General features: G+C 40.5%; 6 protein-coding genes across 6 annotated transcripts; all 6 read right to left on the minus strand.

Annotated features, from left to right (window-relative positions):
• Window positions 1-3,554: 3,554 nt before the first annotated feature.
• Window positions 3,555-22,526, minus strand: tm7sf2 (transmembrane 7 superfamily member 2). Its single transcript, XM_084073466.1, has 11 exons — window positions 22,485-22,526; window positions 21,449-21,531; window positions 20,521-20,711; window positions 20,215-20,269; window positions 19,022-19,216; window positions 17,988-18,091; window positions 8,787-8,906; window positions 8,354-8,522; window positions 8,173-8,253; window positions 7,057-7,179; window positions 3,555-6,578 (listed from the first exon to the last, which is right to left on the minus strand). The coding sequence occupies exons 2-11, from the start codon at window positions 21,519-21,521 to the stop codon at window positions 6,418-6,420; spliced, it is 1,272 nt and encodes a 423-aa protein (XP_083929592.1). The 5' UTR covers window positions 21,522-21,531; window positions 22,485-22,526; the 3' UTR covers window positions 3,555-6,417.
• A 1,410-nt stretch (window positions 22,527-23,936) lies between these two features.
• On the minus strand, window positions 23,937-39,361 carry vps51 (VPS51 subunit of GARP complex). Its single transcript, XM_084073729.1, has 11 exons — window positions 38,908-39,361; window positions 37,866-37,995; window positions 35,934-36,080; window positions 35,471-35,690; window positions 33,182-34,094; window positions 32,625-32,840; window positions 31,907-31,990; window positions 31,212-31,346; window positions 29,451-29,566; window positions 25,632-25,719; window positions 23,937-25,369 (listed from the first exon to the last, which is right to left on the minus strand). Exons 1-11 carry the CDS (start codon window positions 39,073-39,075, stop codon window positions 25,109-25,111), a joined length of 2,478 nt encoding a protein of 825 aa, XP_083929855.1. The 5' UTR covers window positions 39,076-39,361; the 3' UTR covers window positions 23,937-25,108.
• Window positions 39,362-43,304: 3,943 nt separating this feature from the next.
• frmd8 (FERM domain containing 8) lies at window positions 43,305-56,377 on the minus strand. The gene is made up of 11 exons (XM_084075075.1): window positions 56,231-56,377; window positions 53,618-53,715; window positions 52,827-52,994; window positions 52,012-52,113; window positions 51,605-51,663; window positions 50,898-51,064; window positions 49,589-49,804; window positions 49,089-49,212; window positions 48,577-48,726; window positions 47,742-47,994; window positions 43,305-46,938 (listed from the first exon to the last, which is right to left on the minus strand). Exons 2-11 carry the CDS (start codon window positions 53,706-53,708, stop codon window positions 46,826-46,828), a joined length of 1,443 nt encoding a protein of 480 aa, XP_083931201.1. The 5' UTR covers window positions 53,709-53,715; window positions 56,231-56,377; the 3' UTR covers window positions 43,305-46,825.
• Window positions 56,378-59,313: 2,936 nt separating this feature from the next.
• Window positions 59,314-65,613, minus strand: rom1a (retinal outer segment membrane protein 1a; the record flags this gene model as incomplete). Its single annotated transcript, XM_084073537.1, has 5 exons — window positions 59,314-59,451; window positions 61,005-61,187; window positions 62,092-62,338; window positions 62,803-63,233; window positions 65,479-65,613. 5 exons carry the CDS (start codon window positions 65,611-65,613, stop codon window positions 59,314-59,316), a joined length of 1,134 nt encoding a protein of 377 aa, XP_083929663.1.
• A 14,954-nt stretch (window positions 65,614-80,567) lies between these two features.
• On the minus strand, window positions 80,568-90,927 carry zfpl1 (zinc finger protein-like 1). Its single transcript, XM_084074908.1, has 8 exons — window positions 90,761-90,927; window positions 85,744-85,856; window positions 85,430-85,541; window positions 84,727-84,920; window positions 84,327-84,405; window positions 83,714-83,986; window positions 83,248-83,371; window positions 80,568-81,519 (listed from the first exon to the last, which is right to left on the minus strand). Exons 2-8 carry the CDS (start codon window positions 85,843-85,845, stop codon window positions 81,336-81,338), a joined length of 1,068 nt encoding a protein of 355 aa, XP_083931034.1. The 5' UTR covers window positions 85,846-85,856; window positions 90,761-90,927; the 3' UTR covers window positions 80,568-81,335.
• Window positions 90,928-104,728: 13,801 nt separating this feature from the next.
• Window positions 104,729-106,749, minus strand: flrt1a (fibronectin leucine rich transmembrane protein 1a; the record flags this gene model as incomplete). Its single annotated transcript, XM_084074627.1, has 1 exon — window positions 104,729-106,749. The coding sequence occupies exon 1, from the start codon at window positions 106,709-106,711 to the stop codon at window positions 104,729-104,731; it is 1,983 nt and encodes a 660-aa protein (XP_083930753.1). The 5' UTR covers window positions 106,712-106,749.
• Between the last annotated feature and the right edge of the window lie 5,751 nt (window positions 106,750-112,500).

Consider the following 112,500-nt stretch of genomic DNA (forward strand, 5'->3'; position numbering starts at 1 on the left):
AGCTCACAAGCCGGTAGATGTGCCTTTTTTAAACATACAGACTTGGTGTAGAGGGGAAAGGTTAAACCCACCCACAAAACAAAAACTCACTGTACATTACACCATTGAGTTTTTCTGGGTGAGTTTTCCTACCCCCGGGGTGAGTGTTCCTACCCCCGGGGTGAGTGTTCCGAGGTGAGTTTTCTCAGGTCCTGAGGTGAGTTTACCCACCCCCCGGGATGACTGTTCCTACCCCCGAGGTGAGTATTCCTTTTTCAGTTGAGGTGAGTTTGTCTTGAGGTGAGTCTTCTTGTATTCACACACACACACACACACACACACACACACACACACACACACACACACTCTTCCTGTGATAGTAGGCGAGTGGTGGAAGAATTAGCTTATATTCAAACTTTTATATTAACTTAAATTATTATAAACAAATGATAAACTTGTTATAGTAAAAGTAGTGATAATATAAATACTCTGTTACAAGTAAAAGTCCATCTATTCTCAATTTGCATGAGTAAAAATAATAATAAAACATGTTGGACATTCAGCTGATATGTGATTTTAAATCGTGCATACTTAATGAGACAATTTACATATTTGAACTACAATATTTACATATTGATATTGATTTATTAGTGCATTAAATTAACCCATCCACTTTAATGGGAATTGCAAAAACTCCCATTCAAATATTGTTTTCTCGGAAACCGTAAGGGCTACAGTTACAAGACTTGGAGGGGAGGTTAATAGTTTATTGCAAAATTATTAAAAAAAGAATCACACCAGTCGGCCACATGGTGGCGCTATAACAGCCCACTTTACCTTTTGGCCTATAACTCTTGAACCGTAGGTCTAAAATCAAAATTATTTTTTCCCTAGATTCCTTGGGTCATGACGCAACACCCCATATAGGCCACGCCTATTTGCGTCAGGATAGACATTTGGAATTTTCTGCAAAACACACTTTTAGCTCCTCCTCCCACATATTTTGTCCACATTCCACAAAAATCGGTACATGATCTCTGGGCCCATGCAATAAACATATCCAAAGTGCATTTTTTGATAGTCATGATTTTTGGGGGGAACAATCCTCTCAAAATGTAATAAAAGCGATATCAGGAGTGACGTGACAATATGATTGGCCCGTCACATTTGTTGGAGGGGCCTATTTATTTAGTGGGAGGGGCCTATTTCCTAAAATCAAAACGGCACGCCTCCGACGGTATTCCTCCCGGCGTATCCCTCGAGTCCCGGCGGCCGAGACCCGCGACCGGCGTGGGCGCAACCACACTTTGCAATTTCCCAGAATTGCGACGCGTCTAGTTCGTATTTTGGTCTTGAAAATGTCAAAGTACTACAAATTTGAAGTATGGGAGAACTGGGATTTGACCATGGAACCTCTGTGCTGAGAGGCCGACCTTTAGACCACTGCACCATCTCTCAGCACTCCCTTCACATGTATCTTCGTGATTTTGACTTTCTGTTTTGTATTTTGGCCTTGAAAAATCTCTCAGCTACTCCCACAATATGTCTCTTCGTACTCTTGAAGTGTTTATATAGACCATATTCACACAGCGGCCATATTGGAATTTAACATTGAAAGTGCCGCCACCCGGGGTGGCTACTTTCATTGACTTCATAGAAACATGGCCGCCGTGTGAATATGGTCTATGTCAGCCTTCAGTTAGTAAAGTTGAAAAACGATGAACCATAGAATGACTGGGACTTGAACATGGCATCTCAATGCTGAATGTCTGCTCTTTAGACCGCTACACCATCTCTCAGCCACTCCTGTCCTACTGTATGTCTCTTCGTACTCTTGAAGTGTTTATATGTCAGCCTTCAGTTAGTAAAGTTGAAAAGCAATGAACCATAGAATGACTGGGATTTGAACTTGGAATCTCTGCACTGAGACGCCATCTCTCAGCCACTCCCATCAGATGTCTCTTTGTACTCTTGAAGTGTTTATATGTCAGCCTTCAGTTAGTAAAGTTGAAATACGTCAGCCTATAGAGCTTCATCATGTAAGTTTACTATTCTACCCCGAATTTGTCTTTTAGTGCTTTTTTGTAATTTTTTTGTAGTTTAGCTGGCAAAATCGGACAACTGAAACTCTCTGCTGAAAGACTGAGTATTACTACACCATTACTCAGTACTTTTGAAGTTTATAATTTCACATTCAACTACAGTAGGTCTGGGACTTGAACATGGAAACCCAGTGCTGAGAGTTCGAGCATTAGTCCACTACACAATCACATGTTCAATGTTTAGAAGTAGTCTTCTAGTGAAAGTGTTCCTTTGGACTGACCAGCAAAGCCCAGCTTCCCAGCTTGGCTTTGCTGGTCATTCCAGCCAGCCAGCTAGTGCCTTTACACCACTGTTGTTCTTTAAATCTAAATATTTTGCTTGAAGAATTCTGTCACTATAGTGAAAACGTGTTGTTTTTAATGTCAATAATTAAAGTAGCTATTCATCTTCAGTGATATACTGTAGTAGCAGTGACTGAGACAACAGACTGAAAAACAATGCTGTATAGCTGAATGCGTGTGAGCGTGCATGCGCATCCGCAACTGGTTGCAGCCCACATCAAGTCACATTTTGACCTATGTGGCCCGCACCCCCAAAATGAGTTCGACAATGAGTAAAGTGACAGACCATACATTAAAATGGTCAAACATTGGCAAAATTGTCTTCTGTCATTCACGGGGGAAAACTCTAAATGATAAAATTAGATTATTTGTCCGATTGAAAGGCCTAAGAAGAAGTTTTCTATCAATTACACACCACATGAAGCCTTGAATTCGTGGAGATTTTTTGTCCATTCCTGAGCCAATAATTTGATGACCGGGGGAGTCTCAAAGAGTCTCCTACTGATTCTCCTATTATCAAATTATTGGCTCAGGAATGTGACAAAAACAAAAAAAAGATTCCATGAATTCAAGGCTTCATGGGGTGTGTAATTGATTGCAAATAAGTCTTTTTTTTTGGGTGAACTACTCCTTTAACGTATATTTCCATAAGTTTTTCAGCTCAAGACACAAAAGAGAAATTTGATGTCTCTCAATATTACGAAAATATCCATTATGGAATTAATAACTTAAGACGCATTTTAAAAATACTGTGAATAAAACGTGATCTATGTATTGTCAGTATTTATTTTAAAAAAAAGAAATCTCTTTCGAAATAATATTTACGTGACCCATAAAAATGATCGCACAACCCAAAATTTGGTCCCGCCCCACTGTTTGTGGCCAGGTTTATTTTCTGTTGCAGTGTTTGTGAATATCAGTAGCTGACAGGAAATGAACTTGGACCCAAGCTGTTCCCTAGCAACGCAATTCTACTGCCAAGGTCTATTACAGTGCTTATTACTGTACATGCCAGTCACCAATTTTCTTTGAGCTTTAAACTTTTACTGTATTGTACTGTTGCCACTATCTTAACTTTGCTTCTTTTCTTTGCTCTGTACTGAGATCATTAGTACTATGTTTTAATCACTGCACAGGGAATTCATGAATTGATGGAACTGAGACTTTGAGAATGTATCAAACCATGTTTATTCTAAGTGCATTCAACAGGATTACAGTACACTTGACAACATGTAAAAGAACAAATAGTTCTAAAGTATTGCAAAAAATGATTTAACACAATGATATTTACTTGACCCTTAAGTGTAACTTCCCAGTATAGGCACTAATGTTGAAGCTGAGAAACTGTTTAAATGTTTGTATAGTTTGAATGAGCTTTTTTCTGCATATGTAGCTCATAGTAATTCTGGCTGAAGTAAGGTTGAGAATGCTGTGTCCCAATTTCCTGGAATGAGTCACTGTGGACTTGGCTAAAGTACATTCAACCAGGGTCTGTCAGAGCATAGTATCAAGTTCACACATCAGGATTCATCATAAATCAGTGCAAAAATGGCCAAGATGCAATAAACGTAGTGTGGCATGTATGTTACAATCGATGTTTTTATCCAGTATACAGTATACCATTGTCATATTAGTCTCCTGTAGCCAGAGGATCAGAGATCTCCACCCACTGAAACCTCTGGTGACATATACATTCACTGAATGGGTTAAAACTGGGTGGAAACTGAAAAGAATACAATAAAATAACAGCTTCACAGAACCAATGCAAAGACTTTAGGGCAGTCCTGGTATCAGGATTGTTTTTTTTAAAGCCCATTGATAGATCAATTATTTGTGTGCAAACATTCAGACTGCATGAGCTTGCACACTAGTTTTGTGTAAGCGATTCCCTACAGATTCCCACTCGTGTTGTTTTGAGGAGCTCCTCGTTTCGGTCGGCTCAACATCCTGTGTGTGAGGCTTGTTAGATGCTCCCTAGTCTCTGGAGCCAGACTGTTGACTCACACTCAGTTTTCGAATGCTTCCGTCATACTGTCTGTGCAACGGAAGCGCTGAAAATGATTCGGGACTAAAGTGGATGAATATTGTACGGTAACTCAAAAGTCATACTGTGTAACTTTTTCAATTAAACAAAAGTTATATTTGATGTAACTGGTATATTTCTCACAATAGCCATTTCACACAATGTGTTTTTTGCCAACATCACTGAACAACAGAGGATATGCGTGTGACATCATCATCAAACCCGGAAGTTATGCAGGAACGCCTACTGAGTGTCAAAAAAATACTTTCTGGCCTTGACAACCCATGCATCCAAACATAAAAGTCATATCTGATTGCATTAAACAACATTAAACAATGTTAAACTCACTTTGCATGTTGCTTTGCCACTCGCTTTGCCACTCGATGTGCCATTCACTTTAAGCATGCGCATATCCTCTATAGTAGTCACTCCATAATGATGCAGGCACCGTAAATGTATTTTTAAGTTTTGTATTTTTAATTTTCAAATACCGTTTCTGATAACATTGTTGTTGCTTTACAAAATAATGTTGGCGCTGGCATTCGTTTTGGAGAGGTGCTTCCGTGGTTTTGTTTAAAACTGAATTCTGGGAATCGCAGTTCTAGCTACCAAAAGTGTCATCAAAAAGACTGCTAATGGATGTTACACAGTATGACTTTAACTTACTGTATCTTTATGGTGTTTTACTGTCACCTTAATGTTTATCCATTAACCACTTAAACCCTACATACTTCGTTGGCCCTGGTGGTTGGCCCTGGTGGCCCTGGTGGTCTTGGCCCCCTCATGCTTGCCCATGCTTGCCCTGTATACCAAATCTTTTAGCTAAAACTAGCAGATCTACAAGCTCACAATGTTGTGAGGTTGTAGATCTGCTATTTTCGCTGAATGTTAGCATATTATGACATATGGCCAGAATAAGGACACAAGGGTTCATGTGGTTAACAGCTGGACTTGGACATGGTAATTATAAAACAAAAAAACAACAAATGGAGATAGGTGAAGGCGTGTGCATTGTTTACTGTATATCCTGTTACCCAACAATGGTTTATTGAACTAGCAGCACTGAAGCCAAGAAATGCCTTAGCTTGGGCTTTTATTTTATTTCTTGAAAGAACAAAAACGGATTAAGTTCAAAGAGTGACGCATCATGAATAATCGCATAAATGAACCTTAACCTTAAGGCCCTGACACTGAATGCGTCAGACACCAACCACACTCACTGTTTACAACGTCTGTAGCCACACTGGAGGCTTCAAGTGGATGACTCAAAGCATGATTCTATTTTGGAGCGTCAACGCAGGGCACAGGCCACCAAAGCAACTGTGTATATTGTATCAAGGCATTGACGAGTGTATTGCAAGTTTGTAATAGTGATAATAGTTTGACGGTTAACCCATTAAGACCAGGAAAAGCATCTGTCATTTCAGATTTTAACAACTTTAACCATTATTTCATACTTTGAAGAACTGTGAACATTTGTGCAAATCTTTGAATGTATACATTTTTAAACCAAACATTTGTAACTCAAATCTTTGCTTCTGTGGATTCTACAAATGTCTTCTAAATCCTAACAGATTTTTTTTAAACGTATGCTTCTATATCATTGATTGAATTTGAGTTAAAAATGTTTGCTTTAAAAATATATATATATTAAATTCGAAGATTTGCAAAAATGTTCACGATTTTTCAAAACATTGCAGATCTATAAGCTCATAGTGGGGCATTCGGTGCTGCCCTATGAGAGCTTGTATATCTGCTATTTTTCAATAGCCAAAGAAATCTGAAAATGACACAGATGCGTTCCCGGTCTTAAAGGGTTAAACTACAGTCGATGAAATCGTGAGTGAATCATGACTCACACAAAATGCTTTTACTTACATTCCTTAGGATTGAAAATGTTGTCACTTTCAGGTTATTGCTATTGTTTAAATTGCTTCAGGAAGTCACAGGGTTTCACAGTTCAGCCTCCTCCTGAATTTGGTCTTACAGATTCAGTTCAACTCAGAACTGATTGCGCACTTACTTTCCTCCTCAGTATATGTAAGGGAAGATCCTGTAAGGTACACGTCGACAGTATGTGTCCCATGCCAGACCATATTTGGTCCGACATTGCCTTTCATCCCGTGCTTCTCGGTGGATCAGCAAGATGGTAAAATACACAACGTAAAAGTAAGGCAGAAGATGGGAGAATCCTACAAACCAGAATCAGAGAATAGGGATATATTAGCAAACAATGAACAGTGAAAACATTTGATAGAAAAAAATAATCTTTGAGCATCTCTGTCAGCCCATGGACCATGGTATAACATTTAACAAAACAGTGGAAATAGCAGATCTGCAAGCTCAATGTTTTGAGCTTGTAGATCGGCTATTTCCAGTATTCATGTTGTTGTTTTTGTATAAAGTAATTAATATGTATGTTATTTGTCATATCTGCCCAGTGCAACTTTTGTTTACGAAGCCTAAGAGCCAAACAGAAATGTAATTTCTATTCATAATATTCCAATGTTCAATGACAGAAACACAATTAAATCATACATTTTTAATTAAATCGCAATTATTTGAGTGACTATAAATCGTCAAAGTAAAATTTCATGTCAGCTCTATCCTCGGTTTTGTTTCACATGCACTAAGTTGTGTAACCTGCAGCATGGTTTCATGATGACTCACCACATGGCAGAGACCATGCCAGGGCCATCAGAAGGTCACCCAGGTAGTTAGGATGACGAACCAGCCCCCACCAGCCAGACACCAACAGTCGCTTCCCTGTTGCCGTGGCGATAGTTTCCAACTCTGCAAGGAAACCATTGAGAGGCTGACCATCAGTGGTGGAAAAAGTATTTTTTTTTAACTTGAGAAGTAAAAAGAAGTAAAAGTATCAATACTGCAATGTAGAAATACTAAAGTCTGCTACTTTTGCCACTTTTTAATTTGAATCCTGAAAAGCAACAGTTTTGGACATACAGTATGAGGTCGCGACAGAGACGATGTATATATGCAGGGGTGCAACATTTAATTGATTAAACAAATTATCAATAATTTAATAAAATAATAGATTAGTAAACAATCATTTTCTGGGGCATGTAATTATAAGTGAAAGGTTTAAAAACATTAAAAAATTATGAAAATGTTCAATCTACAAGTTCGGAATGAGCTTGTAGATAAGACTATTTTCACTATTTTTGCACAACACTGAAGTGTTGTGTGACAAAGTATGATTATGTGGTAAAAAACTGAAATTTAAACCCTTGCCTTACATTAAACATTTGTTTTTCAGACCTGACTGTCCATTGGGAGATGAGTTCCCCAATTATTTACTCCTCATCTTCTTTGCATAGTATGATTTTATGGTCCATTTTATAACAAAGGGTAAATGCATTTACCATCCTAAAAGGTTTGATTCCCGGCCCCGGCAATGTGGCGAGGTATACCTAACACCAAACCCCTAATCTGAGTTCCCAGAAGTTTCTAAACTGCCCCGGGCTCTTCAGTGGGCAGCACTCAGCTGGGTGAAGCTGAAAACAGAACTTCCCCCGTGGGATGAAATAGGTCTAATTATTATTATTAAAATGGTTTCAGTAGAGAAGGTCACATACTGTATTGTATATAGCCAGTAAAAAGAAAGACACATTTTATGTGAAAGAACGTTTTTGTGATTTTCCCGAGGTCTGAATATCTTCAGTGTAAATGTAAGAATGTGGATACAAAACCTGCATAGAGCAGCCTTCATTTAGAGATGAAAGAAAAGAGGCAGAGAGAAAGCGAGACAATAAATGATTCACTCACTAGACACACTCGGGTGCGTGGGGTCCCGTCGAAATTGGTTCTTCTGTGAGTTGGATTTTCTGAAGATATAATACCCGACACCTAACAACAGGAAGGAAACATACAGAACGTTAACATGATTCTTTCATTCTGATGTAAAAGAAAGCTTGCCGTCATGATGAAATGGAAGACCACTGATTACCGTTCAATCCAATTATAACTGCGGCTCCAAGTGCGCTTAGGGACTGCGGGTGCACGACTAGAAAAGCAGCCTGGAGGCTGTAGGTAAAGGGAACCCAAGCCAAGTCCCCAAAGGCCAGCATGAAGCCAAAGCCATCGTGTACAATGTCCATGGTAGTGAGAACAGCTTCCTGTTAAACACAGAGGCGCATGAGAGTGGAACACGTCATAACTGATAATGGTTGGTGATATGATAGGATGTAATGTGTTTGCTATGAATGCCTAGCTGTCACAATGCATAGGAACTGCACATAACTCCTCTTTCTAATTAAAACGTTTACTGTAACCTCTTTCAGCCTGGCGCCCCAATTGGCCATGTCATTATAGGCGAAAGTGTTGTGAGTTTGTAGAGTTTGTAAAGGACAACAGAAATTGGACTTGGATGGGCCTCTCACCTCATTCCATAAAGCATCGGCCACATACAGCAGCTGGAACAAATTGATCAGTATCATGGCCAGGGAGGGGGAATCCCTTAGCTCCACCTCCTTCATCAGCATCCCGAAGTTTACGACCACCTGATTGGAATAAAGTACAAGAGAATACCGTTCAATAGAGTTGCAATAGTTCATCAATTATTAAAAATAATAAATAAATACATAATATAATCGGTTTTCAAAAATACTGAAAATAGCAGACCTAAAAGCTCACAATGTGCCCATCACAATGAGAACGTACAAAATAAAATAGGGCTTAAGAGTTCAATCAGACTAATACATTTAATCGATTATAAAAAAACTCTATTAGAATGTTTTCACGTTGATTCGTTGATATCTAAAAAATAAGTCATCAAAAACACACATGTGTAATTAATTTGGGGCTGATGGTAGTCGCTGTACTAACACACATCCTAACCAAACATTAAATGATGAAGTTATGTCGATGCACTTCAAGGTCATATATAAACACATTACATTACATAATCTGTCTCTCACCAAACTATTTTGCAGACAATGTTGACAAAAGCAGTAGGGCTGCAGCTATTGGTTCTTTTCTTGGTGAGTATTCTATCAATAAAGATAATATGTTAATAACACCCCTATTCAGCCCACACCTATAATTGAAATTGCCAAGCCATGGTGTTCGTCAGGGGTTGGCCAGAACACGAGCACTCCGACTGCCTCCAAACTAAATATTGGTCAGTGGTCTGGTTATTGCCTAGGCTTCTTTCCCCACCTTTAATGTTTTTACACGTTGTACAGTTTGTATGAAACTGCATTATTGCGCAACAGTTTTGGCCAGTAGGTCGCCCTATTGTGCGATATGCGTCATACTTTTCCAGTTATACAGCGCACACCTCGACACGGACATGGACACATGGCGATGCGCTCTGTTCAATGAACGATAAACAACACTTTGAACGCGGTCTTCCGGCCAAACACACTGTATGTTGTACAAACACACTGTCATGGCTCTCAACCAACTCAGAGAGCGACGCTTTTCAGTTAAATGTTACGTCGCGTGATTCCTTCGTTTTTGTCCCTATCCCTCTCCCTTTCATGCTGGTGTGTCTGTGTGCGGGAGCGAGGCGAATGTGAGGGGGGGGGGGGGGTGGGGCGGGGGGCGTAGGAGCTGGACTGCTGCGTCGCCATGGGGCCACGGACAAAAAAAAACATTTTGCCCACCCTAAAAGTTAATCCTGCCTACGCCAGTGATCACAGATGTTTTTTATCGAGTCTGATTTTTACTTTCGTATCTATCAGAGATACAACATGTCCGAATCGATAAAATACATCTATGATAGTCTTGATCCAAGGCTAGCGTCTCCCCAAACCTGCCCACAGTCTGCTCAATGCATTTCAATGACAATGCTGCATGAAGAAAAATAACTCAGCACACTCATCTGCTCCAATGTAATTTATTGTTTTGAGTCAAGGCTCTTCATCGGGTCAAAAAGAGTTTTGACCCGATGAAGAGCCTTGGCTCGAAATGTGGTCAATAAATTACATTGGAGCAGATGAGTGTGCAGGTTTATTCTTTTTCTTCATGTTGCTTGCCAACCCAGCACCTAAACCAAGTGATGTGCGTATTCTATTTGTTTTTCTATTCGTTTTTGAATGATAATGCTGCAAAAAAGAATTATGCCCACACGCAATAAAAACGTATCGTGCACCGTCTACTCTTGAGGCTTCTTATCATTCTTTTTTCTTTATTGTTGCTGCCTTTCTTATATGTGTATATATGTTTCTACAAACATTTCTCTTTTTACAAACGCGTCTATGCTGCTACGTGCTACAGATTGCTGCCAAATGCACTCACAATAACACAACACTGTGTTGTTAACCACACAGAAAATATGCACGCGCCCGGAGGGTACTTTTTTCTAGTCTTAATAATATTCTAAAATGAATAGGGTGGTGGCAAACACGTCAGATTGTCCGGTCAAAGCGATAGTTTCGAGGTCCGGGTGTTGTTAACAATGCAGTTAACAACAAACATGTACCTTAGGCAGCGTCTGATCTGATAACCTGGGATTCTTAATAGCAGTTAAACAGAGAAGTCACTACTTGATGCTATCCAGTGGTGAACAAAGTACACAGATAAAGGTAGATATTCCTGGTCAAATATTACTCCACTATCTACAAGTGAAGGTTGCTCAATCAAATGAAAGTACTGGAATATTCGCATTTAAAAATGCTCAAGTACATTTCAAATGTTTTATTTTTATTTTTATATCAACATATTGTATTATTTTCATAATGCAGTTACAGAACCTTGTAACTCTCTGAACCCAACAATGAATGCACTGTATGAACTTCCTATCAAATCAACAAAAAGTAGAGACTTTTTTTTTTTATGTGATGAAAGTCTGTCCCAGTCCCAGTAGTTGAGGAGCTCGTGAACATTCAGGTTTCACACTTCTTGATTGTCTGGGAGGTTGGCCTTTCTTCCTTCCTGTTCGATTATCTCTGTTGATGGCTTCTAATTCATGCCTTCCAATTCAGTAGTTCTCAAACTTTTTCGTGTCAACCCCCAAATTGATATATGCCTATATGGCTGCGAACCCCCCATCTGAAAATGTTTTGTGTCAGGGACCCCCAGAAGAGAGTTTTCCAAACATTTTCGATATTTTTCTAAAATGTTCAAAAATAGCAGATGTACAAGCTCGCAGCGCGGCACGAGGTGACCCGCTGTGAGCGTGTATATCTGCTATTTTTGAGAACCGCTGTTCTAAACCAATGCTCTAAATCCTAAGAGTTTTCTGAAAAATGTATGATGCTATATACGTATATAACTAAAAACTATCTAAAATGACACAGATGCTTTCCTGGCTTTAATGGTTTAAAAGAAGAGATGTAGAGTAAGATATTCACGCTCTTAACACCTTCCTGGCAGTAGACAGATGGAACTACTGTAGCCCGGGCAGGGCTGAAGAGCTGACCGATAAGGAGGTAGATAAGGAACTAGATACGTTTTCAACTTCTTCCTATGCCCTTTTCAAACACCCCAGAGTACATGTATTTGTTTTAATATTTTTATAATTCATATTTGTAAGTGTATTAAGTTCATTTTATGTATTTACGGGGCCAGAGCTCTGCTCTGGACACGTATTGTTATTCACATTATTCTGTCACTTCTTCTTCTGCCACTTTTCGCAGTTCTGGCTGAACCGCGCTGTCGGTTTTTACGAAACTCGGCCATATGGTAGATGGTCATGAAAAACGATCAAAAAATAATTCTCACAATCTTTCGTCCAAAGGTGGCGCTATAGCACTCAATTGAAAATGCCAACTTTGACCAGGTACAATTCATGCCCTGTTTGACCTACAGCCATGAAACTTGGATACACATATGCGTCTCCTCATGCTTAATAACTTTCACACTCTGACTTTTGACCTCTGACCTTTAGATCTCCCACCATTTTGAATTATATGAAAAACAGTCATTGGCTCCTAACTTCTGCATTTTTTCACTTATGGAAAATCCGTTGGAAATTTTTGTAGAAAGTGGTCCAAAGTTCAAGTACGAAACGTTTCGTGCAGATTGCTCAAAAATCCCAGGAGGAGATAGATTTTAACTATTACAGTTTTATGAAAATTATTCATCTGTGCCTAAAACATACATGCAGACTCACATTTCTTTGAAACTTTGCAGAAATGTACAGGGTCATTCCAAATATCACTGAAACCAATCTTACTCCAATTGGCCAAAAGGGGGCGCTATAGCAATTTTTTGAAAAGGCAGACTTTAAACAGGCATAAGTCATGCCTCGTTTGGCCGAAAGTCGTGAAACTTGCTTACACATGTGCCTTGACTCATGAGGAACACACGTATCGATTTGACCATTAAGTTCCGCCCTTAGATTTTCCGCAATTTTGAGCAGTTTGAAAAATACTTGTTTTTGCCAGTTCTGGCTTAACCGTGCATACGCTTTTTACGAAACTCGGCCATATGGTAGATGCTCATGAAAAACTACCAAGAAATAATTCTCACACTCATTCGTCAAAGGGTGGCGCTATAGCACTCAATTGAAAGTGCCAACTTTGAACAGGTACAACTCATGCCCTGTTTGACCTACAACCATGAAACTTCGATACACACATGCGTCTCTTCATGCCCGACAACTTTCGTGGTCTGACTTTTGACCTCTGACCTTTAGATCGCCCACCATTTTGAATTATATGAAAAACAGTCATTGGCTCCTAACTTCTGCATTTTTTCACTTATGGAAAATCCGTTGGAAATTTTTGTAGGCAGTGGTCCAAAGTTCATGTGTAAAATGTTTCGTGCAGATTGCTCAAAAATCCCAGGAGGAGATAGATTTTAACTATTACAGTTTTATGAAAATTATTCATCTGTGCCTAAAACATACATGCAGACTCACATTTCTTTGAAACTTGGCAGAAATGTACAGGGTCATTCCAAATATCACTGAAACCAATCTCACTCCAATTGGCCAAAAGGGGGCGCTATAGCAATTTTTTGAAAAGGCAGACTTTAAACAGGCATAAGTCATGCCTCGTTTGGCCGAAAGTCGTGAAACTTGCTTACACATGTGCCTTGACTCATGAGGAACACATCTATCTCTTTGACCAGTAAGCTCCGCCCTTAGATTGTCCGCAATTTTGAGCAGTTTGAAAAACACTTAAACCCAGGATTTTCCAGCTATTTGCGTGAAACTGTATCATCTGTGTGATCTCCTTTTTCACAGTTACTTAACTGTTGGGCCAATGGCGTCTCCCTTAAATGAAGGCCTCACAATCTCAGGGTCGCCAGTTCAAGCCTCACTTGATGCAGACTTAATTACGGGGCCAGAGCTCTGCTCTGGAACCGTATTGTTATTGGCAGTATTCTGTCACTTCTTCTTCTTCTGCCACTTTTCGCAGTTCTGGCTGAACCGTGCAGTCGCTTTTTACGAAACTCGGCCATATGGTAGATGGTCATGAAAAACGATCAAAAAATAATTCTCACAATCTTTCGTCAAAAGGTGGCGCTATAGCACTCAATTGAAAATGCCAACTTTGAACAGGTACAACTCATGCCCTGTTTGACCTACAGCCGTGAAACTTGGATACACATATGCGTCTCCTCATGCTGAACAACTTTCACCCTCTGACTTTTGACCTCTGACCTTTAGATCTCCCACCATTTTGAATTATATGAAAAACAGTCATTGGCTCCTAACTTCTGCATTTTTTCACTTATGGAAAATCCGTTGGAAATTTTTGTAGGCAGAGGTCCAAAGTTCAAGTGTGAAACGTTTCGTGCAGATTGCTCAAAAATCCCAGGAGGAGATAGATTTTAACTATTACAGTTTTATGAAAATTATTCATCTGTGCCTAAAACATACATGCAGACTCACATTTCTTTGAAACTTTGCAGAAATGTACAGGGTCATTCCAAATATCACTGAAACCAATCTTACTCCAATTGGCCAAAAGGGGGCGCTATAGCAATTTTTTGAAAAGGCAGACTTTAAACAGGCATAAGTCATGCCTCGTTTGGCCGAAAGTCGTGAAACTTGCTTACACATGTGCCTTGACTCATGAGGAACACATGTATCGATTTGACCATTAAGCTCCGCCCTTAGATTTTCCGCAATTTTGAGCAGTTTGAAAAATACTTGTTTTTGCCAGTTCTGGCTTAACCGTGCATACGCTTTTTACGAAACTCGGCCATATGGTAGATGCTCATGAAAAACTACCAAGAAATAATTCTCACACTCATTCGTCAAAGGGTGGCGCTATAGCACTCAATTGAAAGTGCCAACTTTGAACAGGTACAACTCATGCCCTGTTTGACCTACAACCATATAACTTCGATACACACATGCGTCTCTTCATGCCCGACAACTTTCGTGGTCTGACTTTTGACCTCTGACCTTTAGATCGCCCACCATTTTGAATTATATGAAAAACAGCCATTGGCTCATAACTTCTGCATTTTTTCACTTATGGAAAATCCGTTGGATTTTTTTGTAGGCAGAGGTCCAAAGTTCAAGTGTTAAACGTTTCGTGCAGATTGCTCAAAAATCCCAGGAGGAGATAGATTTTAACTATTACAGTTTTACGAAAATTATTCATCTGTGCCTAAAACATACATGCAGACTCACATTTCTTTGAAACTTTGCAGAAATGTACAGGGTCATTCCAAATATCACTGAAACCAATCTTACTCCAATTGGCCAAAAGGGGGCGCTATAGCATTTTTTTGAAAAGGCAGACTTTAAACAGGCATAAGTCATGCCTCGTTTGGCCGAAAGTCGTGAAACTTGCTTACACATGTGCCTTGACTCATGAGGAACACATCTATCGCTTTGACCAGTAAGCTCCGCCCGTAGATTGTCCGCAATTTTGAGCAGTTTGAAAAACACTTAAACCCAGGATTTTTCAGCTATTTGCGTGAAACTGTATCATCTCTGTAATCTCCTTTTTCATAGTTCCTTGTCTGTTGGTCCAATGGCGTCTCCCTTAAATGAGTGCCTCACAATCTCAAGGTCGCCAGTTCAAGCCTCACTTGATGCAGACTTAATTTGAGTTGAATTGCAAACAACATGACTGTATCAATGAATACATGTGCAAATGGTAAAGATAACCTGAAATGCTTATTTGAGAGTACGATTTCTCAATGTATGACATACTTCATTCTGAAAATAGCCGATCTACAATCTCAAAACTTTTCAGATAGCAACGTGTTTCTAAGCTTGTAGATCGGCTGCTTTCACTGTTTTCGGTAGCGAGGAGACATACAATTTCTCTATTGGTAAATGGTTTGTGAACGAGTGATCTTAGTGTTGGCTTGGTTCATGACAGAAGGCAAGAGTTTATGATCTTCAACAGACAACATCAGCCTGGACAAAGCTATAGCACTATAGGTAGTGTTGCAGCCTATTAGCCTGTCATGGGGCGGCCATAGCTGGGTGGTTAGTGAGCACGCCTAGGGAACCAGAGGCCCTGGTTGCCCCAGGTTCGATTCCAGGCCATCCCAGCATATGCGTCGATGAAATTAAATTTGTCCCTGAGCAAGACTCTTAACCCCTAATTGCTCACAGGTTCTCATTGGAAACAAGACCACAAGGACTTTCATGAACGACCTGTTAAAAGGAATTATCCTTATCCTAGTCCGAGGGTTGAGAGTTCGATTCCTGTTAATGGCAATAGGTTGAGATGTCCAATCTATCCATTCTGTTTCCATCTCTCTCTCTCTCATCAATCTATTCCGTTTCCATGTCTCTCTTCAATCTATTCCGTTTCCATGGCTCTCTCTCTCTCTCTCTCTCTCTCTCTCTCTCTCTCCAGTTTCCATCTCTCTCTCTCTCTCTCTCTCTCTCTCTCTCTCTCTCTCTCTCTCTCTCTCCAGTTTCCATGTCTGTCTGTCTCTCTCTCACTGGCCCCGTATTATCGCTGCTTGCAGCTATATTTCGTTTTGTATTTTAAAGGGATAGTTCACCCAAAAAAATATCTTATTTTCTATCAATTACACACCCCATGAAGCCTTGAATTCATGGATTTATTTTGTTTTTGTCGCACTCCTAAGACAATAATTTGAGAACCTGCGGAAAGATGCTAATGTATCCGGTAGGAGACACAAAGTTGACTCTTTGTGTCTCCTACCGGAGAGACCGCCGGTCATCAAATTATTGGCTTAGGAATGTGACAAAAACAAAACAATCTCCATGAATTCAAGGCTTCATGGGGTGTGTAATCGATAGAAAAAATGTCATTTTGGGGGTGAACTATCCCTTTAACAGTGTTCGAAATAAATAAACAAACAAATACATAAAAACAATCAATTAGGTAAATTGGGCATCAAACTCTGTGATGATGAGGTCAAGAACAGGCGTAGACTAGCCATTTGTGTCTGAAATACACTTGAAATACTACGGTTTCTGCAGGAGCACTTGTCCTTTGCATTTATCTCCCAGTGATCCTCATGGGCAGTATGCCATGAATCCACATATTATCTTCAGCAGAAAGCAGAACTTGTTTGTTTGCTGGTGGATTCTGCCATCAGCAGAGATTACTGAGCGGGAGCAGATGTTACAGGAAGAAAGGCCAAGCTCATAAGCAACCGAGAAATGTGATCCTTGAATGTTCACGAGCTTCTCAATTAGCCTGAACTCTCAAGGTGCTTACACACCGGGAGTGTTTATTTTGAGCGATTTATTTGCATAATTTTTTCACTGCAAATAAAAGCACCAACCTGTACGAACGAGGCATCACCAAATGAATGGTTTGATGTGAAAGTATGTACATTCATTGAACAGAGGTGGTATTCGGAGAATATAAACCAAGACATGGGATGTGCGGAATTGGTCTTTAACCCATTAAGACCTGGAACTGTGTCATTTTTTGATTTGAGCTAAAATGCATTATTTTACACTTTGGCTATTCAAAAATAGCAGATATACAAGCTCATAGCGCGGCACCGAGTGCCACGCTACAAGCTTGTAGATCTGCTATTTTTGAAAAATCGTGAAAATGTGTGCAAATCTTTGAATATAAATACTTTTAAAGCGAACATTTTTAACTCAAATCTTTGCTTCTGGGGGGTCCCTGGAACAAAATATTTTGATGAGGGTCGGCAGCCAAATACATATTATTTTGGGGGTCCTTGACATGAAAAAGATTGAACACCACTGATATAGAAACATACGTTTTTCAGAATACTGTTAAGCTTTAGGAGACATGTAGAATCGGCTTCAGGTCTCAATGGGTTAAGACCTTCCTCATTTCCGGGTTAGTACGGGGGGAGACGACCATGAAACAGGGAATGACATGCATCATGAATCTTGCTCCCCGTTAGTGCCACATTTAAGAGGTCAACACACCAATAAAGGCTTGCTTCAGGCTGCAGGCAAATCTGATTTGTTTCTCAAATGTTATCTTTAGGACTGAGTATCCACTTATTTGCCATTGATTAGGACTGAATATCCACTTATTTGCAATTGATCGGATTTCTGTAGTCAGACATCGTTGACCTATCCGCATCGGTTGCTGTGGTAACGACGTAACGACATAGGCGTGAGTAAGGCTTAACTTATACTCTGTAGTACGACTGTGCCGCTCGCTGACAATCTAAAGTACAAAGCTTCATCTGCTATTTTCAGAAAGCGACAGATTTTCAGCATTTTCGTAATTTCCTGCATTTTTACTCACCCAGCCAATCAGACCAGGTCTCAGCTCACAGAAGTATTTAAGGTCAAAGTTTCCAATGCGGGGGTTTAGCTCTCGTCCCATAAAGAAATCATACAAGGGGTTTCCTAGACAGGACACAGGGAATAGGAACATATACAGAGAAGCCACGTGCTGTAAATAACTAGTAGTTTCCATTCAAGCCACATACTGTAAAGTGTAAAGAACTAGTAGTTTCCATTCTATGTTTGCAAACCATTACTTTCAAGACATGGAAAGTATTATCAGCCCCTCAAAAATGATTAGTTTGCTATCAACTTGCAAACCCAATTAGACCTGAAGCCGATTCTAACAACGATTTCATTGCTGTCGGGCAGAAACGTCTTATCTCCATGTTTTAACGTTTGTGTTTTTATTTGTTTTAAACTAAAATGACACAGAGGCGTTCCCGGCTTGAAAGGTATAACAACGTAAAGGTGTAACCGGCCTAAAATCAGTGGTGGAAAGTAACTAAGTACATTTACTTAAGTACTGTACTTAAGTTCAATTTTGAGGTATTTGTACTTTACTTGAGTATTTCCAATTTCCAATACTTTTACTTCTACTCCACTACATCTCAGAGGCAAATATTGTACTTTTACTACACTACAATTACTTGAAAACTTTAGTTACTAGTTACTTTGCAGATATAAATGATTATATTATAAAACATACATTAACCACTTTAGCCCTATTTTGTACATAGGCTATTTGAAAATAGCCGATCTACAAGCTCACAACGCGTCGCATCGCGACGCGTTGTGAGCTTGTAGATCTGCTATTTTCAAACATTCTAGTACTTTTACTTTTGGTACTTTAAGTACCAGTATTTTTGTACTTTTACTCAAGTACATTTTTAATTCCGGACTTTTACTTGTAACGGAGTACTTCTACATTGCAGTATCGACACTTTTACTTAAGTAAAACATTTGAGTACTTTTTCCACCACTGCCTAAAATGGATTAAAAGTGCATGTGACGAGCCGGTCAGTGGTTTTCAAAGTGAAACTCCTTCCTCACCTGTGTTTCCACCAGGAGCGAGTGCATGGTTGGGTGCCCAAAAGGAGCGTATGTAGAGGTAGAAGGAGAGAAGGTACGATGTTCCAATTGAACACACTGCCAGGGGCACCAGAAGCTCGAATAGATAACCCAGAGGCGCTCCCAACGACAGCAACAGCATCAGCAACACAACAGTGATGCACAGGGCATGGAAGCCTGAGGGAGAGAGAACAGCACGTAACGCTGAAGTCTATTATTAACACCAACGTTTTGACAAACAGCCTTCTTCAAGGTACATGGTACATTACATACCCTGAAAAAAAGAGCCTGAAGAAGACTGTCAAAATGTTGGTGTTTAATAAATCCTCATTACATTGTGGCTACGAGTTGTGCGATTGCTTTTTCATTTTAAACTGTTAAAGTCAAATGTATACATTGTTGTGCGACAGACTATAAATAAGGCTTGAGAATAGTACTTAATACTTAAGAATATTGGGGTTCACAAAGCATGAACGGAAAAAAAAGAAAACCTCCAGTGAATAGCATAGAAAATCTGTTTAAAGAAACCACGAGTCTTCGACATTTCTGCATTAACTGTAGTGCCACTCAGCAATTAACTCTGAGAGGCTTAAGGGGAAACACTTATGCGGTTGTCGGTTGATTGTTGATGATTATCACAGTTTAGATATCAGCAATATTTATAATACAACCCATATCGACAGAGAACATTCCGGTCTGTCTATTTTGATTGTTCTCTGTTCCTACAGCACAATTCCCTACCATGACATCATTTGCGGGCAAGCACCAGTCTAGCTTGGGCTTATATATGCGACATAACATAAACCTGATTCATATTTTCCGAAATAAAGAATGCATTTTTTCCATAAACAGCGAACAAGGACAATGTGCAGGCCACCAAGGGTATAGTGGCTAAAACCAGGAAAGGGTTGTAGTTGTCAAATTCACAGTTCTGCACAAGTTCTGTGGTGTTTACACAGAAGACTGCTCAATGTTATGGATGCTACTGGAATATCAACCCTACAATCAATAATATGAAAATCGTGATGGTTTCACTTTTAGACAGTGTTCAAACACTGCTGAGGGAAAAACGTGTGATGTTTTGCAGCTGCTTTTGTATGTTCCATCTTGCCATTAACGGAGATTACAATAAACGTCATGAAAGCACAGTATCACCCCCAAAAAAAACACCATACCATTTATGGGATACTTGAGGCGTGTTCCATCACTCAGTACTAAGCCCTCAGATACCTGCAGGTAAACATATTCATAGTCAAATCAAATCATTGCACATATTACAGTAATCATTTACAGTAACACATTAGTTATACACCACCTGCGAAATATGCAGGAACAAATATCTTACACAAAGACCAATTTATTGGTAAATGTATACAAACTGCAACTTTAAAAACTGCTAGCATTCATTTGTGGGTTGTGTTTTTAAGCAGAAATAGCTTTTTTCTTATTCAAAGAAATGTAATCTCCTCAACTTTTCATACCTTTCCCACTGGTAGCATATACAGGAAGGCATGCAGTGCAAACCAGCCCAGTATCAGCGTGACTGCCGTAGGGTCCCAGAGGAAACTGGGAAGGACAGGGGGCCACTTAAGCACACTAGCCTCAGGCGATCGACATACGCTGATCAGGTAAAGAACAGTCAGAGGGAGGAAGATAGGAATGCACGTGGCACCTGAGAAAGAACACAACAGATGAATATGGTGGGGGGGAGTTAGATACAAGAAATCTGCACTGAGTGCCGCGCTATGAGCTTGTAGGTCTGCTATTTTTTGAAAAGTTGTGAAAATGTGTGCAAATCTTTGAATATCTGTTTTTCTTTAGCTCACATTTTTAACTATGTTACAACTTCTGGGGGGTCCCTGGAACAAAATATCTTGAGATGGGGGTCCGCGGCCAAAATGTTGGGGGTCCCTGACATGACAAAGTTTGAGAACCACTGATTATGGCAATTATTATTTTTTTAAACTAGGATTTAGAAGACATTTGTAGAACCCCCAGAAGCAAAGATTTGAGTTAAAAATGTTTGCTTTAAAAAATATATATATATTCAAAGATTTGCTCAAATTTTCAAGATTTTTCAAAAATAGCAGATATACAAGCTCATAGCGCGGCACCGAGTGCCGCGCTATGAGCTTGTATATCTGCTTTTTGAATAGCTTTTTGAATAGCCAAAGAAATCTAAAAAAGACACAGATTCTTTCCCAGTCTTAATGGGTGGCAGTGGTTCTCACATTTTTATTTCAAGGACTCACATAACAGTGACAGACCTGTAAGGGTCACCCCTCAAGGAACCCTGAGGGTCCCTGGACCCCACTTTGAGAACCTCTGTCCCAGAGCAAAGATTGAGGTACTATAAAGCTCCTTATGACCAACATGTGTAGAATCTCAGGAAGCATCTTGTAGACTCACCCAGAGTGCCTCCAAATTCCTTCTCCGTGGCATGAGAGGATCTGGGTTTGACCGATTGACTGCTGTGCCTCATTATTGGTTCTCTGGGAAAATGTTCAAACAAAAAAACAAAGCAAACTATGAAAATAATGAGGAACTATATACGGTGTGTAAAGTAACTAGTACATTTACTCAAGTACTGTGTACTTAAGTACAATTTTGAAGTATTTTTTACTTTACTGGAGTACTTTTACTTCTACTCCACTACATCTCAGATCCAAAATATTGTACTTTTACCCCACTACATTTATTTGAAAACTTTAGTTACTAGTTACCAGTTACTATTATTACAAAACATACATGAACCACTTCAGCACTTTCAGTACTTTTGGTACTTTAAGTATATTTTGATGCTGATACTTTTGTTCTTTTGATACTTTTTTTGAATACTTGTAACAGAGTAGGCTATATCTACATTGCAGTATTGATACTTTTATACGTGTACTTCTTCCAACACTGCATTTTGAACGCAAGGAGGCGGTGTGAAAAATTCACTACCTTTACCTGTGGAGGCAAGCAGCTCTTTTTACAACGGTGTCCATGGACACGCGCACTTTAATGAAAACAGTCCTTGTGGGTAAAAAAACATAGACATAATAATTCTATCTATGGTATAAAACCACAACACCATTGTAATGATTATGCACAAAAGCACAATGCAAATGTATGTGTCCCATCCGGGACTGTGCCTTTACTTTACATCAAATGCATTTAATCCAATTATTGCTATCACAAGGACGTTATTAAACGCTGCAATGGTGTTGTTGGCAATATTAATATAATAATGGACTTATGGACACTGTCTGGACGTCTATAGCTATATTATGCAACGTATAAAACGAATAACCCATCAGATGCAGTGCAGCTCCATCACTCAATGACGATACAGAAATTATTTCAGCGTGTAGCGAGCTTCAAAACAGTCCAATAGTTTTCACTCACTGGAATAATAATCAGTAATGTGTGATTTTTAATAAAGCAATAAGTGATGTCTTACCGGTGTAATGCATGGACCTGTGATCGGAGAGGAACTTGTGCAACAACAACCAGTCTACTGATGGAAACGCCCCCAAACAGACGTTGTCAGCGTGAATGGCCTGTAAGCCAATGAGTAGCCAGTCTGTCGTCTGTCACGACTGTCATGCATGAACTTCAACCTGGTGTTTGCACTTTCTCCATATTTGCCCCGTACATCTACATAAACGTTCAGATTTCAAATATGAAGTGCTTGCCCCATGGCCACGGATGTTACAATTATATACGGGTCCTCGGAAGTACCCGTATCTTCTGTATTGTTCAATAAAAAGCATTTTAATCCGATTTGAAGCCATTTTCTCAGTTTTTTTGCCATATGCTTTCAACTGCGCGACCCTATCGGTTGGGATGTGTATTGCACTCTGATACTTCATAACTCTATGAGATAATGGACACCAATCGGATAAAATGCTTTTTATTGAACAATACGGGAGATAGGGGTACTTATGCAGGGCCGTACTGAATTGTAACATCCGTGGCCATAGGGTAAGAACTTTATACTTGAAATCTGAACGTTTATGTAGATGTACGGGCCGTAAATGAATAAAGTGCAAATACCAGGTTGAAGTTCATCCATGACTGTCATGATATGAGTCATGTTTCAGGGCTAGCCAATGAGATGCTTCCATGGTCATCAGAAGAGCGTGGAGAGGAGAACCCTTGGCCAATCACGTATGCAGGTAGAATGACTGGCGAGGCTGTTTCACAACCATCTGACATGCTTCATAAATGTATCTATTATATACATAACTTAATTATGAATTTTGACAGAATGAAATCCTTTAACGCCTCGATCTGGGACTTTTTTTTTTACTGAATACCATGTTATATCAACCAATAGGCCTATTGGTAATACAGTATGTTAAATACAATATCAAACTAGCACATCTGCAGTAGGCTAGTTGGATGTGGTCTCCCTTCTCTTCCATTGAAAATGTATAATTATCCTTGTGTCGACACCTACTGGTTGACAAGTAGTATTGCCTCAAGCTCATGAATGTGATATCCTGGGATTCTGTCACTGGGTTCTTTCAAAACTAGCTTAAAAAAACATCTATCAGGAGACCAAGACAAGGGGAAATAAATGCAATTTATCATAGGTGTTATTCACTGTGCCGACGTGTATCCCCTTTTCTCGTTTGTACATATATTGTGTTATTTATGCTGTTGATAAATTGAATACATAGGACCACAATGGAAACAAGTCCCAAGGACTTTTTTGTGTTATCCTTTTAGCCTTAATGTCTGACTGTATCTGTGCCGTTTACATTTCTGACTAATAGAGTATCAATCAATCATGAGTGGTAGTTTGGTTTCCCGCAAGCAGAGTTCAAATCCCGGGTAGGGTATTAAAATTACGGATTGCAGCTTCAACTCTGTAAAGAAAATAAAGACCCCAGGAAATAATTCAGAATGTTGTATCACTGTATTATTATAGATTGATTGCACATGTAACATAACTCCTTAAGGTATATATATGTGCAAGAGATGTAAGGAATAGAGTGTGCAATTATGTGATGAGAGTACAGAATAGTGTTAAACTTAAGATTATTACTTGATCACATCCATACTACTAATGAATTAAGTCATGCGGTCCGGGCACTTAGGCTCACTTAAGTCATTCACCCTAGTCTCGCGTAGCCAGACAACTATTCCACAATCTCTGAATGCTATATAGAGTGTGGAACTACAACTCCCAAAATCCGAGAGAGGAAACTGGCACTTCCGTCCACGAAAATATCTTTTAAAATATCTTTACACTTTACTTTTTAATTTCCATTTCTGATAAGCAGCAAGCTATGTATACTTAGATGATTTGTATTTATATTAGGATAAATTTGCGCGACTGTAAAGACGAAATGGAAATGGAGAGGAGGCTCCACATCCGGTTTATATTCTAATCATGATCAGAGCTTCCGAGTCCCACAATGTATGCCGGAAACATTTGAAAATTGTGGGAGGCAACAGTCTGGTAACGCGAGACTACATTCACCCTAAACATTATTTACATATAATAGTCTGGGAATAGTATAACAACATTGTTCAACAGCAGGATTAACCAATAATTCATATTATCATTCATTAACAATTTCACTTCCTTTATGGTGGAGTGTACAACTACATTTCAGCTTTTAAATACGTTTACCTGATCTAAAAGAAAGTTCAGTCTGTATTCATACACAACTTCTAATCAAATTGATAGACATGGTGACTAAAATGATGACAGGATAAAGCCACATCTCCTTGGTTGTAAAACAACAGAACTTAAACGTCACTGAGATGTAAGTCCAAGCAAAAACTGGACATTTTCCCAATGTTTGGCTTTAATTTGTTGCGACTGAAGTTGCACTGGTTGAACAAATCCAACATTAAAAGTATTTTACACAATGTGCCTGCTGATGTAGTTAAAGCACGCATTGAATAAAATGCTGAACTTCTATCTTCGTCATCTCGTATACAAGAGTCCCCCCAAGCCTCCCAAACATTAGAACAAGAATAATTCCCCCTTCTGCCTTACATAAGGTGATACAGTATACACTTGATAAACTATTTATTTTCACATATCTGAGACAATTTTCAAAATGTTCAACCTCGCTCACATATGACTTCGATCACACTCTGCTCCATGGGGGCAGGGTCTAAACAGCGATGGGCGGTGCTTCCCACGATCTCGTCCAGCAGGAAGTGGACGAGGTTCTCGTCAGAGACGAAGCGCCACAGGTACATTTGTAGGTAGTGGCAGTCCACCTGGATCTGCTGCAGGCCGTAGCGGCCAAAGGTGCGCAGGCGAACGCACTCAAGGAATGTCTTCAGACTGATTTTTATGATTCCTGTGACCACAGAGACCTGAAGGGTTGGGGGAGGGTGTGTGTGTGTGTGTGTGTGTGTGTGTGTGTGTGTGTGTGTGTGTGTGTGTGTGTGTGTGTGTGTGTGTGTGTGTGTGTGTGTGTGATAGACAAAAATAATTACGGGTGGGGGCAAGGAAAAATAAGTGGAGAGACAGAAGACAGATTCAGGTGGTGTTACAGTGTCTTTCTATGTAAACTATGCTTACTTGATTGAAGGACTCTACAGTAAAGCATAAATCAGATCCCACACCAGCACTCACCTTGTTGAACTCCACCGAGCTGAAGATGTCAATCCTCTCAGAGAAGAGCTTATGTATGTTACTCAAGAGGCTGGTATCCATGGGAGCACTGCCAAAAAACAAAACAAATACTGCTGTCTTTGGCCGAAGAGTGGTGCTAGAGGAAAGGCCAATGGGGCCACATAGATGGGTTCACCATGCAAACTGTCCCTTAGATATCCTAATATGGTGACATTTTGGCACTAGAGAAAATGTCATGGGGTTACTCCAGGGAGCATTAATGCACTCAGCAAGTTTCCTCGCAAACTGCCCATTAGATTTTCATATCTTGTGTGCAAGTGAAAATCTTGGCCTAAGGGCGGCACTAGAAGAAAGGCCAAAATCAGTAGGGTTCATTCATCCTTGCTGAGTGCAGTAAGTTTCATGTCAATCGGCCCATTACATTTTGAGATAGAGTGTGCAACTGGAAAGCTTGGCCTAAGGGTGGCACTAGAACTAGGGAATTTGGTCACCAAATGAATGCACTCAGCAAGTTTCATGCCAACCTTGAGATATTGCGTTTGCAAGTAGAAGTTTTGACCTAATAGCGGCAATAGGCAAAGGGCCACTGGGTCAACAAAATCTGTGGGGGTCATCCTAGGGATCATGAAAGTGCACAGCAAAATCCATGACTATCCAGCCAGTAGCTTTCAGGATGTTATCTTGGACCAATCTGGGAACCCTTTCGGTATAATCTGTTTTGAGAGATTAAAGATGGAAAGACGAATGGACCGAACGACCCCGCCACTAGCAGGGCTGAAGGAAAAAAAAACACAATCTGTGTTATTCTGAAATTCTTTTGATCTTAGACATGTGCATAACTGAATATTCAAAGCACACTCTCAAAGAGAAGGGCTAGATAATACAGAGCATATTGTGCCCTTAACAAGATGAGCACTTGCCAGAAAATATGCTAACACAAGTGTTTTTCGTGTCCCTGCAGACATTTCTGCTACTGGTTGCCCTAACATCCAAACTTCCCCATTTTCATTTCATATGATCAAAACTTTAATAGATGAATGTTGCATTGCTTTAAAGACTACCACTTTTGGAATTTTTGATGCAGTGTATAAAGGCAAAAAAACAAAGCCAACTAGAATTGAACAGTCAAAGTTGCAATTGCAACATGCGACAATGCAACATTTTTGTCTCTGTTGGAAAATACACCTCTAGTCTCTAGAAGACAGCGCTCGATCAAGGTATACCACATAAGCTAGGGGTGTTCGATATGGCGATAGATATCGTCGCGACGATACTATGTCTCCACGATATGCTTTTTTAGAGATATCTATCGTCATAAAGTCAGTCACTCAGTCATAGAGTGTGCACTCACATTCTATGATTTGCAGTTCTATACCTTAATCTATACTTATGTAGTACGACGGTTTCGTTCGCCAAAAATAGCAGATCTACAAGCTAACAACGCGCCTCGACCGCACGTCCGGACCGCATTGATTGCTTGAAGATCTGTTGTGTTCATCAGACAGGCTGAACAGTCCCCGCCCCCTTTCTTCTTGGCAGCGACTGCGAGGGGACCGTCGCTCTCGTCATTCTGCACAACAGCAGTAATGGACGGAGAGTCAGGCTCACCGACACGGTGCAAACTAAAGTTAATTGCAAAGTTTGTAATGTCCGAACGTCACTCGATATAACTTTTAACCAAACGCGGGTGAAACAGCGAAGGTATCCCCGCATAAAGAGTGCACGCACGCACATGGATCGACGGACCTCGCGTACCAATTAAAAACAACAATTCGTACATCGCTTACAAAAGCTTATCAACACCATGAATTAACATAGGAATGACCGACCTGGCTGGATGCATATGCATATCAATGATCCATTGCGTGTGACCTGTACTTTTCCAGTGGTGGAAAAAGTACTTAAGTAAAAGTATCAGTACTGCAATGCAGAAATACTCACAAGCTCACAACGGGTCGCAAAGCGACGCGTTGTGAGCTTGTAGATCGTCTATTTTCAAATAGCCGAAGTATATAGGGATAAAGTGGTTATGCGTGTTTTGTAATAATACAAATCTACAAAGTAACTAAATTGTAGTGGAATAAAAGAACAATATTTGCCTCTGAGATGTAGTGGAGTAGAAGTAAAAGTACTGAAAATGTAAGATAATCCAGTAAAGTGAAAATTCCTCAAATTTGTACTTAAGTACATGTACTTAGTTACATTCCACCACTGACTGTCAGATGTTCTGTCTGAAGCAGTCTGTTACACTACTAACTCACCATCAAGCAGCCTGCACTGAATGTCACATGATGCAACAGCTGGATAAAAAGGAATAGATTATCTATCTATCAGCAGCATAAAAACTAATATTATATCTATCTATCTATCAGCAGCATAAAAACTAATATTATATCTATCTATCTATCAGCAGCATAAAAACTAATATTATATCTATATCTATCTATCTATCTATCAGCAGCATAAAAAACTAATATTATATCTACATATATCTATCTATCTATCTATCTATCTATCAGCAGCATAAAAACTAATATTATATCTATATATCTATCTATCTATCTATCTATCTATCTATCAGCAGCATAAAAAATAATATTATATCTATCTATCTATCTATCAGCAGCATAAAAACTAATATTATATCTATATCTATCTATCAGCAGCATAAAAAAATAATATTATATCTACATATATCTATCTATCTATCTATCAGCAGCATAAAAACTAATATTATATCTATATAGCTATATATCTATCTATCGATCAGTAGCATAAAAACGAATATTATATTTATATCTATCTATCTATCAGCGGCATAAAACCGAATATTATATCCATCTATTTATCTATCTATCTATAGCCTGTCTGTCTGTGAACACATTCATTAATAAGATATGATGATTCTTTATATTACATAATATAATGATTATACGTGCCCCATGATCATATCTTATAAAAAATGTTATAATCATATAATATAATGAATCATCATATATGTTATTAATAATAATAATACTCCTAAAAACGAACATTAAAAACATATGGTGATATATATCGTCTATCGTGATATTTCTTGAAAAATATTGTGATAGTATTTTTTTCAATATCGAACACCCCTAACATAAGCCATTGTCTTTAAAAGTTGCATACTGTATACTCAAGTTCAAGTTTATCATGCCCCAAACTGGGCAATTTAGGTCAGTGGTTCTCAAACTTTTTCATGTCAGGGACCCCCTAATTGACACTTATTTCCCCGCGGACCCCCATTTGAAAAGATAAGCCAGGGACCCCAATAAGAGAAGTTTTTTACGGCTCTCTAGCAGTGATTCTCAACCAAGGACCCCCAGTTTGACATGCATTAGGCTACGGACCCCCATTTAATGGCATTTATACCTCTGGGACCCCAATTCACATTGTAAAATCAATGTTAATTTAACTCTGAGAGTGTACAAATGGAACCAAATGGACCCGTTAGGGTCCATTTGGTTCCATTTGTACACTCTCAGAGTTACAGACCCATAAGAGTCCATTTGGTTCCTGTCCATCATCTAGCTTGGGACCCCCTGGAACCCCCTCAAGTACCCCTGGGGGTCCCCGGACCCCACTTTGAGAACCAATGATTTAGGTTACAGCAGATAATAATAAGAAACTCCAAGACACAGAAAACATACATAAGACATAAACATAGACATGATCACAAGATCCAGATAATAGCTACCTCCTCCTGCTTCCATTTTTGATTGCACGAATGGAAGTAGGTACAAATGAGAATGTGTACCTATTGTTTTTAGTTGCAGGGGTCTGTACTGTAGGTACCTTGGAGTGTAGCTGGCTGCATAACGCGGTTGCTGTCTTGAGCAGACAGAAAAGGTCCTCTTGCTAGAGTCACTACTGTGTGCCTTCCTCACACCTTCCTCGTACAAAAGACCAACCTATAGGGGAAGCACAATCAAGTTAATAAAGGATTTATTCACTTCAGTTCTACAGAGCAGAGTTGTAAGAAGCGAAAAGTAGGATTTGCAACTTGCCTTGGACTAGTCTACTGCGTGACTTGACTTGGTTGATTGAATACTTGATTAATACATGATTTGTAAAGGTAAAGGCAGTACAACGATTTAAAAACACGCCAAATGGATGACAAAAAGCTTCGTTTCCCTTGTGGTCCATTGTGGACTAGGGTTTAACATTTTCCGGGAAATATCTAATTTTAATTCCCGGGAATTTTCAGACCTTTTCCCGGGCTTCCCGGGAATTCCCGTTAAAGGGTAAAAAAAAAAAAAAGTGCCCATTAAAATGCATTTATATGTAGATACTTAAATAGCCAATTTTATATCGAGGTGCCCAAATGTCCCTATTGTGTCCACCTATGAACTTGCACTAATAATGACTTAAGTTGATTTTTTAAAATCATATAAATATAATAGGCCTATATAAATATAATCTAGTGCCCTGGCGGAGATCTGCCCTGTTGCGCAGCAGCGGGTGTATATTGTATATTTTGTTGTTGATCAAATGTCGGGTTTTGTAGTGTGATTTTGATGTGCACATGCATGCGCTGCCACTGACAGTCAATGAGACAGACAGCTGTTGTGTGCAGTTCTACTTGTTCTACTGGGTAGTTCTAGTAAAATGGTAGATTGAACGTTCTAAAATAAAAGTGTAGGTAGGGTAGGCTACATTAATGATGATAAAAAAAATCGGAGTTAAACCCTATTGTGGACTGCATTAAGACTTAACATGACTCCAGAGTTGAACGCAAAAACTCAGTCAGATTTGATCAGGTAGAAACACAAAGCAATACTTAATGCAAAGAACAATGCTAGTTGAAATGTTTAAATTTAAATTCATTCGCCCAGGCCTAGTTTAGCTTTCTGCTTTGCATTCAGTTATATGTCTTTCTGTACTGTTTGTACTATAGAGTAAATTAGTAACTGGCTGGGCACTGCCAAACTGTGTGTATGTGGGGGGTTGAGCCCCGTCCTTTGTGAAACAGATGAGGAGAGATAATTACACAATAGTAAATGACAGCAACGCAGTACAGTAGCTACATATTTAAATAAAACATATTTTGTTAAAACATTATGAAAATCGACATATCATGAGAAGTGTAAAAATAAAATAAAATTGTCAGTTAATTATGAAACTGTGGTGGGAAATGTTAAAGTATGGCAGACCACCAGTCTAGTTAATTAATGGGAAACACTGCTATACAAGTGTCTTGAGACAACTTGTTGTGATTTGGCACTATAATAAAATGTATTTAGACCTGGAACACCGAAACGTTGTTATACCTTTCAATCCGGGAACACCTTTGTGTAACATCAGCTGTTGCTATATACTGTATATAGCAACATATTATTTTTTTACATTTTTTAAGTAAAATCTGAAGTTTTCAGAAAACTTAGGTCAGGATTTAGAAGCCGTTTTTTTATAGGGGAGGAAGGTGCTCTCTCCTTTAAAGCTATTAGAATAGAAACACATATTCAGTGACAGGCCTCTCCTGAAATGTTGACAGTCACATAAAAACAGTAACAACAGCTACAACGGATAAGATCAATTATACACATAAAAGGTCACCTGCACATCGATTGAAGTAGTATCTTCTACCACTCTCTTCATCACAGCACGGACATTTCGAGGCTCAATGGTGTTGACCCAGTCTCGTGTTTCCACGCTCTTTCTCAGCATCTGGGAGATGATAAGGCCCTGGACCTGCAGTCAATGAGTGAAGAGATAAAGAAATGGGGGGATATACGTCTATAGAAGGGTGATAACATCTAGACCTGTACACAGAATGTTGAGTTGTGTTTTAAAGCTGCAACCCGTAAGATGTATGTCCTACCCCGGATTCAAACCCGGGTCTCCCATGCGAGCACCAAAATGTCTACTGCTAAGACAGAAGGTTTAGGCTCGGGAGATATTTCTCTTCTTTTCAACCAGTACAAGAGTTATTGTCTTTGTGACACTTTGTGAGCTATTCGTTGCAGGATGTTGGTGATTATGTAGCAGGGCACTATTCAATTCAGCCACCTTGCTGTGTTCTTTTAGCATCATAGTATTCAAATATCTGGTGAAAATGGGCGACAAACTTCGGCAAAAATAGCAGATCCACAAGCCCACAACACGGGCGATGGTGTAGAGTGGAAAAAAGAGGTGGCCAAGTTTAGACCCCTGGGGAAGTTAACACCGGTCAACCAAGTGTATGGTTTAATGGTTACAACCATATCTATATTTTATATGGTTTTCTTTCCTTTGAACAAGACCTACAGTACCTTGACATAATGGTTCAGTAGTTTCTGTGCTGCTTCCCTGGCCTCAGTGCATAAAGTTGTGACTGCAGTCACAGGGCTGTGGTGCTGGTAAACAAAAACAAAAAGTCTGCATTGGTATTGTCAGCACCATGGCAAGGTTGTAGAACGTGGTTATAACAATATAAAATATAATAGAAATAGAGGTTATGAAAACACATCTGACAGATTCAGGTCCCTGTACCTACAGTACTCTATGGCATTAGTCAAGTGCAACGACAGAATAAGCATAAATTCCTCTCAGCAATGCTCCTGTAATCCTAGAAGATCAAGTAGGCCTAACTGGAAAGCGATGATATAAGAATTAAGAATAGAGGTACAGAGGTTAAGAACACAAGAGTCGATTTTTTTTAATTAATAATGAACTAAGCCAAAGATATTAGATTGAGGTCTAGAGGGAAATGTGAGTAACTGACCTCTTAACTAAATATGTTTGACAGGGCTTTACCAGTATAAATACAACCGCTTATGCTTGCTTCTGCATTTATACACTCTTTTTTACATATTAAAGTCTCTAGGAGGAGAGTGAAAGGTACACTCGTGTTTGCATTTCCTCTTTACAGATAGGAAAGCTGAAAGGAAGACCAAAGTGCAGGTGACAAGAGGCACTCAGAAAAAAAAAGAGAAAGAAACCGGCTACATTATCTCAGGGCATTAAAGACGGCAACAGAAAGAAACTTACCTGAACGAGGAACTGCTCGTCTGTGAGTGTGAGTATGTAGGAGATGGTAGAGGTCTCATAGTCCAGGCAAAGCCGAGACAGCAGCAATAGAAGAGCCGGTGGTGTGGAACCTCCCTTGTCTCCGGCGCTCTCACAAAACTGCCGTGAGGACTGGCACACAAACTTTATGAAGCTCACCACCAGATTCTCACGGACACCCTGGCTACAGAATTCTCCCTATTAGGGCAATGGGAGACACAAATCAAAGGGCCTATATTTAGGACTGGTTTTAACATACTCGAGGCAAAAGAACAGTGCATTTAATTTCTTAGAATATAAAACCCCTGTTGAGCAACCAAATATATCCAGTGATTAAATAACACACAACCAGTCAGACAATGCTTGTTAGCAATTGTATGTGTTAAGTATTATAGAAATTAACAAAAAAAGAAACAAACTAGACCTATAAAATCAACAAACAAAACAAAAAATCAGTCCTCCTGCGTCTGGGGGGGGACATAAATCAACATCATACTTATACTGTTTATCATTATATAAAATCATAAATATTCACTGACCTTAAAGTAAGGCTTGTTGGAGAACGTAATGTCCTTAGCCGTGAAGAGATGCACCGAGGCCAACACCGACTTAATCTGATTGAGGATGGAGGCTGACAGAGAGGAGAGGAGCTCCGGTAGGCTATTCGGGCCGTCTCTTCCAGAAGCCGCGCCCCCTAGGAGAGAACCGCCGGTGCCCGAGGTGCCGGCCGCCGAGAGGCGCGGCGCGGCCAGGGCCTGCCTCACGTCTGTCAGGCTGTCCAGGTAGAACCTCTGGAGAGCAGCGAGGTACTGCTTGAGCCTCTCTGTGGCCGCGCGCACCACAATCTCGGTCCCCTTGTGTGGCACAGTGGAACCTGGCAACAGTTTGGTCACGGCCTGGAGCCTGCGGTGGAAGCGGTCTAAGGCGCGGACCAGGAGCGAGTTATCTCCGACCCCTTTCTCCTCCTGTATCCTCCGCTCCACTAGGGAGAAGTAGCGAGCGGCCAGGTCATCTACGAAGACGTTGAGCTTGCCGTTAGCCATCTGAGGGATGTTCTTGGACGCCAGCTCTCCTGTCTGAGCGTGACTGATGAACAGCTCCTGATAAGACGTAATCACCAGGCATAAGCTGCTGACAAATTCATTGCAACCCCTGTCAATGAATTCTAGAATATCAGTCTTTGAGCTGGGAGAGGTCAGAGCGCTGGCTTTGGGGGATGAATCAGACGGAGTTTCGGGAGTTGCAGAAGAAGATAGGGTGCCAGCGGAGCTGGTTGATGTGTCTGTAGATGATGGATAAGGTCTTATCTCTGCTTCCAGACCCTGGAGGTCCAGATCCAGGCGGCTCCGAGCGTGGCTCAGGAACTTATCGCACAGTTCCTCGGCTGGTTCGTCCAACTGTAATAGCAGCTCCACACACTCTGACAGGTCCCTGGCACTTGTCCCGCCATCCCTATGATCAGAAGGGGCGATATGAATGAGTGATCTGTAGGATAACAGCACGCTGTATGGTTGTGGAGATAACTATTGCACGTTAGCTCCATGCCCACGAGGAACTGAGCGAGAAATTGACTTTCTCGCACGTTAGCTATCTGATCGGGACCAGATTGGTGAAAATGAGCTATCTGATCGGGACCAGATTGGTGAAAATAAGCTCTGAAAGCTCGACAGTAAAGAAAAATTGTGATTTGCTTGTGTATTTTCCTTCATTTAGACAATTTGTGTGTCAGCACCCCTAATGTTGAAAAACTGCTAAGCACGGCTCCATCTCGTGCACAATTGAAACCATGCCTCGAGAGAAGAGATAAAATCATGCATTTATTAAAACTGATTTCATAGGTCTGCAGTTAGTTCGCAAATGGTCTCTGTCGGGTGGAAACCTCATATCTCCAAAACTGTTACTTTTCAGGATTCAAATTCTAATATAGCAAAAGTAGCAGATCTACAAGCTCGAAACACGTTTCGAGCTTGTAGATCTGCTACTTTTGAGGCTTTTGTGTGACACTGTAGTATGATCAAGCAGAGCACTAATTTTCGAAAAACGTTAGAATATGGAGATAAGAGGTTTCTGCCCGACAACAACAAAATGTAGGTTTTGAGTGCTGGGTACTTCTAAAGAGTCAGGGAACCTTAAAGGTATTGTAGGCAACATTAAGCCTCAATTTAAAAAAATATTTATATATATATATATATATATATATATATATATATATATATATATATATATATAAATATTGCATTTTTTCCCCTTTATCAGCCACTATATAACGATGCTGGGGTGTTTTCCTGCATTGAAACACAGTCCTCTTTATGAAATCCGTATTTTCCCTATTGTTTATGTTGTCCGGGACGTAAATTAACGCACGAATGTGCGCATCCGTGCGCGTCCGTGTCCGTGTGACTCTATGGAAGTCTATGGAAGCATCACCCCCTGGTGGCCGGGGAAACGAACTGCACAAACATAAACAGTACAGGGAAAATACGGAGGACTGTGTTTCAATGCAGGAAAACACCCCAGCATCATTATATAGTGGCTGATAGAGGGGTAAAAATGCAAAATATATATATATAAACATTTTTTAAATTTAGGCTTAATGTTGCCTACAATACCTTTAAAGGAGAGAGGGCTCTGCCTGGATTTGATCCTAAGCCAGCAAGGTCACATGTGACCACTACGCCATCACTGGATGTTTTAGTCAAATTATTAATATGCAAATTGAATCTTAAGATTTACCCTCAAATTTGAATAAGGCTTCCACGTGCTTCCATTCCTTCACTGAAGATGGCGTTGTTATTTAGGGCCATAGTTCGACTACCACAAATACACACCTGAACTTCTGCCGAAGCTCCTGTGCCAGCTTGTCCATGATGGCATGGCAGTCATCTTGAATGCCCTTGAAGGAGGGTAGGTGGCTGTACTGTTGCAGCACACAGCGGGCGCGGCGATGGGAGCTCACAGCCTGGGCATAGGCCTGCAGCTCCAGACACTTATTCAGTCTAGCAGGCAGCTCAAACAGAAACTGCAGCTTACGAAGGAGAGTGTGTACGCCTGGAGCAGAGCAGAGATAATAATTAATACAATTATTACAACAAGGGCATTTGGAAATGTTGTTATAACATGAATGATGGAGTGGAGTCTCTCTGCTGTATATTGCACATGGATACAACAATAAATCATTTTTTGACAGCAGGGAAGACAAAGAAATAATAATATTGGAGCAGAACGAAGAGGTCAAATTTCTCTAAAAGAATACCAAACTAGTTAAAGCACATTGCCAGATTTCTCCCTCACCTGACAGTTTTGTTATCTGTGTGTGCTGGTCCTGAAGAGTGCCACTGATGCAAGCACTGAACTCTGTGATAGCAGCCATGTTGGCGGAGAGGCAGTCCATTTCATCTTCCATCTTCTTGAAGTCGTTCTTCATCTTCCTTATCGTGTCTAGCAGGATGGATGGAGGCGTCAGGGTTTAATAATCATCCCGTAATAAAAATAAGTTCTGTAACAGAGTGCTTTTACCAAAGGCAAAGTCCCAAAATATAGAGGGCAATTCAGAGGAAGTAAAACGAAGGAAAGCTTAGAACAAGAGATAGGACGGCTACATAGAGACACGTGCATATGCACGTTACTGTGTGGGGGGATATGATGAGAGCACCGGCAACATCTGAGTCGCGTTCAACAAGGTATTCAAAAGCAAATTACGTTTTTATTTTATATTAACATTGCAGGATTTTCGGACAATGCACAAAAACAGTAATACTATTCTCACAATGTTTATAGTGGAAAGGGTTTTCTCCCTTACCATAAATCACTATCAGCCAATAAGGAGGCCAGAGTCAGACAGCTCAAATTTGTTATCAACTAAAATGTAACCTTTGGTGTGAGAAAATATTCCAAGAAGGAACACTTAAAGAAAACACTGTTTATTGCAAACGCTTGTGGCAAACAATGAGGTGCATTAAAGAACATTGTTTTCCACAACAAACATCATAATAAAACATGTTCTTGGAACTTAAAGGATGACTTCACCCATTTTCAACTTATCTTCATAATTGGTCGTCACCAATGCTCATTATAATATGGTACCATTTTTGTCTACCCTGTCTGTCTCTCAGAGGAAGGCTGTGGACAGTTCAGAAACCCACGTACCAGTGACATCATCAATAGAGAATCCAAGCTAATAGAAACTGCATGCTTTCTATTCTTGCAAAGTTGGCATGCAATAATGGAAGTCGTTGTTCTCGCGTTAATAAAAACAATTATTAATGTAATGTAATGGTGTAATGTAAATCTCTGTTAAAAAAAGAAAAACCTGCCTAATGATGATGTCACTGGCAGGCAGGCTTCTGAAGTGTCCACAGCCCTCCTGACCGAGTGGAACAAAATGGAGTGCTCAGGTGGTGCAGTGGTAAAGTCACTGCCCACCACCACGGAGGTTGTGGGTTCGAATCGTGGTGCAACCGGCTTTTTCGGGCGTCTATAAGAACGCAATTGGCCGGGCGGGGAGGTTGATATTTGCCACTGTACGTACTCCTACTGGCTGGGGCCGGCACCTGCCAGCGGGGAGTGTTGAGCGGGAGGAGTAGCACGAAGGCTCTACGTCCTCCCGGTGGGGGCTCCTCACTGGCAGGTAGTCAGTAGGATACGACAGCATTGACAACACAGACATGTGTGTGGGGAGGAATCAATTGGCATAAGGACTAAATTGAAGAGAAAATGGGGTAAAAAAAAAAGAATTGGCTACTCTAAATTTAAAAAAGTAAAAAAGAATTGTACCATTTTATCATGAGCATTAGTGAGGACCAATTATATGAAGATAGGTTCAAAAGGTTGAAAATGGGTGAAGTCCTTTAAGCATCTGTTTTGTTTTTTTGTAGGAGTGGATGAATGACAGTCTACTCCAGAGGTTCTTAAACTATGGGTCGGGACCCCAAGTGGGGTCGCAGGAAGGTGAAGGTGATGAAGGTTCTGGCAACAGTTGTAAATGTATTTTCAATTAAATATTCCTATTCAAGGAAACCAATTTATGCATTATTTTTAAAATATTGTATTTGAACTTTGAAATTGCACTATGAATCAAGTGTTAGGTCAGCTAAAAATGTCCACCATAAAATGGGGTCCAGTTATTAAAAGGTTTGTAATCCCCTGGTCTATTCAAAGGAGAAGAAAGTGAGGTGGGGGTTAAGGCTCGACTGATGAACAGTAAAGCACTAGAAGTCATGTCACCTGTAGCAGATATGAACTTGTTGTAGTTTTCGTACACCAGTGTCTGCATGTCACTGTCCAAGGATCGGATCTGCTTGACCATGCAGCTCTCCTGGTCCATGAGCTCCCCAAGGGAACACTCCCTTCTAAGCTGTAAGGCAGGCAAGCGCACACACGCACACACACACACACACACACACACACACACACACACACACACACACACACACACAGAATATTATAGTATGGTCAAAACATGTTTTGTGCTGTCTAATATGGAAACCTTGAACACATTTTATACAGTTCTAAATCCATTAATATGACACAACTGACTACAACCGCTAATATCCAAAGTTACACAGAAGTGAAAGACGGTTGAAGTTATTTATTACATTTCTAAATAAATGTCGCTTTTTTAACATTTGCAACAAACAGTGCAAATGTGTACTATTATGGACCGTGCATTTAAAGCTCAGAATATACCTGCATAGATAATGCAGCATATAATAGCAGGAAAAATGACATAAACACCAATATGCATAATGTATTGTCTATGCAAGCATGCACACCCACATTTCTATTCTGTGTCATTTCATTATCACTGCACATTTGTAGTTACATATCAGGTATTGAGAGGGTTTCTGCATTGAGAAAACAATCAAAGAAATGCCTATCAGCTGACAACTGTAATTGACATGATGCCACCATAAAAAAAGCTAGATGCAGTCTTTTACATTGTTTTCATATCAAGTGTGCCCTAGAATGGCTGGTATTCCATATGGAATATGAACCATTCTACGGCTGGGGTGCCACTAGGGTGCCACCATCTCCCAGGTGACATTTGACACAGGTAGAGACGCCATACTTTGTCGTAAAACAAAAAATAAAACAAAAAACAGCTAAACATTTTCCCAGTAATAACATGCCCACATATAGGGATGCCAGGGTTGATGACGTGGTTAACCCTTAATTGACAATAACTGTCTAGAGACCATGATAATACCACACTGCTAAACATCTTGACTTAATGTTGCTGACATGGTGGAGATCAGCTGTTTGTTACCTTGTTGAGATAAACATCAGGGTCGAAGTGCGGCCCGTTGATGTCACAGGGATCCAGGGACTCTGGCTGATCCGGGGCCTTTCCTTCCTCGTTCAGTCCGTAGTAAAGCTTCAACATTCCGTGAACTCGGCGCTTTCGTGCGTCGGAGTCGTCGACTTCTGTCTCCATCGTGATCTAACTGAATGAACTGATGTTATGTAGCTGGCTGGGTTAGCTACTATCTGATCTGCTGCTGTACTCCACACAGCAGATGACACACAATGTCAACGAAAACAGAACGAAAACAGTGAATTTAAGGTTAAAAGGCTAGTTGGCTACGTATAACTTTTGCAGACAATCTACACAAACTGCTTGACATTCAAACACTACGCCTACTAACCGCTATCAGGCCTTTTCAATACACATAAATTAGAAAGATGTGAAGCAACATCTTTTGGTCTGCAATCCTGCAGGATGTTACTTCCGGGTTTGTCATTGCCGCGTCACCACTCACCACCAGTCTTGCCAGAATTTGTGAGAGAAATAAGCAACCAGGTCTAGGAAAACAAGCCCAAAAGAAGCAACTTAGCCGCTCTATGCCAATATGAGCTCTTTAATTTAAACCTATATTACTACTGTATATATTTACATTTACAACATACCCGACCTACAAGCTCACGTGAGCTTGTAGATCTGCTATATTCCAAACATCTTGAAATAAAATGTGGTACGGGGTTCGGTCCGGGCACAAAACATTTTCAGATGGGGGTTAGGGGGACAAAAAAAATACATATTAACTTGAGGGTCCGACTCCATGACATGAAAATATTTGAGAACCACTGGTTACAATAATTTTAAAATTGTAAAGCAAGGCCCAAATAACCAACAACAACACTTTAGAAACAACCCAAAAAAACGCAACCCGCAACTAAGCAACTTCGCAGAAAAATAAGCCCAAAGTCGCTTATAATGGCAGCGGACATGGCAACGCCGGTCACCACCAGTCACCACAAAGAGGATGTATGATTTATCAAGACACTTGAAAGAACACTTGGGTCTTGCCAAGAAAATGTCTTCATAGGTGTTATCCTGTCAATACCAATGTTATAAAATATAAGATTGAATATTGACACACTTTGTTCTTTTTGTGGAAACAATATCTCATTTATTTTGGGATTGTACTTACTGTCATGTCTTTTGGATTGATTTTAATAATTTCATAAATTCCAGAACTCTTCTATTAGATTGAATATTCAGCATGTATTTGGACTTTCAAAAAGTTATAAAATAATTGTAGACAAAATATATATCAACCTTATCTTAATTTTAGCAAAATGTCATATTCATTACCAACATTATTACCTTAAATATATACCTTATAACATTGTACAAATACTAAAGCTATGAAAACTAGAAGAATCTGTGAAGAATATATTGCCTAAAGTCTATAACCTTGAGCTTGCTTATTTATTTTATTTTTTACTGACTATCTTTATCCAGTATTGTAACTGCATTGTGTCCTGTTATTTGTAATTATGGGGCCAGGCTTCCAGCATGGACCCATATTGTTATTCGCATTATTCCATTTCTTCTTCTTCTTCTTCTTCTTCTTCTTCTGCCACTTTTGGCAGTTCTGGCTGAACCGTGCAGTCGCTTTTTATGAAACTCGGCCATATGGTAGATGGTCATGAAAAACGATCAAAAAATAATTCTCACAATCTTTCGTCCAAAGGTGGCGCTATAGCACTCAATTGAAAATGCCAACTTTGAACAGGTACAACTCATGCCCTGTTTGACCTACAGCCATGAAACTTGGATACACATATGCGTCTCCTCATGCTGAACAACTTTCACCCTCTGACTTTTGACCTCTGACCCTTAGATCTCCCACCATTTGGAATTATATGAAAAACAGTTCAAACCTATCTCCTCCTGGGATTTTTGAGTAATCTGCACGAAACTTTTTACACATGAACTTTGGACCTATACCAAAAAACGTTTGCAAAATATCTTCCATAAGTGAAAAAATGAAGTTTTAATGAGCCAATGAATATTGCAGTTTTATGACAATTATTCATCTGCCCCTAACACATACATGCAGACTTACCATTCTTTGAAACTTTGCAGAAATGTAAAGGGCCATTCCAAATATCACTGAAACCAATCTTACTCTAATTGGTCAAACGGGGGCGCTATAGCAATTTTTTGAAAATTGAAACTTTAAACAGGCAAAAGTCATGCCTCGTTTGGCCGACAGCCATTAGACCTGCTTACACATGTGCCTTGACTAATGAGGAACACATCTATCACGTTGACCAGTAAGCACCGCCCTTAGATTGTCCGCAATCTTGAGCAGTTTGAAAAACACTTAAACCCAGGATTTTTCAGCTATTTGCGTGAAACTGTATGATCTCTGTGATCTCCTTTTTCACAGGTTCTTGTCTGTTGGTGGCTTCTCGCTTAAATGTGTGCCCCACAACCTGAAGGTCACCAGTTCAAGCCTCACTTGGTGCAGACTTCATCCAAGTTGCATTTCACACAACATGACTATCAATGAATACATCTGCAATTGTTAAAGATAACATGAAATACTCAATTGAGTGTTTTTTACATACAGCTGATCTACAATCTCACAACTTTTCAGATAGCAATGAGAGTATGTTTTTTCAATGTATAACATACTTCATTGTGAAAATAGCCAATGTACAATCTGACAACTTTTAATGGTTTGTGAGCTTGTAGATCGGCTACTTTCACTAATTTTGGTTCTGAGGAGATGTACAATTTCTTCATTGGTAAATGGTTTGTGAACGAGTGATCTTAGTGTTAGTGAAACAGGGGCTTGGAAGGCAAGAGTTTGTGATCCTCCACAGACAATATCAGCCTGGACAAAGATATAGCACTATAGGTAGTGTTGCAGCTACCTAAGAGTGCTTCATGACCGTAAGGTTGCCGGTTCAAGCCTCACTTGATGCAGACTCATTTAAGTTGAAATGCAAAAAACATGACTCAATCTATTCCGTTTCCATGGCGCTCTCTCTCTCTCTTCAATCTATTCCATTTCCATGTCTTTCTCTTCAATCTATTCCGTTTCCATGTCTCTCTCTCTGTCTCTTCAATCTATTCCATTTGTCTCTCTCTCTGTCTCTTCAATCTATTCCATTTGTCTCTCTCTCTGTCTCTTCAATCTATTCCATTTGTCTCTCTCTCTGTCTCTTCAATCTATTCCATTTGTCTCTCTCTCTGTCTCTTCAATCTATTCCATTTGTCTCTCTCTCTGTCTCTTCAATCTATTCCATTTGTCTCTCTCTCTATCTTTTCAATCTATTCCGTATCTCTCTCTCTCTGTCTCTTCAATCTATTCCGTATCTCTCTCTCTCTCTCTCTCTCTCTCTCTCTCTCTCTCTCTCTCTCTCTCTCTCTCTCTCTCTCTCTCTCTCTCTCTCTCTCTCTCTCTCTCTCTCCTCTCTCTCTCTCTCTCTCTCTCTCTCTCTCTCTCTCTCTCTCTCTCTCTCTCTCTCTCTCTCTCTCTCTCTCTCTCTCTCTCTCTCTCTCTCTCTCTCTCTCTCTCTCTCTCTCTCTCTCTCTCTCTCTCTCTCTCTCTCTCTCTCTCTCTCTCTCTCTCTCTCTCTCTCTCTCTCTCTCTCTCTCTCTCTCTCTCTCTCAGGGGTGGCCATAGCTGAGTGGTTAGTGAGCCCGCCTAGGGAGCCAGAGACTCTGGTTGCCCCAGGTACGATTCCAGGCCAGGTCAGCAAATGTATCGATGAAATGAAATTTGTCCCTGAGCAAGACTCTTAACCCCTAATTGCTCACAGGCACTCATTGGAAACAAGACCGCAAGGACTTTCATGAACTGACCTGTTAAAGGAATTATCATTTCTCTTTCTCTCTCCTGGCCCCATATTATCGCTGCTTGCAGCTATATTTGTAATGTTGATATTTCATCAATAAAAGATAAATAAAAAAAGATCGAGACAGTACTAGTCTCGGCTAGTCTGGTACTGCACTTGTAACTTTACTTAGGTAAAGAGCTAATCTCTCAGATGTGTCAACTCAAACATGTATCATTTATTGCAGTCTTCCTCCTGATCAATCATGCATCTACAGTATGATAGGCATATCAAACAACTTTGACAAACCAACAAAAATCACTCAGTAATGCCACCCAGTGGTGAATATTCATGAGAATCCTTTTCGTCACCCATTATCGTTCAATATTATTTAACTGCAGGTGAAATAAAGAAAAAATACAGTCAGAAGATATTTACTGATTTGAAATTAATAAAACTTAATTCACTTAGTCAAACAAATGGAAGCTAGTGTAGGATGGCTAAAATATGGCCTTTCTTGGTTCATGATACCACAATATTAATATCAATTAATTTCTTATAAACAAACAACCACAGCACATCATTTTTACCAGTCAGTTTTAATAGACAAGGATATTAAATATCAGCAACAAGAGTTCATTGCAAAGAAATGTAAAAGTTCAGTATTGCCTTCAGCAGTCCAAATGTCAGTCAATGAAGGAAGATTTTTATATGCATGGAAATGAATCCCTTTCATGTTTATTTCATTGTACTCTTTAATGATATTTCATACAATGTTCCATTATGGAGAAATAAAACCCAACACAAGTTTTAAATCTGTCTGTCAGCTATAAAATAACTAGCCCTCCTCAGTTTTGTTTCAACAAAAGTTCAGTGGACAACTGTACATTTTATAATGTTGCAGTAGTTTAACCAGTGGCTGTTCAACCAAAGTATTTGGGTTATTTGAGAGGATTTGGGATCCCTTTCTCTCCTACCCGAAAGGGTGAAATAAAGTCTGTAGATAATTAATATAATTAGAATGATAAGCCAGCACTTGTGTGATGAATATTGTGGTTTAATGTGTAGACAATTTTATTTCGATATTCTCCATATAATCCACCCCATAGATGTATGCGTAATTTTACTGTTTTGTCTGTCTGATTACTTGGGAGGAAAAAAAAGAAAATTGGATTATTTGATTTCCTTATGTGATGTACTGTATACGCAGCGCTTTACAATAGGAACATTTGAAACAAAGTACTGTCCTTGAATCAGTTTGGGAAGATCGATGCATCATTTGATTGAAGCACCTGCAAAGACAATCCCTGGTTCATGGGCATGAAAAGAGTCCCATGGCAGCCAGAATAGGTACAAATAAAAAGGCACTTTTGTATGTTTCTGTAAAGTGACAGCTTTTAGAAAAGGATCCATAAAATGACCATTTTATGAGTAAGAACACTGGCATATATGAAAGAAAACAGTAAAAACATTGTCTCATGAAAGCTAGCAAACAATACAAAGAAATAGCAGATACAACCCTTATATACAGTGTTAGTATTAATAGTGCAGTATCATATCACGTGATGTGCAGTGTGCTGGAATGCCTATTCTACAATGTAACATGCGTAATGTTAGGATTAACTTAGGAGCAGTACATCAGACTGTGGCTTTTACCTCAGTAAGGTTATATAACTTCTGAAAGTGAACTGACACAAAAACACCCTGCAGCTTGCATAAACAGGGAACTGTGAAAGCTACATTTAAAGATTCCTTCATCTTGTAAGAGCACAGCTGTTAGGAGCACAGTTTCAGTGGAATAGGCAGCACTGTTAAGTTGTAGGCTATGTTTCTGTGCATATCGGTGAAAGAAGCTCCCTTGTTAACAAAGGATTTAATAGGATTAAGGCTTGTATTTTTAAGAGACGCACTGTACGAGTGACAATGTGATTTCAAGGAGGGGGTCACCCAACTGTTTCCAAAACAAACAAGAGATTTGGTTTGCAATGTTGACATCCCTTGAATTGTTCTGGTATTAATTATTTTTGATTCTCTGCTTTGAAGAGATTCTTTGTTGTTGAGTTGGGTTTTTTTCATAGCATTTAAATGCTCTAAGTTCTGTCATAGATTTATGTAGCTAATGTTGTCCTTAGCATTTATCAGTGCAGCAGCATCAGGACCCAAAAGTGGGTCAATATGTTCCAATAGGGTCACGAGTGAAAATGAGCGGACCAAGTACAGTATAGAGCCCTGGGGGACCCTGGTCAACCAAGTACTGTATATATGTTTAAGAGAAGGGATAAAACCCTTTCCCTGTACACATCGCGAGGAGTCATTGATGTCGACGAGGAAAGGGAAAAAATCAGTAACACTGATATGTACAAAAGTAGATGAGCTCGAGTTTCTCAAGTGCTTCAGATGTCATATATTGCAGCATGAGAGTATAGGTTTGTTTTGATAAACAGACTGAGGTTTGAACGGCATACACTCACAAGTCCTCGGATAGTTAGTGTGGGGGTCATATTACATCTCTGCGCCTCCTCGTTCACATAGTGGTACTAAAGTCATCCCACAGGAAACATTCATTTTTGAATTACTATTGAGAAGTACACATACGTACACATACTTATTTTGAGCTGGCCACAGCAGATTGCACACTCTCCTGAATAAAATATTTGAACTTTACAAGGACATTATACGCATTTTAGGAAGGCCACTTTTTCATGGCATAGCTGAATAAGCTCGGTTTGTTACATTCTAGTCTGTTATCGCTAGTTATGCAAACTAGCGTGCTAGGGTCTTTGGTATGAAAATGACCTCCAGTTCAATGTTGTTTGTGGTTATCAGGCGTACAGTTAAACCCTAACCGGGGATTGTTAGCTTGCATATTACAGTTTAGTAACCGGATAAAAAGCATGGAAACAGAAAACGTTTTTTTTACATGGGACTCAAAGTGGGTGACATGTTCCTTTAAAACATGTTGAGCAACATTAGTCCCATTTTACTTTTTCACTTCTGATTACATTTCCTCACCGAGTTGCACAAGTACAGTCCACATTCTTTCCCCTACTGAAAAATCTCCTCATGTGGTTTATTTACTTTTACCATCATTTGAGTCTAGGTCAGCCTCAGTTATACATCATTTATTAAGGGTTATTTTATTTTGTAAATATGTTTTACTTCATTTTATTTTTGAGGGTACTCTGCATATGATTTAACATTGACCTCCCGTAGGCTGTGTCCACTAAAGATTTTTCCCCCCAGAGCGTAGCATATGTTTTTAATTGTTTGCAATGGGAGCACCGCGTATTTATGCAATGCTGGAAACACCAGCATCGTGACGAGATGCTGAGCGTCTATTCTGCGTTGCTGCTTCATGTGTGGCGTTTGTATTGCTTGTTGGGTTTAAATATTTATAACTCGGGCATAAATAACTTTGGAAGCATTTTTAGGCGAGCGACTTGTGTTTGGGAAGAAGCACTTTGTGGACACAGCCTTAACATTTTTCCTTACGGTAAAGATTTGTTTTATTAAGCTTTTTCTAATGTCTGCCGTGCTGAATGATTGTTTGTTTTTTAGGGGAATGAATTCAACAACATGGACTCGACAATTTTCAATTGTCGAGTCCAGTTTAGAGGGCTAAGTCACTGGCTGTGCGCGCACCTCGCTTATCTCTATGACAGAAGTATAATAGCAAATAGGATTGCATAATGGGAGGGAATATCTGTGTTCTCTGTAATCTGTGCCCTTGCCTGATGACTGCTCTCACCTTGAAATGTACGTTTTCCTGAAGGAGAACAGTGGGATAAATGTTCATTTTCCATTAAACCAACAGCCACGACATACTGCTTCAAAAAGGCTATGTACAGTATATCATGTTTCATCTGTTTCATTGGGACCATAAAGTAGACATTAGCTCAACCTCTGAAGCATAATTGCTCCTTAGATCATTATGTTTTTCACATTACTCTATTCTCTTAATATACACACAACTTTAAACAAATATTTTCCATTCACACCTAGATCCCTCTCTTGGTCCGTTGCATTTTCGTATGGTTATGAGTTGCTAACCCACCCTTCTGCAATGTCTCTGGTCTTTGAGTAGCTTGGAGCAGAGCTGGATCTCATGGCTAACCCTGTTCCAAACTCTCTGCCACCTGCACGGCAGAGTATGAGGTTGCAGGCGCCTGTCGAGTGAAGAAGGAAGCAGCTCTTTTAGGCTTCAAGCGTTTTATTTCCTTACCTGAAAGACAAGAATTGAAGACATTTAAGTGTTAATAAATGTGATAAATGTATTACTATCAGCTTCTGACTCCCAGGTCTTAGCTCAGCTGCCAACATGGTGCTTCATGCTTGGTGGAATTATCCACCCGGAATTTACGATAAGTCTGCCTGGAATGTCTTGTACGGGATGAGGAGGGTGTGGAAATCTGAGATGGGAGATAACCTCAAAAGATGGTTGTTTGTGGCTACAGTTGAATCAGCGCTGCTATACGGTGCAGGAGTTTGTAGGACTGGATAAATTAGATGGTAGGACTTTAACCCATTGAGACCTGGAACGCATCTGTGTCACTTTAGATTTCTTTGGCTATTCAAAAATAGCAGATATACAAGCTCATAGCGCGGCACCGAGTGCCGCGCTATGAGCTTGTAGATCTGCTATTTTTCAAAAATCGTGAAAAAATGTTTTTTTTCAAAAAACTGTTAGGATTTAGAAAAAAAATGTAAGAATCGCCTCAGGTCTTAATGGGATAAATGAGATGAATGGACTGGTGAGATGAGACGGTACAACTAGTGAAATGAGATGATATGATTGGTGAAATTAGATGGTAGGACAAGAGACATTGATGGCAAGACAAGAGGAGAAAATGATGAGCAGCAGAACTACAGAAATCTCAGTAGATAGAACTAATAAATTATCATTATTAGGACGACTAGGAAAATAGGAGTTTGTTTGGACTACTTCGCTAGATACTGTATCTATGAGGCTAGAGGAAATGTATGCCTGGTTCTTCATAGTCGGTCAGTCAATTCCACGTGACTCACCGTTATCCACATAGCTAATGGTGTTGAGTGAATGGACCCGGCTGCACACCACGCTGTTTTGGCGCTGCAACTTCCCGCGGCGTCCACGTCCACGTCCTTTCGGGACGCCACCGGCGTCCTGCGCCGCAGCCTGATGAGAGGGGCTGTCGGGGACGTCGCCGTCGTTTTCTGCTGCTGCGGCTCCTTCTGAGGCACTTTCGGATGCAGACCTCAACTCCACACAGAACTCAATAAGGCCACTCATGAGCTCAGCCTGGAGGCATAATACAAAGACGACAATTCAATTTAGTCCTTCGCAATTATATTTTACAAGTACTTTATTTCACAGTCTGCTGTCAACTCAGTTGACTGAAGTGTTGTCCTGTTGCCGGGCAATTAACATAATAACGTTGTTCATGTTTATTGCCAAGTAACAATGACATTGTAAATAAAGGCTATTTAATTGACGTCTTTCTCCATTTTGAATTAACAGACACTGATTTAATGTGGGCGCTATTAATCCAATTTTAGTCATTTATGTAGTTTCAATCTGGTGTCCCTATTTTGGGCATGTCATTAAGTGCAATGTTTGAAAAATATTTTAAATAAACAAAAATCTCTAAAACTTAAAAAATAAATAAATTGAATAGCAGATGCAGCAAGTTTTGAGCTGGTAGATCGGCTATTCCCGTGATTGGTCACACAATGTATTGTTAGTAACATTTAGTTGAGGTAAAACCCCAATGAATAGTGCATTAAAATCTAAATAACTTCCTACTGCACACAGCAAAAACTGAAGTTGTCACAGTAGTTGACCGACTGCTTAGTTGCTCAATTTCACTGAAGGTCTCATTACTTGTTTTGAGTAGATCTTCAGCAACTTGTTGACAGGTGTGCCTTCCTCCTCTCCGTCAAACTCTAGCCACAGAATATGAGAATCCCCCTCGTCCTCGGGGTAGCTGTGGTCCCAGGACAGCTCACTAAAACGCAGGCCAAGGAGCACATGCTGCAAGAAAATAAAAAATAATTAAATTAGAATTCACACTTTCTGGGTGGTACTATGAATATCCCAGCATACGTATGCTGTAATAACAGCATAAAAAGACAAACATACAGAAGTCTTGCACGTTAATTTAACTAAGTAATGCCACGTAAAAGCGCAAAAGAGAAATAATGTTTGTGTTTTAATGTAATTGACTAAATCGATTTGTGATTAACCACTTCAGCCCTACTTTATACTTAATTGTACAACGGTGTTGTAAATAAAGAAATGGAGAAAGAAAATGCAATCTGTTCCCCCCAAATTGTTTGAGAAAATCTATTAGTTAAATTAACTGTTGCACCCATACACTACAGTCAAGTGCCCACCTTCTCTTTGATATCCATCACGTAAACTCCATCCAGACTGATGCCAACGTTGACCGCTTTACGGCCTCCTCTTTGCAGGATTCCTTGGACGGGCTTGTCGATCTCCCCATAGAAGAATGCACACCTGTTTAGGTGTGAAGTTAAAAACTTTAAAGACGACCCAGAGGGAATTTCATCACACATGTCAATATAAAGTTGAAAATAGCAGATCTACAAGCTCACAATGCGTCGCGATGCGACGCATTGTGAGCTTGTAGATCTGCTATTTTCAAAAGACGTTTATACATTTGAAGACTTGAAATGGGACATTCTGCATAATGAGTACTTTTACTTTTGGTACATTTTGATGCCAATACTTTTGCACTTTTACTCAAGTACATTTTGAATTCCGGACTTTTACTTGCAACAGAGTATTTCTATATTGCAGTATTGATACTTTTACTTAAGTAAAACATTTGAGTAGCTTTGTATTCTATTAGGGTGTAAGGGAGACCTCATACCCGTAGTAAGGCAGAGAGTGGCATGTGCTGAGGTACTGGCGAAGGTGCAGTAAGGACTCTGGTGAGTTGCTGGCAGACGTGCAGAGCTTTCTGTATTCTTCCAGCAGGCTGTGCTCCATGCCTGCATGGCGGCTCCCTTTCCCTCTCAGAGCAGAGAGAAGACCCCCCGACCCTGGGGTAACATGTGCAGGCAGGAAAGATGACAGTTTCTTCTCCCTGTGGCAGGTAGATGGCAGACAATTAGTCCATCAGTTCACGAAAAAAAAAGAATTGCCTGTAACCACAAGTTGGTCTGTTAACACTGATTAAAACAGTCAGATTCAAGAGGGTCAGTTGGCTCTCATGCATTGAAGGAGGCATGAGCTTGGCCCTGGGCTCCCTAGGCTGGTGGGGGGAGTGTAGTGCCCAGGATCACTTAGAAAACTGTCACCGGGTGAAAAAAAAGGGTTACAAAATCGTGGGATATAAATGTATAGAAAAAAAAACTGTCAGATTATGCTGACAACCTCCATTTAAAGTGCAAGTTTGTACCAGGTTTAGACCAGGAAGAGTCATGCTTAATTGGTAGCGAGCATAGAAAGAGCTCCTGTGAGAGAAATCCAGCACCATGCACTTGTGTTTATACCCTCAAATTCAGTGATTTAAAACCAGTGACTAAGTTTATTGTCATCTCTGTTTCCAAAAGGCATTCACACCTAAAACAATCCAGAGCTATTGAGAGTTAGAACACAAGATTAGCTCCGGACACAGACTGACACACACACAGTCATAGATGGCTAGGCTATTGCATAGCCATGCCGTAAAAAGAGTTGGATAGAGCTAGAACATATACAGGAGCATAAATCAGAATGTGGAGTGGAGAGCTTATGGCTTTAACCATTAAGACCGGGAACACATCTGTCATTTTTCAGATTTATTTGGCTATTAAAAAAATAGCAGATATACAAGCTCATAGCGCGGCACCGAGTGATGCCCTATGAGCTTGGAGGTCTGCTATTTCTTTGAGAAATCCATTTCCATTTTAAAGCCAACATTTGTAACTCATATCTTTGCTTCTAGGGACTCTACAAATGTCTAAATCTGTTTTCTGAAAAACGTATGTTGCTATAATATCAGTGGTTCTCAAACCTTTTTTATGTCAAGGGCCCCCAAAATGATATGTATTTGGCCGCGGACCCCCCATCTCAAAATATTTTGTTCCAGCAGATCTACAAGCTCATAGCGCCATGAGTATATCTGCTATTTTTGAATAGCCAAAGAAATCTGAAAATGACACGGACGCGTTCGCGGATTGAATGGATTAACCTACTTCACAATAGCAGTTAGTTTCTGGTTGTCCAGACCAGATCCCTCATCGAGAGCGAGAGACAGCGCTCCAAGGCCTGTCCAATGCTCTGGGTCACAGGGGTAGCGACCAGCGAGAATGTTGCTCCTGGCTTCGTCATACAAGAGTCTCAACACTCCCTCATCATCCATCTGTTGAACAGTGACAGAATAACAAACAGAGACATTTAGGAGGAGAATTATCTCAGTGACTATCACAGCAAGCATGCTACCAGTCAGCTTGCTATATAATTATGAATTGATTGTGGAGGGGTTTTATGTAATTTATGTCAATTATAAAGACACAGAGATAAACAGATTCTGAAAGAATAGACAAACAAGCAATTTCCTTTCATTGACTCAGAATATTTGTGATTCATTTATGAACAATAACAAACTGCAAATAGGCCTGGGCCGTAGCGTGACGGTCCAGGCACCTTAGGCTGCAATGCCAGCCTGACAGCGTGTCGTGGGTTCGGCTCCCGTTCCCGACGACCTTTGCTGCATGTCACCTCTCATCTCTATTCCCATTTCCTGTCAGCCTACTTTCCCTGTCCCTCTCTAAATAAAGGTATAAAAAGCCCCCAAAAAAAATATTTAAAAAAACAAACTGCAAATAACTATTATAAAGAATATTCTAAAGACCGACACTTTTTAAGGACCATACTCGAAAGACAAAAGTGTTAATCGTACCTGTAACTCTTTAGATTTGGGATAAAACACATTCCGCCTGTATTGTAGACACGGTTCATCTGGAAAGAAATAACAGAGGTGTATTTTATATTTAAATGAAATCAAAAATAATATGCAAGTCATGTACTGTATGTGTATACATAATATGCATACGTATGTGCACTCTTAAGGTGTGTATTGTACGTTCATACAGTTATTTGGTTTTTATTCCTGCCCTCTGTAAAGTAGTCTACTGTGCCTTGGTACAAACTTGTTTTGCTTTTTAAAGTTCTCTAAAAAATAAACTTGACTTTACATTTTTGGCATTCAGATTGATGTGATGTTAGATTAAGCTTTTTCTCAAAGAAGATTTTCAAGCTTTTTTCAGAAACCGGAAAACCGAACCGGGCCCTCTGACACACCCTCACCTTGTGATATGTCTTCTTCTGAGGCCTCAGTGAAGCGATACAACAAGTCTTGCCACTGTCGACACAGTTTGTACGGTTGGTGTCTCGGTTTTAATTGCAACTCTGAGAATATGGGAAAAACAAAAAAACTCACAATAATAAAACAGTCAAATTAAGCTACATTTGTGGCTACCTTGCAACAACATCATGTCAATGCAAATACAACAAAAAGCATTTTGTCTACAATAGACAGGTATGTAAAGATGTGAAGCCAAAAGTTATACTGGAGTTAGGAGTTAAGAAAATAGCGCTGTGGAAGGATACCTAATGATATATCGGCCTCTGAAACCACTCTGACCACCGTGGGTCCTGTCCATAAATTAAAGGATATCATTGTCTATCAGCAACCCCAACAAAACACTTCAAATCACAAACGCTGTGTTTTAATAGTCTCGCATAGCCAGACGATCAGTGATCAGTGACACATTTGGTGACATTTAATTCAATGCATGGGCTTGACCTGGGTGGAAACAGTTTTAAAAAGAACAGCATTACAGAACCAGACGAATCTGCCAGCGCTAAAACATTGGTCTGGCCCATTGGTTTTCAAAACAGTGGGCACAGATTTGTTAGCGGCTGTTCTCGCCATTGCTTTAGCCCCTACATTGATATTAGTAGGTGGAGATCTCTGATCGTCTGGCTACGCGAGACTAGCGTTTTAATAATGTTAAGTACAAATCAATTTAATAAAGACTAGTCGCTGCTACAATATTTCCTTGATGCTGATGCATAAATTATGCAAACAAACAAACAAACAACAACAAAAAGCGTATTACCAAGCAGGGGAGAGCAGAGCCAGAAGGCGAAAGCATCCTGTGCCGTGTCAGGTATGTGGAGAGCCTCGCGGACACTACGGCCCAATTCCAGCACAGTCACACCACCTACCCCTTCTACACACAGGTGCACGGCACTGTCACCCACTAGGTAGATGAACACATCTTGAGCTGTGTGACAGACATACAGACAGTTTAACTTAACCCTATTTTCAACCCATTAAGACCTGGAACGCATCTGTGTCACTTCTTGATTTGAGCTAAAAAGCATTATTTTACACTTTGGCTATTAAAAAATAGCAGATATACAAGTTCATAGCACGGCACCGAGTGCCGCGCTATGAACTTGTAGATCTGCTATTTTTGAAAAATCATGAAAATGTGCGCAAATCTTTGAAAATATATTGTTTAAAGTACTATTCTTTACCTCTGGGGGTCCCTGGAACAAAAACAATTGAGATGTGGGTCGGCGGCCAAATACATATAATTTTGGGGGTCCTTGACATAAAAAAGTTTGAGCACCACTGATATAGAAACATATTTTTTTTTTCAGAAAACTGTTGGGATTTAGAAGACATTTGTAGAATCGGCTTCAAGTCTCAATGGGTTAAACATTTTTGACAATTTTAGCCTATAATGACATGCCCAAAAAAAAAAAAAGTCGAGGTGAAATATAAAGAAAACTCATACTGAGCTTAAACTTGCTTACAACTGCCCAAAATGACAATTTGTCATTTTGGGCCGACTCAATTTCAAAATATGTATTAATAACATTATTAGTTGCAGTGCTGTACCACGAGTAAGTGTCGCAGAGGAAGCAATGCTTCCTCTCTGTGACTGATCATCTGATGCTTCTGGAGGAAACCCACATTCGTCCCCTTCCATCTCTAGCCTGCAACACAAAGAGCCACATTCAAAAATGTGTCACAATATGGCATTGTCAAGGAGCACTCGCTCTCAAACAGTCCATATAAAGAAACAATACACAGCCACAGCATTACTCATGCTTGCAATTAGTTTGTCGAACGGATGAGATCGTTTGCCCAGAAAAGGTGTATTATTATCTCTCATGTAGCCTATTAGTTTACATTGATTGAATAGTAATAATAATAAAATTGCTGTGTCAGTAACTACTAATTATTAAGGGATAGATTAGAGTCTAAACTCATTTCAAAAGTAGCTATACATAATACCACCCTTGAAAAACTGCCGCACAACATAACAAGTGTAGTTGTTGTTTACCACACTTCCTGTACATGAGAACAAAATATGTAAGCACTTTCGCACTGGAATGTCCCGTTTATAATTGAGTTACTTTTTGTTGAGTTCTCAGTTGCTCCGTTTCAACACTGGGTCAACATGGAGCCTGCAAATCTTAAACAGGCTCAGAAGATTGAATTTAAAGGAGACACACCATGAATTTCACTTTTTTTTATTTTTTTTGTATTTTTTTGGCTCCCCAGTGTCTCTTGTACCCCAAAAAATATTTTCTTTTAACATTCAGTCATTCATTCTCATTTCAGAGATTTTCAGAATGGGCGTGTCTGAACAGGCCATCTCAGAATGGCAAGTTTGCTTACCTCACCAAACTTTCTGCCCATGTATTTTGACAGACAGAATTGCTCAGTACCGCAGTACAGCACCCCCCTAGCCAACTGGACGTTTTGGTATTGCAGCTGAAAGTGCTTTATAAGCCTGAGAGAATTGACTTGGGATGAGTATATCTGAGTGTTGATTTAGGCTCAAACCTTTTGAAAATGGTTTGAGGGACATACACCATATGATATTAAATATCAAATATTTTTTTTAAATTCATGGTGTGTCTCCTTTAAGAATACAAACTACATCCACCAGATCCAGTGTTAATACATAGACTGAGCAGTGAGTAGGGCATTTAGCATGCCTGAGGGATTCCCAAGCAAGAGAAATGGGGCAGCAACTCTAATGTGGGTACTGTATTTTAAATCATCGCATGCCAATGATGCTGACTGGGCCTTGATTTAGGTTTTCTTTGAAGTAGAGTTGGCAGAGTCGACTCCACTGTCCTTGATATTAGATACTATAGGGATATTGAAAGACTGTATGGCTTTGGAGACAGTAGTCTTAAAATGCTGACTGAGCACATTATATTGTCAGTGAGAACCTGTCTGTTTATGCTGCTGTTAGAACTCGATTACTGGTAGGACCAGAACGCAATACAATCTGTGCTGCCATGTACCGTATCTTATTTCCGTAAACCAAAGCCTTTTTCACAAATGGGACACAGAGGAGATAGGTTTTGAACTCAAATCAGACCCAAATGAATATTTTGCTTTTGCTTAGCTTGTCATTATTACTATATATTATAGAGCCATTGGACATAATTTGCTTTCGCTTTTCTTTCTGCTTTGTTGTTGAATTGTTGTTGCTTTTTCTGTAAAGCCACTTCTGCTTTATTTTATTTGGGGTTTTTTTTCTCCGTAAAGCACTTTGAGCTGCATTTACGTCACGAAAGGTGCTATATAAATAAAGAATAGTATTATTATTATTAGTAGTAGTAGTAGCAGTAGTAGTAGTAGTAGTAGTATTAGTATTATAGTGACCTGATTTTTAAATGTTGTACAATATAAGTTACATGATGACTTCATGTATTCAAACTAAGAAGCTGGAAATTACTCAGACTTACTACATTTGACTTGCGCTTTACTCTTTATGTGACTTTACTTGTTTAAACAGGGTTTAGGAGGACTATCAACAGTCACCCAGGGAGTGGATTTTCCAGACAACCAACTAAACCACAAGGCTCCACAATTAACAAGTAACTACTACATAAGCCCTACTTCAGCTATTCCAAAATAGTAGATCTACAAGCTCACAACATTGTGAACTTGTAGATCTACTATTTACATTTTTGAAAAATCTGGGGGTGGGGGGTGGGTAGAAAGAATTCCCCTGACATGTCCATGTTTAATGGGAATACAGTATGTCAGATAATCTCTGAAGACAGGTTCTACTTGTTTTTACCTATGGGTTCCCAGATTGGGCTCCAGACAATTCAAACCAAGTGAAAACAAAAATGCTGCAAACCATGGACTGTATTGAAAGAACAAAGGCTAACGTTAGGTTCAATAACACAGGAACTAAACAGTGAAGTCTGAGCGCCCTACAAGGAGACTGAGCTACAGTAGCTACATTTTAAACATCAACTATTATTTTGACAATGTTCTGCCTGTTTTACTCAAGGAAGTTGTTGTCAACAAGCCATAAAAACCATCTACTCGGCCTTTAAAAACAATACTTTAAAACAATAACAGGGGAAAAAATAATATTTTTGGCATTCCACATTCTGGGATTGCATTATTGTGGGAAGCTGTTAATTAGCAAGTAACGTTAAGGGTACAAAATGTTTTGTTAGCGCCTATACTCACCCTTTAGTACCCGTGAAATGATCTCCTCTCACCGCTTGTTAAGGCACGATGCAGCCAGTGTTAGAGAAACGTCTAACTTACATAAATAAAGAGGTATTTCCAGTTAGCTGCTGCTGTTAGCCACACAGACACAACTACTAGCTTTCAGGCAACTGCAACAGTTCCGATGATGTGTGACTCATGGCCGATTCGTCTATTTTGATTCAAACCTTTTTTGGGTGTGACAATCACCACATTGAATCAATATTAGTAATAATGCAGGGGGATATATAATTAAACAAAGGAGTATAAATATATATATATATATATATATATATATATATATATATATATTTTTTTTTTTTTTTTTTTTTTTTTTAAATAATGTATATATATTGTTTTTATTTACTTTTTACAACAATTAATTTACATACAGTTACTTACAAAATTCGGCACAAAAAATATATATAAGGAGTTCATTATCTTCATTTCATTTCATGACAAAAGTGAGATTTTTAAGAGCTGCCTGGGAACAACTTTACTAATTATACCACGATAAAGAAAAAAGATGGATTCACTGGTTTCTAATTAAGATGAAGCCTATTGTCGGAATTCCGAAACAGAATATGAATGATCCGTCCGCGTAACGGACAACTAAACGAAATGATGAATGAAAACGTGTCTTTGCCAAAATTGGGTCGAAAGTGCCTGATCCAGAAAAATGATCCGGTTTTTCAGTGGAAAATGCAAACGGCGTCATCAAGTCACGTGATCATAGCAGAGAAAACAACAACTCCTCCTACAGCCAGTGGTCGGCAGTGGTTCTCAAACATCTCCATAGATATTATAACTCTATGCACAGACCCCAACACTTATGTAGGCCTTTAGGATTTGTATTTGAAATTAGAAACAATGGTGTTGTTAATCTTTATTCATTTAATTAATTCATTTATATTTAATCATGATTTTCAACGTTTTCAGGCCAAGGACCCCCTAGCTGAGAGAGAGATGAAGCAGGGACCCCCTCTATATTGTATAAAATTGTGTTTCAGATTTAACTTTTTTTGTTTGCTTGTCCGCTCTTTTTTCCCTCCACACCAAACACCTCTTTGCCAAAAAATAGCCGATCTACAAGCTCACAACGCCTCGCAGCGCGAGGCGTTGTGAGCTTGTATCTCCTATTTTTTGGCTAAAGTTCTCCTCAGAAAAGGGATGCTAGTGTTCAAGTGGTTAAGGTAAAACAAAATATCACATCACACAAAGATTTAGCGGACCCCCTGTAGTAACTCTGAGGACCCCCTAGGGTTCCCGTACCCCCTGTTGAAGACCCCTGCATTAGAGGCTGAATATTGTACAAGGCATTTGGGAAAAAACGTGTTGTGGAGCCAACTAATGTAGATAGGCCTACTAAGCAGATATGGGACAACAAAAATCACTGAGATACACAATGGTGCTGGCTTAGTGACACCGACAGATGAATTGGAGACATGAGGAAGATATAGTATTAGGTTTGACAACATGCAATATGTTAGTTAGTGTTGGTTTTGAACCAGGAGAGATCTCCACATCCACATCTCGCAAAAAGAGCACGAAAGGATCTTGCAGAAATGGTTTAAAATTATTTGACAGATTACTAGTTAGTTAGTTATTAGTGGGCTGATCACAAATGAGCATATTGGCTATATGAGACAGTATATTCAATGATTATTTATACATATCAAAGTCCATCCATCCATCCATCCATCCATCCATCCATATAAGAGGCAATCTGGGAACCCATCGCCAAATAAAAAAGGAAAAACAGCGCCCTCTGCTGTTTTTTACTCTTTCACTTAGCTCTGGGGGGGGGGGTGGGGGGGGGGGGCTAAATGAAGCACCCGTGCACAGGGAAACCGGGGTTTTGGTATGCCTTCATCCTTTCACTTCCGGTGGTGCGACTATGTTTTCATTCCCACTAACAATATTTCTACACGGGACACTTCTCCAAAGTGAGTGACACCCACAGCCACAACACTAGAGGGAGCAACCATGATCTGATACCACCCAAATTTAGAACAAACATGGAAAAATCCCCAATTCTACTACTCTGCCACCAAAATGTATAATGCCCTGACCCTATGGCCCTGACTGGTTTCTTTCAAAATTGTCCTGAAAAAACGTCTATCAAGAAACCACAAGGGGAGGTAATGTAATTTCCTCATCTCTTTAGTACATACTAGTGTAAAATTGTTGATGCCATGTTTTATGTGTTAATTTATGTTATGTTGATTAATTGAATACACAATGGAAACAAGTCCCCAGGACCTTTTTGTGTTATCCTTTGTCTTTGTACCACATGGTGTTTACATTTCTGACTAATAAAGTATTCAATCAATTCAATAAAGTATTCAATCAATCAATCAATAGTGGCAGCGGTGGCCTAGTGGTTAGAGGGGCGGCCTTGATACCGGAAGGTCCCTAGTTCGATTCCCCAATTTCATCACATCAATCATGAATCACCGCTGAATAGCCCTTGAGCAAGGCTTCCATGCAGGGTCCGGCTGGAAACAAGCTTCGTGCTTAGTCCGACACCCTGGGTAAACAACAAACTTTGCTTTGCTTATGCATACAGAAGCAGAAATTGCATAGTACCACATATTTATTTTGGCATGTTTTTAGTGTTTGTATCTCTCTACAAGTGAAAAAATGTAAATGTTACTGAACTTGCCTAAACTTCTCCAGGGACTAATTTCAGCTAGACTTTTCAAAGTTGAATGGATTAAAAAAGCAAAGCTATTGTAAATTGCACAAATAATAGCCACACAATTAAATGAACTGTGTTGGATTGGATGTCCCTGCAAGCTGATTTGAACAGAGATAATAAGAAAACTCAGACAGGCAGCCATTGCGTAAAAGTAACTAGATTACATGTATTCCAGAGAGCAGGACAGAGGTTGACAGATACCAGAATGATGTTAGGCTAAGTGGCTCTCCCTCCCCAAACAGTCAAATGCAAGGAGTTATAAACGGACCCTTATCTGGTCGGTAACATAAACAATGGCATCATAGGTTTAGACACAGATGAGTTCTGGGGCACAATGTGGACTCCTTCCATTTTCCATTGGTCAGAGAGGGAAGATGATGCTGAGGAGGATGAAGATGACGAAGATGACGTGGCACAGTTTATCTTGGACAAACAGCGTCCGTATATCTCGGTCAAGATATTGACCTCGGCTCTTGACCGGGCGGGCACCCAGTTGCCACTGAAAGAGGTGTTATTGCGTTGGAGGGACACAGTGCTGAACATTCTCCTATAAGTACAGTACTTGAGTAAATGTACTTAGTTACTTTACACCACTGCTAGGCCAGCAGGTTGAGTATTAACCAATAGGATTAGCATCGTTTTGAAAGGTGTCAGGCTAGAGGACACGCACAGCTTTCACTGCATTACTGACCCATGACATCAATCCCTTTAATCCTTGTCCAGGTGAATTAGGGGGACGTGGCAGACAGAATGACACAAAGCTACCAATAGTTTGTGTATGTTTTATAGAGGGTGTCATGGGAGTCGCATGGAACTCTGGGCCCACTGGCCATATTCCACACTGGACCCCCAGTATTTATAAAACAATAAAACATTGGCCATGACATCTTTGAGGGTCCCTGTCAACCTTACCCTCCTGGAATGTTCCTACATTTTCACCCCTTGAATGTGTTCTTACGCAAAATGTGTGTTTTGGATCAACCGAAAGAAAAAAAGTGACACCACCCCACGAGGCTATTAGAAAGTTAATATTTTAATACATTAATATACAATGTTTCTTTATTACAATGTCGTACAGTACTCCTGTGAGCGCTTCGCAGCAGAGCGGTGTGCCTCATGCCTCTCTCTCTACGATCAGCTTCACTTTGCCATCTTTCATATGTAAAGATATATATCAATATCATTGATCTGAAATCATTAATATGTTATTTGCCAAGAGAGATGTTTTTAAAGAGACTTTATTAGGAAATGTGATAAAGAAGGTACTCAGTTTGTTGATCTTATGGAGCATTGACAGTGAACTATTGAGTTTCTAAATTATGGAAAATAGTGCTTGCTTTGGTAATTCTGTATTTAAAGGGACCTGGAAGTTCATCCAAATTCAAAATTCAATGTGAATTCTGAATCTGAATATACCCTAACACTAACACTAACTTATTTTCTTTTTCTTTTTTTTTGTTCCTCTCCCCCCATTTCCCCCCAATTTAGTCTTTTATGCCTAAATCCCCAAACACAACACACTACCCCTCCCATTTCTGCTCCCTGCCAAGCAGGCACCCTGACCAACTTGTAGGAGGCGCTAGTGCAGCTACAGAGAATGCCATCCCCGCCCGGCTTTCCACCCACGAACGAAAATGGCCAATTGTGTTCGTTGGAGTGCCTGGCCAAAGCCGGAGGCATCGTGGAGGATTCGAACCCCAGTCTCCACGGTGGTGGGCAGGAACCCTACCCCTGCCCAACCCAGACACCCCGTAACACTAACTCTGTGTGTTTCTCACGTCCAAAAAACTAATTAATGTGCATAATAATAACAATAATAATGCTGATTATTATTATTATTATGATGAAGATGATTTTCCCCCCTTTTTTTTCATTACAGTTATAACAACGTGATCTTGCGTCCGGACATCATCATAGGGTACATATCTCTCACCTTTGTGTAAAACCAGTGAGCAAAAAAAAAAGAAATGGTGAATGTGTGCCGTTTTTCAATTTACATTATCACCTATTTTATTGTCCATGGTGAAAAAAAAATGAAAAAAACATTCACACTTTTCCACCGTCTTCCACCTGGTTTAGCATGAGGAGTGTGAGGACAGGGTTGAGATATTCCATGATGGTCTCCATTAAGCCCTTCTCCAGCAAGTACCCTTCCGTCTCAATTTCTGTGTTTTCCTTCCCTGCTACTGCCTCCATGGAAGTCTGCAGGTAACGTACGCTCACCAGCACAGATCCCTGAGAATGACAAAGTGGAGAAAAATGGGAACAAGTTAAACATAGCTTCCATATAACACAGCACTGCCTAAAGAGTTGGCAACAGAGAGAGGCATTTATAAAGGTACAGCAACACATCAGCAATCGTGTCTATGATTGGTAAATCATATAGCCTTCTGTAATGTCTTAAAAGCATACTAATTACATCTACTGTATATTAAGGTATTCCAGCAAAAATAGGAATACGAATAGTTAAATTGCATTTGAAGGTGCCAGGATTATGGCGGTTTAATATGTTAACACTTAACATTCTACCCTCTAAATTCTCTCTAAATTATGTCCAGCCTTTAAGAACTACTGCGTATTAATTGCCTAGAATCTTCTGGGACCGTTTTATCCTAAAGGACAGTGGGATGTCCATTATCTCCCCCAAGCGTCCCCCCAGTATAAAGGTACCGTAGAGTCCAGATTGGAGAGGTAAAGCAAGGAAGGCACTATCAAAACTTTTTATTTTATTAGATACATTTTCCACCAAGCCCAGAGTGAAAGAATGTATTGATTAATAAAATATAATTGAATATCTAGTGTTGAAGCGTTTCCCCTGCACAAGGAGCTCAGAGACACCCAATTATGCGGCTTGACATGAATCATTCATGTAGTGCAGTGGTTCTCAACCTTTTCAGGCCGTGACCCCCCAAAATAATCATATTTGAACTGGGGACCCCCCACCCTGATAAGCAATTGGAATGTAGGCGTTCAGTTTAGTTTGTGAAAATAGCAGATCAATAGCAGATCAAGCTCACAACGCATTAAAAAAGGTCTTAAAAGTCCTTAAATTGTCCCTTCAATGTCATGTAGGGACCCCCCCCCCCCCCCGGAGGTCCCGACCCACAGGTTGAGAACCACTGATGTAGTGCAGTAGTACCTGTATCAGGAAGACAGAAAGTACTCCAGCAGCGATGGTGTTCATCAGGCCCATGTAGTAGTTGACCAGGGCTTCTCTGCAGCCTCGGAGGAAGATGTTGAGCTCCTCGGTCTGGTACTCATAGTTGTAGTGAGCAGAGTTGTTGGTGAGGTGGTACTGGATGCACGGCCGTGGGGCGCCTGGGCTACAGCAGCTGAAGGGGACTGCGTCTATCAGGTAACGGCCATCAATGTTGCTCTTAACGCGGCTGGAAGAGAAATGTCAAAAGTGGATTTTGTATGTTTTGTTCATTTTGAGAAGAGAGTCTCCTTTTCGCTCTATGTTTTTTCTTTATATTTTACCCATGTATTTTATTTGTTCTGAGGTTTGCACAAGGACTTTGTTTTTCATCTGCAACATTTTTGTTATTTTCATTTCATAATATCAATCTTTTTAAATGTGATCACTTTGGAAATAGACTAAACCAGAAACGCACCTGGTGAGAATGGGATGACAACCTGCCTTTTTATCAGGTTTTAAGACTTATTATTTAGATGTCATGTGGTTCTAACTTCTAATGCACTACTGTGTACTATGTGTTGACCAGACTTGAGACCAGATAACAACTCTGATGCAACCTCAAATTATTTTCTGTATATATAGCTTTCAGAACTCGAAGAGATTTCAAACCTATAGATGCTTAGGGACAACTTGATGGAGGGAATTACTCACTCTTTCACTTCCTTGGAATTGTAGTCAAGATAACGGTTACTGATCCACTGGACTTCGAACCAGTCCTTGTGGTTTGTGTTTCCGCAGCATTGGAAATCCATCTGCAGGCGATCTATGTTCTGTTTCTGGAAACAGCGGCCAGGAGTGTCCGTATCCCTGTAGAAGCGGATGCCGTTCTTTAGGCCAATCTTCAGGGAATTCTCCAGGCTGTACTTCATGACAAAGCTCAGGATCACAGACAGCAACATGAGGACGGTGAAGAAGCAAGAGATGCCAAAGTAGGGCTTCAGGAATGTTTTCCAACTAGGGAATCGGCCAGCATCTAGGGCATCCTGACTGATCCGGCCGGCAAAGTAGTTGATGCCCAGTGACGCCAAACCGACAATCATAAGGGTGTTGGGCACAATATGAATATCATTGTTGGCCATCACCTGTAAGTCAGACAGAAGGCAAAGGCGGCTGATTAATTTATCTTTCACATTTGTCTTTCTTCTCAATCCAAATGTGATATGTATGTAGCCTGGAATTCTTACAAATGGTCTTTCAATAACTGTTATATAGGCTAAATAATATGAAAACAAGGAAAAGAAGGAATAGTTTAATCAAAAACATGCAACTTATATTTTCAAAATACTGGAAGTAAGCATTTGTGAAGATGTAACATGTGTATCCATCCATGTCAAGTAAAAACAGGAGGTGAAACGTAAAGTAAATGTTATTGCATAATTATTAGATGGTTGTTAGATGTTCCCATTAATATGTGATTTGTTGCTTAGTCAGATATTTGCAGGTTTTGATTCATCTTCAATGTTTATTGAGGTGCCTTTAAACTGTTTATTTTCATGCAATGTAAGGCCATGTTAGTGAAGACATCGGTCAGCATTGGTCAACTGATGTCTTATTGCTAGTTGGTTTAACCCAAAGTAGTGGCTATGACTATTATCTCACTGCATTGAGTGATACTAAACTAAACCATTTTCAACCCATCTTCATATAATTAGTCCTGACTAGTAATGCTCATTATCCATTTTTGTCTACTCAGTCTGTGTCTCAGAGGAGGGCTGTGGACAGTTCAGAAGCCTGCCTGCCAGTGACATCATCGATGGGGAATCCAAGCTAATAGAAACGGCAGGCTTTCTATTCCTGGAAAGTTAGCATACTATAAAAGAAGCCATTGTTCTCGCATTAATAAAACATTTAATATGCATTTTTAAATCTTGTTTGAAATGACCAAACCTGCCTACCGATGATGTCACTGGTAGGCGGGTTCTCTCAGACACAGAGGGAGTAGACAAAATGGTACCATCTTAATTTGGGCACTTAATTAAGGGCAACGTTTCAAAACATTTCAAAATGTCACATCACTATTCGTGCATGACACGGTTGTTCAACCAAGTATAAAATAGGGCTTAAATGGTAATCGATTAATTTATATAGAAAGTAAATAAAACAAGCTTCTTCATTATTTGATTAATCAAAAGTAATCCAAGTAATCTATGGAATAATCGCTATGAAAATAATAGTTGCAGCACTAGTGAAGACACACATTTCAGAGCAGAAGAGCACCTGAAGAGAACATTATGACATCTTGGCTCTGTGATGAAATAGAAACAGGGCCTGGATCCTGGTTTCCAGGGCAACTTAGATCTTCATTTGGGATCAATGTAAAAATAATGGGGACCATGGTTGTGGAGGATAGGTGTGATGACTTTAAATTTGCCCTGACCTTGTGTGTCTCAAACACAGACAAATGTCTGTAGGCAGATTGCCCATAAAGACTGTCACAACAGAAGCTGAATACCAAACAGACACAGATGACCTTTCTTTTTATACAGTATTCCAAGTATACTGTAGCTATTAGGCTTACTGAACATGTGTACATGTTGTATTGTCTTACAACTCTCAGCTGGTCTATACTGTAGGTATTTTATTATACCATTTAGTGCTGTTTGTAACTCAAAATCTTTATTATCACATTATTTTTTAAATAAACTTTTCTAGTTTATTTTGAAGGCATAGCACCTGCATAGTGTCAGCTGCTTGGAAAGGGCCTTGCTGGCCAGTTCAAGTCTTAAGAGTGAAGGACATTGCTATTAGGACTCCAAGGATTTGGAACAATCTGCCTGAGAAGCTTAAGCCTATACTCCATCGCACAACGATGTCGCTAGACGACAACAACTGATTTGTAAGCTTGTAAATCAGTATGATGATCAGTATCATTTTCTCTTCAATAGCTAGTTTATTAGTGGACCAATTTATGTAATTTAAGTTGACACCAAGCATGATAACTACTGTATAACTATATCTACATAGTGTAAAGACATTTAAAGTACAAAGATTGTAATTACTTATTTATTTATCAGGTGATGACTTGATTAACTTTGTTTTACAGTATGTTTATTTAATTTGTTTGGCAAAGTGCCTGTAAACTGTTAAAAAAGTCTTACAAATAAAGTTGAATAAAACTTATATAGTTGCAAGACATTGAATATAGTTTCTAACATTATAACCTACATTCACTATTGCATCAAGGAGTATGCCTATTTTTGCATTTTATATGATCATTGTTACATTGTATTTAATATTTACTTGAATCTAGAATTCAATAAGAAAACAAAAACATAAAAACTAATAATAATATATCATAGCAACATTAAGCGATGCAAGGTACAGTACCTCTGCTCTTTTGCGGAGCTCCGTCTTGAGGATGCAGCCCAGGGTGAAGGTGAAAGCCCCGGCCCCCGTGGCCACCCATGACAGCAGCCACAGACCCTGGGCCAGCTTCACCCTCTTCTCAAAGGGGAACTTCATCGGCATGTACACCGGCATGGTTGCAGCAAGGGGTTTCCCTATGGGTTTCACCAGAAGAAAAAAAGGGTGAATGTGAGCAACAAGGATGAAGGCGCTTTGACACACAATCTGTGGGGAAATGATGTGACTGCAGAGACTAATGCACTAATACAAAATGCTACAGGAGAACTAATTCAAATTAAGATCCACAAGCAGAATTTGTAGGGGGAAGAATTAACTGCTATAGTCTTGGGAGTGCTTTACATTAAAATTAAAATGAAAATAAAATCAAGAAGGAATTGAGAATATCCACAGAAGAAACAAGTAGCCATAATCCCCAAAGTAATAGATATTAATCCTCAGAGTAGTCTATGAACCCGAAAATCTTGGATCTTGGATACATTAGGTGATAGAGTTGAAGTTCACCTGCTTGCTGGCCCCCAAAAGTGCTGAAAAAAAGTCCAGATGTAACCTTAGACCACTGTTCACTATCCGGTGTTGGCACACTGGATTTGGCAAAACTGGATGGCTGGAACGATTTAACACTAATCCCTAATTATCCTATTAAACTGGCCCTGCGAATCGAGGCCATTGTCTGCTCAGCAAACCTATTCACTCTCAGATCCCAGAGGGGGGCGTGAGTGACAAAAACAAATTCTCCATGACAGGCAGGTAGATGATAGGGAGATATTATTAGGTCTGATATGAGGAGCATACTGGAGCTGCTTGTGACTGGTGGAGAGCTGCTTGGATTTGTGCCCCCATGACAACATATCCATAATATTGATTAACCAATAAAATCTATAAAACACAGCATTTTTGGGCTTTGGGCCCATAGTCACTTAAGCCTGATGTATATTCAGTCGTATGGCAGTGCCGTGTGGCAAGAATAGCCGATCTACAAGCTCATGTCGCACCATATTGTGAGCTTGTAGATATTTTCTCCAGAAAGGTTTTGAAGACTTTCTACTATAATGATATGCCCAAAATAGGTTGAAAGTGGTTACGTTTTCATCCCTAGTTGGCACCCCTGTTTGTGATATTACAACTTTCACTGACATGCACATGCCTCCATCTGCACCGACATCCATCGGTGCAAGTGATGCAAGTGCAAGTAAGAAAACATTTCAGTGCTCATTAGAGTGCTATACTGTTTATAGTCTCACACCCCGGAAGTGAGTTTGCAGTTGTTTCCCACACAGCTTGTAATTGTATAGTGTTCCAGTTTCAATTTTGTCAACATCTTTAGTTTTGATCACTTCCAATTTCCCTTCCCATACTGTATCCTGTATGAGTTCTCTCATACAGGATACATTTGGGAGTTCTCCCTGATATGTTCTGTTTACTAAAGAGCTGGAGAGATTGGGAGACCCTGTTATTGAACAAGCACTCTAATGATTGCTGTCAGAAAAAAATAACACTTATTTCAACAAAGAATAAGAGTATAAATTACTTGATTACATTCTTAATCCTTTTTTAAACGTATTATGTTTTTTATGTGTGTTTGTTTTTACTTCAATAGCCTACATGTGTGGTTCACAAATCGTGTTTAATTGTGGATAATATCTTTGTGAGCAAAATGTACAAATATCATAAGATAACCTTTGGGGCGGCCTACAAAAAAGGTTGTCATACCTGTAGCAATTTATTAAACAAATTATTGTGGATCCACAGAAGTAGTCCTGGCTAATGGAGAAGGTTAGGTAATTCGTAAAGAGAGCAAGTGTTGATTATCCTTTCTAATACCTACTCTGTATAAGATAAAGAGGCTCAGCAGCTCATTCTGCGACCCTGTTTACATACAACATCCTATAGGGATTGCAATTGCACACTCAAGTAATATTTGGCTTTTAATTACTATTTTAGTACTATTACGCTATGTTCAAAGCCTACATGGGCCCAGAAGCACCTACGGTATGTAGGCCATGGCTGATGTGGTTGATATAGGCAGGGGCAGAGCACAATACTCTAGCTTTATCCAACACTGGGCAGAGAACAGAATACTAAAGGGACCTCAAATACAAACAGACAGCAAGAACAGAACACAGGCAAACAAAGTGCAACTAACTAAGCAGACACAGGCGATAATTATGTAAAGTGCCCACCAGTTGCTGTGTGACCAGCAGTTATGCAGACACTCACGCAGTAGCCAATAAGCTCAATTTAAGTTTATTGTAACATCATAATCTAGTTGTGGCTTTAGGTTGAGGAATGTAAATGTGAAGCATTTTGCAGAGGGGTACATTCTGTTGAACAGTAGTTGCAACTGGCACCGCTTCCAAGTTTCTTTTATTTTTATGTGAAACGTGTTGTTCTTCTCAAACAAGAACAGACAGCACGTGCCAGAAGACATTAGATTTCTATATAATGTTACACTGTTGCATGTTAAGTGACATACCGATGAGTTATTATAAGACAGTTGGTCAAGATGAAATATACATAGGATGAAACACTATAGCACTACAAATGTATGGTCAAAAAAAAAAAAATGAAAATGTTGATTGTAAAATAAATATGACTTACTTGACTTAAGCCCTTTGCTCCTCTAGCTGTTGTTTGTTCTCCATTTCACTTGTTTCTTTTCTTTGTAAATATAGTCAAATAAATTGTTAATTGAGTGTACATTTTAAAAGGTGTTATTTGTCAATACATTGACGACAATGTTTTATTGTTTTATTTAATGTTACATGGAATTGTATGATACATATAGGTACTGTATCAGGTTTATTCACATACACACTCGTGTGGCGGAATTGTCAAGCTTGAAACCCAGAAGCTCAATACATCCCGTGGCCAGGAAGCATTCCCCTCTGGATGAACAGAAGATGCTTAATTTACCCCGCGGGAAGCCCGAGTTCAAAACTACAGTAGGCGGTTACACTGGGGGCTCATCCAAGGTTCATCCAAGGCTTTCCCAGTGGGGTGGAGGTCAAAGAGGGGTGATTTTAGCAGAGATGCCCTGTCCGAGAGCCCATAAGCCTAATATCGGCCCTTGGGCATAGAAGATGGCCGTATAGATGTCCAGTGGTGTAAAGTAACTAAGTACATTTACTCAAATACTGTATTTAAGTAACATTTTGAGGTACTTTTACTTTACCGGAGTACTTCCAATTGTCTATACTTTTACTTCTACTCAACTACATCTCAGTAGCAAATATTGTACTTTTACTCCACTACAATGATTTGAAAACTTTAGTTACTACTTACTTTGCAGATATAAATTAATACATTATAAAACATACATTAACCACTTTAGCCCTATGTTTTCATATATAGGCTATTTGAAAATAGCACATCTGCTATTTTCAAACATTTTAGTACTTTTACTTTTGGTACTTAAAGTACATTTTGATACCAATACTTTTGTACTTTTACTCAAGTCAATTTTGAATTCCGGACTTTTACTTGTAACAGAGTACCTCCACATTGCAGTACTGATACTTAAGTAAAACACTACTTTTTCCACCACTGTAGATGTCTGTTTTTTTCATGCGGGAGACAGGGTTCGAATGCACGTAGTTACACATGCATATTATGCTAGGAAGTTCTGAACTTGGCTTGGTATTTGGTTTACATGCAGGCACTGATGAAATATAAATAGAAAATGAAATAGAAGACAGATAAAGAGATGCAGGATAGTCACATGAGTTAAATATAGAAAGTAATTTTATTTGAATCGGTTGCATATGGGAGGAACGAAGATCAATACAACTGTGCAGAAGGAAAAGAACTAATTGTAGACATGTGCACATTCACATCTATGCTATGTATTCGTAAGTATGATAACATTATGCAACATTATTACACGACAAGCTACGATTTTGAATCTAAAGAGAGAAAGCAGCTTACAGGAGAAAACAAGAACGATATATGCTATTCGTTTTTTTTACAGTGCACTGCAGTTGTACATGAAATATTTAACACTTCAGAATTGTAGTAACAACACAAATATATACGATATATAAAATGTCATGCAAGAAGGTGAATAAATACAGAGAAGATATATGTTTTCTACTCAAATTAATCATATTTAGTACGCTGCTTTAAGGAAGAACTGCCTGCATCTGCAAGAGTGAACTAGACAGATTGTTTAGCTAAGTGTAGGATCTCTAGTGGATACTTCAAACACCACACATACACACACGCTCTCACACACACACACGCACACACACACACACACACACACACACACACACACACACACACACACACACACACACACACACACACACACACACACACACACACACACACACACACACACACACACACACACACACACACACACACACACACACACACACACACACACACACACACGTAATGTGCAATTTGCATTACTGTATAAATACATTACAGTTCAATTCAATTCAACTGAGCATTTGCATGCTTCTTCCTTTGGAGTATATTTATACAACAGCCTGACAGAGTCCTCATACTGTCCACAGTGGTTGTCTTTGAATATACCACAATTTAATTACTGTGAGTCTGAAATGTGTCTCACATACAAATTGAAAATTATGGAACAGAGATTTCTATTCATAACAACCCTGTGATTCTGTGTCAAACACATAAGAGGAAATAATCAATCCATGGGGGCCTTTGTGGTGCAGAATGCAGAATAATTATTGCACGTGCATGGAATAGTACTCATAGCAAGTGATTGGGTCCACAAGCAAAGTACTGTAGGTGGTGTTGAACACAGATGCAGGGTGCTTATGACCTATCTTTACAATTTTATATCTATGGGTTCTCCCTTTAATCCAGTACAATCATTATGGTTGTACTTAATGCATCTACATTGTACTTTATAGGAGGAAGCAGAACAGGTGAGATTCAGGCATGCAGTGAGAAAAGAGCTCACTGAAGCAGGGGGAGAAATTGTGGGTCCCATAAAAAATATATTACACCTCTGGAATTCAACAGGTAAATGGTGATTTCAGCCACCGTACATCATGCACAGGTTTTACCGTCATTGCTTTGTTCGCCCTCCTTCTAAACGTATCTCCACCACCTTGTCCCGTCGGTCGTCCTCACTGGGCAGCATGTCACAGATGAAGTCATTCAGCATCTTCTGGGCCGACTGCAGGCCGGCCAGGCTGCCCCCCGGTTCCGACTGACAGCCGCCCGTCATTCTCCAGCGGTGAACGATCTCATCGTCCGAGTCTTCGGGAGCTTCGTTCTCTGCACGATGGAGGTCCTCGAGGCTAGCATACGTCCGGTATGCTAGCCTCGAGCCACTGCAGCTGCCTTCGTCTGTCAAAGCCGCCTCGGCGAGAGCACCCGGGGCGTTCTCGGGGTACACGCTGAGCTGGATGCGAGGCACCTGCGGTGCAGGTTGAGCAGCACGTCGCCCGTCTTCTCCACCTGACTCTGTGCCTGCATCCCCCTCTCCCTGCCTCACCCAGAACCCATGGTGTTTGGCGGTCTGTTCATGGGGACCTCTGCCTGACCCCGCCAATACAAATATTGGAATTCCCTCACCTACCTCCGACCAATCAGATTCCTCTTCCTCTGGAACTGACCCCAGTGGTTGATCCTGCTGCTCACTTATGGCCTTTCCAAGATTACTACTGTCCATAATCTGCCCTGGAGGCAGAGCGACGGGCTCAACACATTGACTGATGGAAATATCTGACTTAGTGTAGTGGTCGTCAAAGCCTCTGTGTAGCATCGATGTCACCTAAGCAAGAGGCCATTGTGGAGAAATTGATTGATTTATAAAATGGATTTGCCTCGTCCACTTAAGCCTTATTTACTTCATTGTATTATAAACAGCAAAGAATATCTACCAGCTCACAATGCGTTGTGAGCTTGTACATCTGCCATTTGTTGCTATTTTTTAAATAAAAAAGAGCTATAATAACATGCCCAGACTAGGAATGTTGGAAGTTAATCAGAATCAACAATAAGAATGAATGTGGTTAAATCAGACATTAATCATAAATATTATAGGCATTCATTTGAGGTAATATATTGGATAAAAACAATCATAATAATGTACACTAAATTAACATGCAAAACATTTCCTACTCTGCTTATCTGTCTTGGTAAAGCTCTTACTTTAAGTGACTCCATTGTGGTGGAAGTTCTTGCATTGCCAAGCTGTTCTGTTGGCACTGAAATGCATTGATTCAACGCGTCTCCTTCCATAGTCTGGAGAAAAAAAACATCAACAACCATTTGACCTTTCTTAAATGACACCCCTGGCATAAACTGTATCTATGCTTCCAGTGATGATGGCATGTTATGGGTTATGTCCTTTTTTGTTTCATATGCAAGACATGAAATCAAATGTAGTGCCGATCTCACCATGGAATGAGGCTTTTGCTCTGGGAGATTATTGGTGTGTGGTGTGGAGGAATGGCTATGAAATCTATAGAAAGAGAAAGAGAGAGAGAGAGAGCAACATGAATTTTAATCTCAATAATGACAATTTGAAAATGGAGAACAGCTCACATTGCGAAACATTGCAAAGATAGGGGACCGCAAAACGTTCATTTTTCATAAATGAAAAAAAAAATGGAGTTAGGAGGTTTTGTTCATCATTGATAAGAACAGATCTCCAAGCTCACAATGAGGTTGGAGGTCAAAAGGGGGTGGAGCCTGGAGTCAGCAAAACCATAAAGTTTGAGGATCCAATGGAGTTAACTGGTTTTGTCAGAAGCGCTTTCTTAATGCTTTTCATTGGTTCAATATTTATTTTGCCAAAACACAGACATAAAGGGTGTTCCATGGCCCTGATTTATGGGGGAAAAAATGCAAAAGCGTCAAAATGGAGTTGGAGCTGGTTTCTGCTGGACAGCAACGATATGTAGTTTAAAAGTAAAAATTCAGACATACGTAACAGACATAATAAATTATTCAAATATAATTAGAGCTGTGCCGCTGGTTATAAGCAGTTAATTAACCTCAAGAATTAAGCTAAGAGTTTGGAGAAAAATGCTTTATTTTAACCTTTTAAACTTTTCTGTGAGGCTGCCGAGCTCCTTTCGTGTCCTCTGAAGTTCTACCTCCAAGAGCTGGTGGCTGCTCATAAATTCTTCGCCCAAACTTTCCATTCTCTCTGCCGTCTGGAGCAAGCTGCGGTGCAGATCATCATTCTGCTCCTGCAGCGTCCTTTGAGGACCAGTAGACAAACATACATAGGATATGAAAACTAAATTCGATGAGGGAGAATGTAAGATGAACTCTATGAGTTATGCTGAAGTGACACACACTAAAATACAGCAGTGGGTCTCAAACCTTTTAATTTCAAGAACCCTCATAATTCTCAGAGTTACAGACCTGTAAGGAACGCTGAGGCTGCCTGGACCCCACTTGAGAACCACTGCTGTACAGTACACTTCATGTTTTCTCAAAAGTGTCTCACTTTGAGTGAGTATGGCGGCGTTTACGTTTCAATAAATTCGTCTCTATGAAAACAATGAAGCAGCCAATCTGCATTTAAAAATTTATGCTAAATCACACCCAAAGTAATGTGAGAAATATCTATGAATGTCTCAATTCACTTGTGATGTTTATCCATCTGAAAGAAGGATAGAAGAATGAAACTTACATTGTTTCGCAGGGATCCTGTGCCGTACCCTGTGTTGAAAATGCACAAAATGTATTTGAGGGTTTAACAGCTTATTTTTTACTTTTAAGTGAGAATGGCAATTGATTTTTAAAGCTCCAACATTACGACTGGGGAAACCAATAGAGAAATGTGAGTGTGTGTGTGTGATCTATTGTCCTTACATAAAGAGGAGCATGCTTGATTACAAAATCAATAGGAAACCAAATGAGTGGAACAATCTTACATAACAACTCAATCAAAAACATAGACAATGACAGCGGCAGTAATTTGACAGTGGATGTACTGTGACATTGGACAAGGGGAGTAGGGGACATCGTTAGGCCTGTCACAATTATTACATAATCGCCTGATCGCAATCATTTGAATAATCGTCAGAATATTATGTATGTTTATATAATAGTATGTTTTGGCCATAGTAAAATAATTATTTTCATTATTGGTACCGCTTTGTCATATCTGACCCATGTCATTTTTGTTTCCAAAGCCTAAAAGGCAAGCAGAAATTTAATTTTATTTAAATGTTCCGAAGTTCAATACCAAAACACTATTAAATCGTTAATGGCAATTACTTGTTCAACAAATAATCATCAAGTGAAATGTCCTGATCGTGACAGCTCTAGGCGACATGTTGTGAATCTCTAACATCCTGAGCCAAACCAAACTTTATGTAAAAACTATATTGACGACATTCACACAGTGGTCAATTTGCTCTTAAGTCATACTCGAGGCATGGAAACCCCATCACGGTCTACATACAGTATGATGTAAGGGGGCATTCAGACCGCAGATGCTTATTTATGCTCCGTAATATGACGGTTTTGCATGCCGAGAATAGCAGATGTACAAGTTCAGAACGCATATGACAGTATAAATCGGGCTTAAAAGGGGTTTGTCTTGTCGTGAATCTTTGTTCTGAACTAGGCCTAACCACTTAAACCCTCTATACTTAGTGAACTGGACATGAGTTGCCTCTGTATTTGGTGTGCTTTTTGCCCTCTATACCAAATGTCTTTGCCAAAAATAGGCGATCTACACTACAAGCTTGTGGTTTGTTGTGACGTGCTGATCTACAAATCAGCTATTTTTGGCAAATGTTCCCCCCTGAATCTGAATGCTACGGTTCAAGTGGTTAAGAGTACTCGGTACTGTACCTCATCCTGACTGCAGGGACTGGAAGTACTTCTTGAGGAATCTGTCTTGCAGGAATGACACTCAAGCTTCCCATCGAATGCTGGAGAATGACCCTTAGATGGCTGGCTATGGTGGCTATGGAGATGACCCATCTGTGCATGCCGGGGATGGTGACGGGGCTCGGTGTGACTGGAGTGATGGTGACCGTCTGATCCATGGGGAGAGGACTGCTGGCTGTGTTCAGAATCTGAGAGAGTTGAGGGGTGGACGTCTGACTGAGAGATGTGATGCTGACGATGAGGCTCACGATGATGGAGCTGCAGCTGGGAGTCTGAATGAGCAGAGTGGTGATGGACATCTGACACAGCAGGCTTATGAGACTCACAATGATTGCTGTGGGAATGTAAAGGACTGGGATGTGAATCAAGACCATGACCTTGATGATGAGCTGGGCGCTGGTGGTCTCCATGCTGATGATGATGATCACCGTGGTGATGTGTCGGGCTGTGGTCCTCTTCAATGTGATGATGGGCTCCATGGTGATGACCTGGGCTGTGATGGTCTCCATGGTGATGACCTGGGCTGTGATGGTCTCCATGGTGATGACCTGGGCTGTGATGGTCTCCATGGTGATGACCTGGGCTGTGATGGTCTCCATGGTGATGTGTTGGTTTGTGGTTGTCTCCATGGTGATGTGTTGGTTTGTGGTTGTCTCCATGGTGATGTGTTGGTTTGTGGTTGTCTCCATTGTCCTGATGGTCTCCATGCCCTGGGCTATAGTGGTCTCCATGGCTAAGTGTTGAGCTGTGGTGGTCTCCATGATGATGACCTGGGCTATGATGGTCTCCTTGGTCATGATGGTCTCTATGGTGATGGTGGTCTCCTTGGTCATGGTGGTCTCTATGGTGATGGTGGTCTCCTTGGTCATGGTGGTGGTCTCCATGGTGATGATGAGAAGTTTGAAAGAGGTGGTCTGTATTGTGATGAGTTTTACCGTCACCATGGTGATGTTGTTGCCATTGGTCTCCAGGGTGATGGTGATGTGAATCTTGAATAGAGGTGTCTCCATGGTGATGGTGATGAGATGGGATACAGTGATCTCCATGATGAGAACTAGTATTAAGGTGGTGTCTTTGGTGATGGTGATGAGGTTCGCTATGAATGTGATGGGGCGAGTCTTTCCCAGAGTGATGGTGCCTATGGTGGTGGTGCATGAGTTTGTCATCTTTATCATCAGTGTGCTGACTAGAATTGGAATGTATGCTGGCATAAGTGTGACTGCTGGAGTCAACGGAGTCTGTACTGGCAGGCTGGCTCATCTGTGGTCTGGGCCTCTCCATTCTTCTGTCCATCATAGGTGAGGCCTGGGCCTGGCCTGAACTGCTTGGTCTATGAGCGTCTGTAACACCAAGAGTGGTGAGCCTCTGTGGGCTGAGCACCTGCCGAGTAATCTCATTCAGAAAGTCAGAGAACTGAAGTTTCTCCCTCACCAAGTCCTTCCTGGCTTCATTTTTTCTCCTCTGAATGTCAGCCTCATCGTCAGATTCCTCCTCTTCTTCACGGCTGATGAGGGCCTCCATTGACTTAGCTTTGCGGACACGTCCATCTTTTCCTGAACCTCTTGAAATACTCTGCTTGTTTTCGCCGTTGCTCCTGGCGTTGCCGAGGTGAAGGGCTGACCCTCGCTTGCCTGTCGCTCTGGCAGGGATCTTCGAATGACCTTCATCGTCAACCAAGGGCATGGTGTCATCTGCTTCGTCAAAGATGTCAAAGCATGACTGTGAATGCTGGGGCTTTTTTCTCTGTGGATGTCTGCGAAAAGACTCAATGTAGCCGTCTGAAGATGACGAACGGGAAGAGGAAGAGGATGAACTGCAGGACGAAGATGAAGAGGAGGAGCCAGTTGAGGAGCTTGAGGAGGTGGCTGTAACTGGAGTGTGGGAGATCCGATCAGCAATATGTTTTTGTTGACAACCACGTTGATGACATTTCTCTGTCTTCTCACGGTGATGGTGGAGGTCATGCTGGTGCTGGAAAGTGCAATCCTCTGCCGTTGAATGGGTGCTGTTGCAAGAAACCAGGGTGAGAGTGTTATCTTAAAGGGTAATGAAACCGTACGCTGATTTTGTAGTTCGTTTTCCAATTCAGGCTCAAAACTAGAGGAGATTAAAAACATCCCTCTCATCACCCTTGAAGTCTATTAATTAAAATGACTTGACACAAACTCCCACAATGTGGCTCCCTGCTATTTTAATGATCAAGAAGAATATTAAATAATTGAATGAGCTGCGTTGTCACAATTAAGCACAGGTTGGATGTATTAATTTGAAGCTGTTGTTCCTACTGTTGTTCCTACTTACCCATGACCTTCATTATCTTCTGAATGATGGCGGAAAGGAGGATGACGGTGATAATGACCTCTGTTCTGTTGGTGGGGAAGGTGATTCTTGTCCTGAGATTTTGGGCTAATCATCTTCCCACGTCCATGGTCCAACTCATCCTGATCAGGCTTGCTGCACGTGTGGCCTCTGTTGTCCTTGTGAGGCTGCACAGGTGTAAAACACTTCTCCATAACCCTGGTGTTGTCTCTGACAGAAGGTCCCAGGAACCAGGGCAACAGGGGAGCCTAAACAAACATAACAATATTATCGCTGTCAGGTGAAAACCTTGTACGGTACGTTACTTTTCAGGAGATGGAAAGAAGAACCTGTGTTCCAATGGATCCAACGTATTATTTAGTCAGAAAGCTCTTGAAAATACTTTTCATTGGTTCAATATTTATAAAACCCACACTTAACCACTTTCACTTAATATATATACTGTATATATTTATCTTACCAAAATAGTAAAATAACAGATCTGCAAGCTTTCCCCTACCTTCTTGTATGACGTTCTTGTATATTCTTGCACGATGAAGTATAGGACATTCATTTACATAAAAAGATTAAATAGGTAGATACAAGGTTTCTGCCCGACAGCAATGATATTCTCTCCAGTGATTTTGTTTTTGCAGAATTGCTTCCGGTTCTGGTGTGCCAAATCTTTTGACATTCTTCTCATGACTCAGATGCATTCATATTCAGGTTTTAATTTCATATTAACATCGTGATTAACTAGTACAGAGGAGAATCTAATTTAATCATAACACAATTAATTAAAATGAGTTTGCTACGATACTATACTACTTCTAAAATAAATCAGATTAATTTGTCTGACGTGAGATTAGTTCACTCCTAAATTGCAGTACAGAAAATGTAAGAAATCTACAATTTTATTGACCCCGAGGGAAAATGTGTTTCTTCCAGCAATCAGTAGCAGGATAAAGATAGTATTTAGTAACAGACTGCCACCCCATTAGGGGCCAGTAAATTATCTATGGCAAACGCTAATTACAATCCCGTCTGTCAAAACACAGTCAAGTCAGCAACAACGTGATGAAATGTTTAATTACAAGCCGACATCTGTTTCTAACAGCATCTAACTATTAACTGTTGTTTGTCAAAAGCATTATATATACATACCAGCAGTTGAAGGGTAGCTGTGCACAGACTTCAGGAATTAGCCCATATATTACTGTTAAACAAAAATGACCATGATGCCAGCACCAGTGCTGACCTCTGTCACAGAAGGCCTGCTCGATGATGTTTTGTACCAGGAGGAGATCAATGACGCCCTTCCTCTGTTGCCCCCTGTTTCAACTGGGATGCACATGCTAAACACATGAACACACACACATCATCAATAAGTGCTCTGTGTTCTGCACATGGCCACACAGCTGTTATGTAAATATAGTGGTGGAAAGTAACTAAGTACATTTTCTCAAGTACTGTACTTAAGTACAATTTTGAGGCAGGGCTTTGAGTATTATTTTCTTTTTTTTAAAGATACTTTATATATACAGTACTCCTACTCCACATCATCTCAGAGGCAAATATTGTATGTTGTACTACTACAGATATTTGACAGCTTTAGTGACTAGTTACTTGGTAGATTTAGACTATTAACAAGACAGATATTAACCAGTTAAAGGGATAGTTCACCCCAAAAAATACTTATTTTCTATCAATACACACCCCATGAAGCCTTGAATTCATGGAGTTTGTTTTGTTTTTGTCGCATTCCTGAGCCAATACTTTGATTAGAAAAAAAGTCATTATGGGGGTGAACTATCCCTTTAAGCCCTATTTTATATTTAGTCTATTTTGGTCGGAAATGTTTTATTTTTATATTGTAATATTGCTACTTTTACTTACCGTAAGTAAGAAAACAAATATCACCTAGATAGACATTGTATTTATTTACTGTGTCAGAATATCAACTTCTAGTTTGATTCCAAAGCACACGCCGTCAGTCATTATTACCCAGTATATTGTATATCATCTCGTATTTCTCCAATACCAGCTGGAGCTATTTCCCATTTTGCAATTTTCTTCATCAATTATTCAACTCAACCAATATCTATTCAGTTACAATCTGGTTATATCCCAGTGAATAGAGCCATGAAACTGTTAGCTAAAACAGCTGACAGTTAATATAAATATTACACACCAGATGCAGAATGCAGATGGTTTGGGGTTGGAAGTAGATGAGTGGGTAGAGGGGATGTCTTGGAATTGGAAGGTCACTGGTTCGACCCTCAGCTTGCCCAGTCTACGTGTCCCTTAGTAAGACACTTAACCCCTAACAGCTCCGCTCCAGCACTCATCTGAGTAGCCGTCTGCTGGGTGAAGCTGTAAAAGTCCCTACCCCCCCGACCAGAAAAGGCTCCCTTTCGTTTTCCGTTATTGACATGGCTGTCCCTATTATGTCAGTGCTGTGATCAAACCAATAACTCACAAAAGTCAAGGTTACATTTCAACGGCACTGCATTCCAGTAGAATGACAAAGACAATTACACCCATGATGAAGCATGCTTTAGAGTCCAATGAATCAACTCTGGTATTATATAAATAAGACATTACAGATTTGAGACAAAGACATCGGCCTCTCATTAATGTTGTAATCACCTATTGTCGTTGCCCACGGCAGCTTTCCCTGAATCAATGAGATAGGTCACGGCTCAGGCCAATTCATAATCAATTTCAACTGTGCACTGACATGACCGCCCAGGAGGAAAGATAATCGACAGTCCACTGAAGCAAAACGCACCCGAATAGTGCATTCATAAAATAAACCGACAAGGTTTGACAGCAAGGCTGCAGGTTCAATTTTCCATACCAGTTGGGAATATTTGGGCTTCCCCCCTAGGAAGCAGCCACTGATGCGCTCTTGAGCAATGCAATTAACTTTAAGTTACTTCACTGGTCTGGAGCAGCTTGTAGATTGTGATTATTCTGGAGAGCTGCCAGCCATGAAGGCAACTATGATTGTTTGTGAGGCAAAGCATTGCTAAAGGTCACCCGTTCTGCTCACCATATTCTGTTTAAGGATTCCAAAACAAATACCACATTAGGTCTGTTGTCCTTCTGGATTGCTGCAGCCAAAGACTGGATCAATCTGCAAAAAAAACAAACATACACTAAAATTTGATAATTTTGTCTGTTGGCTACTTAATGTTGTCCCATGCAAATAATAGCTCTGTTGCTCTCTAGTCTACGGTTTTGTTTTGCCTGTTGGTCGTACTGCTAGGGTATGCTACTCTTGTTTTGTTATTGTATTGTCTGATGGTGTTGTCTGATAGTTACCTGCCCGATACTTATGTACCTATCATGCTGTGCTTATATATAAATAGTGGGTGTGTTGGAAATGTTTAGATGTGTAATGTTGTCATTTCATTTGTTTTAGCTGCTAACCTGTTCCCTCAAGAGTCCTTGCCTTTTGCCAGGCTGCCATTGTAAATAAGAATTTGTTCCCAATTACTTGCCTGGTTATAATAATATAATATGTAAATTATACAGTCCATCTGTGATCAGTTAAGTTTCAGAGGTACAATAAAGTTAATACAGTTCATGCGAAGGCCACATCTGCCAATAGATCATCCACACCATTCAGAGAACCCCGGTGGTGTCTAAACTGGTGAAATGTACATGCCACTGTTATTCAATTCAACTTTGTAAGCACATCACAAAATCAATTAGAACAGCTGATCCTAGCGAGCACAATGGAATTTGGTTTCATACATTCATCAGCATGCACTCACCTGTTCGTAAAGCCATTTTCAAATCAATCCCAAGTGCTAAAATGTATTGTACTGCGCCCAGCAGGTGGCTGGATAAATCCTTTTCCAGCACCACTAATGACAGCGAAAACATTTAAATGTGTAGATTCTGTATTTAATTGACAGTTTGGGGGGGGAAACAAGGATATATTACATACAGTATGTATGGCAACCGTAAGCAATGCACTGTATAGAAGTTAGAATTTCAGAAGTAATGCAAACACTCATTAAGAGTGTAAAAGTGTGATCATGTAAAGTAGACGCAAAAGAGTTGATAATCCCTACAAAAATCCTGCAAAAATGGATAGAATAATACACACAAGTTCTGCTGAAAAAAACTGACATTTCTTCAGTAAATCAGCAGTTTTGTTTTTTGCTACCATAGACCTCAGATAAATATAATTTGTGTTACTTAGGAAGAGAATTATTTGACAGTCAGAAAATGCACCCACGTCAACAACATTTTCAACCCAACGACAGTTAGTCAGCCTTTGCAAAAACGAAAAATTGAGTGTTATCAACAGCAATTCAGAACAACTATTGCTTTCTGTGGAGTTATCGATAGTCACAGACACGAATGAATTGTCCAACTTGCAGGCAGCACTGCTAGGGTCGTAATTGCCAATCTGCTAGGAGATTTCTTTTGCTTGCTGTGCACACGGGTCCAATGCAACCACCTATTGCCAGATTGGAATGAATGGCCCCAGGGTCTGTCCATTCTAAGGTGCATTCTGTTCTCTGCTTTATTCAAGTTGGGGTGATGGCTCCCTCTGCTGGTCCCATCATGTAATAGAAAAAGTCTCATTTCAGCTGATTCTACACAGGCCAATGCTGTGTAACACACACACACAAGTGGAAAAGCAACAAAATGGTTATTCAGTTTTTCCCCACACGGATATTGGGGTTAAGGAGAGGATCTAAATTGGGGTCTGAGTCAGACGAGGCACGTCCCAGTTTAGCCATGATGATGATGAGTGTAAAGAATCCAATAACTCCGACCAGAAGGAGCATGAAGATCCGTTGTTTCAGTGTCAGAGAAGACCTCTTCCCTGTTCGGTTTCTGAAAAATTAAGATGAGACACGATGAGATGAAGCTCGAGTAGCCAACAAGTTGATACAAGAAACAATTGTGCAATTAAGTACAAAAGGTCGAAATGAAAACAAGAGGCAAAATATAAATAAATTAAATAAATTAAAGGCTGCAACATACTCCAAATGATGTCGAACTTCTTAGTGGACAAAACTATTTTATAGAAGGAGGGCGGCAGTGGAGCAAACTCAGACAATTGAAGCCTTTTTTTTAACAACGTTTCGATGTCAATACAGCTTTATCCTTCTTCTACACATACTAGTCCCGCTCCTGAGATGCACCGGACCAGCCTGAATTTGGCTTGAGGCGCGGTGGAACCCCTTGGTTCAAAAGTATTTCATATTCAGGTCTGAGTTCTGAACGCTAGACCTTGTACTCTCAGTAGTCTGCCAAGCAACGCTCGCTCGAGGCGAGGCCACAGATGCATTGTGTACTGGTGGCTTTACCGCGGATCTTCACTGTTTGTTTACATCGACCTCCAACGAGATTTGACATAATTTGCCCGGGGATTTCACAATTTCTGGCGACAGACACGGTGGAAAAAGTTACTCTCTCTCTCCATTAATTAATCACCATCTGGTTGTGTTTATAGCCACTCAGAGAGGGACTATTCTCAGCCAACCTTTCTTCACTGTCCATATTGCGGAAATGAAACACTATAAATCTAATTTTATTAATTACATTTAAGGCCATCTCTGGTCTGGCCCCATCCTATATCTCAGACCTGCTCGAGCCATGTGTACCAAAACGCAGTTTGAGGTCCTCGGACAAAGCTCTACTAGTCATCCCAAATTCCCGACCAAAAACAAAAGGAGATCGGGCTTTTGCATTCAGAGCTCCCGACTCTCTGGTATGCCCTCCCTGTGGAGAGCAGGCTTGCATAGTCTGTGCCCCTGTTCAAATCCCTCCCGAAAACTCACTTTCATAAAGCTGCCTTTATTCCTCAAATGTTTTGACCTATTATGTCCTAATCTGAGTTCCCAGAAGTTTTCGCCAGCTCTCGCATACAAACGGGAGGGGCGGGGAACTTGTGGGCCAAAACCCCTGTATTTGTGGGCGGGATGTAATTTACGCTCAGAATCTGAGCGGACACGCCTCTTACCGGTCGGAGAGCTGTGCAACTCGTCTAAACAGTCCGACGAGAGGCAAACAGCAGTACACAACAATGGCGGCCGCAATTTCTCAAGGAGAAATTTCTTCCCGTCGCTCCTATTTACATGCAACACCCACTGCATGTGGATCCCGCCCTCTTTTCTTCATTGGCTATTGAATCAGAACACAGTGGCCGCGCCCCTGCTGTCCAGGCTTTGAGCTGAAGCCTCCCAGAATAATTATGTCCTACTGCATTTGCTGTGTCATGTTTTGTTTTGCTCTATTTCTTGTTGTGGGATGTGTTTTGATTCTATGTGAAGCACTTTGTTTTTTGAAAAGTTGCTACATAAATAAAGCTTTATCATTACCACTAGTGGAGATGTTCGGCTAGTTAGAACATCTTGGAGTCGCAAGAATTGCCAAACAGAACTTCAACAACAAGGTACTGCCTAAATGTAAGAGTAAGCTTTAAGACTGCATTACAGTAATATAAGTTTTATTTTTCTTGTATTTGTTTTGTAAATGAATGTAACCCTTATTGTAACATTCATCGTTTTGTTACAAGGTACTAGAGTGCTGAGTTAATGATAAAAGATAATCACTCACTTCAGGATTTGAGCAAACCAGCTCAGAGTAGGCCTTCGTCGGTACTTGTCATCATCAAAGTCGACCTGTGTGACAGAGCTGTGACCGACGTCCCGGGTGTCATACACCTTTCTTGGAGATGATGCTGGGGAAACATTATTATAATTATTAAATTAATTAATAGCATCAATAATAATTAATTCATTGTATCAATAGCCCATTGATAAGATAAATTACCATTATCAATGTGGCATCTTATTTGATCATATTTTGCCATTATGTTTGATGATAAAGAAAACTAAAGCAAAATAGGAAAGAATATCATCATTGGGCCTTTACACTCTAAACTAATAAATCAAACTAATTCAAATATCTTAATGTTGAATTAAAAAACAGAAGTCGGATAAAAGTAAGTAAAACTAGAGTTTAAAGGCAATTAAGTAAACAATACACATAGAATCAATGTGAGAACGTTCCGGTCCTGTACCTGCATGCATTGTGATTGTGTCACAGCGAGGCGGGGCAGGATTGAAGTTTATCACAGAGTGTTCCTGCATAACGGGAGCCTCAACATTGAGATGGAGACCGCCGTGATCTTCCTGCACTGGGGGTGGAATGGACGCCGGAGCTGCCATGGCATTAGAGTTGTACGAGTCCATGGCGTAGACCTCGCTTGTTTCTCGCGCTGCCGCGTTGGAATCAAAGTAGGAGTTTTCCCTTGGTGCTGCATTGGAATCGAAGTAGGCGTTTTCTCTTGGCGCTGCAAAGTAGTATGAGAGTAGGTGTGATAATAATGAACACAGTATTTATTAAGTATGATTAAGTATGCATTATTAATTACATGAACCCTAGCGTCCCTATTCTTGGTATATCGTAGCAAAAACATTCCGCAAAAATAGGCGAACGTTCAGCGAAAAGAACAGATCTACAAGTCCACAACGCATCGTGTTGCGACATGTGAGCTTGTAGCTCACAACACTATTTGATGCACAACAACGTGTATAGGGTTGAAGTGGTTGTAAGTAATTACTATTAAGGATAAAATATTGTAATTTCAACCAATCAAGCTCTCTTTGGGTTGTACATGCAGCGATACTCACCGTCGAATGTGGACCAATCCGAAAAGTCAGCGGTATCATTTGGAGTGCTCTCTTCAAGAACCTCTATTGGCTCTTCAATCTGTCAAGCGGTTATCAAGAGGCATTTACAAATATATTAGGGTATACGCATAAACAAAACGCTCAAGGACCGCTTCTCCAGGTGCCATTCAAAGTCATACCTCTACAATAAGAAAATGCAAGATGCCTTTCATACTGTACAATTGATGTAGCCAAAAGTGCTGTGCGCTTAAGTGCACTTACGTACTAAGGGAATTGACAGAAAAGTTGAATTGATTAGAGAAGGGGGGGGGGGGGGGGGGTCGGTAGCAGTGATTTACGGTACACACTAACGTTGAGTTGAGCCGACAATAAAAGTTTAATTCAATATAGAAGCCCTTACCAGAGGCAGTCCCAAGCCTGCTCTGGCCCAGTTGACTGAGGACAGCTGTTCCTTCAACATGTCTGCCACTGGGCTCGCCAGGTTGGAGGGAGGGAACACCGGGCCCTGGCAACTGGGACACTGATATCCCGCTGGGGCAGTGTGCAGTGGCAAACGGGCCGCCAGGTCATTAAGACAGGACCAGTGAAATACATCTGGGGAAGATATGAAAAATAAACAGTGGAGGGGGAAGGGCGTATTATACTAAACAGATGATTTATTAGTATCCACAACACACAGTAAATGCAACATTTGAATAAGCACTTCATTGTCAATACTTAACTTCTATGTTGTATCACATGCTGTGCATAATTGTAAAGGTAAAAATATCCTCCACATTGTCTGCCTTTTAAAATCAAGTGTACTGTATAAGTGCACGTCTGTAAACCAAAACAGAGTAAAAAGCTCTTGCTATGAGAGTGTAAATGTCGAATAAACCCATTTCTGGTACACTATGACTCTGACGGCTGCATTATTGATGATGGTTTGAAGGTTATTCTACAGTTGCACTTTATTGTAGAAACAGTACAGAAAAGGGAAAGAATTGATAAAGCCTCAGGGATCAGGAGTAAGGGGTGAGACAGTTATGTCAAAATAACAATGCATGGAGTAGTGTTTGAGGATTTATGTGACTGGCGTAAACACGGAAACACGGCAAACGTACCATAGCAGACCAATCTGACCGTTTCGTCAGCAGAGAGTAGATTATTACACAGACTGCAGTTGGGGTTGTAATCGCTGTCCTGAAGCCATTGCAAATATGACTGCACGATACACTGTAAGGATGAAAAGGGGGTGGGGGGTTATAAATATATATCAAATAATCTTACTACTGTATATTATTTGAATCTGAATCAACTTCATCACAGATTTACAGGTGTAAAGAAGTGGGTGAAAGAAGTTTGTTTTGGTTGTTTTCAGGAAGAGAAAAAGAAGCGACAGGGATTATTACATTTGGTAGCTGGTAGATGCACTAACCTTGTTATGGTTTGAGACGAGACAGTGCTCACACACGTTCACGCGATGTTCAAAACAGAACAAATTGGTGACCTTCCTCTTGGGACACTTACAGAGACCCATAGCCAGGTGTACTGTATAGAAAACACAAACACATAGGAGGTCTATTTACAGGTTTACAAAAGCAGAATTCAAGGACATTTCAAACAACGTGTACTTGGTCAGAGCTTTTTCCAGCACCTTGCAGTTTCAGCAAAGTACCATTCAATCCAAAAGCCACAATCTTCTTTTTAGATACGTGGCCGAAAGTATTTGGTACCCATCCACCTAAAAAAAAGTTGAAGTTGCTTAACTCATTGAGTGCCATTGACGTGTTTCACCGCTATGGCGCAACATGACAACAGAAATCTCTGGCACTGGGACAACATAGCCAGAAATAATTCTGGCACTCAGTGAGTTAAGTTGAAACTGACAGAAGTTTATGGTATCCTCATTTCACTGAATAGAACACAAACTTTGCTTTTACAACCCAACATTGAAAATAATAAAGCAAATAAATGGCATTGACTAAAATGTAATATTGGTATTCTCTTAATATTTTGTTGCACAGACTTTGGAGGCAATAACTGCAAACCAGACACTCTCTGTTTGTTATTATGAATAAGATTTCTCAAATTGTCCACTGGTTGTTTGTCCGACACTTCAGGTTTGATGAGTTCTGTGTCCCGACGGCAAGTTATACCTCTTTCCACAGATGTTCAATGGGACTCATATCAGGACTCAAACAGACTTCAGAACAGTCCAGTGTGTTATTCTCATCCATTCTTGGTGATTTGTCATGTAGTCAATGTTTCAAGTTATTATCATACTGGAAAGAAAGCAGAGAAAAAAATACTTTGGGCCTGTCACTGGCAGTGGCGCAGCCAAAGCGCTAGTATAGGCTGGGCCTAATTCTTATTTTACCGATTTCTTATCAAAAAATGTATTGTAAAAAAATATATATATTTTTTTTTTTTCGATTGGGTGGGCCAGCTTTCTATGTGCCACGGCCCACCCAGGCCCACCCATGGCTGCGCGCCTGGTCACTGGGCTGTAAGTTTTGCTCAGATTCAAGGCACCCAGGCCTAAGGCATCAAAGCAACCCGAAAACATCACAGAGCATGTTTCACGATAAGCAGTGTTTGTTTCTTTGAAAGCTTCATTTCGTCTTCTATGAATTACCAAAAAGCTCTAATTGTGATTCATTTGTCCAAAGTATAGTCTCCCAGAAGGACTGGATTGTCAACATGCATTTCGGCAAAGTCCAATGATTTCCAATCTGCCTTTTTCCTGTCTCCCGTTTAGAAGAACCAATCTTCCTTTCTAAGGAGCCCATTTTCATTCAGACAGCAACTGTTTGAAACTGCTGTACCTTGAGCTTGACGATCAGTTTGGATCTGTTCTGAAGTTTCCCCGTTTCTTTCTCCGCCATTCGAACAATCTTTCTGTGCAATCTTTGGCCAATTTTATAGTCCCAATGCATGCGCCTTAAACTTCTTAATAAAATTGGCAACAGTGGTCACAGGCACATCATGCTCTTTGGAGATAGTATTGTAACCTTTACGTTGACCATGCTTGGCTATTACCTTTTTTCCTAATCTCCTCATTCCACTCTCTCTGCTTTTCCTTCCGTTTTTCATGTTCAGTGTGATACACACAGTGGCACAAAACAGTCATTTTGGGGTCATTTTCTGGCTGCATGAGTGATATTGAAAACACCTGTGATACTAATTAAAACAACAGTCTGCTTAGAATATTACTAGTGCAATGCAATTTATTTCTTCTTACAACTTCTAGGGTAACAATAACTTTGACCATGCTACTTCAGAATGACTTTTTAGATGAAGCAATAATTCAATTATTTTTCAGAACTTATGTTTTCTTCTGCTGCAAACCACCAAAGACAGATTATGGACACTATAATAATATATATTCTTATATGAACAGTTTTCAGGGCAAAAGGTGGATGCATTATTTTAATAAAATGCAAGGGTACCAATATTTCAGGCCACACGTCACAATAGTCAAGCATTTTCCAGGACTTCAGTCAGAAAGCATGCTCATTCTAGGCCTTGAAACTGCGTATTAAAGTCAAGCATATTCATGGATGACAGGATATCCTGAAAAAAATATTTGAATTGCAAGGAATAAGCTTCAAATAGCTCAGTTAATAAGAGAAACAGAGGAGGAGCGGTATTTGATCACAACAGGCAATCAGAAGTGGCTCAGGAGGTATAGAAGAGCAGCCTGGGAACCCGGACGTTTCCAAGACCCATAACTGTAATTCCCGTTTGCAGAAGGTGGCAGAGCCATTTGCTGTGCTGCTGGGTCAAGTAAGTTAGCCTGGTAAACCCACCCCGGTCGCGGAAATCGCATTTCGTCTGCTGAATGAAAATCAAATTGAATTCCGCAAACTGGGAGGGTTTACCAGGCTACAAGTAAGTGTGAATGGTATGTGAATGGTATGTGTGAGGAAGTGCTTTGAGTTGTTGGAAGATTAGAAAAATGTTATCAGGCTTTGTCTGAACCGTTGTCATTTCACAAAGCCAAAGTATTGCAAGGCATCTGTTGCAATAATCTGTTGAAAATCCCATTGATCTACTACAAATACAATACATGATAACCTTTGATCATGTTAGTCTTTCTAAGCTCAACAGAGCCACAGAGATCAGATGATTGCATCATCATTTCCATTTTTGTCTGGCATTTCCCCAGGAATGTGTGATCCACTTTAACCTCAATATTGTCTCATACAATTCATGACTGGGGCGACCTTAAGTGATGTGGTTTGCAAAGCTCAGCAGCTCATCTGACAAATTGGATGCTGCAGTAACCATGATAATAAACATGCAATCAAGTGGCTGGGATTAACTCATAAAATAAGCGTGATTAATATGCACAATGAATGCACATACACTGTTGTACACTTCTGGGTAACAAGCGGAACAAAAAGAAAACGGAATATCGTTTAGTTTCTACAGCTATGCTGCTGCCTCAAGAAATACAGTGACTTAAAAAGTAAATAATTGTAAATAAACAGAATGTATGCTGCTGTGCATACAGCTGTGCATTCATGCAACTTAATCACATGAACCCTAGCGTCATAATAGGCAAGTTAGGTAGGTACAAATTTGGTGAACATTCAGCAAACAATAGGTGAACAATCTGCTATCGCTATTTGTTGTAAAGCCAATTAAATTACCACTTAAGTAGTTAACTGGTAATTTAATTGCAAAATGTGATGTTAATTTACTGTAAAAAAAAAAGGATGTATACTGTGGGTTGAGAAAAATAGTCTGCAGCTTCATCAGGGTTTCTAGTGCAACTATCTGGCCATGTGACTTGTCTTGTGCAATGACTTTCATATAGCTGGAGTGTTTCAGCATGATGTTTGAATATGGAACTCCAGACCTAAACTCCATACACTTATTCATCTCATTATGATACACATATATTGTTTTATGACACGTGTATTGTAGTTTTATGGCATCATACATCCATTCATATTATCAATTAATAGCAGATTTGGATACGCATAGTATTTTTCTGTGTATGTCACCACCACATAATAGTAGTGCAGTGACTAATATGGTGAAATCACCAAGTACTACTGCATATGGCAATAATACTGATTCCCACACTTACCGGTATTCAAAACAACAAAAGAATGTTGTATCATAATACAATACATGTATTAATGAATGAATTAATCAAACAAACAAACAATATGTGCACTGATGGATCTAAAGTGTACCATTTTCCATGATACCCCAACCTTATGTGTATAATAATCTGTATCTCTGTTTTAACGTCAGAAGAATATATCCGGAACCATGCTTTTCCGACGCTTGTAAGATCTCTTCTCTGGAATAAACCCATACTATTTTAATACGTTTCCTTCCTCCGTTTATTGATGTACTTAATTCTCATCTCACCGTTAGATATGGACCGGTATTTACTAGGAAAGATAAAGCTATCAATTGGCACAATAAGAAAATTACCTGTGCTTAGTGGTGTGTCACGTGTAATAGATAATGAATAGTGATATTGTTAAGTCACTTGTGTTGTGTGGATGGTGATGCTTTATTCTGCTTGCTGACAGCACTCACTGTCACATGCCTGTTGGTGTGCCATCGATATACTTGTGTACAATATATATCAGAGGTCTTCAGCAGGGGGTCCTCAGAGTTACTACAGGGGGTCCGCCAAATCTTTGTGTGATATGTGTTTTCTTTTACCTTATCCACTTGAAACCTAGCATCCCTTTTCTGAGGAGAACTTTAGCCAAAAATAGCCGATCTACAAGCTCACAACGCCTCGCAGCGCGAGGCGTTGTGAGCTTGTAGATCGGCTATTTTTGGCAAAGAGGTATAGGTGTAGATGGAAAAAAGAGCAGAATCTGAAACCCAATTTTATACAATATGGGGGTCCCTGCTTCATCTCTCTCTCAGCTAGGGGGTCCTTGGGCTGAAAAGGTTGAAGACCACTGATATATATGCATTGTTTGATACATATTAAGTTAGTATTACTTAATGTTTCTCCTCACACCACATCATGTTGGACAGAAGGAATACATTAACCACTTAAGCCCTATAAAGAATAGGGAAAATAACCCATCTACAAGCTCACAATGCGCTGTGAGCTTGTAGATAAGCTATTTTGGATAGTTTTTTTTTTTACTATTTTGGATAGTTTTGCCAATAATGCCAGGCTCAAAAGATACAGGGACGACAAGTTTAAAGTGCTTAATGTCATCAGAATGAATGAATACTTCCATATCACTAACATCAGCTTAGAATTAACACGCTCATGTCTATAATGACATTACATTAATCGCACCAATATGACACATTGTTGTTATTAATGTCATAGACATGACATATCTTATCTAAAGGTTGACATTTGTCTGAGCTAACGTTAGCTTAGCAACTATCGATACAGTAGGTTAAAGCCAGGTAGCTAGCTGTTAATGTGTGTTATATAATTATAATAACGTTACCTGTCACGCCAAGTTTATACAATTGTCCTCCGTTTCAGGGTGATTTGACGAAGTGGCATTTATGCTTCGTTGTCGCTTCTTTCAGGAATGTATGTGTTTAAAAAGTACCGACGAGATGGATGATGTTACACAGTAAACTTCACTGTAATGTTTATATGCCACGTCTCTTCCGCTATGCGTCTTCTTCGCCGTTTCTTCGTTTTGATCATAGAGCTACACACCGCCACCTAATGTACCGGAATGAAACACGTTTGCAGTTTAGAGGTAGTTTTGAAATCCTTTTCGTTTGAATCATAATATATATACGTGTCATGTCACGTGTTCTGTATGTACCACAACATGTGACAACAAATAAGTGTATTAAATACTGTTCAAATGATCATATATGTATATGTATATGTATACATATGTATGTATATATAACTGTTAGTATTATTATTATTTCATTTTTATTTTTATTCTTTTTATTTACTCTGTGAAGCCTATGTTGGCCTCTAAAAAATAAAAATAGGATTTCATACGGTTTCGCTATTTTCATATTTAAAAATGATTGAAAAGGTTTATTTTCTCTGTGAGAGGCTCTCAGGACTCCTCTCCCCCATTCATAAGAAGTGTTCTCTGTTCTTGCAGTTTTCATTTTTAACCTTGACCTTGTTCTATGAATCTCCTCTTCACAACCACTCTACCTGCTCTTCGACAGTGTGTATAGTAGTTCTCAAGTGGGCCACAATCCTCAAACCTAAAAGTTTACACCCAAGAGGAGCAAGTTCACAGTCTGTCTGTCTATCTGTCCGTCCGTCCGTCCGTCCGTCCAGCCAGCCATCCTGCCATCCAGCCAGCCACCCAGCCAGCCAGCTACAGGTACAGGACCGCAGTAGGGCATATCCAGGCCCGCTGGGAGATATATCCTGACTGAGTGTTAATTTAACTCTCAGAGTTAAATTGACACTGAGAATTTGCCTGTGCAGTCAGTCCAGCGTGTCCGGAGTATTGTCCATTTCCATTCTCATTTAATGACTAACATAATTGATGTTGGCCTTGCCAGTTGCTTGGTGAAGACAAGAGAGCTCCATCAAGTATTATCACATGTGGTTGTTTGTACTATGCAGACCATCCTTGTGTGAAATTACAGTGACGCTACTGTCAACAGATGGAGGAAATGTAATTACTCAGTTGTATTAAAAACGTTATATTATGATAAAATATTATGATAAAAACACATGGGGTGTGCATGTATAGGTATCAGTGGCTTGAGTATTTAGTTCTCATTAGCCCAGCTGCATTTAGACCTACTAATTTACATGATCAGCTAACAGTGTGACCTACCTAAAATGCTGGATTAACAGAACAGACACAGTGAGGCAGAACAGAATGGCTTTTAAAAAAAAAATTGGACGCCTGTGACCCCAAATCTAGAATGTTGAAAGTCCTTTCACTCTCATCAGTATTACACAGAGGACAATGTAACATCATTTGCATCATTGCATCCACAACACAACCTGGCCAATTTCTATCAGTGATGATGTCTATGAAACCTGTAGGCCGCACAATCAGCCGACATAACAGAGCTCCACAGCAGTGGCGTGCTCCATTACAAGGCATTTGCCCCATTTGGGTAGCCTTTTAGGCACTGACAAACATTTTTTGTTGTGTGTGTGCACGTGTGTGATTGTGCATGCATAATAATGACCGTCTATTCATGACATGCATATCTGCGGATGTGTGTGCATGCATGATGTGTTTGTGAGAGAGTGAAAGAAGAGTGTATTTTTCCTTCACGGCTCACTGCACAGCTGAATTGCCTGTAGAAAGGCGCAATGAGAGACAAATGAGAAAAGCAAAGCGAGAGAAGGAATAGCAATGCCCGGAGAAGTGTGTGTGTGTGTGTGTGTGTGTGTGTGTGTGTGTGTGTGTGTGTGTGTGTGTGTGTGTGTGGAGGGGGGGTAAATTGTGGTGTAACATTAACAAGGTCTGAAGCATTGAATCAAATGATGCCATTTTTTATTATGCAGTGTTCACCAATGACAAAGAAGACATAAATAAAAATGGAGTGGGTAATGTGGATAGTATCCATAGTGGTCCTGCACAAATATTGCACGGGCTACTCTTCCGTCTTAACTCTTGGGTATTGCAAAGCAGAATAAAATAAGTGTATTTCTTTTAACAAAATGTCTCTCAGCCAACTATTCAGGAACCCATTCTTTGTAACCTTTGTAAAAAAGGAAAAAAGAAAAGAAAAGAGAAGAAGAAGAAAGAAAGAAAGGAAAAAAAGCTTGGCTGGCGTGCAGTAAATAGCAGGTATTCAACGATAGCTACATCTGTGGCAGCTGGCTGTCAGCCATAAGGTAAACCTGAAGACAAATGGTACAGGAGCTGGGGGAGATCAGTCCTTGAGCCGAGGACAGTGCAACTGAAGCAGAAACCAGAATGGTTGTTAGGTAGTGGGCTGATGGGAGTCGGGCAGAGGGGACATTGATTGATTGATTCTGGCAGTATTGAGCAGCCAACAGCTCCTGTCTGTGAGAGAAAGTGTTGAGATTTAGGTACTGGCTTGTCTAATGAATGTGTTTGCGAAGTTAAAGAGGGCCGGTGCTAAATCAGAGAGGAGTGCCGAAAATCAAGATGGACCCCAGAAAAAAAAAACGCAGACAAGTTGCATGTGCACGTGTCTGCATGCATGATGGCCCTGTGTGTGTGTGTGTGTGTACGTGCACGTGTGTTCAGACAAAGAAAATCGTGTGGCCATTTAACTCTGATGGGTATACTGTACAGAGTACTGCTACACTGGCGGTCACAAACATACAAATGCTTCCTTGCAGCATAGCTTGTGGAGGTCATTAAAATCACATGAAGCCTGATGGTTACAGTGGAGTTTTTTTCTTCTTTTATCCCTCATTACATTTACTGTATGCGTCCTCTGTGTATTGCAACACATTTTATGGTGAAAATGACTTTGTTGAATATGCTTTGTAAATACATTTGACTCGACTGTGTGTGTGTAATGACAGTTTACTTTACAATTTAATTATAACCATTGACATTTAACTTCATGCTCATCAACAATTGAAACTCATATTAACCTTTTGCAATGTGAAAGTACAATACATTTATCAGCTCACCATAACTGTCTGGCACGTGGAATGACCAATCAGATTTCAGGGGTGGAAATAATATGATAAGGAGGGGCCATCCTCCCGGCTTTCCACTGGAGCCCAATAAATTCCGAAATTTGACATAAATCACTATTCTGCCAGCATTTAACTGCTCTTCGTCCACATCCATGTTTTTAATTGCAAATCTGAAACTCAACCAAAATTCAATTGACTATCATAATCACATCATATGATTTGGAATGTAATTACAACGTGGATTCTGTTGCTTTTCTAAGACAGAGGCTCAGAGGCAAATCTGTTGGGCTTAACTCAGAATGAAATTGGATTGGCTGATTGATTTATGTATGTCAAATGAAGGGCAAATAGATGGACGAAAAAAGAAACCACAGCTAGGGAGGCTGTGTGAGTGTGTGTGTGTGTGTGTGTGTGTGTGTGTGTGTGTGTGTGTGTGTGTGTGTGTGTGTGTGTGTGTGTGTGTGTGTGTGTGTGTGTGTGTGTGTGTGTGTGTGTGTGTGTGTGTGTGTGGGCTGATGGGGGTGTCACAGATACATGGATGAGGCATGGCGCTTGATGGTGGATGCAGAGTATTGGATCAGACAGAGACAAATGGAGTGTAAGAGACGGAGGGAAAGAAAATTCAGACATATGCCTGCTGACCTCACCCCTTTTCTCTACTAATCAATACGGGGAAATGCATGGGCGTGCGTTTATAGAGGTCTGTGTGTGTGTCCGTTTGCCCATATGGTTCTGTGTAGGTCTCTCTGTGCGTGTGCGTGTGTGTGCGTGTGTGTTGCCCCCCAACATAGATCGGAAGTGCGGTGACAATCTTTCACCCCCCGCCTGACTCCTCTTGACTCCTCCATCCTTTCCCTATGCTTCAATTTAATAAGGCACTCCATATTCCTGTGAAAGAGCCAGTAGCCTGGAGCAGTCAAGACTGTCCTCTCCACTGTTAGGAGCAGAGGAAATGGGGAAATAAAACGTCACTCCTCCACAAATGACTGTGTGCTTCCCCGAAGGCTTGCATAAGCCTCTATGTATTTGTTCAGATTGTTTTCCATATGCTTTCTTTTATGTCAAAAAAATGAAGATAACAGAGACAGAGGTCAGTTGTTTGAAATGCATGTATTGTGTACAATATTTCAGATCAAACACTTCACCTTGCTATTGCATGTCTCAAACACACAACCCACCGCTCTTGCACTCTCGCGTGCACGAAGTTGGATAGGTAGGGTGTAGATAATTCTTCATCTCATGATATCATGGCTTCGGGGATTTAGCACTCCACTTGGCACTTTGCCAACAACAGCCATATCCATGATATAACCACGATATATCACATGGATTACTGCTTAAATAATTGTCTTATAGAATCAAACACATGTTGCTGGTGAAATAAATTGTAACGTGTTAAACAAATCAAATATTGTTATTGTTACACTGCTCTGGGCACTGGTTCTGCTGCTCATTCCAGTTATACTTCTCGTTAAAGGTTGTATGTGTAGTTCTAGTTCTAAATCCGTTCTGCTCCCCGGTTTTCTCCATGCAGTCATAGCTGACAGACAGACTAGATGCTTTACTGACTGTGACCGGCGCACCTCCTGCCTTGATGTGTCCAGCATCTGAGGTGGGCCATCTGTGGTTTGGCCCCTATCCGAACTGAGCCCGTCCCTTTTGGCTCCAAGAGGCCATAATCTCAAACCTGCCTGGGTTCAAATCCGTGTCATGCACCCAGCATCACAGCAACGCATTATGTGCAATCAGCCGCTTTATTCGGGGAAGCAAGCGTGGCAAATATCTATCCAGTGTGAACTCATGGCCGACCCCGTATGCTTTGGTCAAGCTTCATTAAGGGGATACAACACATCCACCAGCTTCTTCCCTTTTTTGTAAGATTAATTTCTGATGTGTTTTTAGATTACACAGTGGAGAAACACAGGACGATAGCTGTAGTGGAGATGGGGGTGATATGTACAGTGCAGTATCTGACACAATTCTTGAGTTGGCCTCGATTCCAGGAAGTCGCAATCACGTGGCCAGTGGCGGCTCATTAATAGGTTGAGCCTCATGTGTGTGGCCCCCCTTTCCAAAAAGCTGCTTCTCCCTTGTTCTGTCCATAGCTCCAAGTCGGGCAATTGCGCGAACTGCTTTGCAACTCTTTTGTGCTGCCCTCATTGCTCGACAGCTCTGTCTCACGCAGGGCTCACGGGTACCATGTGGACTGATTGCCATGCCTGCCATCTCGCTAGGCTGTAGCATGCATTTTTAACCAGGTGGTAATGATTGTGTATCGATTTTGTATGGCTGCATTTTTTTTCCATGACAATACCTAACATTAAAATGTATTGAGGTAGAGGCTACTGAGTTTATTGGCGCCATTGTGATTCTGCCAGCTCTGTAAACCAGGTTTGTGAATGCATCTATCAGTGTTTGGAAATGACTCAGTATTTGCCCATGAGGCCACTGGAAATCAATACTTCTACAAGAAACCAGGGTGCTGTTAAGCTCGTACCTTTTACAGGCTTTATCTGTGAAGGGCCACAAGAAAACATACGGAAAAAACATTGTTCACGTGTATGTTTCAAAATATACAAAGACAATCCCAACATGCTATCCTACATTGAAATATAGTACTACTACTACTACTACCACTACTGCTACAGCATCTATCCCTCTATGATGACATATTCATTTTAGTTAATTAAATTATATCTATCCATCTATCTGTCTAACTGTGTGTCCTTCTGTATGTCTACTACTACGCACACGCACGTACGCACGCACGCACGCACGCACGCACGCACGCACGCACGCACGCACGCACGCACGCACGCACGCACACACACACACACACACACACACACACACACACACACACACACACACACGCTCACACAAACTATCCTCTTGACTATAAAGAGGAACATTCTTTCTTTTTGTTTGACTTTTCTACAAAGAAGTGTTTTTCAGTACAACACAGAGCTCAATGAAGATAGCAGTGATTTGACAGCAGTAATCTACAAAAAAGGGCAAATGGAAAATATGGAGCAGCATACAAAAGAGAAGAGATAATGCCGGCCCGCCAACAGTCAAGTACCTTGTTCTGATGTTTTTAAAACAAAAAGCCCGTTTGAAAAGTCGACTGAAAGCTGAAACCGACCCAGCAAGCATCCCAATCTGTCACATCTATCTATGAGTCCTGCATGTGTGGTGTGTGTTGATGTTAATGATGATGTAGTGGTCCTAATGTTGAGCACCATTTCCTTCAGAAACCATTTCAAAGAGGTGAAAGAGACAGCGTCGTCGGTCCATTTTGTGCTCTCCGGTATTGTGCTCCTATAGGGGACTTTAGCGTTTTGCAAGTTTTTTAGGACCCTGGATGGAAACACATTCTAGATATGTTATCTCAAACTTACATAGTGTCCAAAATATAGGCTACTATACGGTAGCCTCTTTTTCATATTTTTTAAAGGCGTTTATTTTAAGAGGTTTAAAAGGCAACGCCAGTGGACATCAAGCATGAAGACATAAAGATATGATTTATACTCCCTGTCACCACACTGAAAATAGGCAATCTAGTGATCTTGCAGATCGACCACAGTACTTTCAGCATGGGACACCGTCATACATAGGGCATTGTAGTACTGTAACTGTATAAATCAGTCGTCACCGTGATGGAGCTACTGTTTTAGTAGCCGACATACAACCTGACACTGGTAGGCCAACACACACAAAATCAATGTAGCCTACACATGTGCAGTGTGTGTAGACACTCCACTCGCATGCACGGCCATGTCGACTGCATGACTGTGCATGCGCACACACACACGCGCGCGCACACGCACACACACACACACACACACACACACACACACACACACACACACTAGTGTTGCCACCCTTCCACGATTCACATGGGCAGTCCAGGAATTGTGTTGTCTGTCCAAGAAGAAATACTGACACAACATCTCCAGGAATCTGAGTAGTTTTGCAATTTGCATAGATTAGTATTGCTTTATAAAACGTGTTCATTCCTAAATGTCATTTGACCCAATCAAATATTTTGGATAAAGAACATAATGATTGGTTTAGAATGCATTCCAAACTCAATGTGAATGCAATGTTTTATTGAATACGTGTGTGTGTGATTTGAAGCAACATTAGAAGCAAATTAAACAAATCAAATGATGGTTGGCAAAACGGACAAGGAAGATGATGAGCAAATGAAAAGTCCCCATCCTCCTGTAAACAGGAGCTGCATGTAAGCTGGTTGAAACCATCTCCAAACCATCAGTATTCAGCAGTGTGTTCACTTTGTCTCTCTGCAATTATTGTAAAATATGAAGCCAGAGTGGAGTAATATGTGTTCCTGATGAACCAAGTGTTGACAACATTAATATTGTAACGTCAGAGACATTTTGACTGTTGTGTTGCAGATGTCAGTGTGTAATGACAGTGATATAAGAAATTACTTCTTGAGAAGACAGTTTGGTTTGTTGCACCTTGTCAAAACTGATTAAACTTACACTTGACCTGAACATCACTTTGTTTCAAGTGGTAATGCCACAGCCAGAGTCTGATCATTTTCAGCCGAGGTTATGCTGCCTGTTATGGAAATATGTCATCATCAAATTTTGCCTATACAGAGATAAAGGTATATTTTTTCTTGTATGATTACCACTATGCATATGTAGCCACCCAGGGGGTAATTCACAAAGCTTAACTTCTGCTGCACTATGTAATACCCGGAGGTCCCTCAAACATTGAACATGTACTAAAGAAAAATAGCTGTTCCATATTACATCTATATCTGGCTTCCCAGCATTGTATGCGCCCTGGATTTTTCTTCTCCAAGTCCATTGAAATATTGTATCAGATCTCTAAAGAATAAACCAAGTTGCTTAACTGCTCTCAAATGGGGGATACACAGATAAACAGCATGATTCACTGAGGCTTAAATTTGTTTGAGGTTTGTTTTTCATTCAGAGTGCTCAGATCATGCTGATCAAAGCGTCTAGACTCTATGCACAGTTTCATCATTCTATTGTTTTCACAATATGTGTGGAACCATTGTCAACATCCTGTCAGCCATTTACACCAAATGGTTGAATTTGTTTTAGAAAAATACTAGGCTAATAATAATAATAAGAGTAATAATAATAACAATAATAATAATAATAATAATTATTATTATTATTATCATTAATATTATTATTATTAACATATGGACATTATGGTGAATATTAATTTTACTTATCCAGTGGTAAAGCGTAGGGTGGGCATTGATGTTAAGTTTAGACAGTAGGATTGGTGTTTATTTAATTGATTCACTTGGGTTAAGTTTAGGCACAATTTTTATGGTTAAGTCAGTCAGACGTTGGTTTGTTGTGGTTAGGGTTAGAGTGAGGATAGATGAAGGTTATTGCCAACGAGATGTCCTTTGAGAGACGATGTCCTTTGTTACAGTAGTTATCCAACTAACAGCAGTGCATCACATACAGTAATGTGTGTTTCCCAGTGCAGCAGTTACAAACAGGAAGTTCCCCCAAGGTTGGAACATTCTATAAACATAGCAATGCTATTGTTTATCGAATAAGACTCTCTATACATTTTAGGTTATTATATTATTATTTTTTGTTACTTGTTTGCTGCATTAAAAAAGGCCCCAAACCATCTGACTACATAAATAGTCTCTGAAATAATTTGACTTCAAAGGGTAAAAATGGACTAACTATATGCTATGCCAGTGTTTATACATGTAAATATATAAATCTTTGCATGTACTGATACAAGGACATTTTAACTATTGTAATGACCTGTCTGTTTGTTGTTGGACATCAAGTTCAGGCACAAAAGCAAGATGGCAAACTAAGACATACTATTTGTGGTGTTCCAGTGCCTTCTGCACTTGTTATCCACACAATAAAATCAGTTAATTTGTGTTAAGATTTTACCAAAAGGGAAATGAGACCCAACTGAATGTTTTACTTCGGCTACTCTCCCCTCTGCTCATACCCATTTGAGCTGGGATTATCAAGATGCATTGCATACTTAACTTAGACATCAAATTCCTTACTTCTTCCAACACATAGAAGGGTGCATCGGCAGAAATGTCTACTCTGGTAGGCGACGGTGTCGTAGGTTGAAAATTGTAGATCTACACGCTCACAACACGTGACAGTAAGGAGAGGTTCTGGCTTGTTATTTAATACTTTTGTTACAATATGTGAACATTTTGAGGAGCCTCATCATTGAGTGTACAAACCTACTTGACCAAATAATTTTTTAGCTTACAGCTGTGTACTTAATATAGATCATCAATGCAGGCTCAAGACTCACCTTTTTAATATCACCCAATATTTGGGTGCCTACTGTGTTGTGTCTGGCCCTCGGCCCTCGCCTTCAGACCACAAGATCATGGGTTGAATCCCGGGCACCGCCAACTCAGCGCATGAGTAGCACGGTTTGGGTGAGGTAAGTCGTGCGGTAAGTGCTGAGGATAGGTGTGGCGCTCCACCTCAGCGATCCATCTCCCAGGGGTCTAGCGTATTGTAACGGGGACAGACTCCCCGCGTGTTACTCGGCTGATACCGTCAATAAGCCACCTCCCAACCTACTTACTTACTGTAGTTCTACAGTATCTCCTTTTGACTTACTTAAACAATCAACGTATTGTAGTCTACACGTTAAATGTTAAATGTTGAAGGTTTTTACTATTGGCTCTTGGTATTTGTAAAACCTACTCTGATTAAATGTTAAACACACTTTATTTAGCCTTTGTATGTGAAGCACACTGCACCTTGTTTTACTTTATGACATTTTCTATTATAAAGTCTATCCTCCGGTGGATATGTCTTTTCTCACCTGTACTGATGATGGTGATACTCAGTCCAGACTGAGCTCACCCTAGTATGGATTATCTGCTAAACCCACCCTGCGGGGGGCCTCCAACAAAGCTGCAGCCATCTCAATCAGTCCAGTCCAACAGCCAGTAATTCCAGTGTCCATGATCCATGAGGTGTCTCTGCTGGCGCACACACACACACACACACACACACGCCCACGCCCACGCCCAACACACGCACACGCACACACACACACACACACACACACACACACACACACACACACACACACACACACACACACACAGACACACACACACACACACACACACACACACACACTGCAGTGGCAGACAGTATGGCACCTTGCATCCCTGAGGGATTAGCCATTGAAACGCAGGTAAATGGTCTCGACATTGAAGTGCACTTTCAATTTAAACTTGAATAGCTGTTAACATGACTTTTACCTTCAAGGGATTCAGTTGACGTTTTGTGACAAGTGATTAAGCAGAAGTTCTTGTGCCTTGCTCAAGGACATATTGGCTGTTGGTAGACAATCACTGGCTACTGCAGAGACCCAGCCTGCGACCAATGGTGGACAGTAACAAAGTACTTTTACTTGAGTACCTACTGTTACTGTATAAGTAAAACAATTTGAGCATCTGCACTTTACTTGTATTTTTGGATACTAATGACTTTTGACTCCACAACATTTCTAGGAAGGGAATTAACCACTTTCTATTTCAAATATAGTGAAAATAGCAGATCTACAAGCTCACAACGTGTCGCTATGTGACATGTTGTGAGCTTGTAGAACTGTTATTTTCACTATTATTTCTTTTTTTTATGTCTGGAAAATCTTTTTTCACTACAGCAAATAATTGATATTAAAATAATACTTTGTAATTTGTACTTTTAAAGCACATACTTTTGAACACTTGAGTATTTCTAAAAGCAAGTACTCCAGTACTTTAACTCACTCAAGAACAAATTTGACAGAGCAACTTTCTCTTGTAGTTGAGTAATATTTGACCAGGAATATCTGATACTTTGACTCAAATACAGGGGTTGAGTACTTTGTCCACTACTGCCTGGGACCTCGTCTCTCTGACCAACCCGAGCCCACACGTCAGCGCTGTCATCATCTCACACGAGAATAATTAGATTTTGGTCATGCACAAATTATGCCTCCCTATTATTATACAAGCAGCCTAAAACCAGTATAGAGGAGTTTGTGATGGCAGCGCTAATGTCGTTATGAACTTGCACCTGTGCCCCTGAGGGAAGGTGCAAGTTGTTTCTGAGAGCCGTTTTTAGGAAAAGCGTGTCGAAATAACGTGTTGTGGTAATAAAAAAAGATTATAAAATTTTTATTGATCCCCTCGGAAGATGAGTTTATAAAGCAAATTACACACATATCACAAATGAATGTCAGCTTTTAAGCAAAGAAACGGCACCATCATTTCCTCTAACTTCACCAGGAAAGAAATAAAGTCATAAAAAAGATAAAATGAAATAAATTAAAATAATAATCATAACAATGACAGAAAATGGTGCACTGGCTGGAGCCACAATTCTCTTTCTACAAACAACGAAGAGGTAATTGTTTTGAATAGAGCAACTATAAAATATCTATTATACCAACATTCCAGATAAATGAAATTTGATTTGTTTTAGACAGTTTTTGGATGCAAAATAAAAAATATACACCCCTGGGACACATTGCTTGAAAGCACTGTGAAATCCTATGAGGAACCACACTCAAGGAAGCACGATGGGTTTCCCCCCGCAAAGAATACAGTGATGGGAGGGTATTAACCCTTTAAGACCTGAGGCGATTCTTAAAAATGTTTTCTAAATCCCTAAAACATTTTTTTGAAAAAAATCTTGAAAAAAAAAAAATCACGATTTTTCAAAAATAGCAGATCTACAAGCTCGTAGCGCGGCACTCGGTGCCGCGCTATGAGCTTGTAGATCTGCTATTTTTCAATAGCCAAATAAATCTTAAAGTGACACAGATGCGTTCCAGGTCTTAATGGATTAAAACAGCACAGAGAAACCGGTTATGATAAATGGTTTTATGCATGGGTAAACTCACTCATCATATCTGAGTAATCTCTCTCAGTGAGTCTCTGGAGATGTCTCTTGCCCTGCCATGGCTGCCTCTCTCCGTCATTGCATTTATCCCTATACCCGAGCAAGTGCTAATACATTTACATTAATAGCAGTGAAGAGTGAGTAGAGGTTGGTTTTTAACCACATGAACCCTTGTGTCCCTATCCTGCCATAATAGGCGAACATTCAGCAAAAACAGGTGAACATTTGCCAAAAATAGGCGAATAGCCTATTCGACAAAGGCTGATCTACAAGCGCACAACGTGCTGTGTTGTGTGCTTGTGAGCTTGTAGATCGGCTATTTGCCCTATTTGACGTACAAAGAAGAATGTAGGGTTTAAGTGGTTTTAACCATAGCTCAAACAAACAGGCAAAGTGCTCCTCCAAATGAGAGAGAATCTTTATGGGCACCATTGCCACACAAATGCCTACACCTCTCGCCCACTATGTACACACAGTGCTGGTCAACAGTGTTGCGGTTCTGACAGTCTCCTCTAAGTCCCTCTCACAGTTCATTCCCTTTATTCGGAGCTTCGTTTTTGTAAAGGACACCTTCCCATGGTAGACTCTGTAGAGGTCTTTATGTCCGGGCGAGGATCCTGTCAGTTCATAAATGGCATCATCAACTGAAACGTACAAACTAAACCGATGGAGATTGGCTTCTAACATCTTAATGGGAATGTCTTTGGGTGTGGGGTAATAATCAAATATTAATACTGTAACATTGTGAATTGATGGGATCCCGTTTTTACATCGAGTACACGAGAATTCACTCTGGTGCAATCGAGAGATGATGCACTTAGAACTGACCATCTGGAGATTATCTCCCCAACCCATCTTTTGCAGCCACATGTGAAAAAATCCATTATTTCCATTAAACATGGGTATTCACAATGCCAATAGAAGCGAGTTAACAACGGAAAAAGGGTGATTCTAGAAGAGGAATAAAATAAAATAAAAGTTATCACGTAAGCAAAAGTGAAACAATAAATAATAGCAGTGCAGGACTGGATTAACAAACAAACCCTGGATAAAAAATAGCAAAGAGTCTTTCAAGCACAGTCCAATGGATTATCTACAGGCCTGTGCTGCATTTCATTCAATGCGACGCTACAACATTGAACTTAGATGAGTCACCATTGGAGAAACCGTCAAGGCTGGCCATCCTTGACAAGTCCTTCCCCCTTGTGAACAACTATATAATATAATATCAAGTCTACCTTAAGACAAGTGGTTAATTGGGCCGTTTGAAACAGAGCAATTCACAGCTTTACAAAAGCCCTTTCCTTGGATAGCTGGTAGGGCACGTCAACATTGGTTGAGGCATTTGGAGGGGGGAGCTGATAGGACTACATTTATCATGGCCAGTGAGCAGGGACTGCTTCTCCGTCCATTTTAAACTTAATAATGTATTAGTGTGTCCTGTGTGTGAAAGAAGAGCTGTCACGTACAGTAAGTGACCATTATTCAGCAGTTTCTTCTTTGTTTAACTCCATGTATGTATACATTCTTTGCCTATACAGTATGTCACAGGGAAAGGACGAGGGAGAAAAAAAGTACACAGATCATTACTAAGGAGGTGAAAAAAAATCACCTGGGCCATCGGCTCCTGCTGCCTGTGTACAGCAAACTGTGTTCTGGCAATTAATCAAAATAGATTTGAGTGCAGTGAACAGCAGGTTATTTGGAATGGGAGACCAGAAGTAGAAGAAGGCACAAAGGGGTGCTTCAGAAGAGCCCATGCCAAGGAAAAATTGTGCATCTAAAACAGTTTATCAATGACAGTATGAACAGGTACTCTTTCTCCGGACTGCGCCCCCGGGCCAGTGTAATAACTGGATGGGGGGGGTCGCACTACAAATACCGAACCTATGAACCTATGAGGATCAGGTACATCATGTGTAACAGTAATCTATATCTGGGATTCCTCCTTCTCTATAGCCTCGGTTAGTGCCATAACCTGCATTAGAGACTTGGCTGCCACCTTTATACAGGCCAGTGCCGTTGGAGGGGAAAATAGTCTGAATGATGTAATCTTCACGTAGAGGTTTAGGCTGCAGCGGCGGCGGGCACGCAGCCATAGGTGTCATCTGGAGCCCGGGCCCTCGGATCTCCAGGATCGTGGTGTCCTTCTTGGTGCCCGATTCAATGTAGTCGTCGTAGGTCTTGCTTTTCCGGGCGCTGTTGCGTTTGTAGTGGTCGCGGGAGGACAAGTGTCCCGTCCTGTGGCCGTACCAGCACAAGATGGCGATTATAAAAGCCAAGGAGACGATGGCCGTGGCCCCGCCGATGATCCCCGCGAGGGGCAGCGTCGACATCTGCTGAGAATTTTGGTCCTCCGCCTGGCTTCCGTCCGCGGAGCCGAGCTCCGACGTCTCGGCTTTAGCACACACCAGAGCCTCGTCGGAGTCGGGGTCTCCAGACATGGTCCTGCCGTTGTTCCCGGAGCTCGCGGGTAGGGGCACCATGCAGATGATGTAGCTGGAGTGAGGGTGCAGGGAGGTGAGCAGGTACTCTCGGCGGTCGCCTCTTACCAGCGTTTCCGTGATGGAGCCCATGGCGTTGCTGGTGCCCAGTCGGAGCCAACTGAGCCTGAAAGAGGAGGTGGGCTGCGCGACGCTCCAGGTAATCCGAATGCTGTCGTGCGAGAGCGGCTTCACGTTGATCGCCATGTTCTTCCCCACGCCACTGCTCCCCAAGGTGTAGTCCAGGCCGGAGTCGGGGATCCCGAGGCCGGGTCTCTTGGAGCGGAGGGTGAAGAGCGAGCCCTGTGGAGGGGAGAGGGTAGTCGAGCTGTCCGCCGCCCCAGCGCCTCCGCCCACTCGGTCTCTGTTCCCCGCTGTCCGTACCACCTCGCACTCCTCCATCTGGCTCACCAGGTCTTTCAGAGCCATGTCTCGTACCTTCTCAGGCCCGTGGCAGGTGAGCCCCCGGACGGTGATGGCGCTGCCCCGAGCGTGCAGCCAGTCGTAGAGCCAGCGCAGATTGCAGCCGCAGTGCCAGGGGTTGCCCCGCACCAACAGCTGCCCGAGATTGTCCAGGTCTCGGAACAGCCCGCGGGGCAGGGTGGTGAGGTTGTTGCCCGACAGGTCCAGCCGCTGCAGCCTGCGCATGCCGTCCAGCGACCCGCGGGGCATGTGGGTGAGGTCGTTGTCCTGCAAGGACAGACGCTGCAGGTGGGCAGTGGGGAGGTTTACGGGCGGAGTCTGGAGCGAATTCCGCACGAGGGACAGCTCGGTCAGGTTGGAGAGGCGGGAGAACGTGTCGTCGGCGATGCGCTGGTTGGCCAGGAGGTTCCCGTCCAGGACGAGACTCCGGAGCGAGGAGAGGCCGCGGAAGGCGTGGGTCGGGATGGTGGAGATGCGATTGTCGTCGAGGCGGAGCTCCTCCAGCGAGGCGGGGAGCCCCGAGGGGATGCTGGACAGGTGGTTGCGCGAGAGGAAGAGCAGGCGGAGGCGCGGGTTGTCCACGAACGCGTGGTCCTCGATGCTGACGGTGGAAATAGAGTTGTCGTCCAGGTGGAGTTTCTCCAGCAGCGGCATTCGGGCCAGCGCGGTGCGGGGAATGGTGCGGATGTTGTTGTCCTGCAAATGCAGCTCTCTGAGCGAGGGCGGAAGGTGTCTGGGGAACTCGTCCAGCTCGTTGTCGTAGAGGTAGACCACGTGGACGGCAAGGTGGTGCTCCAAGGAGGTGGGCAGGCCCGGGTTGTTTATGTGGTTGTTTTGCAGGTAGAGGACCGAGGCAGAGGGCGGAAGGGGCGGGATGGAGCTCAGGCCACGGTCGTTACAGTAGATGAAGTCCTCGTCACACCGGCACACCGAGGGACAGACGACATCCCCGATGTGTCCTTGCAGCGTGGCCGTGGCGAACAGCAGCATGTGGGCCCACAGTGTCAATCGAAAGGAAAACAGGCCGAGCCAAGACCACCGTTCAACCACAACCACAGGTGCCATGATGCTGATGAAGAATAACTACTGTTCCTTCTTTTACGGGTCCCCTTCAAACCTTTAGATCAGAACGAGGAGCTGAAATCCTGGCACCTCCACCCTGAGAAGAAAAGAAAAGAAAGAGGTGTAAAAGTTAGATTTTTCAGCACAAGTACACAGTCAAAATAGATCGGGTCATTATTCCATCTTAAAATAAGGTTTTGCTCGAGTGCAGTTTCTCAATTTAACTTCAGCAGTTTCCAGAGAGAGGAGGAAAAGTGTTATTTTGGGGCTTGGAGATTAGATGTTTCGAGAAAAGCTGACAACCCTGAACCTTCACACCCCACTTTCAAGTAGAGGGACTACAGGGACATGAGCCTCGTGTGCTGCGATGTCTTTTTTTAATTTTGCATTAATGCTTCTTTCATCCTCGTTACAACCTCTGCGGACTAGCAATCAAAGTTAAAAAGCTTCCCGTGCTATTTATTGTCATCTCAAATTTGTTTTACTTTTATGAATAATGGCAGTTAGGTTTCAATGCCTCAACTGAATAAAACATGATGCAGATCAACCTTATCTATCAGTGCAGAGGCTCGGGGTATTTTGAAAGCCACTTTGTTATCTCGCGGATACAAATTCATAAATGTTTCACCTCTGCTTTTTAATCATCAATCATTTGTAGTTTTTATCTCTTTGCACAGCCACTAAAACTAAAGCAAACAAGCACGTAATTCATGGTAAGCTGTGACCACCTTTACGTTTGCGCTTGAACATTTAGGCCTACATACAATATTTACAGAATGTGTAAAGAACAGAATGTGTGTGCGTGCGTGCGTGCGTGCGCGCGCGCGCGCACACACACACACACACACACACACACACACACACACACACACACACACACACACACACACACAGAGAGAGAATATCCTGTGAAGAGCAGGTTGTTCCAGACATCTTGTCTAGGTTAACAACCATCCCTCCTCCAGGATCTTGCATTAAAAAATACATTATCTCTTCATCAGACTTCCAACCTCAGCCTCTTTATATCTTAATATAACCCCAGGATTAATTTAACCTTTCAGCATGCTGGTGGAGATAATGTGAATGTCACTCTTATTATCACCATTAATCAGCTTGTCACGCATTATTGTTTCGCAGACTCAACTCATTTGCCTCGTCTTAACCTCTCCTTGTCTGTTACAGATGTGTGTCGATGACCATTTCACGGCCAGCACGGAGGCCTCATTTATAAAAGGGTCCTTTATATGCTATGCCTGCAATCGAATTGAAGCAAATACATGAGTTTAACGGCATTACCCCTGGGATCCCTATTTGGGGCAAATTGCACCTTTTCTTTTTATATTTGCAAAAAATATAAAGAATAGCAGATCTACAAGCTCACAATGCATTCAACTGCATTATTACAGCATAGAAACCTACCAACCATTAGTAAAAAATATTATAAATATATTATATAATAAATACATTTAAATTTTGAAATATTTTAAATTTGAAATATTTTCTTATTAAACACGTCAAAATGGTGATGCAGAAAATAAGTGGAAAAAACACCATCTATGTCTGCTGAAACGCAGTTCATTGAACTGAAGTTGAATTCAACTGAACATTTGAACATTCATTTAATAAACTGATTTGTAATAGTATGTATCACGTGTGGTACACATACACGTATATTATTCAAATGAAAAGGATTTTGAAACTCTGTAAACTGCAAACCTGTGTGTGTGTGTTTGTGTGTGTGTGTGTGTGTGTGTGCGTGTGTGTGTGTGTGTGTGTGTGTGTACATGCAGTATAGGGCTAAATATGCAATCCGTAACTTTCATGCTCTACACAGAAATTGAACCTGTGTGCCCTGTGCGAGTGCCGACATTTTTACTGTTGAGCTGAAACTGAGAGCACGTTTGGGACGGCCAGTTATTACGGGGCCAGAGCTCTGCTCTGGACACGTATTGTTATTCGCATTATTCTGTCACTTCTTCTTCTGCCACTTTTCGCAGTTCTGGCTGAACCGCGCTGTCGGTTTTTACGAAACTCGGCCATATGGTAGATGGTCATGAAAAACGATCAAAAAATAATTCTCACAATCTTTCGTCCAAAGGTGGCGCTATAGCACTCAATTGAAAATGCCAACTTTGACCAGGTACAATTCATGCCCTGTTTGACCTACAGCCATGAAACTTGGATACACATATGCGTCTCCTCATGCTTAACAACTTTCACACTCTGACTTTTGACCTCTGACCTTTAGATCTCCCACCATTTTGAATTATATGAAAAACAGTCATTGGCTCCTAACTTCTGCATTTTTTCACTTATGGAAAATCCGTTGGAAATTTTTGTAGAAAGTGGTCCAAAGTTCAAGTACGAAACGTTTCGTGCAGATTGCTCAAAAATCCCAGGAGGAGATAGATTTTAACTATTACAGTTTTATGAAAATTATTCATCTGTGCCTAAAACATACATGCAGACTCACATTTCTTTGAAACTTTGCAGAAATGTACAGGGTCATTCCAAATATCACTGAAACCAATCTTACTCCAATTGGCCAAAAGGGGGCGCTATAGCAATTTTTTGAAAAGGCAGACTTTAAACAGGCATAAGTCATGCCTCGTTTGGCCGAAAGTCGTGAAACTTGCTTACACATGTGCCTTGACTCATGAGGAACACACGTATCGATTTGACCATTAAGCTCCGCCCTTAGATTTTCCGCAATTTTGAGCAGTTTGAAAAATACTTGTTTTTGCCAGTTCTGGCTTAACCGTGCATACGCTTTTTACGAAACTCGGCCATATGGTAGATGCTCATGAAAAACTACCAAGAAATAATTCTCACACTCATTCGTCAAAGGGTGGCGCTATAGCACTCAATTGAAAGTGCCAACTTTGAACAGGTACAACTCATGCCCTGTTTGACCTACAACCATGAAACTTCGATACACACATGCGTCTCTTCATGCCCGACAACTTTCGTGGTCTGACTTTTGACCTCTGACCTTTAGATCGCCCACCATTTTGAATTATATGAAAAACAGTCATTGGCTCCTAACTTCTGCATTTTTTCACTTATGGAAAATCCGTTGGAAATTTTTGTAGGCAGTGGTCCAAAGTTCATGTGTAAAATGTTTCGTGCAGATTGCTCAAAAATCCCAGGAGGAGATAGATTTTAACTATTACAGTTTTATGAAAATTATTCATCTGTGCCTAAAACATACATGCAGACTCACATTTCTTTGAAACTTTGCAGAAATGTACAGGGTCATTCCAAATATCACTGAAACCAATCTCACTCCAATTGGCCAAAAGGGGGCGCTATAGCAATTTTTTGAAAAGGCAGACTTTAAAAAGGCATAAGTCATGCCTCGTTTGGCCGAAAGTCGTGAAACTTGCTTACACATGTGCCTTGACTCATGAGGAACACACGTATCGATTTGACCATTAAGCTCCGCCTTTAGATTGTCCGCAATTTTGAGCAGTTTGAAAAACACTTAAACCCAGGATTTTTCAGCTATTTGCGTGAAACTGTATCATCTGTGTGATCTCCTTTTTCACAGTTACTTATCTGTTGGGCCAATGGCGTGTCCCTTAAATGAATGCCTCACAATCTCAAGGTCGCCAGTTCAAGCCTCACTTGATGCAGACTTAATTTAAGTTGAATTGCAAACAACATGACTGTATCAATGAATACATGTGCAAATGGTAAAGATAATCTGAAATAGCTTATTTGAGAGTACGTTTTTTCAACGTATGACATACTTTATCTGAAAATAGCTGATCTACAATCTCACAACTTTTCATGGTTTGTGAGCTTGTAGATCGGCTACTTTCACTAGTTTTGGTTCTGAGGAGATGTACAATTTCTTCATTGGTAAATGGTTTGTGAACGAGTGATCTTAGTGTTAGTGAAACAGGGGCTTGGTTCATGAAAGAAGGCAAGAGTTTATGATCTTCAACAGACAATATGAGCCTGGACAAAGCTATAGCACTATAGGTAGTGTTGCAGCCTATTAGTCTGAAGGTTGAGAGTTCGAATCCTGTTAATGACAGTAGGTTGAGATGTCCAATCAAACCATTATGTTTCCATCTCTCTCTCTCATCAATCTATTGTTTCCATGTCACTCTCTCTCTCTTCAATCTATTCCGTTTCCATGTCTCTCTCTCTCTCTCTATTCACTGGCCCCGTATTATCGCTGCTTGCAGCTATATTTACCATTTGAGTTTCATACAACAACCACTGCAGTTGTGTTGCTTACAGTGTATTGTATTAACAAGCTCTACCATACAGATTGGTTAAAGTAACAGTCCATTCACTTCACAAGTTTTAAGAGGTTAATACAGTACATCTAATAACGTATTTGTTTTTTTAAATGTGTTTTATAAAGATAGCATTCAATATCTGCATGCTACAGATTTTATTTTATTATTGTTTTTTTTGCATGGATATGAGTGTGAATTAACGTGTGCGTCTGTGCGATGCAGAGAAGATTTAAGTATGAAGGAGTATTGAAGATCAGGGGGCTCATCCAATGAGTCTGTCAGACATGGGGGTATCTGGGTCAGTCCTATGAAAGGCTGGATGAAAGTAAAGTGAGACTGATGTGGTTCAGGGGGCCAGGTAGGGGATTAGTGGGTCATATCAAGGTGTGATGCTGTGGATTAAGCAGGTGTTAGAAAGAACGACAGATAGATTAACTTTGAGCGTATTTGAAGCTCCTTTTTATTTGCACTCTGGTTACTCATTGGCTTCAGGACTGTATATTATCCCAATGGCTTCAAAACCAACTGCATACTGTTGCACTTTCACTGCATCCCTACCCGATAACATCCTCTGTGAGAGAGTGCATACATGCTGTTATGACCCTGAGGTCATAATGTATTTTATGCCTGTATGTTTTAATCTTCTGTATATAGGTTTGTGTATGCCTCTGTGTGGTTGGTCGGTGTGTCTGTGAGAGTGATGGGCTGCAGGTGTGCCTGGCTGATTGAACGTGTGAGTGAGTCATTTTGCAGGGAGCTGATTAGTTCCAGCCTTGGGAGAGGGAAGTTTAAAAGGCCTGGTTTCCACAGCTGCTGTGGGCTCTCCTCTCTTCAATTCCAGCCAACCTGTTCTATGTAGAATGTTTGTTAGGAGTGACTGGTGATCTTAGCCTTGGGTTTCCTAGGGGTGGGTAGTCTTTATTTTCATCTGAGTTTCTCCTGTGTTTTGATTATGTGTTGGGTCAGTGATTTGAAATGTGGTTTCTTTTGATTTGGTAGGTACGTTCAGGTTCTTATGTAGGTTTCTTTGGTTTATTGTTTTGATGTAGCGCCCACCCTGAAGTTGCTGGCTTTTTAATAAAAACCCATAAAAAGGCTGCAAGCCCTTGTTGCTGGTGGTTCTTGGGAGCTGGAAAGAGGGGAGTCTCACTTTTTGTGTGTTGCGCCTTAAGGTTCCCCAAGGCCGGGGCGTAACACATGCATTCATAATAACTAAATGGACCCAAAAGCAGAATGGTTCATTTGGTTACATTTGTTAGAAACTATGCAGAAAATTCAGCTTTTGGTTTAAATGGAGAGATTTAACACCTTTTTGTTTTATCAGAATTAGCCATTTTTGTCATTTCTGTATAGTTTCTTTTTCTGAATGTGATGTCACATTTTATTTTATGCCTGTGTATTCCTACATACATTCCTATATACTATGCCTATGTCCTTGTGTGTAATATATGACAGATTCATGCA

Source organism: Gymnoscopelus microlampas (assembly GCF_963454915.1).
Source record: "Gymnoscopelus microlampas genome assembly, chromosome: 12".
Taxonomy (NCBI): domain Eukaryota; kingdom Metazoa; phylum Chordata; class Actinopteri; order Myctophiformes; family Myctophidae; genus Gymnoscopelus; species Gymnoscopelus microlampas.

What these genes read in the sequence shown, in the direction of transcription:
- zfpl1 (XM_084074908.1), bottom strand. Translation starts at nt 85,845, where the DNA reads ATGGGTCTCTGTAAGTGTCCCAAGAGGAAGGTCACCAATTTGTTCTGT. An exon ending in TCGTCTCAAACCATAACAAG is followed by an intron (nt 85,542 to 85,743) that starts GTTAGTGCATCT and finishes TCATCCTTACAG; the next exon opens with TGTATCGTGCAGTCATATTT. An exon ending in CAGGCTTGGGACTGCCTCTG is followed by an intron (nt 84,406 to 84,726) that starts GTAAGGGCTTCT and finishes ACCGCTTGACAG; the next exon opens with ATTGAAGAGCCAATAGAGGT.
- frmd8 (XM_084075075.1), bottom strand. Translation starts at nt 53,708, where the DNA reads ATGGAAGGGGACGAATGTGGGTTTCCTCCAGAAGCATCAGATGATCAG. An exon ending in CTCTGCGACACTTACTCGTG is followed by an intron (nt 52,995 to 53,617) that starts GTACAGCACTGC and finishes TCTGTCACACAG; the next exon opens with CTCAAGATGTGTTCATCTAC. An exon ending in GCTCTGCTCTCCCCTGCTTG is followed by an intron (nt 52,114 to 52,826) that starts GTAATACGCTTT and finishes CCATATTCTCAG; the next exon opens with AGTTGCAATTAAAACCGAGA.
- tm7sf2 (XM_084073466.1), bottom strand. Translation starts at nt 21,521, where the DNA reads ATGAGGCACAGCAGTCAATCGGTCAAACCCAGATCCTCTCATGCCACG. An exon ending in CCTCAAGTATCCCATAAATG is followed by an intron (nt 19,217 to 20,214) that starts GTATGGTGTTTT and finishes TCTCTCCCTCAG; the next exon opens with GCTTCCATGCCCTGTGCATC. An exon ending in GACCTGGTCTGATTGGCTGG is followed by an intron (nt 8,907 to 17,987) that starts GTGAGTAAAAAT and finishes TATTCCAATCAG; the next exon opens with GTGGTCGTAAACTTCGGGAT.
- vps51 (XM_084073729.1), bottom strand. Translation starts at nt 39,075, where the DNA reads ATGGAGACAGAAGTCGACGACTCCGACGCACGAAAGCGCCGAGTTCAC. An exon ending in CTACTTCAATCGATGTGCAG is followed by an intron (nt 29,567 to 31,211) that starts GTGACCTTTTAT and finishes CTTCCCCTATAG; the next exon opens with GTTGGTCTTTTGTACGAGGA. An exon ending in GCTCGGTGGAGTTCAACAAG is followed by an intron (nt 25,370 to 25,631) that starts GTGAGTGCTGGT and finishes CCAACCCTTCAG; the next exon opens with GTCTCTGTGGTCACAGGAAT.